We start from the raw sequence: 144,179 nt of genomic DNA, 5'->3' as shown, positions 1-144,179 counted from the left end.
ATGATGCTTTCAGAAGACCACATTGCAACCTTGGTGGCACAATATTGCTATTGGATTTGGGTTGTTGGTCTGGAAGGGTATGAGCGTCGCCCCTCTTCTAAACTCAATCAATGATTGCTTTCGTACATTTGTTGAAAAGCATTGTGGCATCGTGCACAGGGTGGTGCGCAAAGTCATGGCTTAGGCTAGGTCGTTGTGCATGAGGTGGTGCGTAGGGTCAAACATCCGTTGAGGCAATTGTGCATGAGGTGATGTACAATGCTAATCATTTGGTAGTCGCACATGGGGTAAGTGTGGGGCCTAGGACAATTAGGCTGGCTAGGTTGGGTTTGCCTGGTGTTGTATGAGCTTGCAAAAAATTAGCCAGTGACCGTCCTTATACTATTTTGCGGTGCGAGGAGAGGGCATTGGCGAGGTTGAGGGGGCATGATAGGAAACACTCCCCCTTGGGAGGAGTCTTTCCTATAAAAATATCACTACAAGAAATCTGTAGATTAGCCATGGATTAAATCCGCCGTAAATCCTTCTTATAAATAATAAAATCCAGCACATACATTTACCACGAACAAGAACTTTTCCGGGGATGAGCGGGCAATGAGCGCACCATATCACGTGCATCTTCAAAGTTTTTCATTGGTCCAAAAACGCCGAGAAGCAACAAGGGCCCGCAGCTGCCGGTTTTGCCCCCCCCCCCCAAAACCACGGGTTCCCTTGTCCAAAACGTCCACTTCTCCGACGCTGACGCTCTCTCCTCCCCATCCTTCACTTTGTCCACGCCGGTTGGTAATCATGGCTTTGTGTTATTATCATGTTGTAACCCAACAACTTTTACAAAATTCCAAACACCCTCCAATGACCCAGAGGGTATGTCACAAGGACACGATGAATTGGACAAGCATGGGAGACGTTTTTTGTGTGTAAATTTTCATTATATTTAGTATACAAGAAAGACACGACACGTGAGTGAACTAGAGTATCTCTGTGATAAAGCTGAGAGGTGCTTGTGGACCTGTCTCGGCGAGCTCCTCCTTTCGCTTAATGCATGTAAAATATTTATTGCAATATTTCCTTGCACAAAGAATCTCATTAGATTTGGGAATGTGACCATTACCATTTATCACATGTTAAATTGCTTAAACAAACTAAGGTTGTCAATCTTTCAGGTTTGCATTGGGTACGTGAACCCAAATTATCAGATATGGTCATTAAAGGAAAATGCTGACCCTAATATTATTTGAGTCACCCCAAACCTGGCCGGAGTAATATGCAGGTTGGGTTTAGGTTATGATTTTTGTCAGATATCCAACCCGGTTTTGCTTGACCCGAGTGTGTTTTATGTAGAGATGGCAGTGGATCAGGGACCCGATTTTGCTTCACCCAGCCCCCGTCTCAAAATTTTACCCTCCATCTCTGTCTCAAAATAGTTGTCTCTACTCCTATCCCCATCCCCGTCTCAAAATAACTTTATTTTTATTTTAAGAGGAATAAAAAAATAAAAAATAAAAAAAGGGTTTAGGGTTAAGAATATATATATATATATATATATATATAATATGAGTATAATAATAATTTCATTAATGAAAATCGAGAGTAAGTCCATCCCTACCTTCTTTCAGGTATGGGTTTTGATTTTTACCTTCATCACGGGTCCATTCTCAAATTTATGTCTTCCATACTTGATCTAAAAGGGGGCAAGTTCAAACGAATCCCCATTTTCCCTCGGTCAACTTCTCATCCATGGTTATATGTATTTTTGGTAAAAGTAAGCTCCTTAAAATTATATGTGATATGGCTACAAACAATAAGTACAATGCTAGGCAGGCATTTTGACAAAGTTTGTGTGGTATATTGGATTTCTAAAGGAGTCTGGGGGGTAACGTGATATTTTTTGACGACCAGACTGGAGCTTTCACACGAGATATTTTCGCTTACGTTTCAAAGGCGTCATCTACGCCGTCCGACAGCACATTTAACTAGAGGTGTTCGTTTCAAAACGGGTCGCCTAAACGGGCATAACCGACTCCAGCTTAAACGGATCTAGAGGTGTTCGTTTCAAACCAAAAATAGGGTCTGGGTCTCCTTACCAGATCTCATTACAGGTTCTAATTTTGTCTGTAGGATAGTTCAAAGGAACATATGGTTGGTCTTCGTCAAAATGTAGATCGATGTCCTTTCTATATTTATTCCTGCCACTTTTCGTGTTGATGTTCTTGGATCCGGGCCTAATCCCTACTTGTTTGAATTTGCATGTAAAATAAGTTCATTTCATGGTAAAAAAAAATATGGGGATGTTTTGGTGACATCGAAAGGAAAGATGATTTATCAAATCTGATTTTTTTTCAGAAGTACCAGGTTTGGATCCAGTTATTAGTGCCTCGTTACCCAGATCCATAGTTCATAGTTTGGGTTTAGAGATGGAACAGAAAATAGCCATAAAAATTTGTAGCATAATTAGCACCGTCGATGGGTCAGGTCTATACTGGGTACCCACCCGAACATGAATTATTGGGTATGGGCATAAAAATGTTTGCCCTAGCCCGACCTGAGCAATATGTGGACCAGGCTTGGCTTATGATTTTTGCTGGGTGGTCAACCTGACCTGATTTTTCTGCCAGGTACCTGACCCGACCCGACCTGAGTCTTTTATATGTATTTAAGTAAAAGCAAACTTTTAAAATTCTTGGATCCGGGTTTGATATTTCATTTTTGTGAGCTGACAAAACCCAAACCCGACAGTTTGTTATTTGGGCTTGTTCATGTACCCGACCAGTTGACTGCCATTCTGCTATGGGTGCAAAGGGGTTGGATTGGGGTCTCATCCTACCAAACCTGAATCGGAATAAAAAATGCAAATAGTAGATCTGAATCAAATCTTGAATATGAATCTTAAATACAAGTGATAATACTGGATCCAGAAAAATAGAAGAAAAACAAGCTATTTAGCTGCAAAAAATGCAATCTGATTGAATTTTGATCCAGAAACATATCCGAATGCATGTTCAGGTCTTACTTAGGGGATCCAAATCCTGATATAACATGTTAGACTCGCGTAGCGATTTGCGGATCAAATAACCGTTGGTAAATCTTGATACAAACATCGCATAACGATTTGCAGTTTTTTTTTTCACTACACTATTTTTGTAAATCGCTACTCGATTTAGCGATTTTCTATTTTTTTTTTCGCTATGCGATTTTCTTAAATCGCTACTCGATTTAACGATTTTTTTGCTACATGATTTTCGTAAATCGGTACTCGATTTAGCGATTTTTTATTTTTTTCACTACGTGATTTTCGTAAATCGCTACTTGATTTAGCGATTTGCCATTTTTTTTCCGCTACGCAATTTTTGTAAATCGCTACTCGATATAGCGATTTACGAAAATCGCGTAGCGATTTGCCATTTATTTTTTTTCGCTACGCGATTTTCATAAATCGCTACTCGATTTAGCGATTTGTAATTTTTTTTCGTTATGCGATTTTCGTAAATTGCTATTGTGTGTAAATCATAAATCGCAATGCCGAACTCCGCTCCCTTGAGCACGATCTTCGTCGTGATAAGGTTGTAGTCGCCAACCGTCCCGATGGCAGTCTTGAGGTCTATGACAGGGAATTCGAAGAGGAACGTGTCATTTCCGACGTTGGCGGGGAGGTGGGTCATGTCGAAGAGCACGACACCGGAGGTCGAGATGATGACCTCGCAGTGCCAGAACTCGAGGAATGCCCACCAGAACTTGATGGTGCGAATGCTTGTGTTGAGCAGCATCAGGGTAGCCTGAAAGGTATAACCCTGATGAGAAGTATTGTCGATGTAAAGGTAGACATATTGTACTTTGAAAGACTTCGTTGTAGGTGTATTAGAAGAAAATTCTATTGTAGGTATCCATCGAAGACGGTAGAGGGGCCGACGCAGTCAATTGCTCGCTGGATGAGGGCAGCATCCCGATCATTCCTAGTAGGAAGGCCTTAATTTTTTTTTTCTCTCTCTCAATGAAAAGTTTAAATGAAAAAGAAAATGAGCGCTTCAAACTCATTTCGCTGTTTGGACTTTTAAGAGTTAAGATCATTCTCGACTCTTTCTGGATGAAAGCCATTTTTTTTCTTTTCTCGTCGTTTGTTTTTTTTTAGTGAAAAACATTTTTATTATTTTCTCGAACCGTTTGTTTCGTGGCTAGAATAGCAAGAAAGAGTACTTGAGTATTTGCGATCGCACAGGACTCTATGCTAAGTGATGCGAATACACGGAAATACGAGCCCACGTGGCGCTCATTCGGACCCGAACACGAACTGTGCGTCTTTTGGGAAAAACACACACCGTGAGTTCCAACAGGGCGGCCTACAAACACCCGCTAATAAAGGACTCCCTCTCCTCTCCATCTCGGGGCAATCTCAACCAGGAGAGCCCCTCCCCTCTCTTCTCCTCTCCCTCCCCCTTTTTGGAATCCTAACTGTAATTCTGCCCTCCTCCCTCCGTTTATTTGCCCCCACCCCCCCTCTCCAACTTCGGCAGATCTATTAACTCCAGCCGCTTTCTCTCTTTCTCTATCTCTGTGGAAATGGAGGAAGAGGGGCGCCGACCGGAGGAGAAGGAGGAAGCGGCGAGGTTGCTCTCGGTCGAGCAGGTGTTCGAGAAGGAGACGGTGCCGCCGTGGCAGGAGCAGCTCACCCTCAGGGCGTTCGTGGTGAGCTTCGTGCTCGGCTTGATGTTCTGCGTGATCGTGATGAAGCTCAACCTCACCACGGGGATCATCCCGTCGCTGAATGTGGCGGCGGGGCTGCTTGGCTTCTTCTTCATCAAGACGTGGACCAAGCTCCTCCAGAAGACGGGCCTCCTGAGGCAGCCCTTCACCAGGCAAGAGAACACCGTCATCCAGACGTGCGTTGTCGCCTGCTCTGGCATCGCCTTCAGCGGTGAGCATCTCCCTCTCTCTCTCTCGGTGCTTCTTGCGCTATCCGCTAGCGGCGCGGGAAAGATTGCATTTTTCTTTACTGTTTGTCTTTCTCTCCATGTTCCCTGGTAGCCGCTAGTGGCAAGAGGAAGCCTTCGGAATTGACAGTAAAGATCGATTTTTCCTGGTTTTCTTTTTGCCTCTTTTGGTTTCAGGGAGAGGATTGATCTAAAGCCTGGTTCTTGAGAGAATGCAAGCGAATCTCTTGGATCGAGTTCAATCCACGGTAAAATTGGCCGCTAGCGGCTAGGAGCACCGGATTCCCAAAGCTTGCCTTAGTTTCTTTGAAGGTAGAAGTAGCGATCTAAGCTCCCGATTCCCGTACTGTGCAATCTCTTTCCATCTAACCGCTAGCGGGTAGTTCCAGTTCTACTGCGTTAGCTAGGTTTCAAATTTTCACCCTCCTTTTTCACGATAAAGATAATGAGACGACGCAGGTTACCGTTCGTCGTTTGTTTTAGGGCGGTGAGGCTTCGTTCCCTATAAGGCTCTAACCGTTAGCAGTGAGAGCCAAGATGGCGACCGTGGGTCCCTTTCTTTCTGTAGATCCACCTCCTTTGGGATTGTCTTTTTTCGGAAGCCCAGTATGTTGTCAGTATCGGCCCTTCGATTTTCAAAACGATTAAGAGAATCGGCCATGATCTGAACCGGTCACTTTGGGTTGACATGTGTCAGAAAATATTAAGGGTACGTTTGATTGTATTTGAATGTGATTTAAAATCTCATTTGCATGGGTAACCAAACATGGTGATTTGAAGTCTCTTGTGATTCCAAATCACATTTTGAATCGTATATGTGACATTTGATTTCATCTCACATGAGATGCAACCAAACATACCCTAAAAATATTTAAATTATTTTTAACAATATTTTAGCATTTTTTGAAAAAAATAAACTGAATCAGCCATGTTTCCTACCGATTCAGGCTGGTTCGCTACGATACTGAACATTTGTGAAAAGTTGTAATATTTTAAAATTTTCTTCTTAAGCGAGATGTAATGTTATATTAGAATTTTTTTCTGTCTTTTTAACAGTTATAATCAAAATCATATCCGCACATGCTTATAATCGGATATAGTTTTGCCTTTCCAAATCCTATTAAATTGGTCAGATTTGGTTAGATATTGAATAAAATAGGATCCATTGGCATCCTTAATTGTGGAGTGTATGGAAACTTGCCATGAACAAGGTTATTGTTATTGTTATTTATTTTCTTAACTATCAGTTCTATTGCTGAGTTAAACAAATAAGATTTTAATAATCCAGTAATTACACATAAGAGTTTTCAGAACACCTCATAGGGGCCTCAAAGGGATCTGGTATTGTGGGATGAGACCTAAGCTTCTAGGCAGGTGATCTAAGTTCAAATCCTATGGGCATCACCTCTTGCGCAAGCGGAAGCGTGATGACTTCCCATGGACAAGAAGGGGGGTAAGCCCACAAAGTTTTATGCTGTTAGGACAGTAAGTACAGCAGGCAAAGCCAATGCAGCTAGGCCACCTGATCCTAGGTGGTGTCTCCGTGTTGGTTTTTTTACTACAGTGCAGGTGTCCCTTGCTGCAAAGTTGAAGCTGAGTGAACTTCTCGGTGGGCAAGGGAGACCTCAAAGGGTTTTACCAACCTTTGACCTGTCAAACTAAAGGTATTTATTTATTTTTAAAAAGGTTTTCAGAATCGTAAAACCACTGTTTTGGAATTTGTAGATGGTTGTTTTGGCTTCGTATAGGTGGTTTGGGAGTTGGATTGTCAATTTTGTGACATGGTCTATTTTATTGCATCAGCTTGGCCATTACCAGGAATAGGAATGCAAATGGATCGGATCTAGGATAGAGGTTTTGCAAATTTTGGCTGGTGTGGATCCATGTTTAACTGTTTCGGATTCGAACCATTTGCATTCCTAGCCAGGAGAGTCAGTATTTGTGGAATACCACACTCTGGTCAACGATTTTTCTCTTATTGAAACCCACAACAAGTTTGAGGATAAAGGGTCAGTTCTGTGTCGGGAATCTGAGCCAACCCAAACAAAATTCAGAGTATGGGCATTTAAACGCTGACCAGTATGCTATTAGGCTCGACCCAAACCCAGTCCAAGAAGTATGTTTGTTGGGCTTGAGGGATGATTTTGTCAGGGATGGAACTCAGAGCCTGCCACAACTTAGGTATTTGTCAATGTCACAAATTTCTCGATAGACGAAAACCAAATTTTTTTTTTTCAAAAAAATCTTGAGAAAACACAACAACAACAACTATGCCTTCTTCCCAAAACAATTGGGATCGGTGATATGAACCAAAAAAGAAAATCATTCTGGGTCTTCCACATGAATCCTTCTCCTCCAATCATTTATATCCAATGTCATGTCCTCCGTGAGGTTCAAAGCATTCATATCCTTTCCTATCATCTCCATCCAAGTCTTCTTAGGCCTACCCCGACCTCTTTTAACTAATATATTTTCCCATTTCTCCATTCTTCTAACTAAAGCATCATTAGGCCTTTGCCGAATATTTCCAAACCACCGTAAACGATTCTCTCTCATCTTATTTTCAATGGATGCAACGCCTACTTTCTTACGTATCTTCTCGTTTCGAATCTTACCTTTTATTGTATTTTCACACATCCATCTAAGCATACACATCTCAGCTACACTCATTTTTTGAATATGATGTCTCTTGGCAACCCAACATTCCGTACCATATAGTAAAGTGGGCCTAATTGTCATCCTATAAAACTTTTCCTTCAACCTCAATGGCATTCTACAATCGCACAACACTTCAGTTGCACTTTTCCATTTCATCCACCCAACCTTTATTCTATGATTTACATCTTCATCAATTTCTCCATACTTTTGAATGATAGATCTCAAATATTTGAAACAGTCATCCACCGATATTTTTTGCTCATCAAGTTTCACTACACTCCCATCACTACTTCGTTGCTTACTAAACCGACATTCCATATATTTTGTCTTACTCTTACTCAACTTAAAACCTCTTGCTTCCAATGTTTGTCTCCATAATTCTAACTTAACATTAACCCCATCTCTATACTCATCAATTAAAACAATATCATCAGCAAACAACATACACCACAATACATTTTCTTGAATTGATCTCATGATCTCATCCATCACTATAGCAAATATAAAAGGGCTTAATGCAGATCCTTGATGTAACCCAACCGTTATAGGAAAATTGGTTGTCACCCCTCTACAAGTGCGAACATTGGTTACTACTCCTTCGTACATATATTTAATTATACTAATGTACTTAAGAGAAACATCTTTCTTCATCATTGTCCACTAGAGAACATCCCTAGGTACTCTATTGTTTGCCTTTTCCAAATCAATAAAAACCATATACAAATCTTCCTCTCTCTATATCTCTCAATAAGTTGTCTAAGAAGATGTATAGCTTCCATAGTTGATCTTTCAGGCATAAAACCAAATTGATTCTCCGATATCATGACAACCTTACTCAACCTATACTCAATCACCCACTCCCAAAGTTTCATAGTATGACTCATGAGTTTTATACCATGATAGTTTCTGCAATCTTGTATATCACCCTTATTCTTGGTATACAGGCACCAGAGTACTCCTCCTCCACTCATTAGACATCTTATTTTTCCGCCAAATCTTGTTAAAAAGATTTGTCAACCATTCTAAACCATTCTCACCCAAGCATTTTCAAGCCTTGATAGGTATACCATCTGGGCCAACTGCCCTTCTTAATTTCATTTTCTTCAAAGCCTCTGTAATTTCTTTCTTTTGAATCTTGCGCATGAAGTTACGATTTATCTCATGAAAAGAAATGAAGAAGTCTCCAAGATTCTGAGCATGACTTCCATTAAATAGCTTATCAAAATAATCTTTCTATCTCTCCTTAATCTCCTCATCTTTGACTAAGACCCTTTGCGTTTCATCTTTAATACATCTAACCATACCCAGATCCCTCGATTTTCTATCTCTCGTCTTTGCAAGCCTATAAATATTCTTCTCGCCCTATTTGGTGTTCAACTTATCATAAGCCTCCATATATACCTTATCTTTCACGTTTCAAACTACTTTTTAGCTTCCTTCTTTGTTATCATATACTTCTCCAAATTCTCATTATCACGACACTTACTTAGATTTCTATAACACTTTCTTTTAACCTTAATAGTTAATTTGACATCCTTGTTCCACCATGATGTATTCTTACCTAGCAGTGCACTGCCTTTAGACTCACTCAATACCTCCTTAACTACCTTTCTCATGCCACCCGCTATCTTATTCCACATTGATTCTGAATCCTCCTCGAGACACCAATCAACTTCCTTAACTACCTGCTCTACAAACATTCTTTGTTTAGCTCCTTTTAGTGCCCACCACTTAATTCTAGGATCTATCCTATGTCTATCCCTTTTGCGGCATTTTCTAATTCTAAGATCTAAAATTAAGACTCTATGTTGTGTAGCTACACTTTCTTCCAGTATAACCTTACAATCGATGCAACAACCCCTATTTCTCTTTTTAAGTAGGAAAAAATCTATCTGACTCGTATTAACCCCACTTTTAAATGTTACTAGGTGAGACTCTCTCTTCCTAAACCAAGTGTTTGTTAAGATCATATCATAGGACAAACCAAAATCTAAAATCCTTTCTCCACTTTCGTTTCTTTCTCCTATACCATAGCCTCCGTGGATACTCTCAAATTCATCCTTACTAATGCCTACATGTCCATTAAGGCCACCGCCGATGAAAAGCTTTTCTCCATAAGATATCCCTTGTACTACTCCATCTAAATCTTCTCAAAATTGATGCTTAATGGAATCATCTAAACCTACTTGAGGTGCATAAACACTAATAATATTAATAATATTCGTACCTAATACTAAGTTAATAAGTAAAATTCTATCACCCTTCCTACAAACCTCAACTACATTATCTATAAACTCACGACTAATAACAATTCCTACTCCATTCCCATTCTTATTTATTCCTGTATACCAAATCTTATATCCCCAAGGTTCTATCACTTTTGCTTTCTCACGAACCCATTTGGTCTCTTGTAGACATAAAATATTCATCTTTCTCCTATACATAACATCTACTAACTCTACCAACTTACCAGTTAAAGACCTTATATTACAAGTGACTAACCTAATTTTATGGTCTTGAACTATCTTCTTTACCCCCACCCGGCCAACAAAATGAGGAAACCCTTGCCTATTTGACACCATACCCAGACGCCGGTGTGACGCGTCGCTTCTAGGCGACGACCTAACAACCCTTGCCCATTTATCACTGCTTCCGTGCCTATAGAGTACAACGCGTCGCTCAGTAGGAAACACCTCAACTAAATTCTCATATTGATTCATATTCATAGGGTGTGACTAAGTTTTTATGCTGATTGTCATTGGCCTATTGCAACCCTCCTCCTTTATCCGGGCTTGGGACCGACAGTGTATAACCAAACAGTTATACACAGGCAGAGGAAAACATAAAAGTGCTGATGAAAACATAAAAATATTAAACTTTGAGCTAAGATCACCATATTTCTAAAATTATGATCATTTTCAGACTATCATTTTTTGTTGTTGCATAGTTATATGTATTCTTTAATGTGATTTGATTTTTTAAAAATATACAGCTCAAGTTTGGGTTTCTATCTACCAACTGGGCTCTGCTTGTCTGCTAGAAGCAGTTAGTGCACGTCATCTTGTGTTGGAACGTTTCAAGATCGAATCTCAATGGTATGGTTGTATAACTGGTAGGGTCTACCTAACCCCAGCTTTGTCTTTAGGGTTTCTATCTTCTTGCCTTGACGTAACCGGAATCCAACTAAATGCCATCTAGGCAGGCTTAGGCACGCACCTTCATGGTTTTATATATATATATATATATATATATATATATATATATATATATATATATATATATATATATATATATATATAGAGAGAGAGAGAGAGAGAGAGAGAGAGAGAGAGAGAGATGTCAACTGGCCAGATATCCGACCAATCAAGGCTTAAGCAAACCCACCCAATTAACTAGTCGCCACATTTGGATTTGGGTGTGAGTTCTGTTGTGTAAAAAAAATGAAATCTCAAACCCTGATCTGTATAATTTAACAAGTTTATATTTACTAAACATACCTATAAAACATTTGAGCCAAGCCAAGATGGGTTAGGTATCCAACAAAAATCATAACCCGAACCCAATCCACATAGTACTCCATACCCGAGAGTGTTAATCCAAATAATATTTTTTCTTTGACAGAATTAATCCAAATAATATTCGAGTTAGCATTTTTATGTCGTACCAAGAATTCGGCTTGGGGACTGCTCGGGTATTCTGTAAAGACCCGATCCATTGACAGCCCAGAGAGAGAGAGAGAGAGAGAGATTGAGAGAGAGAGAGAGAGCATTAGAAGTCTTTTCCCATTCCTCTAAGAAAACGAGGTCCTGGCTCCACTATCAATGGGTGGGACTACTTCCTACTTCCAATAAATTCTAAATGTGAATAAGCTTTGTGGACGTTGGGCAGGCGGGTTTGGAAGCTATTTGTTTGGGATGAGCAAAGTTATTGCCTCTCAATCAGCCGAAGGCAATGACGAGTTCAACATAAAGGAACCGAGCCTAGGATGGATGATTGGCTTCCTCTTCGTTGTCAGTTTTGTAGGCCTCTTCTCCGTGGTACCCCTTAGGAAGGTAACCACATTAATTCATGTTCACCAATTTTTTTTCTTTTTTCAAATACTCCGTTCCTGTGCATGCACTAATTTTATTTATTATTTTTGCAGATCATGATTATCGACTACAAACTGACATATCCGAGTGGCACTGCTACTGCTTTTCTCATTAACGGCTTCCACACTCCTCACGGAGCCAAACTTGCTAAGTATTTACCAAACTATTCTTTGTAGAAAAAAATTATATTGTTTTTGCATCTGTTTTTTATTACCCGAAGAAACTCCCTCGGGGGCAGGAAGACCTGGTCGCACTGGCTCAGCCTGCCATTCCTACGGTCGTTGTGCCGGCAGTGTAAAACTACGAGGCTAGAACCCACACCAACCCCCACCCCCGGGGCCTAGGCTGGGCGTCGGCTTGCGCAGAGGGGATAGGAATTGAACCTTCAAGGCTCCACCCCACTACGCCAAGCCCTCCTTGGTGCGTTTTTTGCATGTGTGATTGGACAATTGGAATGACTAAATGAGTGATGGAACAGTTGCTGATTCATACTGAGCTTTGCTTAGTCTGACCCGGCCACAAAAAGTGTGCATAGAAATAGCATTTTTTATTATCGTTCAGGAACTTGTCAATGATCTTAATCATATTAATGAGTGCATTATGAACAGCAAGGATTGGTACTATGGTCTGCGTGCCTTTAAGCTTGTGCTAAGTGATTCTTAGTATTCTTTTAGATTCGGTCACTAATAGTGTGTTTAGGTGCGGTTCTTTTTCATGTAATTTTATTTATTGTGTTTTGTACAGGAAGCAGGTGAGTGTGCTTGGAAGATTTTTCTCTTTTAGTTTTTTGTGGGGCTTCTTCCAATGGTTCTACACTGGTGGCGACAACTGTGGGTTTGCACGTTTCCCTACATTTGGTCTCAAAGCTTTTACGAACAGGTAACTTGACTTCTAAAATTGGTGACTGGGCATGCGCTTTTCAAATGTATAAATTGGTCATGAACAGTCTTAGCAGTTTGTATGAGCTTGGCCTTTTGACAATAATAATCCACCAAAATGTGTATTGAAGTGGTGTTAGTACACAAAATCTATGTAAATTAGATCCCATCAGAAACTGAAGCTGGACCGTGCTTGGAAACAGCAGGACTCGGATGGATGGGGGACAATTCGTCTTTGACACAGGGATACCTTGAAAACTAACTTGTGAAACTGATCGCCATTTGTTAATGTAGCTTCTGATTGTGGGCAATCATGTTTTCCTATTTTTCTCATCTCCTTAGCATGTCTATGAGTAGATGTCTGGTTATCTTCGGCAATGTAGGATGTACATGTCATATTTAGGACGGCACACCTTGTATCTTGTTAACTCATGCCATTTTTCTATGACCATTTTAGATGATTCAGGCTGACAGTTTGATTTAATGAAACCGCAGGTTTTACTTTGATTTCTCTTCAACTTATGTTGGTGCTGGGATGATATGCCCGTATATTGTGAACATCTCTCTGCTTTTAGGTGCAATTCTTTCATGGGGAGTCATGTGGCCTCTGATTGACAAGAAGGCAGGGCACTGGTATTCTGCAGAGTTGCCAAAAAGTTCCCTTCATAGCCTTAATGGATACAAGGTTTTCTTTCTTTCTTTCTTTTTTCTCTTATTTGTTTATGTAAATGATGTTCATCACTTTAGTGATGCATTTGCTATTTTTCTAGATCTTCATTTCCATTGCCTTGATACTTGGTGACGGTCTCTACAATTTTGTGAGTATCTTGCTTCGCACTGCAATCGCATTCTATAAGCAGATGAAGAGGAAGGATACTGCCATAATACCTGTGGCTGGTGTGGCCTCACCGCATGCCATCAGTTATGATGAGCAGCGTCGCAATGAGTTCTTCATGAAAGACAGCATTCCTTTTCACTACGCTATCGGTGGCTACGTTGCTATCATGGCGATTGCTACCCCTGTCCTCCCCAAAATCTTCCCTCAGTTGAAATGGTTAGTGATCTCTCTCTCTCTCTCTCTCTCTCTCTCTCTCTCTCTCTCTCTCTCTCTCTCTCTCTCCATGTGTGCATGCACAAACACACATCTAAGTATATGTCAACGAGTGATGAAACCGAGCCTCCGTACCCTCCATTAACAAATTCTGCATTAAATAATTGAAATATATTATTGTTTGAATGGACTATGAAGAAAATTCTGCATGCATTCTCTTGCATATCTGTAGCGATTTATGAGAGATCGCCATGTAGCAATTTATGAGATGACTCACACCACCATGTAGCAATATGTAGATAGGAAGCGATTTGCAGGTATCACTGTGTAACAATTTACACAGTGTACCAAATGGATCACGAACACGATTTGCCACAAGAAGAAATTAATGTGGTTCAGTCATATTAGACTTACATCCACGACAAACACTCTTGCTCTCTTTTTTTTTATATTTGAATCATCAGGGATACAATATTTATAATACACAACATATAACAAACTTAGAAAAAATCATAGCGGTATGATATATAGTTTCCATAACCAACTTGATACGCAGAGATATTTCTTGTAACCGTCGAGATCAGATCTCGTAAATCAAGGAGAGAGAGGTGAGAAGGGTTATCGTCAACACTCCCCCTCAAGTGGGGTGTAGATGTTTGCATAACCCCACTTGTCGAGAAGGTCACGATGATGATCTCGACTCAGTCCTTTGGTGAATCTGTCAGTAAGTTGTTCTGCACTTTTAGTATATGGAGTAGAGATCTCTCCTCTTTGAACCTTTTTACGAACATAATGACAATCAATTTCGATATGCTTAGTCCGTTCATAAAAAACTGAATTTGCTGCAATATGTATTGTTGCTTGATTGTCACATAACATGGGAATAGGTAGATCGACTGACATCTTCATTTCAGTTAGGAGAGTTTTGGCCCAGGTTATTTCACTGACAGTAGTTGCCATGGCCCTATACTCGGCTTCTGCACTAGATCTGGCAACCACCCCTTGCTTTTTGCTTTTCCAGGTAACCATATTGCCACCAACAAAAAACACAATATCCTGTGGTAGACCTTCTGTCTGAACTTTCTGCCCAGTCAGCATCTGTGAACCCTTGAATTTGATGACAATTGTTTCGCTTGTACCATAATCCTTGGCTCGACGTTCCTTTCAAATACTGCAATATTCGATTTACGATTTTCCAATGTAGTTCCTGAGGAGCATGCATACATTGGCTTGTGAGGTTGACAACATATGTAATGTCTGGTCGAGTAATAGTTAAATAGATTAGTTTTCCAACTAATCTTTGGTATCCTTCCTTATTAACGGTTACATCATCACGAGAGATAATAGATTTTTGTCCGCTTTCCACCAATGTTTCAACGGGCTTACACCCGATTTTACCTGCACTTTTAAGAAGATCTAACGTATATTTTCTTTGAGAAAAAAATAGACCCTTTCTTGAATGAGCTATTTTAATGCCTAAGAAGTAGCAAAGTTTGCCTAAATCTTTTATGTCAAAAGTTTTATATAGAAGTCTCTTTGTTTCTTGAATGCCTTCACCATCTGTACCTGTCACAATGATATCATCCACGTATATCAAGACAATAACCAAGTGATTACTTTCTCCTTTGACAAACATTGAATTGTCAGCATTGCTTCAGACAAATTTATGTTGTTCCAAGCAACTGCTCAATCGATGGTACCACGCTCTGGGAGATTGTTTCAGGACATAAATGGCTTTATGTAGTTTGCATACTCTATCAATATTTTCTTCTTCAGGATGTCCATGTGGAAGTTTCATATAAACTTCTTCTTTTAAGTCTCCCTGCAAGAAAGCATTTTTAACATCTAATTGATAGAGAGGTCAATTGTAATTACAAGCAACGAATAAGAGAATTTTGACGGTATTCATTTTGGCAACTGAAGCAAATGTTTCATCGTAATCAAAACCTTGAGTCTGAGTATACCCTTTAGCCACCAACCTGGCCTTTTATCTCTCTATAGTCCCATCATTGTTATGTTTTATCTTATATACTCAGCAACATCCAACTGCCTTTTTTCCAAGAGGTAAAGAAACAACTTCCCAGGTCTTATTTTTATAAAGATCTTGTAGCTCTTCATTCATAGCTCAAACCCATATTGGATCAATTCTAGCCTCCTCATATGTTGATGACTCCTTATTCTGAGAAATGCGACTAATGTAGGCTTTGTGAGTCCTGCTAATTTTGTGATACCCAATATAATTTTCAATAGGGTACATAACTGAGAATGTAACATAATCATTTAAATGAGAAGGAGCTCTGGATTGATGCTCTGACCTTCTTAGCAAAGGTTGATTTTCTGTTTCACAGTTTGCCTCTTGCGGAGTCCAAAGTTCTTCCTATGTTGGTTGCAATTTCTTCATATGAGCCGGTCGCAGACAAAACTACTTCTTCCTGAGAATAGTTTTTCTCAAATATGTCTCTAGATGTTGTTTCCCCCTGGCATTGACTTTGCTGAAAGTATGAAACATTTTCGTTGAATTCAACATCCCTGGTGATAAAAAGATGTTGCTCTTCTACATTATAACATTTATATCTCTTTTGAGACGCAAAATACTCCAAGAAGACACATTTGGAAGCATGACTGCGAAGTTTATCCGATCTTTGTTTGGCTATGAATACAACACATCCAAAGGTTCTCATGTGATTTAAACTGAGTTTTTGTCCTTTTAGAATCTCAAGAGGAGAGTGGTTTTCTAGAATCCGGCTAGGCAGATGATTTATAATATAGCAAGCAGTCAGAACAACATCACTCCAAAATATTTTTGGAACATTCATTTGGAATAACAGGGCTCTGGTAACTTCAAGCAAATGATGATTTTTTCTTTCGGCTACTCCATTTTGTTGAGGAGTACCTACGCAGGTAAATTGATGGTATACACCCTTTTGTTATTCAAATTCGTCAAACTGAGTATTCTTATACTCAGTGTCGTTGTCAGATCTTACTATCTTGATTTTTATATCATATTGGTTTTCTACCATAAAAAAAACTCTTTAAATTTATCAAGGACTTCATTTTTTGTCTTAAATAGATCCAGGTAGCCTTTAAAAAATCGTCAATGAATATTAGATAATATCTAAAATCAGAGTAAGACGTCATAGGAGAAGGTCCTCATACATCGGTATGAATTAGATCAAATGGGTTTTCAGCAATATTATCTGATCTAGGAAAGGGAAGTCTAGTCATTTCGGCATATCTACAAACATCACACGAATGACAATCAAATTGAAAATCAGGAAACAAAATGTTCAATGACTGACTTGATGGGTGTCCTAGGCGTTTATGACACAGACATCCTTCATATTTTCCAGCAAGCATGGCCTTTTTGTGTCTTTCAAGCACATAAAGACCGTCTAAAATTTTTTCTTCACCAATCACTTTCTTCGTCGTCCTGTCCTGAAATATCACATTATATGGTGAGAAAGTGATATTGCAATTAAGCTCATTTGTAATTTTTGACACAGATAATAAGTTGGCCGATAGACTTGGGACTACCATAACATCCAGTTCTTTTGCACGATCAAATGGCTGAAATCTATTAATACCTATTACCTCAACTTTTGTTCCATCCACAATGACAACATGCTTGCAACCACAAATTGGTTTTAGCCTGGATTTATCAGTTATGGTCGAACACATATGTTCACTTACTCCTGAATCAATGATCCAATTTTTATCATTGTGATGAGCAAAAATATTACCTGGATTTGAAGGAGAGGATGTGGAGGCCGTTATGTCTACTTGATTATTTTTCTGACAATCGATTTTAAGCAGCTCGACAATATTCTTCAATTGAGTAGACAAATCTTCTGAGCTAACTTTATCATTCGGGTTTGAAGTGGTAGCCACATGACTAGATGGTGCGGCTTTATGGGGACGTCGAGCTGGAGCAGTTCTTGGTTTACCGTGAAGGTTCCAACATCTATCCCGAGTATGTCCAGTTTTTTACAAAAGGTACAAGAAATCTTGTTTCTTGTTTTGTGGCCTGATGACTCATAGTTTTTTGTTGCACAAGCTACAACATCAGAAAAAAGAGCTCTATCGGATGCTTTAGGGAGAGACTTCTCTACATTCATTACTCGACGACGAGTTTCCTCTTTCATTATGATAGAGCATATATTGTTAACCGATGGTAATTTGGTTGATAACAAGATCTGGATTCGAACTTGATCAAATTCATTCCCAAGCCCAGCGACCAATTGGAATGCTTTTTCCTTTTCACAAAGTTTTTTGAAGAAAATCATATCCGTGCATGTGCATGTATGTGACTCATATTCATCCCATAGACGCTTCATTTTTCCAAAAAAGTTAGAGAAATCTTGAGTATCCTTCTTGAGGTTATGAATCTTGTAGGACAATTGATGCATACGAGTTATATTGTTTTGCTCGCTATACATTTATTTAACAGTGGTCCATATTTCTTGAGCGGTATTTAAAAATAAGAAACCCTCAGCAATTCGATTTTCCATCGAATTAATAAGCCAAGACATAACAAGGTCATTGACAGACCTCCAATCACGATATTTGGGGTCATTTATGCTTGGCCTGGTTATTTCTCCATTAATATATCCGAGTTTAGATCTACCCCTTAAGTATAGGGAAACCGATTTGGACCACGAAATATAATTTGTATCATTCAATAATATCTATGTGATTTTTGTATTAGGTACTTGATCCTGAACGAGGATTTGCTCTGTTGATGATGGAGATTGAGGTTGTTTTGATGAGCTGTTTGCCATGAAAAGGAATCACACACAGTTACCAGAAACACGTGACAAGAATGAGAGGAAGACGCAGCAGCCAGAGATCAACTGGGCTCTGATACCATGTAGTGATTTGCGAGATATCGCCATGTAGTGATTTATGAGAGATACCACCATAGCGATTTATGAGACATCGCCATGTAGCAATTTATGAGATGACTCACACCACCATGTAGCGATATGTAGATATGAAGCAATTTGCTGGTATCACTGTGTAATGATTTACACAGTGTACTAAATGGACCACGAACACGATTTTCCGCAAGAAAGAATTAACGTGGTTCGGTTATATTAGACCTACATCCACGGCAAACACTCTCGCTCTTTTTTTTTTTCTTATATTTGAATCATCAGAGATACAATATTTATAATACACAACATATAACAAACTTGGAAAAAATCATAGCGGTATGATATACAGTTTTCATAACCAACTTGATACACATAAATATTTCCTGTAACCGTCTAGATCAGATCCCGTAAATCAAGGAGAGAGAGGTGAGAAGGGTTATCGACTTATTGTCAACAATATCTGTGATTTAAACCTTTGGTTTACAACCCCATAGTATGCGTCGTATACCATGTTGGAATCATGAATCGTGTGAATTTGTTTCCAATCATAATTTGGGAGTCATAACCATGAAACTCAGAATAATTGTTTTGTGCAGTACTGAACCTGGTCATGATTCAGATGATGTGTGAAAATTCCCATAATATATGTACAAATCATCCTCTACATATCAAACCCACTCAGACCTAAATCATAGAAGGGCTTCATAGAACTGAGACTAACAGTTATATCTTAGCATGTTTCTAGGAGCCAAATGAGTGAGAAAAGATACACATTTACAGTGATTGCTTTATTGATACAAACAAAGCTTCAATTTTTTGACAGGTACTATGTCCTTGTGGCTTATATCATTGCACCGGCACTAGGCTTCTGTAATGCATATGGCTGTGGCCTCACTGACTGGAGCCTTGCCTCCACCTACGGGAAGCTGGCCATCTTCATTATTGGTTCCTGGGCCGGTTTGCATCATGGTGGCGTTCTTGCTGGCTTGGCTGCTTGTGGTGTGATGATGAGTATCGTCTCGACTGCATCTGACCTGATGCAGGACTTCAAGACTGGGTATCTGACGCTAGCCTCTCCAAGGTCCATGTTTATCAGCCAAGTTGTTGGAACTGCTATGGGCTGTGTGATTGCACCAAGCGTGTTCTGGCTCTTCTACAAGGCCTTCAAGGTCGGGTCCCCTCACAGCGAGTACCAAGCACCGTACGCGGCGCTCTATCGGAACATCGCCATACTTGGAGTTGAAGGTTTTTCTGCCTTGCCTCACCACTGCTTTCAGCTGTGCTGTATCTTCTTTGCAGCTGCCATTGTGATCAACCTGGTCAAGAACATGTTCCTGCCCAAGAAGTGGGCCCAATATGTGCCGATCCCAATGGCCATGGCGATCCCGTTCTTCATAGGGGGCTACTTCACGATTGACATGTGCGTAGGGAGCTTAATTCTGTACGCGTGGGAGCGGGTCGACAAGGCGAAGGCAATGGCATACGGGCCCGCTGTTGCATCAGGGTTGATATGTGGGGATGGGATATGGACATTGCCTGCATCTGTACTATCTTTGGCCAAGGTGAAACCACCAATCTGCATGAGGTTCTTTTCTAATGCACTTAATGCGCAGGTAGATAACTTCTTGTACGGTTAGGTAGTATATCCCAAATGGGGTGCTGGAACCGGAGTTTTTTTTTGTACAGGCACTCTTAAATCTGTAAGAGTGGGGCTTGAATGTAGGGAGTTGGATAATCAAGTAGGGTTGGGGTGTTGGCTATGGAATTGTGTTGTTCAAAAAGGGCCTTTTAAGCCTGATTTCAATTAGTAAATCTTCTTATTCTTTAACAATGAGCATGTTGATTTCACACCTCCAGCCATGAGAATGGTGATATGAGCACCAACGGGGGAGCTCTGGGGTGGTTGGTAGGAGCTGCCAGTGCACGTCTCCTTGTGGTGGGACGTTGCAGGTTCAAACCCCAGTGGTATGTTGAATAATAATTGGTGGGGGGTCTGCTAACAGCAGCTTGCCTTTCAAAAAAAAAAATGAATGGTGATATGAGTGCATGCCAAGATGTTAAAATTCAATATTTTGCTTAGCGATCATCTGTTAATCTTGGAAAAAAAACATGCTGCACGAAAAATAAATTTTTTAAATTCTAGATGGAGGGAATTACCGTTAACTGTTGAAACAAGACCAACTGAATGAATTTGAATATGAGGTGTTAAACATGTTTTTAAAGTGCCACCAAGGGCTCTGCTCATCTGGTAGGGGCGACTTGTTAATGTCACCAAGTTGACAAGACATCACAAGTTCAAAACTCAGGGGTCGAAGCTAGTGCACTCTCCCATGGTCAGGGGAGACCTCAAGGGTTTTACCAGCCAATGTGTGGTAGGTGATGGGGGAGTTTATCCCTCGATTATTCAGAAAAAAGTTCCACTAGCATGATCTTTAGGCAGTAATGAAGTTTAGCATGCCTGTTATCTACACTAAATCAGGTGCAATCACGTTGCACCCAAAAACAAAAGTGACACCCATCTCACTACATCACATGCTGCTGCACCCAAAAAAAAGTTTGTGGTTGGTGTTGGATTTGTTTGAGGATCCACTCTGGATCCACAGGTCCATCGACCCACATTGGGTGACGTGCACAATAAGGAAGGAATGACACACGTTGGAAGCATCTAGAGAAACCCACACGACTGGAGAGTCCTAAAGTAACTAGGAGGCACATACGGTTGAAGAGCAAAAATATCAAGGCATCCAAGAGTAAGAGAATCCAAGATTTTGAAGAGTCCCAGTGTGTCAAGAATCAAGACTCATCCTTGTAACATGTTTCCAAAAGCAACAACTAACAAGAGACCCATCAGTTGAATTGTTAAATGGGTCTCTACTTCCCTCATGTGCACTATAAATACACTTTAAGGGAAACTCCTACACAATTTTCTGAGTGTAGGTGAACTATCTGTGAATGTAGGTCCTTTGACCGAACCACGTTAAACCAAGTGTTTATCTTTTAGGGTTAGGTGATAGCTTGAAGTTTTAACAAGTTTTCTAGGGTTTTCTTCTCTTTTTTTTGCCATTTTATTTTGCTACTTGTATACATCATTTCTCAAGATCATTTAGTCGATTGCTTTGAATCGATTCAGTCTCATTGGTATTGATTTTACTGGTGAAATTATTAATGACAGTTTGCTACAATACTTGCGAGCCATGCAAAGGGAAAAACACTATAATATTAGCAGATTCTCTCTCTCTCTCAAAAAAGAAAGAAAGAAAAGAAGGTAGTGTACTGCTCTAGGGAATGCTCAGGAAAATCTTAAAATTGTTTGTCTACGTCTGTATGGGTTGCTGCCAATTAAGGGCAATGTCACTAGCACTCGAACCGGAATTCCAATTAACACCATGCCCTTATCAGATCTAAATTTTGAACGAGATGTCTCTGATCAGATTGTACTCATTTTACAAGACTCATGTCCATTTAGATAATCTATACTGTATTTTAAGGGTGCGGTTGATTGCGTGTCCCAAGTGTCATGCGGGATGCCACAGACGCATGTCATGCACCTGCTATCAAACAGTGGACGCAGTTTGTCCTGGACAGGACCACTGCCCTGTTCATCCTGGACAAGTTGTTCTGTCCCATCCTAGACAGGTTATTATCCTCAATTGAAATATGGTTTGGCTATCAGATCCATTTCGATCCTGTTACCAGGTCTAACTCATCATCTGATGGGATCTATGTTCCTGTTACCAGGTCCAACCCATAATCTGATCAGATCCATCCGGCCCAGAAAGCCAGATGCAGGTTGATCAGATGGCGAATCCAGCACAGATCATAAAAAATTCTTGGTTGAGACTGTAACTTGCCCTGTCTCAGTGCTTGTGACCACTGGGGTGACAGGATGACATCCAAACCAAGACCAAATCCTGGTTCCTTTGGCTACTAGACCTGGGAGGCAACGGACAACACCCTGACCAAGCAGGGCTATCAAAAGGATGGGCAGGGCTCGGTCCAGGTCCATCTTTGAAAAGGACTGTCTGACCTGCTGATGAGCCACAAACCGCTGAAAGCCCCGGAGAGCAGACGAGCTTAAGGCCGGTCTGGGTGTTGCCAAGGTTGAGTTCAGTCGAGCAATGCCAACAAGGGCCTAGCCATGGGCCCAATCCTTCACTCAAAGCCCATAGGGCAGGCAAGCAGATCAAACGTAGAACAATGAACCATCATCCACAAATTTCCAGTAAGAACAATCACCAACTCTGCATCAGGATCTAGCCAGAGACAAGGGGCGTAAACTAATGAGCCCCAAGCTAAAGTCAATTCAGAGTCAGGCCTACCAACGAACAGCAACCATTGCCACTGCAGGAGCGTTTAATTCGCTGGACAAACACTGCCTGGTGCGTTTGTCCACAATGCAAGAGTCTAACCTCTAGGGACCCAACTCCTGTGTCCTACATTGCATGGGGACAATATGGCAGTGTCAGCTGTCCGTGCAATGCATTGGGCCTGAGCGCCCACATAAATGCAGGACGCATTTTGTCCCACATGGGGTGCGAGTTTCAAATGTGAGACAATCCCATGAGGGGACACTGCTATCCCCACACAGGATTGTCCTGCGAATCAAACGTCCCTAGTAAGACCAATGCTGCGCCAATACAGTGCTTTGACCAGCAATTCCCAAAAAACCCAAAAGAAACAAAGCTTTGGAAATGCAGTGGGCTACCTCTTCTTTTTTCTTTTTTTTGTACTCAGAGAAACCGTCCAAGGATCAGAGAGACCTAATGGTGCTGGCTCTACCAGATGTAGTTACGGTGCCGAGGAGCAGGGGTTGACACTCATGAGATTTGAACCTAGACCACCAGCCTAATGACCTAGGCCCCCATCCCACTGTGCCAACCCCCTTGGGGCTGGGGCCACCTCCTCTTCAAAACCAACAAAACAGAAAGAGAAAAACATGACAGAGTTCATTGATTATTTCCCATGTTATTCAATTTCCCTTAAATGGACACAGAAAGTTCCGTCTAAACACCACTACTAAATGCAGCTTCCATCCCATAGAACAAGCACAAGACACCAAGTTACTAATCAAGTGATAAAAGCCAATGTGGCACAAAACAGACCATTTGTAGAAGGGCTAAATATAAGCAGTAGAGCAGAAACCAACAAGAATGATTCAAAAAATGTGTCATAATCCACCACCATCATTCTTCTTCATCTCCTCTTAGATTCAAGGCTTCCAGAGGATGGTTGTTTCAGCAATCATGGAGGTGACCACATAAGGGTCCATGTTCGAGGCGGGCCTCCTGTCCTCGAAATAGCCTGTCAAAGCACAAAAAGACAAATATGCTATCAGTATTCTGTATAAAAAAGAAGTTTTAAAAAGGCCATACGTGAAAAAAAACAACCTAAACTAACACGAGAAATTCCCCTTAAAGATAATGTTGTTAAAATGAAATGGCAGTGCACCTCACTGATCTGAGCCTGAAACGGCTATATTTTTTCTTTTTTAATATCTTCTAATTATTATGATATTTGTTTGCTATTGTGTTTTTTGAGTACTAAAAGTGTATTTTAGAATTTGATTGAACCTCCAAATCACCATTTTCTTCATTTCTGTATTTTCCCTTTTTAGGCAATTTTCTGAATTTTTTAATTGCAAGTTTTGGAATTTTTATGATTCTCTAATTTTTAAATCATTTTTTTAATAGACCCATTCAAAATCAGATTCAGGCTGATTTTCTGAATCTTTTTGAGAAATTATTCAGATCAGAAATCGATTTCAGCAACATTGCTTAAAGAAAGTTAATTTTTAATCAAAAACCACAATGGGATTCAAAAGGAAAAAGGCTTTTTTCTTTTAAAATAATCTCTCATTCCAATTACCAGACTCGAAGAGCCCGGTATCTTTTAAAATAGTCTCTCCCTCTCTCTCATGTGTGTGTGCGTGTGTGTGTGGCACACTAGTTAAGATCAATAGACCTATATAAATAATTAAATGAAGCACATCTTTGTAAGAAAAACTGTGTTATTATCTTAGGGATGTCATCCATTGGCAGTGTCTTTATTGGCCTGTAATGCATCAACAATTCCGAGCAGTAACAGTGGATGCACATGCTTGGTGAGATGGTGGGCCTGTGGGCCACAAGAGACTACCAAAAGCAGTGGTCATACCATAAACTGCACATGCACACGGTGACAGAATCTTCCCCTTAGGTTCACATGTTAACAATTAAAGTCTGACAATGACTTGGCATGGTAATACTTGTGCAAATATCTATTGGGCATTCCTAGGCCTTTGCAAGCATGCTAAACCAACTTTCTAAGATACCTAACACAAGGTGGTAGGAGTTGAAATCAGAGCAAACATAAGCCACGAAATAAAGGCACCTCTCTATCCAAAGCATATTTATTGACGCATTAACTAACACCACAAAGTCTGTCTGTGAGTTCTTCCTCACCTTTTCCTGCTTTTTCAGTGTCACGGCCAACACGGATGGAGGCACCACGATTTGCAACACCCTACAATTAAAGGAAAAAGAAACAAAAAAAGGGAGGAAGATGTTTAATTAGTGGATGAATCAGCAACCACAAAACAAAGATAAGAATGAAAGCTTCTAGTCGATAATGAATCAGCAACCAACTTTTTTTAATAGCACACAAACACACAAGCTCAATTGCTTACCCATGAGAAAGTGTTGATATCTGCTGTCTCATGGCGCCCTGTCAGTCGCCTTTCATTACCCTCACCATAGGCAGAAATATGTTCCTTGTGTCTCAAGCCTAGTTTCCTAATAGCCTCCTTGATGACATCTATTCCACCATCGCTTCTCATTGACTTTGTACTAAGGAAACAAATAATCATATCATTTTGAATGATATTGCGAAAAAAGAGATCAACTTATTTTCTTGTGAAAGCAAGTAAAAATATAGAGAAAGTGTTGTACAATATGGAGAAAATGCTTTCGGATGGATTTCCTGCTTAACAGAAAATTGTTAACAAAGGCTGACAAAGACAAGAATCGGATAGTTGACAATTATGAATATCGGACACCAAACATAGCATTGATAACAATGAATTCATGACTAGGCATAAAATGGAGTCAGCTTTTGTATGACGAGTGAGAAAAAGCTCACCTGTAGTTGGTATGAGCACCAGCACCGTTCCAGTCACCCTGTTTTTCATCAAAGAGAGAAGTTAACACACAACTACTGATGAATGGAAACTAAAATAGCAAATGTTTATGAAGAAATGCTCTCTCTTTAGCATCAACAAAAGGCCCAGAAATAAAAAAAACACAAACTTTACTTTTCAGCCAATGTAGAGAAAATACAAAAATGAAAGATCTAAAATCAGAAGTTGTGATTAATCGACAGAATCAGTAGAATGCTTAAAACAAACAAGTAATGCAAATATTTATGCACCAATATGAGACTTACAATTTCATTTTGTGATTACCCTATGTATGTTGGATAGCAAACCAAAAAGAAACAAAACAATCAATGCAAACAGTTGAGGGATATTTGAATTACCGGAATAGGTTTTGGGTCAAAAGAGAGAACAACTCCAGCAATTTCTGTGATCCTCTGTTTTATCAAAGAAAAAGAGCGTGCATAAGCACATTGCAGAAGAAAAGATGAACATCAGAAATTAAAAAAAAAAGTAAACCCCAAAACCTAATCACAAAAGCAATTCTGGATACCTCAAGAATGTAGCGAGCAACCCATAGCTCATCCCCAGCAGAAATACCAACAGCAGGACCAACTTGGAACTCCCACTGTTAATACAAAAACACAATTCTGAAAATGAAAAACAGGACTAGGCCAGCAGGAACAGAGTAAGCAACTATTTGAGATTTAAGAGTCTGGATGGAACAATCTTGAAAGAAAACTAGATAAATCATGTAGAGATAGAGATTGACCTGTCCAGGCATAACTTCACCATTGATGCCACTAATGTTGACTCCAGCATAAAGGCATGCTTTGTAATGTGAGTCGACAATGTCACGACCAAAAGCTTTGTCAGCTCCAGCGGCACAGTAATAGGGTCCCTTATCCACAGAGCACATTATATAAGTTAGATCTATATGTAATATAGTACAATTTGTTAGATTGATGTACTCCCTGATTTATTTTCTGTACAGAACAGAGCCTACTTCTGAATTGGTACAAAGACAAGATTTAGCACTCATGAAAGTAGAACTAAAGCTCAGGGTGTAAATCCCATAACTGGACTAAAAAATGGAACCACAAAGGTTCTTTTACTTGGATATGTTAACCAGTACTGAATTACATACAAGTCTACAACTGATGCTCATCACGATTAGCAGATCTGATGGGTTGTGATAACAATCACACCTAACCAAGCAAGATGAGGTAATGCTTTGGCATCTATCATTGATGGCGATGAAGATGCTTCTGTTGGTGATTATGATGATGGAGAAAGTAGTGGTGGTGGTTGCGGTGATGGAAGCAGTGAATTGATGAAGGTGGTGATCGAGATGGTGGTATAGCGGTGGCAATAAATGGTGATGGTCGTGATAAATGATGATGAAGATAAATGATGACAATGATAGTGATGACGATGGTGGTGGGGTGAAAGTGTAGATTGATGGTGGTGGTGGCGACATTGATGATGACGGTTGATGGTAGAGAAGGTGGACAATAGCAGCAATGGTGCTCTGAGATATGAATACCTGAGGGCCAGGGTAGCCACCAACAGGCCATCCGATGGGCCACTTAACATCCTTCTGAAGGAGAGTGTATTCCTGCTCAATACCATACCTGAAACCATAGACATGGGAATATAGTACCAAAACCCCAAAATGAAGAAAAAAACAAGAGCAGGAAAAAGAAAAGAAGATAAAAGCACATAAAAAATTTGCCAGCCAAATTAACCATCAATAAATCAAAAGATTCCCCTTCTTTTGTTAACAAAGTTACTGTAAAAAACGCAACCACTTTGCCGGATGGAAAGGGAACAAAGCAAACCTTATTCTCTTCCTCTTAAAGGAGAGAGAGAGAGAGAGAGAGAGAGAGAGAGAGAGAGAGAGAGAGAGAGAGAGAGAGAGAGAGAGAGAGAGAGAGAGAGATTTCCTTTGGGAAAGAAAATCATTACCATGGGACTTCAGCTAGAACATCTGGATGGTTGAAGATCTCGGCAGCTTTACACCTCTTGTTTGTGGGAATTGCCTCTCCTGCCGGTGTGTATGTATCACACATAACCTTCACAAAGAAAGAAAGAAAACCCATCATGGTAATGATCAGGACCATCGTCCACATCACCATACCACCATCATCATAATCATCACTAGAGAAAACAAACAAGAAGAAGAAGAGTACCAAAATGTTGTTTCCCCTCCTAAATGGATCCCTGAAGATGGCTTGAGGACTAAATAGCAAAATCACAAACAAAAAAGTTCCACATGAGAAAGGACTGAAAAAAAGAGAAAAACAGGGGATGTGAAAAACACACTTATGGGTGTGAATACTCACTAGAGGATGACCTCACTGTCCTCACCGGGAGCTTGATTCGTGCTTGAACCATCATAGTTCCAGTTTGGGAGCTTGTGTGGATCAGTCACTGGCCCAGGAAAAGTCTGTCGACACATCAAAGAGTGAGAAAAACGTTAACAAATACCAAGCAACCAAAAGCACGTAAACCCATCTGATAAAAAGAAGAGATCATGACTATAGAACACAAAAAAGTACACATATTCAGGATGAAAACCACTCACCCTGGCCTTGCTTCTCAAATCCATCCCAGATCCACCAATCCTGTTTCACAAAACCCACATGGCAAAAGATCAAAATGAAGAAGAAAAAGGTATGGAAAACATATACATCTGCTGTAATCACAGACCCAAGTTCAATAACCACAGGAAAAAAGAAAAACCAAAAAATCAAAAAGAAAAACTAAAAAAATACCATATGTATTCAGCTATGATCTTCTCTGTCGAGTCTGAGAGGTTGAGGTTTATGAGATCAGAAAGAAGAGACATCCTGAAGCCTCAGGAAACGACAGAAATGTGGAGGATGGTTCAGACTTCAGAGAAAAGAGGAGGATGGTGGGAGAGAGTAGATTTAGGAGAAGGAATCTCCTGTTCTTATAGGGCAAGTGGCAGAAGAGATTAGAGATGTAAAAGGAAAGTAATATTTGCACGTAATTTAAAAAACCGCCAATAGGAAGCTTTGATAGAAAATTTATGGATTTTATTTAATAGATTAATCTGCACAAACTTCCAAACTTGTCGTCTATTCGCAAAATCAGCTCAACGTTTAAATTATTACATCAAGCCTCGACTTTCTTTTTGAAATTTTCCAAAAAAAATAAAATTGTCAAAGCCAAAAAGTTTAGGCTTTAACTAGCGTTATCAAGGGAAAGGATTGGGTTGGATATCTGAACGAATTTAAAATCTAATTAGTAGGAATTGGTAAAGCAAGTACCATCCATTTAATAATCGAATTCTTGGTACGTAGCTTTTCTTCAATCCAAATCTGGATCCGAATTAAAAATAAATCTGGCAGATAATCCAACCCAATTGCATATAAAACTCATCAGTTAACTGGATCTGGATTCAAAATTTCCTTATCGTATCGAATTTTGATTAGAATCCAAATCTGATTATGTCAGTTTCAATAATGCAAGACCCAAACCAATGGACTTAGCAATTTGCCCGATCGCTTTCAATTTAGATTCAAATAAGAAATTGCATATCAAATTAGAATTTGATGATGCTTACTCTACAACAACTAAGCAAACGGATTTAGATTTGGTTTTATATAGGGTTTTATATAGTAGCAGAAAGTCGAGCACTTTTTTATAATATCTGATAAATTATGTGAATTTTTTAAAATTATCTATTGAGAGAGAGGTTCCCCATTATAGGGGCAGCCAATAGGTTTCCAGTACAGGAGGGAGCGTTTCAATAACTTTTGTTTTAAGTTATTAAATAAAATGCTTTTTATTTGTTGGGGTTCGAAAACCCTGGTTTAACCGTGGTTAAACTGCTTGTCAAATAAAACAAAACGTAGGTTAGGAGACGTCCGTCAACCGGTTCAGGCGGTAACCTGTCGGCCATCCTCTGAGAGGGTACGTCTTGGCCGCCGGTGGCTTACCGACACGTGGAGTCAGCGTCGTCACAAAGTCTTTCAGGTTGACGAAATCGCCCCGCACTTTTTTTATTCTGGTTCTCCAAATCGTCGGTGGGTTTGTGAGTAACGGCGGGTTGACGGAACGGTGACGGTGAGAGAGAACTCGGAGTAACGTTCCCACTGTATCGGTTCTTTTTTTTTGAACCGCAACGAGATCAGCTTTCTGATTGAACCGGGTCGTTCCCTCAGCCTGTGTCTCACCAGTAGGGGTGTCAATTGGTTGGGTTTGGTTTGGACCAGGTGGAATTAGACTTGGATTAGATTTTTGGGGTAAGGTATCGGATCCAAACCCATACTCGGACCCGACCAGAACTACATGAACCATACCCAGTGAAACTATATTTTTTATCATTTTTACATTGAAAATTTGCGGGTCTTAATTGGAACTCAGGTCGGGTGCGGGTCTGGAATAAAATTTCATAAATTATATCCGGATCCATGTATTAATTGGACCTTCAGATCTGAACCGAATCTTAATCGGGACTTCTTATTTATCACCATACCCCAACCCTATAGGGTTTGGTTCGAGTCGGGTCCGGGTAAACCAGGCCAGTTGACACCCCTACTCACCAGGGAACATTGCCCGCTGGCTGGAAACTCGTCACAGAGATACTTCAATTTACTTTCTTGTCGTGTCCACTTTGCCACTGCTGTATGGGTAATGACCCAAGAATGACGTGTCACGTGTCCTTGTGATAGGTTTGAAATTACATTACGCATAAGAGATATAACTGTTTAAGTGTTTGAAAATTTATAATTAAACCTACCCAAACATATTTTTAAAATTGCTATTTTGTCTCTAACATGGCAAAAAAACAAATTTGATATGGACATAGTGGTAACTTGTGAGGTGAGTGGAGTGTAAAGGTAGGAAAATAATTGTGCAATACAATTATTCTTTTAATGATATCACTTTGGTTACCAAATACCATTGATTGGGCAAGGCCTAGGAAGGAAGGTTTAAAAGTAGGGGTATCAACTGTACCGAACCCTATAAGGTCCGGTATGGTGATAAATAAGAAGACCCGACTAAGACCTGGGTTCAAACCAAAAGGTCGGATTAATACATAAATCCAGGTATAGTTTGTAAAATTTTCTAACAAACCTGAGCCAGACCCGAGTTATGATTAAGAGCCACAAATTTTCAATGTAAAAATGATAAAAGAATATTATTATGGCCGGGTTGTGGTTCATGTAGTTCTTATAGGATTCGGGTATGGTTTTTTTATGATGGATCGGATTAGACATAGGTTCAGACCCAATACCATACCAAAAAATTGGTGACAGGTCTGGTTCTACCTGGGTCCAAACCAAACCAAACCGGACTCGGTTGACACCCCCTACTGTACTTGGAAAGCCCATCCAAACCGGTCCCACTGCCCAACCACTTCTTCATAATTGTGTGTCTTTTTGTTAATTGTTCATACAAAAGGAATTGGTTGACCCCAAGTAAATGACGAGGGAATGCATTATGAAATGGTGTGATATCAGAATTTCTCGCAGTACTCTTTTACTTGACAAAGTGTGTGAAATCAGAATTTCAATACCTAATAAAGTTGGGTCATAGGGTAGGAGGTGTTCATTGGAGATGACTTTAAATAAGGGAAGAAAAGTCAAGAAATGGGGGACGTGAACCAACGTACTAGATCTTCTACACTGAGCCATCCCATCCAATTTGGATTGTTAATTCATAATTGTGATATTTCATTAATTATTACCGGGTTATTATAATATTGCACTTTTTTGGTAGTTTCCATTATATTAAACTCCCAAGAATTAGGCCCTCAGGGGGGCTTAGTTAGGGGTTACTTATAGATGTCACAAGTTGATGGGACGTCACAAGTTCAAAACCCACCGGTGGTTGTAGGTATCCTTTGCCGTGAGGTCGAAGCTAGGTGCACTCCTCAATAGGCAGGGGCAGGGGCAGGGGGGACCTCAAGGGTTTTTACCAACAGAAGGCTAGCGAATGTGGATTTTTTCCCTTACAAAAAAGCCTCAATAGAATTAGGCTTATGGAACAAAGATCAAGACCAACTTCATCAGTCCCATATCTAACTTTGATAAATGTTCATGTCTGTTGGTGATAATCTACCAGTCAGTCATTATGCTTAACAATTGTTCTTCTTCCTGCTTGTCTCACTAAAATCACTTAGAATTTAAATTAGCATCACGCAGGGCTTGCCTCCTTTCCTCTTACAACTCGTATCTGATGTCTGGTGCACCTGGTGCAAGGTCCGCTTTGGAGGAATAAGTGCCACTAAAAGGTGTCCCATCTATGGATGTAACTGGTTGTTGATTGTCAACAGGAGATCAACAGGGCGAATCCAAGTAGACAAGGTTGTTGAATGCAAAGTCAACAGTTCCCACCATACCAAAATTTCATAAATAAAAGAAAATAATAGTTTTAATTACTTTAAAAAATTATGGTCTAAACTGTGATCCCTAGCAAACAAACTTTGCTTAAAACACTCATGGCATCACCCCCAAAAGGGTTTGGCATAGTGAGATGAGGCATAGGCGGCTAGACGAGCGGTCTAGATTCAAATCCTGCAGGCTTCAACCCCTTGCATCATAATTGAAGCAAGGCAACTCCTTGGGGGACAAGGGATGCAATACAATTTTATGCCATTAGAGAAGCGACCGTAGGTTTGGCAGACATAGTCCAGAGCACTCAAGTCTCACTTGCTTTGAACGTAGTTTTTTTCGTTCCTCCTAAAAAAAATGAAAACATCCATGGCATCATATTGAATGAGAGAGAGAAAGAGGTTGTTGCATGTAATGTACAATTATACAAAATGTCATGACTTTTTTTGCAAGATTTAAAAAAAACTGATATAATCCATGATATTTTCACTTGTTTTGAAAATATCATGTTTTTATTGTGATATTATTGTAGTATTACAAGATACTTATGATTTGAATATTTTGAATCTTATTATATTTTGTATATTGTCTTTTATATTTGTAACATTTGAATATCACCAATATCTTTAAGCGATTTTTCTAAGAAAAACATTATTGTTTGCTAGATTTTCCTTTGCTAAGAAAATCCTGATATTTTATTTTTAATATATTTTGAATTGTTTCCTTTTATTGTATATATTTTCTTGTATATTTATAGTTGTGCAGCAAGCTAGCTTGACACACACCTGCCATGATTCTTGGCACCCAGCATGGGCATAACCTCAAAGATTCCTTGCAACTTCCTCGGTTACATAATAGAATCTATCTTTGGATAGCTCGCACCAATCATTTTAAGACATAGTGTGAGGGCGTGCTTGTTCATTTTTGTTGAATAATATTGGGATTCTATTCGTTTAGCATTAATGATTGCAAAACTCATTTATAAGATGATCAAATTTTGTGATCAGGAAGACCCTATAATTGATGAAGTGTAATCAAAGACAATCTAAAAGGACAATCATATTTGTATGAAAAGATTTATAAGATTGTCTCAAATAGAATGAATGTGCCCCCCATAGTCTAGCCCACATACTTACTCCCAAATATTACGAGTGAGACTATCTCAAGATTCCAACACCAGGAGTGGTCAAACGAGTTTCTCTTGGTAAAAATTTTATTCTATCTATTTAATAAAGTTTAATGATTTAATTATTTTATTATTTTATTTGCATTTTCTTGTTATGGTTAAACATTTTTTTTTCAGAAAAAGACAATGATATCTTAGATGGTGCAATGCTCGCGCTTGAAGTCATATATGCTGGAAATAAAGAACTCTCTACACATTATAGATCACAACTTGTAGTTTTTCTATCAAGAAGTGAAAGATTTAGTTAGAATACAACAAGAATAGATGCATTGAATCTTACAATGACAGTTCTTAATTAGTGGCATTTTATAGTGGTGATACATTCGAGTTGAGATTATTAGCCATTAAGGTTTTATCTTAATCTATTAACACATCTTCTGCAAAAAGAGTGTAGAGCACCTATAGCTATATCCATAATGTTAAAAGAAATAAGCTCAATGAAATTCGTGTTGATACCTTGGTGTATATTCATTTGAATCTTTGATTGATTGACATGTATAATTAAAGTGTTGTACTTTTATTTTGATATATTACAAAATATTTATCTATCATTGATTATTTGTTAGCATTCATATTTTATATTCATGTTATAAAAATGTGCAACAATCGCTATAAAGATGGACGTAGTCGAAAATAGGATATCAATCCAAAACTTCCTATTGTAGAAGAAAATATATTGAGATTAGATGACATGCATTGGAGATATTTGGATGATAGTGTGCAACAATCAAGCAATATTTACAAATCCAAAACCAAAGATGTACAACCAAGAATTCCATTGCCTCTGATAATCATACGTACAAAAGCGGTTAAAGAGGATACAAATCAATCTAACAGAACTAGTAGAACTAGTGCAGATATACAACAGCGACCATCAGTTCCCCCAGTCCGGATTGATCATTTATTTAACAGGAGACCTAGGCAAGGTATGCATTATGCATATTATATTTTTTATTTTTACTTTAGTATTTTTTATATTTTAGATTAAGGTTTTTAGATATTTTAATTTTTTAACATATTCATTATAGGAAATGAAGGAAGGATTTGAAAACATGGTCATGGAGGGCAAGGAGGACGCGATGATGCAAGAAGTTCTTCTCAATCTATTGCTGACCTGAAGAGGAAGATGAAGATGACATATTATTGATTATTGACAATGAAATGAACTCTTGAATTTTTAATTATCCTTTTGATAATATAGTTGGAGTAGTCCAACTTAAAATTTTTTATGTTACTTTTTTTTGTCATGGTCTTGTAATATTTTGTTGGTTTGATTTCGGTGACATGTACTATTGTTTGAAGGTTGCATGATGAAGTGAAGTAGTAGATTATATTAATTTTAAGTTTAAAGTTTAGAAATTTATAGCTTATAGTTTATACTTTAATTCAACTTTGAAATACATGAAATTAAATTATGTTTTTACTTTTTTAGTACTTAAATATATAATTTATTTTGTGTACTTAAAAATTTAACCATATCTCTATGTAATATTTGAGTTTATTAATTTCTTATTTTCTATGTTGCAGAGATCACAAGATTCACAATATCAAATAACAAGTTATTTGATTCTTTCATTAGAAAAAGCATGCTTCTTAATCAAATTGATTAGTTTTCTTAATCTATTATTTATTAAATGCTTGCATGCATTTGTTAAATGATTGCAACAGAAATGTGAATTGTGATTTTTTTATGTATTATTTATTAAAAGCTTGAAAGTTACAATATGATGCATTTGTTAAATAGTTGCAACCAGAATATAAAATTATAAATTATGAATCTTTTTGATGTATTATTTATTAAATGCTTACAACGTGATGCATTTTTTAAATGGTTGCAACATGAGTATGAATTATGAATTATGAATTTTACTTTATTTATTATTTATTAAATGATTGCAACAAATGTATTTGTTAAATGGTTGCACTTTGCATATATGATTTAGTTTTTAGATACTCATGTTTTATTTTGTCAATGATAACATAAATCTTATTTTTTGATAAATAAAAAATATATAATTACATTTTTGTTTTCCTTTCGATTCTTATTCGCTTCTCACTCGAATCTTAGGTCACTTCCTTCTTTACTTTTGATTCACTTTCGGTTTGTTTCCTAGGTTGCTTTTGAGACTATTCCTAGTTCGCTTCTAATTCGTTCAACGTTTTTCGCTTCTTAAAATTTTAAAAGTGTCTCGCTTCTCACTTCTGCTTTCTCGACTGGCTACTTTGGTTTGTACATCATTAGCAATCCATTACTATATATATATATATATATATATATATATATATATATATATATATATATATATATATATATATATATATATATATATATATGAGTGAGGGGTAGGTGCTTAATGAAATATGAATATGCTTAATGATACATACTTAATAGTTTGTTTAAGTTTTTTTATTTTATTTTTAAATTCTGTCTCCACTGATGTGATATATGTACTTGATTTTATTGGGATCAACTCTTGAAGTGTTCAATTCCGACACATGGGTGGGTTTTTATAAGGTTCACAAAATCAACGGTACAAAATCTTTGTAAATTTTTGAGGCTCTAAATATCATTTTTTCCCTCTAAAACACATGATTCAGGTGTGGATTATTCATAAATCGACCATGCCCAACACATTTATGGGGTCGAAACTGCGAAAAAACACTGAAAGAGGAGAAAACCCCATTAAGCATGCATCATTAAGCAAATTTCATTAAGCACCTACCCATTCTCTCTCTCTCTCTCTCTCTCTCTCTCTCTCTATATATATATATATATATATATATATATATATATATATATATATCAGGTGTGTACTGATTAGACCTGATACAGCTGAATCGGGCTTGAATTGGCGGATTCAGTGGAGGGCTTGAACCAGCCATAGAATTGAATCGAAAATGGGGCAATTTGATTAGAATCGGACAATTCATGGGAAAGCTTTATAATCTTAAAGATGTAACAAGTCCAATTTCCATGTTTTTCGACAGTATCAAATGCCATGATATATCTCCCTCATATAATGAGGGAAGGGGGAAAAGAAATCTAGCTTTGGAGTAACAGAGGGGGACTCCATTGACTAGTGGAAATTGTGAGAATGGTAGTTGAAACTTGTTATTTTTTGTCGGTTTACCTTTCTGTTTACTCCTCTTGTAGCTGCTCAAGTGTGTGCCACCAACCTTCTTCTTCTTCTTCTTCTTCAAGGTAATGGTAGTTGAGTGGAACAACTTTAAGCCCCACGTTGTTCACCTGTCCTCTTCCTATATATATTTTTTTCGTTGTGGTGGCTCCGTTGGAAATTGCGTTTGATGGTAAGACCGTAGGTGCAAGCTTTTTAAGAGAAACTTTTTCTCTTTTTTAGGTGGGCCCCACTCATGCCATCAAACACATGTTTTTTCCTTCTACATAGAAATTTATCTTCTAAAAAATTAAGAAAATATCGCCGCTTACTTCTGAGACTTTTTCTCCCTGATGATAAATTTACCATGTATGCAAACACACTCTAAGGGCATGTTCCGCATCCCATTTTCGGAAAGGATTCCCTGTGATCTCAAATCACACATGGGTGTCCTGTGATTTGAATTCTCATGCTTTTTAGAAAGTCATTCTAGATTTGAGATTTCATGTTGGGTTGCTCGAAACTAGAATCACTCTCTCATGCTAAAAAGTGATTCTAAAGGATGCAACCAAACGTGCCCTAAGGGTGGGTGGGTTTGACTAACAGCCATTTATCTCTGCATCCATTTATTCGTGATAAATAGTCCGACCTGTTATTTTTTTTTAAAGGCAAGCTGGGGTTAGGCAGACCCTCACCAGTTACACAACATACCATTAGGTTTTGAACTTGTAACGTCCCAACACATGGTGACGTACACTAACAGCTCCTACCAAACAAGCAGTCCCCCACCCCACCCTTGGTGCTGGGGTTCAATTAGTTATCTTCAATTTTAGGGCAGGTTCGGTTGCATCTTTTAGGGTCACTCTCTAAGGGTCCTGAAAGAGTGATTCTAAAAGAACCCTGAAATCTCATGTTTCAACAGAACATGAGATTCCAGGCAGCCCCCATGTTTTTTGAATCATTCTAATTCAAAATTTACGTGAGATTTTAAATCTCACGATTGCCCTGGGGTTTTAAATCAAAAGATTTGAAATCACACTTATTCCAAGTTAGAGTGCGAAAACAAAATCAGGCCACCCTTACGGGAACTCTTTCTGCTGAAAATGGAGGGTTCTCATAGATTTTGGGCCTCCTTTTCTGTGAGGAAAAGGAATGCCCAGTTTGTTTAGTCAGGGTGGAGCCAACAAAAATGTACGTTCGATCGATGAGTTTCTGCGAAAAAGCCTCAGTTTCTGTGACACACAAACGCCTCCTTAGGCTTCGTAGCTGGGATGGGAGTTCATGCATTTGAGACGGGAAGTAAGGATATTCTTCTTTTGCATTTGTACTAATGAACATATGCACAAACGCGGGCAGGGACTATCATAAAAAAACATAATTTGTTTTTGTGTTTGATTGTGATGCAGGAAAGCCGATCACCTGTCAAACGTACCGTAATATACAATTTTTTTAGAAAATAAGAATGATGTAACTATATATCATTGTGGATCCAATGTAATGATATTTTTTAAAAATCTAATCACTCTTCTGCCATGGCAAGTTTAATAGGTTCAGACCCATTAGGGCTCCTGGGTCAGGGTCCAAACACCTACCAGTTTGGTTCAAGGTCCATCCTACAATGCCAAAGTGCTTTGATAAAGTGATTTTGAATCTCCCACGAGAATCCGAGTCACTTTATCAACCCATGGTTCTCTTTCCCTCTGAGTTGAAGGATCACTTTCCTTTTTGGATGCAGTATCTCATATAAAGGAACTATTTTTTCATGTTTGCAATGGCATAATAAAATGCCTCACCTAGGAATCACTTTCCAATCAAATAATAATAATAATAACATAATGCCAAGGCCCAAAAAGTGCGGGTTGTGATGCCTATTTTTTATTTTTACTTGGAAAAACTGCCCTGGTGCGCAGAGACCTAGCAGTGCTGGCTCAGCCTGCCATACTTGCGGTCGCTGCCCTGTCAGGGTAAAGCTCTGAGGGCTTACCCCAGGGAGTCGCCAAGCTTTGTCTTACTCAGGAGGAGAAGCCCATGGGATTTGAACCTAAGTACTGCCCTTCAAACGGTCTAGGCCTCGTCCCACTAAGCCAAAACCCTTGGGTATGTGTGATGCCTTTTTTATATATATATATATTTTTGAGTTTACAAGCTGACAAAGGCAGCTGTACATTTCTTGGAAGATTTTAAGGTCGATTTTAAGAGCTGTACATGTTTTCAGCACCCAGCATGTGTAAGTAATGCATTATCATCGATGGCGAAGCCCGTGACTGATGTCATGATTACAATGTTGATCTTGAAAAGTGTACAGGTTAATTAGTGAGATTTCATAGGAACATTTCATATTGAAAATAGATATTTAATTTTGACCAATCTAACAATGTGAGGTTTGAGTATATAGTTGTCATTACGTTATCATTATTAGTAGAACTTGTCTTGTGAGCATAGGGACACCTTTTTCTTGTTTGATTAGAGCCAGCCAGCCAGCAAATGCTATATCCAATCTTACCATACATATCTGACTTACTTCTTTTACTGTGGTACTAGGTTTTGAGTTTAAACATAGACAGTATGTATAAAAAAAAACTTAATTATGAAAAAAAAAGAGAGATGAACAATAAGAGAATCTGGATATGTTTTTTTTTCCAATAATTAAATGAAAAAAAAAACAATCACCGACCACACATTAGCTACCCTTCTATTGGTAAAACCCTTGAGGTCCCTCCTACCCACCCACTAGGGAGTACACCCAGCTTAGACCATGTGGCAGGGGTTGCCACCCATGAGTTGACGACGACATTCACAGGTCCAGATGAGGGGAGCCTTTGTGGGATGGATAGGCTAAATTGTACCATATTATTGACATGCCCAGTTAGAAGAGCCATGAATCTTCTTTAACTTGGTTGATTTTTCTTGTTACTTTCAGTCAAGTTGGAAGCATCATTCTGGTCGTGATCCCTTCATTAATGATTAGAAGCCACTATACACACTTGCACCTCATTATGTTATGCAGGGAATCCAAATTACGTAAGCAAAAATTTTAAAAATAAAATAAGAGGAGCAAATTGAAGCCATTGCTAACTTGTTTTTGTAGACCTCCACAAGTAATCCCTGGCCAACAATTTGATGTATAGTAGTCCCTGGCCAACAATTTGATGTATTTTACATCATTCAATGCCTTCTCAGTCCCAGTTGGTTGTGGTAAGCTGGGTCATGTGAAAGTTGAAGGCCTAGGATCGAATCCCTATGCCACATGGGGGCAGCTGTTGTTCTGATATAGGGGTCCGCCTAACTCGAGCTTGCCTTTAAAAAAAAAAGTATAAGATGAATGCTCATTAGGATTCCATCCCAGTGGGTTATTCATCAACAACCAAAAAAAAGGATTATTTTACAAAAAGCGTACCCAGTTTTTTTTAGCATAATTCAGATAAGTAAAAAGAATTGATATTCTTAATACATACTTCATTTTATCTTCTTTTATTCAAATTAATGCATACCTCACTATCCTTTAGTAATATTTTTTTTGTTTACTTATTTTACCCTTATTAATTTATTCCTCTCACTTGCCTTTCAAAAAAATAAATGTATTCCTCTCTCTTTATTTACCGTGCCCACCTACTTTTTTTCTCTCTCTCTCTCTCTCAAAATAAAACCTATATCAATGCATTAGAATTGGGTCAGGCAGGCTTAAGAGTGGATCCATTTAGAGACCAAACTGTGTGAGAGAGAGAATACCATCTATTCCAGTAAAAGCAGCATGTTCTTATAATGAGAAGGAAAAAGATGGGTTGTACACTCTAAACTTTCCATGATTTCTTGACCTGTCATGGAGGTTCATGCAGGTCAATGAATTCTACGTGAGATTAGAAGTTGGAAATAAAAAATTAAAAAGGACAAAATAGATGAGAAAAATAGGAAAACAATTTTGAAGGGTAAAAATGGGAATGGGTGGCATGGGGGGCACATGGTAATCATGGAGGCGACATTAAGGGCACATTTGAAAGAAAGAAAGATGTAGGAAAATGATGAAAATGGAAAATCTGTATGAATTTTTCATCCTTCCAAAGTAGGGAGACTTTTTATCTGAAAGAGTTTTTCTTAAAAATACAGTTTTTGATAGGAAACATTCCTCTATGGAGGTGGTCGGAGAATGTTTTCTACCAAGAGAAAATTTATTTTTACGCTCCCCACCACCCATCTCACCACCACCATCCTCCTCCTCTCTCATTTTTTTTTTATATTTTTCCACTCTATTATCTCATGTTAAACAAACAAGTAAAAAACCTTCTTTTGGACAACTTATCGTATCAAAAACTTTCATAGGCAAAACCTTTTTTTCCTACGAGAGTTTCTCTCTCTTCCAAACGTGTCCCAAGGTTTACAATGAGAAAGTTTGAGAGACAGATAATAGGGACATGGACGAAAATCATGAAAGAAACTAATGTAACAGTAAAGATAATAATAGAAACAGGTCCGGGTGATCTGACTGTTGTTTTAGGCCGATTTTTGGAAGGTAGGGGCCCAACTCGGCCAAATACTCTTATAGATGTCCTCTACAGTTTTGATAGGCTCAAAAGTTTTATTTAATTACTGTAAAACTGATTTTTTTTTGGAGAAAGCTAACTAAATTAGCTAGAGGTGAGATCAACAGAATATGGAAGGATAGGCCCCCATGTTTGATTGGGTGATTTGTACAAAATTACTTAATGAACTGGTAGGGGTCCGCCTAACCCCAGATTGACAGAAGCAGGTTATATGTTCCCCCCCCCCCCCCCCCCCGAACAGGGCAGTTAGCTACATCTCATGATCGGGGGTCCCAAAGAGCACCACGTATGTAAGCATGTGCGTCTCGTATCCCCATGTTTGTCAGCATTAATTAGCGTTGGAGTTTGATGCGATTGTAAAGACTTAAGTACCCTCTCCTCCATTGGTGCAAAAAAAAATGACGGTTCTTGAAAAGGAGTGGTTGTAAAGACTTAAGTGCCCCGAAGATGATTATTTAAGACCCAGTCTCTGCACTGGAGGATTATCCGAAAAAGAAATCTCCCCTGGAGGAGGCCATGAACATCAACCCTCTTACTCTCTCTCTCTCCCTTCTATTTCTGCTTCTGTGCACATCCATTAGAAGATCATACATTGCTCCATCAAGCACCGACTGACCTGCACATTGACTGTTGTGGAGCCTGATTCAAAGTTTTTACCCTTACAGGAGGAGGGTTTGGGGGCTCATCCCAACGTGGGTAGCATCATTCAACTCTCACTCTCTCTCTCTCTCTCTCTCTCCCTTGTATTTCTGCTTTTGTGCACATCCATTAGAAGATCATACATTGCTCCATCAAGCACCGACTGACCTGCACATTTACTGTTGTGGAGCCTGATTCAGAGTTTTTACCCTTACAGGAGGAGGGTCTGGGGGCTCCTCTCAGCGTGGGTAGCATCATTCAACTTGAAGAGTTGTGGAGTCTGATTTAGAGTTTTTACCCTTACAGAAAGGGGGGTCTGAGAGCTCCTCCCAGTGTGGGTAGCATCATTCAACTTGAAGAGTTATGGAGTCTGATTCAGAGCTTTTACCCTTACAGAAGGGGGGTCTGAGGGCTCCTTCCAGCGTGTTCATGGCCTTTTGCCCTTACAGGAGGGGGGTCCGGGGGCTCATCAACCCTCTCTCGCTCTCTCTCCCTTCTATTTCTGCTTCTGTGCACATCCATCAGAAGATCCTACATTGCTCCATCAAACACCGACTGACCTGCACATTGACTGTTGTGGGTCCTTACTGATGAGCTGCCTCTAAATTTATTCGACTCTGGGTCCTTACTGCACTTGAAGTTGAGTCGTTGTATTTTTTGTTATTCGGTGGGTGGTGAGGCCCTCCTCTACTCTCTCAAGACTCTTAGCTTGGGCAATCTTTCTTTTGATGATTGTGGTTGTAATGTATCGTTGAAGTTAAAATGGGGAATGAAATGACAATAGAAATCGCTGAAAATTTACAAAAATAAACTAGACTCAATAACGAAGACACCACCTTTTACGGATTTGGAATATGACCTCCGGTTAGGTACATCAATTTGCTTACTGAATAACACTACAAATCGCTATAGCGTTGGAGTTTGATGCGATTGCAAAGACTTAAGTACCCTCTCCTCCATTGGTGCAAAAAAAAAATGACGGTTCTTGAAAAGGAGTGGTTGTAAAGACTTAAGTGCCCCGAAGATGATTATTTAAGACCCAGTCTCTGCACTACAGGATTATCCGAGAAAGATATCTCCCCTGGACATCAACCCTTTCACACACTCTCTCCCTTCTATTTCTGCTTCTATGCACATCCAACAGAAGATCTTACATTGCTCCATCAAGCACCGACTGACCTGCACATTTACTGTTGTGGAGCCTGATTCAGAGTTTTTACCCTTACAGGAGGAGGGTCTGGGGGCTTCTCTCAGTGTGGGTAGCATCATTCAACTTGAAGAGTTATGGAGTCTGATTCAGAGCTTTTACCCTTACAGAAGGGGGGTCTGAGGGCTCCTCCCAGCGTATTCATGGCCCTTTGCCCTCACAGGATGCTACCCGTTCGGGCTCATCAACCATCTCTCGCTCTCTCTCCCTTCTATTTCTGCTTCTGTGCACATCCATCACAAGATCCTATATTGCTCCATCAAGCACCGACTGACCTGCACATTGGCTGTTGTGGGTCCTTACTGATGAGCTGCCTCTAAATTTATTGCAAGTCACAGCTATGCTCAGAGCAACATGTCAATGTCCCACTGATAGGCAAAACAACATTTCAAAGGTTATTTATCATAATGCCAGCTTTAGTTGAATCTGTTTTGATTGCAATGTTTGAAGCATCTCTTTCTTGCTTTGAGTGGTTGTGTTTGTTGCTTGCTGCTTAAGTGCTTCTCAGTAAGCAGAATCTGTCCCTCATGCTCATCTCGATTGGATTACTGAGATTCCACCAGTAAGATCCGTAGTCCTTGCTGCTAACTCTTTACATTTGCAGGTTGTTTCTTTAAATGATTATAATAATGACAAATATGCGAAGGAGTTCAGTATCAGTGTTTCTAATGCGCTTGCTACTTGTCCTTCTCGGGTTTTGCCAACTCCTCGTGTGAGTTGATCAGAATAATGAACAAAACAATAAATTACATATGATCAACTCACACGAGGAGTTGGCAAAACCCGAGCAGGACAAGTAGCAAGCGCATTAGAAACACTGATACTGAACTCCTTCGCATATTTGTCATTATTATAATCATTTGAAGAAACAACCTGCAAATGTAAAGAGTTAGCAGCAAGAAGGACTACGGATCTTACTGGTGGAATCTCAGTAATCCAATCGAGATGAGCATGAGGGCCAGATTCTGCTTACTGAGAAGCACTTAAGCAGCAAGCAACAAACACAAACAATCAAAGCAAGAAAGAGATGCTTCAAACATTGCAATCAAAATAGATTCAACTAAAGCTGGCATTATGATAAATAACCTTTGAAATGTTGTTTTGCCTATCAGTGGGACGTTGACATGTTGCTCTGAGCATAGCTGTTTGGAAGGGTGAAGCCCAACTGTTGCAGCCAACCGTTGGAGAGGTGGAAGAAGAAGAGGAGGTTGCGGCGTTTGAGACATCGATGGAAATGCCACCCCTCGAAGCCGAAATCAAGTCCGGCAGGGCAGATTGGTCCGGAAATTGCAGGTTAGAAGGTGCAATGAGGCCGCTGCCCGGGCTGTTCGACTGGTTCTGGCGACTGGAACCCAAGTTCGGTGGAGGTTGGAACAAGGTTGGGATCTACGGGGCTTTGAAGGCATCCTTAGGGAACATAAAGTGTCAGGCCAACGTGATAAGGGCTCTGTTTGAAGCATGGTGCTGGGAGACCAACACCTTTGTGTTTCCGTGGGGAGAGATGACGATCACCTTGGAAGATTTGGCGATGATGGGACTCACATTGCTTGGAGAGCTCGCTCGAGAGGACCCCAACAATTTCAAAAGCAACAGTGCAGAATCCGGCAAAGAACTGAAGGAACGATTCAAGAAGCTTCTTAGGCTTGGGCAATCTTTCTTTTGATGATTGTGGTTGTAATGTATCGTTGAAGTTAAAATGGAGAATTAAATGACAATAGAAATCGCTGAAAATTTACAGAAATAAACTAGACTCAATAACGAAGACACCACTTTTTACGGATTTGGAATATGACCTCTGGTTAGGGAGATATGGCCCTGACAAGTTGGTCCTAATTCGGGTAGCGATTTACAGCGATTTGCTTACTGAATAACACTACAAATCGCTATAGCGATTTGCGGAAGACACTACAAATCGCTATAGCGATTTGCGGAAGAATTTACAGAGCCGGTACTGAGATCTCATGTTCGGGGGTTCCAAACCGCGCCACGTATAAGATGCAGACCGGCATGTATCCCCATGTGGGTCGCCATCATATTGCATCGTAATTTGGTGCCGCAGCAAAGACTTAAGTAACCTTTACCGCCATTCGCTTCCTCTTCCTCGAACGGACATAAATGCCCTCCTTCTAGAAAACTGAATCGTCGGTTCGTGAAAATGACAAAACTGCCGTCCATCGATATCGCGGGAAAACGTTCCGCAGGTGGTTGTAATGTATCGTTGAAGTTAAAATGGGGAATGAAATGACAATAGATATCGCTGAAAATTTACAGAAATAAATGCCCTCCTTCTAGAAAACTGAATCGTCGGTTCCTCTTCCTCGGACGGACATAAATGCCCTCATTCTAGAAAACTGAATCGTCGGTTCGTGAAAATGACAAAACTGCCCTCCATCGATATCGCAGGAAAACGTTCCGCAGGTGGTTGTAATGTATCGTTGAAGTTAAAATGGGGAATGAAATGACAATAGATATCGCTGAAAATTTACAGAAATAAATGCCCTCCTTCTAGAAAACTGAATCGTCGGTTCCTCTTCCTCGGACGGACATAAATGCCCTCCTTCTAGAAAACTGAATCGTCGGTTCGTGAAAATGACAAAACTGCCCTCCATCGATATCGCGGGAAAACGTTCCGCAGAGTTTGCGTATGTAGCAAGCGTTATGTTGTATGATACAAATAGTTCAAAAAAATCCTTTCTCGCTCTAAGCACTCTACCGGAGATTCTTTGCTTTCATCTCGAGTTGCCGGAGCATCCTTTCCTTTTTACCAGAGCATCTGTTTCCATCTTACGCGCAGTCGCAGCATCGTTGCCACCTTCTGTTGCGTATTAGTTGTTACTGTTGCTTACTCTACAGTTGGAATATCCAAATTCCCATCGTTTCGGTGAGTTTCGTGTAAGTTTTCTTTCTTCAATCTGAAGATTGGTTCTTATACAAGGATTTGTATTATGAACCTAAATATTCCGACGATTTCTAATGATGATGATCATGTATTGTGTTGTGCAGGTTAGCAATGTCTGCGCCTCATCATATTAGAGATACCCCGTCGTTCTATGGGTTGTCTATTAGAGAAGTGATCAGCCAGTCCCATCTATCTAATGTTTTTGAAAGATACCAAAATATACTTAAGATTGAGAACGATGAAGACAGGGAAAAAGCCTTGGAATCGTATTTTGCGGAGGATTATCCATCAGATATCGAGGCTGCGGACCAAAGGAAGAACTCTGAAGAACGAAAGATGCAGAACAAGGATGACGAAGAGAAGGCAAAGGCCAGAAATATTGATGAGAATATAAATAGAAGGCGGAGGATTAACGCACAGCAGATGGAAAAGAGGAAGAAGAAGGCCGAGGTGTGGGAAAGGGATGTTAGCAATATGATGGCGGAGGCTCATAGGATAAACTTGGAGAGTAGAGCAATGCGACACAAGGCAAGGCTACTGAAGGAGGCGGAGGATAGGCGAAGGCAAATGAATAAGGAGGAGGAAGAGAAGGAACAGAATATTCCTCAGTTTGAGGAAGAAAAGGAAAGGCGAAGGAGGGAGTTAGAGTTCGAGGAAGCTAAGGAAATGCAAAGGCAGCAGAAGGAGAATGAGGAAAAGAAGGAAAGACAACGGAAGGAGAAGGAGGAGGTAGAGAAGGAAAGAGAAAGGAAGAAGCAGGAGGAAGAATTGCAGGAAAGAAGGAAACAACAACTGCAAGAGAAAGAAAGGCGACGGAAGGAAAAGGAGGAAGAAAATGAAAGGGAAAGGAAGAAGCAGGTGGAAGAACTGCGGCAAAGAAACAAGAAATCGAGGAGAAAGAAAGGCGGCTGGAGGAGAAGGAGGAGGAAGAAAAGGAAAGGGAAAGGAAGAAGCAGGAGGAAGAGGCGAAAAGGGAGAGACAAAGGAAGCAGAAGGAGGAGGAGATAAAGGAGAGAGAAAGGAAGGAGAAGGAGGAGGATGCGAAAAAGGAGAGAGAAAGGATGCAGGAGGAGAAAAGGGAAAGAGAAAGGAAGGAGAAGGAGAAGGAGGAGGAGGAGGAGAAAAGGCAGAGAGAAAGGAAGCAGAAGGAGGAGGAAGAGAAAAGGGAGAGAGAAATGAAGGAGAAGGAGGAGGAGAAAAGGGAGAGAGAAAGAAAGGAGGAGGAGGAGAAAAGGCAGAGAGAAAGGAAGCAGAAGGAGGAGGAGGAGAAAAGAGAGAGAGAAATGAAGGAAAAGGAGGAGGAGAAAAGGCAGAGAGAAAGGAAGCAGAAGGAGGAGGAGGAGAAAAGGGAGAGAGAAAGGAAGGAGAAGGAGAAGGAGGAGAAAAGGGAGAGAGAAAGGAAGGAGGAGGAGAAGAAACGCGAGAGAGAAAGGAATCAGAAGGAGCAGGCGGAAAAGGACAGAGAAAGGAAGCAGAAGGAGGAGGAGGAGAATAGGGACAGAGAAAGGAAGCAGAAGGAGGATGAGAAAAGGAATGCGAGAGAAAGGAAGGCGACGGTGGAGCCGGTAGAGATGGAGATTGAAAGACAGTTCGAGGCAGTGGACCCACCAGAAAGTCCCAGGTTGGAGCGAGAACAGCAGAAAATAGCGACCAAGGTAAATATATTTGTCCTGTCTGCGAAGATTTAATAATATGTTTAGCGATTACTGTGTTAGGTATTGATATTTATAGCGATTACTGCGATAGTATGTCTGCAACCGATATTATTTATAGCGGTTAGTAGAATAGTATTTATAAGTACAAATGGAAGTAATTTATAATTTGTAGGAATAATATGTTATTTTGTGTTACAGGGAGGTCACAGGAGAAGTAGAGCACCAGGTGAAAAGCTCGGAGGTCGCTGTCAATGGCCTGTAGTTCTGTCTTGGTATGGTCAACTGAGTGCATATCAGAAGGACCCACTACGAAATATGCACTTCGGTGGCCTTTTGGACCAGCAATATTTTGAAACTTGCTGGAATACCATGACTCACCTGGTAAATAAGTGGAATGATAAGACTAACACATTCCAGTTTGATTCTTTTGAGATCACCATGACTCTAGAAGATGTGGCGATGATCACTGGCCTTAAGTGCGATGGCAGTGCTGTCCTATTACGGCATTCAAACTATAATGCAAGGGAAAACTGCACTGCCCTTCTAGGAATGTCGATGGACGAATGGAGTCAATGTATTTCTGGTGGAAGCAATTCCACATCAATGAAGGTCTCAGTTTTTCGTAATAAATGGGAAGGCCACTTCGCTACTTGTGCATCTGAAACAGCTGACCAAGAGTTGCGCGGCTTCCTTCTATATTTTTTTGCTCTTACATTATTTTCCGATTGTTCTGGTTCGAGAATAAGTTCCATGTGGCTGCAGTACCTGACAGACTTAGACGAAGTCGACAACTATGCCTGGGGTGCCGTTATGCTCGCACACCTGTACAGTCAACTCCACCGTGCGAGTAATGGTACGAAAACAGTTGGCGGATTTTGGCCATTTGTTCAGGTATTTGTTGATTACATACTTAGTATTTGTAGACAAATCTCATTGCAGTCTGTGGCGTTGCTAATAATAATTTTTTTGTTAGGCCTGGGCGTTGGAACATATTATCTCATTGCGTCCACGGTGTGGCCCTCCGATTTGTGGTTTTCCAAAGATCGGTCGCTGGGCCAGAATAAACGTCGCAGTTTATAATGCTAAGTCCATTTTAGATGGGCTGCAATTAAACGAGGTGAACGTTCTAAAATTGTTTACAATCGCGTCAGCATTTACCATTGAGTATTATAAGTCATTGTAATGTTCAACATTCTTAAGTATACATCGCTGCATGATTGTCTTCCGTAGTGCATATCGTTGTTGCCATATCATGCGTAAATAAATTTTAATATATTTGTCATTCGTTATTAAAAAGAATTACCAATGTACAGGTTTTGTGGAGACCTTATGGAGATGGGGGCGATGATGAAGACGTTGTTGCGGAGGCTGCCAGATTGTCTGACCGCGATTTGTGGCTATTCTGCAATTTTGAAGCCGAGATGCAGTAAGGTAGTCGAGTTCTCCTACAATCTGGCTTGGGGCAGTCTATCCCAAATAAGCCTTTGGAGGTGAGAAGGAAGATGAATAATGGTGGGGGCAGGCACGTGAATTGGAGCGATCGCTACAGGGACGAATTATTAAATTGGAACTCAGGTGGTTTCTCTGCCGTACCGTATGATCATGAAGGACGACAATTTGATCCCTTCTATTTCGAAAGCTATTGGGAACCAATGCGGCGAAATCGGAAGATTGAGAAAATTGTCAACCCATGCCTCCCAACTGTCCCTTCTCATGTTGTAGCCGAGTCTCTACAACCAAAACGTCGTCTCGATCTGGTTAATACGACTAGTCCATCAGTAACAAATCACGAGGAAGACCGAACTCTTGCTCCAAAAGAGAAGACTGTCTCTGCCGCAAGGTTCGAACTTATTGAGAGGGAGAATAAGAAATTAAGGACAGAAGTAAGCACTATGGGGACCCAATTGAATGCAGTGGTGGACATGATGACCAGTCTTCTTAGGCAAGGTTTCGCAACGAGGAGGCCACCCAGGATAGACAGTCCACCAATAAAAAGTGAGAGACAAGTCTATGAAATTTTATCAGATTCGTCCAGTGACTCGGAATAAATCCTAGATTTTCATTTTTATCACGCTATACATTTGTTGTAATTGTATAATGAGTTGTGGTAACGTGAAATTCTTTTACTGTTTAATTCTTTATTATTATATCTTTCCGACTTTGGGTCTCGGTAATAAATAAACTTTCCTCTATGGGAGGATTAGTAGGTTGATAAGAAGGATGGTTGTCTTCATCTATATTTTCTTTTTTACTAAACTAATTGAGTTCATCATCACTAAAAATATCATCATTTCTAGATAATCCATATTCTCTTTATGGGATTCATCCTTCTCCAAACCACTAACGTTTCCTAAGAAAGTCACATTCCTAGAAAAATATAGTTTGTCGTTCTTAACATCATAGCATCTAAATCTTTTTTGAGTTTCAGAATATTCAAGAAATGCATAAGGAATGACTTTTGGTGAGAGTTTGTCATTTTTGTCGGTAAGGACAAAACATTTACATCCAAAGATTCTTAACCTATTTTAGTTGGGTTCCTTTTGGTATAAAATTTTAAAAGCTGAAGTTTTGTTTAGATTTTTTGAAGAAAAGTGATTTATAAGATAAACGGATGTAAGAGCCGCCTCGGCCCAAAAACTTTGTGGAATGTTTTGAGAAATGAGTAAAGTTCTAGTTGTTTCAATAATATACCTATGTTTTTTTTCAGCTAGACTGTTTTGTTGTGGTGTTTTTGGACAAGATCTATGATGAACTATTCTATGGTTTTTAATATAGTTTTTAAAATCATTTGAAAGATACTCTCCTCCGGAATCAACTGTAAAGATTTTTAAATTATCATTAAATTGATTTTTAATCATCATATGATATGTCTTAAACGATGCAAAGACTTCATGCTTATGTTTAAGGAAGTATATCCAACAAAATCTTGAATGATCATAAAAAAAATAACATAGTAAGCAAATCCTCCCTTAGATACTACGGGTGTTGGTCCCCATAAATCCGAGTGCACAAGTTCAAAAGATTTGTTTGTAAACGTAGATCTTTGTTCAAAAGTCAAGCTTCTCATTTTTCCAAAAATGCAATGATTACAATTGAAATTACTTTTACAAAGATCTTTGTCTTTGCAATCGCTGTATTTGTCTTCGCCTCGAAAGAATAGCGCACAAAGTATTGGCGATCTAAGCCATGAACAATAATTTAACGAGTTCTGACGGCACAAAGGTTTGTATCCATATACGATAATCGTGAAAAGGTATTTGTGTTAAATAATCAATAGATAAGGAAAGGATTTGTTGCCATCGCTGGATACTTCGTGCTTTGAGTCGGAGAGCGATCTGTGGCATCGCAGCATAGTGATTTGTGGGTATTGTTCGAATGTCAAATCACACGTGGAAAACGTATTTTTGAATATTTAAAACTTAATGAGCGGCATGGAAAGACGTATTTTTGAATACTTCGAACGCAAGCATTTAATTTGGCGGCGGTTATCAAAAAAAGGCGGCATGCGAAAAGCCGTATTTATATTTTTTTTAAACGCAATCAATTAATTAGCTTCGTGCTTTGAGTCGAAGAGCGATCTGTGGCATCGCAGCATAGTGATTTATGGGTATTGTTCGAATGTCTAATCACACATGGAAAACATATTTTTGAATATTTAAAACTTACGATAATCGTGAAAAGGTATTTGTGTTAAATAATCAATAGATAAGGAAAGGATTTGTTGTCATCGCTGGATACTTCGTGCTTTGAGTCAGAGAGCGATCTGTGGCATCGCAGCATAGTGATTTGTGGGTATTGTTCTAATGTCAAATCACACGTGGAAAACGTATTTTTGAATATTTAAAACTTAATGAGCGGCATGGAAAGACGTATTTTTGAATACTTCGAACGCAAGCATTTAATTTGGCGGCGGTTATCAAAAAAAGGCGGCATGCGAAAAGCCGTATTTATATTTTTTTTAAACGCAATCAATTAATTAGCGGGCTGTTTTCAAAAAATGGCTGCACGTTAAAAGACTTTACCTTTGTAGGTGAGGACAGCGTTTCAGTATCTCCGTTGCAAAGGTGCCATCGATATCTCCGTCCAGGCATGACGCCGAAGAAGGGGACAATCGGAGCAGTACGACCAGCCATGGCGGACAAGAAGAGGACTAGTGGAGCAATACGACCCGGCACGACGCCAAAGACGATGGGAGCACTACGACCGGGCACGGCGGCAACGGAGAGGACGATGGTAGCAAAACGACTAGGCACGGCGCCAGAGGAGTGGATGAGGGGAGAAAAATGACCAGGCACGGAGCAAACGGATAGGAGGATGGGAGCTAAACGACAAGGCACGTTGCCAATGGAGTGGACGATGGCAGCAAAACGGCCATGCACGGCTCTGAACAAGAATACAACCACATCCACAGTACCAGGACTAGCGCTTAAGAGGTATATTCTTTGAAACGCCTGAGCGGTTTAGTGAACATTTGGCTTTTCATGTCGTATTTGGACTAGTGTTGTTTACTGTAGACAGTAATTTCAATGTCCAATCCTGAATACCACGCTCATGGTGCACTCAGTGCAACATCCACAGTCTCGGGTGGGCGGCAACGCCCTGACGAGTTCGTAGATGACATCGAGCAGATGCAAGATGAATTTGCAGATGGGAACACTATCAGTAATTTTGTAAGTATTTGTCCACTATCAATTTCTAGGTCATCGGTTTGCATGTTCTGAAGTTCGTAACTTTGTGCAACCAGACAATGTATGATTTTGTCAATTACATTCAGAGCAACCCAACGAGCAATACAGTACGCATCATCAGCCCGTATTTCATGGTATGTCTGTGCCGCTGTTGTTCTGTTTGCTTTCATGATGTACTCACGTTTCTTGGTGGTTAAACCTTGCTATTTCGTGCAACAGATGTACGTCCGACGAAAGCCATACGGCATAGGATTCGAATATGCACTACCTTGTTGGAACAGCGATGATGAGTGCATAGACATTTCGAAATTTGGAAAGGTAAGTAAACAAACCTCTTATCCAAGGTTTATTCGTAACATCCCCATCACGATAAGTCTCTGGAATGAAAAATGATTTTATCGATTCGCAGATTTTACTTCCTACACTCTAGCAACATCCAAACCATTGGGTCCTATACGAGATGAATTTTCAGCTAAAACAACTATGGTGCTACAACTCATTGGACTGCCACAGTGGCGTAGAACGCGATGCTATGCATTTGGTAAGCTTGTACCCAAAGGTGAAGTAGTTATTCGAGGTGGACCGGACTGTAATATATTATCCCTTTTTCACAGGCGGGATTCCTTAACGGGCAATCGGTGTCGACATTGGTGAGTGGATGTTGCTCTGTGTTGACGATGCTCCGTTACAAAGTAATGGGGTCGATTGTGGCATATTCATAATGAAGCATATTGAAGCAATATACAATGGAGAACAACCTTGTTTCCATGCTGTATGAGCTTCGTATCCGATGTTATTGGGTATTCCTGTTATATATTGGTTTCACATTACCTGTTTTGTTGCAGGAACATATGCCGATAATACGCGACGAAATATGCGGAAAATTGATTGAGTTTAAAACAAACGGCAGACCGAATAGTATAAAGTGAAACCTATCGATTGCTCTGTCTGTACAACCTAACGAGACCCTCCATCACCGTTCTCGCTGTCCTCCTCGACAGTAACCCAGTAGGTGCAGTCGCGCTGAGGGTGGCCAGCAGGAGCTCCGCCAAGTCATCTTCCTCTCCCTAGCGAGGTCTAAGCGGATTTGTCATTCCAGTGACGGGTGTTCATCTCGTTCCGTTGACGGGTGTTCTATGAAAAGTAAATTGTATTCAGAAATAGTTTTGTGTTGTATACGCATAACCAATGCTGGTAAAGTTGTTCTTAAGCAATGAAGATATTTCTACTAGTAAGGGGTAGTAATGTTTCAAGGTGTTAGTGGGTATCTAAATTTTTGTCATGTAGCGTAAAAGAGGGTTGACCCCTATATGTTGTAACCTTTTCAGGGTTTTTTGCTAATGAAGCTTAAGTTGTCTTCCCTCTCTATTCTCCTCTCTTCTCCTTTTGTTCTTGCTGGTTTCCCGATTTCAATATGGTATCAGAGATCTATTGAAAATGAAAGGGTACTTTGTTGAAGATCGGTGAGAGGAAGAAGCTTCATCTGCATCGGTCGTGCTGGGACCCACCTCAGTTTGTGTTCTCCACAGCTGACGTCCGTACCAACCTTGAAGTCTTGAACTTTTGGTCGATTGATGTTGGATTCCATTAGCTCTTGATTTTTGTGATTGAATGAATCAAGAATTTTAATGGTCGGATGAAATCTCAATTTTTAGTGGATTTTCTTGTATTTTCTGAAAAAACTGATGAACAGTACACTGAATGCAAAAAGTTTGTGATTGTGATGCTATCGGTGGGTTTTGTTTGCCCAAATCAATTGTAATCTGGTCATTTTTTGGTGTGTGATAGATTGGGACTGATTTGAAGGTCTATTTGGGTGTTTGGGTGCAATTTTGATGATAGATTTGGGTTCCTAGTTCAGGCGGTAACCCATTTTCTTTAGTTTTTCTCTGTTTCGACCAGCATATTGTGTTGGGTTGCTGATGTTTTCGACCAGCACAAGTATGACCAACATATTTTTCTCTGGCGAAAGATATTTCTAAATATCGCATTACGTGAACTTATCAATAAGAAAGGTTTGTTCTTAGAAATCGTTGTATTGATGAACCGACGGTAATGTACACCTAAGGCGATTTCTTTAGACATACTTGTGGATTTATTTGAGACCCAAAGATTCGGTCCAATCGCATTGACTACCATTCAGAATAGCCCTCTGGCATGACATTGTTTTCATTAATGCGGAGTGCTTTTTTATTTAAGATTTGCTTTTGGTTTAATGAAACTGACGTATATACTCGAAAACTGACGGAGGGTGATAGGACGTTTCATTAATATTTGAATGACACAACACACAGTTCCACTTTGCTTCGCGAATAAGGAACCAACATAATCGACAATTCCTGCATACACGACTTATTCTTGAATCGAGTGCATAGGCGGCTTCGACGCAGTTGTCGTATCCGTCTATACCTTTTTCATAGGTCTGTAAGATCACAATTGAAGAAATCGTCGTTTAAAATTCAAGCAATTTTCAAATGCTGGCACAGGTTTTCATGGTCGTAGCAGTGTAGTTTGACGTTAGACCACCAAGCCTATCACTTTGTACTATTCGTAAAATACGAACGCGACATTAAAGTGATGTTTAAGCATACAACATTTCATAGCGATGTTGAATATTATCATTTCGAACATTAGAAGTCTTTGTTCATTGCACACATCGCAGTCTCACCCTGCGACTGTCAATCACGCGGGTTGAGCGCACATCTTTTATCAATTACAAGCCTTTTAGACCTCGCCTCCGTCGGTTTCTCCTTCGAAATTAGAAAGGACGTCAACTTTTTGCAGAGTTCTTCGCGGAATTCGGGTATATCAACCTGCAAAAACAGATTGTAAACTAGAAGCAATAGACATGCCCTTAATTGCCAATAACAGAGGCCAAGGAATGACATACAGCGTCGAAACAGGGTTCTGCACCATTATATATCGCTTCAATGTACTTCATTACAAATACGCCGCAATCAACGCCATTATCTTGTAAAGGAGCATGGTATGCCGTGCGATAGATCCACTCGCTGACATCGACTCCCAAAATGGCTATGAGGAAACCGATCTGAGAATAATGCGACCGAAAGTAAATTCATGACCCCAGTACACTACACGATACTCATATAGATGGAATCTTACGAGATGGGAAATGTCTAGCCGTAAACCACTGTCAACTTCCAACGAATTGTAACACCATAGTTGTTTTTTGCGTAAATCCATCACGTATAAGACCCAATGCTTTTCAGACTGCCAGAGTGTAGGAATCAGTATCTGCAAATAGATCGAAAAAATGTTGTTATCACTGTCACGCTGTAATATTGCACTGTAGGTTTGTTTGCTTACCTTTTCACTTGTCATAAGGTCTCTCTAGTGATTACCGTTAACCCAATAAGGTTTGCCGTCTTGAAATCCACTAGAGTATGGCAAACGGCGTAATATAGTCTGCAAACTGAAAGAAATATTGCTAACACCAACGTTAACATACAAATCAATTGGACTAAATCAATAATGAAAAGCAACATAAAATACAACTGATATACCATGAAATATGGGCTGACGATGCTCACAGTTTGGCTTGGTGCGTTGCTTTTAATATAATTTACGAAATCGGATATAGTCTGTTTGCAGCAAATATTGTGTTGTATTGATCATATGTACACATGGATTACGTTTATAGACAACTACTACTAGTTTCATATTAACAAAATTACTGATCATGTTGCATTATGCGAATTCACTGCGCATTCGGTTGATGTCCTCCAGGAGTGATTGACTAAGTTTTCGCCCAACTTCGTCGGTGGATGTTCGACTGAAATGAATGCGGACATTGCAACGACCGATATTTAAATTACATTATATAGTACACAAAAACAAATAAAAAAAAATGCATGAAAGAGACGGATTTTGCTGAACATGTAGACTATGTGTAGACAATATACCCATGATTCGCCATTGTTGGTCGTGTAGCTGTCTTCGTCTGCCTCACCGACTATAATTTTCTATGTTCGAGGGCGGATCTCCAGGTTTATGAAGGAACCATCGGTTTGGTTGTTGCTGGTTCACGAAGTAGAAGACAAACACACCTTCCAGTGCTTGTGCGACTATTTATAACCTAAAAGATGTACTGCTCAACCAACATGATCAATGAATACTGTACGACAACTCAAACATTTATGGGTATCCGTTGGAAAATACACATTGAGTAGCCTTTTATTTATAATATATGGATACAACTTTTTACAAGATAACAATAATGATTTCAAAAGGCAAGTGGAGGTGTCGGGAACGCGAAAGATTTGCTGGAGAAGAAGTTGACTGGAGGTGTATGGCGATTTGTGGTTATCGTTGAATAGCGATCTGTGGCATCGCAGCACAGTGATTGACAGTCCTACGTTGCGATGTCACACATCGCAGCACACTTGAACAATCCTTCGCATCACGCTAAGATTGACAGTCCAACAATAATCAACAACGTTCTATGCTGCGATGCCACATATCGCTATTCAACGATAACCACAAATCGCCATACAGTGATGTCATCATTTGCCTTCCTGCAGAAGCAATAACCCGCTATCTATCGATTTGAACAAATTCAACCACGAACCGCAAGTCGTCAATGACAAACGACTATAAACTCTCAAAAAATCTGGCATTGTGGAGATCGGGTCATGCAAAGAGGCATGACAACTAAGTTAATAGCCCACACGAGATTCCTGTGTCCCAAACCTATCTGTCGACTGCATCATAGCTTGTCATGAAAGAGAAAATATTAGACACTGAATTATGTTTCACAAGAAATGCGTACCTCCTCGCAACATCGATTACATACCAAAAGCCTTGTAAAACTGTAGCGATCGTTGCCGGAAATCTGGTCTGGAGGAATATAGGTTTGAACGTTTGCCGGTACTTCTGCAGGGTATTGCTGCATGATGGACATTACACGAGTTAGCTATTTGACAAGCTTCACGCAATGGGAAGCAATATAATGTTTTACATACCTATTCATTCGAAGGGCTTTGTTGTTTTTTATTACAGGTTGGTTGTTTCTTAGTCCTTTTCTTGCCAACCAATTCTAGTGCACCCTTTGCCCTCCGACGACTGCGATCAGAGGCATGTTTTCTTTTGATACCCTGCGCTTCATGAATATGTTCATCATAATCAACAACGTTCACTACTGACTTGTTGAAGATAATGTTTACACTTCGGCGCAACTTCTCGGGAGTGTCAAGCGAGACATGATTTTGACCTACGTTGTTCGATCCCATTATCTTCGGCTGGTATTCATTCGCTGCAACAGACTTAATGTGAATTAACTCCACGTTTTCAAGTAACTCCGTTGCAGCTTTTCTCACACATGCATAGCCTTCTTTGCTTCTCGATGCCAAATCAGCAACATGCATGAATGACCTACACAGTTGTTGGTAACGGGAGGCTATGTGGCACTTCTCGTTAACACCAGATTTACTCGCATTGTCCATAACGAGCTTTTCAATCTTCGCGCGTCTCGTCCATCTTCGCATTACGTAAGACTCAGGTATTTCTTGTATCTTCTCTTGATTGAGTGCCTTTAATGCATGACAGCATAGGATACCTTTGAATTCATACATTTTGCACGAACATTCTACCCTTCCGTTGTCGACATTGTACGTGACATGCGCTTCTTGCCTTTCCTGATGCTTTTCGCCCTGACAAAAAATATGGTATTTGTGCATATTCTCGGTTTGCACCACTTCTTCTATTCTGCAATTCATGACATGCAACACCTCTTTCTTGATCCATTCAAATACAGTTAGTGTATACAGAGCTGCAGGTCGCATCAATATTTTCATGCCAAAAGTTAGAGGTCGTGTATTGAAGCATTTCACGTCTTGTTCAAGCTCATTCTGTCTTAGACCGTCTACAAATAATTCATATTGTTCCATGAAACGAAACATTGTTAAACATGAATACAGGGTTTTCTTCAGCGTGGCATGCATAGATTCGGCTCTTTGTGTGCTTATCATACCTGCACAAAAGTATTGTCTTCCATATGTCAATGCCCACTTCTCTTTTTCTGCATATAAATTTTGTAACCACAAACAGTCAGCAAGGTCGTATGTCTTAATCATTTTGTCCCAATCTGACTTAAAGGTGACCTCGTCTACGCTATGAAGTATACACCTTGTAAAATGTTTGTCAAACCCTGTATTCTGATTAAATATGTGTCCTATGTTCTTTGCTGCATTTTGAAAGATATGTCACAAACACAGGCGATGATGTGCATCTGGCCACACATGAAGCACTGCAGCCGCAATTGCGTGATCACCATCTGTAAGTACAGTTTCAGGATGCTTCCCGTTCATTGCCTGTGTAAATACTCTGAACAACCACTCAAAGGTTTCCTTGGTCTGGTCATACACAAAAGCACCGCCTAATATACAACTCTGTGCCTGATGGTTCACTCCCACAAACTGCGCAAATGGCCACTGTTCAGTGTTAATCTTTACTGTAGTATCAAACACAAGCACATCATTGAAGCATTCATAATCTAATCTAGACCTTGAATCTAACCAAAACATATTCACGGCATATCCATCTGCGTCCACTTGCATTGCACTAAAGAAACCATGTTCATTACTTGATTTATTCTGTAAGTAACGAACCAAACAACATATTTCTCCGTTTTTCATGTTATCTGTCCTCTTCCTGCTCAAGTGGTTTCTAAGATCCAAAGGTGTGAATGGCACATTTTCGCGACCACCATCAATGCGGGTAAACAAATTGTATGTCTTCCTTGGTGCAATGCCGGCGCTATCGGCTATTTCAGCCATTGCAGCATGAGCTACAGTTACTTTACGATGTGACCTTAGCATAGGAGTCATAAATGATGCAGATAAATCATGATTATGATCACTGATTAAAGTACGCACGACAAATTTCCCATTCGGATGTCTTCTCAAAACCAATCTCGTCTGACATCCACATCTTGATTCTGGCGTGCTCCTAGTTGGATTTCCCATTGATTTCTTTCAACCTTGCTTGGAACAGACATATGTCTTTCTAACCAAGACACCCTGTGCATTTTTTGACCAAGAAAACCTTCTCACACTGAAGCCAACTTTTAAGGCATAATCATTGTAAAATTTATATGCATCTTCTTCGTTATTAAAATGCATTCCTTCTACAGGAACATAGTCAAGTGCAATTCCATGTATATTCCCAGTTCCTACGGTTTTATTAAATGTACTGACATCAAAATCAGGATCATTATTGAATTGCATTTCTTCTCCTGGAACATTGAAGTCAGGTGTACTTCCGTGTACATTCTCGTTGCATACACTTTTATTATGTGCGCTGTCATGGTAGTCTACCTCATCATTGAATTGCATTTCCTCCACTGGAACATTCAAGTCAATAGTGGGTCTAATGCCTGCACCCTTCTTTTCATGTGCATCGTCAGTGCAGATGTTCAATTCTTCAGTTGGGTCATAAGTATAGATATTCAATTCTCCAGATCTTTCTATTGATTGAGCTACATCGTCTTTATTACAACCTGATGATAAGCTCAATAATGTTTTAAGCAATATATCAATTTGTGTTTGCAGTAACATGGCAAACAAGTCGATATTATCTCACAAAAATGAGAGTCTGTTACTAATACAGCGGTTTGAGATACAATGCATATGATGAGTGACTGTAGGATACCTGATGGGGTAGAGGCCCTTCCTAGCATCTGCAAACAAGCATTCCTGTCAACAGGTCCCAGCGTCTTACAAATATCGATAAGTTTCCAACCTTCGTAAGAACAAGATCTACCTGCAATAACCAAACAAAGCCTTAATGACACACAAGACGACATGCCTTCTTCATCGATAGCATGATGCTGGGAAGCTACTCACGCCGCCTTGATGGAACTGGTTGGAATGTTTGTGCATCATTGCTTTCTTCCTTAATGCCTAACAACAACGACAAATAAAAGAAGACAGTGGAATGTTTTGTAAGCAATATATCAATTTCCGTTAGCAAGCGGCATAGGTTTACTACGATTTAATCAGGATACATATAAGAACGGATACCACTAGGGTTACGCAAGTCAAAGCAACGATTTAATGAATGAAAGTATCAAAGCAAGTGCGGTTTGATGTTTGCTTATGCTGAGCATCAACGTGTCGCTTACCATGCCAATAAAATAAACATGTCGTACATGTGTGTTGACGATAACGCTCTCATAATATCCACGAGGCTCTAAAGCGAGTTCAATAGAAGTCGCTGAGAGAGCAACGATATGCATGCGAAAATCGCCCCGCCATGCGTGTCAAGATGTGTTTCTGCACCCAAACGTTTTCAAAGTCTGTGTACAAATATCTTACAAATACATATTACAAAACATATAATATCTTACAAAACGATATGTATAGCGATTTGTCAGATATTGAAAATCGATACGGCAGTTCAGTATTTATAACTTATAACTCGACGATACAAAAACATACTATCTAAAAGGTCGATAAATATATCGCACAATAAATTATAAATCGATAAGGAAGAACTTGAACATAATAGCAAACAAATCGATATTAACTAACAAAAATGTATCTCACAAAAACGAGAGTCTGTTACTAATACAGCGGTTTGAGATACAATGCATATGATGAGTGACTGTAGGATACCTGATGGGGTAGAGGCCCTTCCTAGCATCTGCAAACAAGCGTTCTTGTCAACAGGTCCCAGCGTCTTACAAATATCGATAAGTTTCCAACCTTCGTAATAACAAGATGTACCTGCAATAACCAAACAATGTCTTAATGGCACACAAGACGACATGCCTTCTTCATCGATAGCATGATGAGATGAAAAGCTACTCACGGTGGCTTAATGGCACTGGTTGGAATGTTTGTGAATCATTGCTTTCTTCCATGATGCCCAACGACAGCAGAAATGAAGAGAAGACAATGGAATGTTTTGTAACACAAGGCAGGCACGAGAAGGCGACAGTGTGTTGTACAACAGGATAAAAAACAAGGCGGAAAGCTCGACTGGAGACGAAGGCAAAGTTTGCGTTGATAATGGGAGCACTGTTACAGCAGATGGCGCAGGCGAACGTCTCCACTTTAAATGGTTAACATCAAACTTTCTGGAAGGAGGACTTTTTTGTCCTTTTCCCCACCCGTCGTTTCACAACTTTTGAATGGAGGATATTTTTGTCATTTCCTCGAACCGTCATTTCAGGGCAAGAAAAGCAAGTAAGGGTGATTAAGTCTTTGCAACAGCACCAGAGTCTGATGCAAAGTTATGTCAACATACACGGGAATACGAGCCCCATGTGCATGAATACGTGGCGCTCATTCGATCCCCCGAACACGGACGTGGGATTCAGTGAATCATCGGGGGCGAACATACACAACCCTCCCCAGATTGACTAACAAAAAATTTTTGTGGAAGTGTAAAAATGTCTAAAAAATATGAGGATAAAATGAAGATTTGTGAAGGAAGGTATGTACCATCACTTTGGGAAATGATTTTGATTAACCATAGAATACATGATGTAATTGAAATATCGATCCTTTTGGGTATGAATTTGAATTTAAAAAATTGGATATGTTTTTGTAAATAACCCAAAAAAATCTATATCTTCCGACTACCTCTTCATCATTTTCACTTGTTCTTGTTTTTCTTCAATTAAAATGTATGCATGCGAAGTGTGACATTCCACCTTTTTATGACTAAGAGCCTGGCCTGAGGGATGCAGTGGTGCAACAATATGTCACTATTTTATTTCAATATTTCAAAATCAGACAAAGTACAATAAAGAATCGTGATATTTTCCGAATATCACAATATTAACAGTTTTTAATTGCTTACTTATATAAAAATAGATAAAAATAAGAATATCAATACCATGTTAGTAAGAAAATAACATCAAGATAAAAACATGATATTTTCAAAACATCACATTTTTTTCATGATTATATTGATTTTTGAAAATCTCAAAATTTTAACGTGAGATTTTAAAAAATGGGCCGATATTTGTAACTATGATATGGACTATATAAGTTAGGCTTGAGAATGGAAATATCAATAATCAGGTGTATTTTTTAAATTTCTCTACAAGGAAGGATTATTAAGAAATCTACTGGACCTAGCTACTGTGGGTCCATTTAGTCAATGGCCCAGTTTACATTGGAACTTCACACCATGATGCAGTATTGAAGCACAGATCAGCATCCATCATGCTTTCCCTGGGCTTTGGAATGCACTGTACAGCTTGGCGAAAAGGCCCACTAGGGGTGCACCGTTGTAGGTGGTGGGCTCGGTCTGGTCATACTTCCATCTCTGGTCAAGGTAGTTATCGTACTTGTCTGGCCCTCCAACCAGAGCACCGGTTAACATGTTCGGATCGCTGTCGATGCGTTTGAACCACATCTCGAACCCTTCGGCGCAACCGACTAGAGTCGCCATTTCAGTTATCGACATAATTGAAGCTCCTCGGTGATGAACATGAGTAGGGAAGTTGTTGCCGAACCCAACCAAGTAGCTGATGCCCTTCGGGTTCTTTCCCAGGATGTAATCAGCCTGAAAGATCCAGATTTTGACCCATAATAAGAGTCTTAAAATTATCATGTACGCCCATTCTTTGAAGAGTAATTTCACATTAACCAACTAATTAATAATTATATTGATTAACACTTAAAAGGAATTGGATGGATGGGTGCACAATATTTTCTAGAAAATGCTCACTTTTTTTTTTGGTAGTTGAGAAGCTGAAATGCCGATTTTATGTTTCTAGTAATTTGTAGAAGAATCTGAGAATTAAGAGATTTCAGAAAACTGGCTTATCGAGATATTGAAATTTCCAAAATTGGGTTTGGTGAATCATACTTTTCCCTTATTGTCTAGTACCAACCTAGTTTTATTGGTGGATCCTCCGTGTCTGGCATGGAACCAGACCAGAGCTAGCCGGATCTTATTAGATCCAGACCTGGTTCCTAGTAATATATTCAAATTAAGACTCGAATCTGACCTCGCTTCGAGCATTGTGCAGTAAAATTTCCAAACAATTTTTCTTTTGAGAGAAAAAATTTCCAAACAATTGGATCTACGTACCAAAGTTTTGTATAAGAACTGCAAGTAGTGCTGCAAGCGGATTTGAACCAAACCAAATCATGACCAATCCAAATTTGAATCTGAAGTAATCTGGTGAAGTAGATCTGACTCTGGGCCTGAATTTTACATGGTACGGTTGGATCCATTAAGAATAGGTTGAAAACATGTATATTTTATACGTAAAAAGTACAAATGGGTTGAATTTGATTTTCATCAGAACAGGGATCCTACAGAAAATGCCGACCAGAATCAGAGAAAAGTTTGTCCATATAACTCCAAATAGCACCCGGAACACATTGAGTTCCCATTTTATGATCTATATCCAAAATTTATTGTATGGGTTTCAGATCCAAAGTCTGATTGTTGATCCATTTGCACCCCTAGGAAACTACCTATATGCTCAATCCAGGTCTCACCGTAGAGGGTCTGACTGAAATAGGATTTGAACTAGGTATAACAGTTGGTAAGGATCATGTCTAGACTCACAAGTACTGGACCTTAATCTGACCCATAATCCATTTTAGGCCTTCTGAGAATACAGAACAAGCAGGTTGGCATTAATTTCAATATGATTAGCTGTAATAGGCTGCCAAGAAAATTAGGGCTTTGAGATAGAGTTTGGTTGGTGTACCTGGGACAGTGCAAACTTCAATAGATCCAAAGAAGGCAATTGGGCTTCAGGGCAACTGAGTTCAGCATTTGCAGACTTGAGGTAGTCAGAATAAACTGCTATGAGGAATGCAGAGAGAGCCACATATTGCATGTTGTTCCATTCCCTCACATACAACAACCCTCCTGCAAATCATAAAAAGCCATGTTCCTATATTCAAAAACATGATTAATCTCAACATGTTGGCTGGTAATGTTAGGTTAATTAGGTTCAGATCAATGTCACAAATCTCATAATTGGGATTTTCTTGGGAGAAAAAAATTCATGATAAATAAACAAAAAACATTTTCCTTGGGAAAATATCTTCCATATATATAATTTCAAAGGCATAAGCAAAAGCACAAATTTTTTTATTTTTAACAAATTGAAATAAGCTTTAATTCCTTATTAATATCAAAACAAGAACACTGTTTTTGTAATGTAGGGTGTCTTTTGAGGATAGCAATGTTTTTTTTTGTACATTTCAAATTTTGCAGATAACACGATGAAATCACACTATTTTCAAAATTTTGCTGATAATTGAGACTATGATCAGATCTAAGAAATAGGCGTTAGATGTAAACCTGGAGTCATTACAACGTTATAGCCACTGTTCTTCTGTAAGCATGCACAAAGGAAGTATTCAGCTTTGGCTTGATACTGCTGCAATGTTGAGTTGTATGCACCACCATTTCCATCCATCAATACCTGCATGCATTTTTTTTAACCCCCTCATTTCCCTTATGACATAGGCTCCCACACGTGTGTGTGTCAACGTGCGCTCATTAGTGCTTGCGCACAATTCTTCTTTCCCCATGTTTTTTTCGAAAGGCGAGCTGGGGTTAGGCAGACCCCTACCAGTTATATAAGGATACCATTGAGATTTGAACTTGCAACGTCCCAACACAAGGTGACATGCACTAGCTGCTCCTACCAGGCAAAGCGGAGCTCCTGTTGGAAAAGTAATGCAAAATGAAAAAATCCCTACAGATTTTTTTTACCCTTCCAAACAAAAGTGACTTTTTCGTTGAAAGCTTTTTTCTAAAAATACGCTTTTTGACAGGAAACATTCCTCCACCACCACCCATCTATCCTCCGGCAAAAATTTTCATATTTTTCCACTTTGTTTTTCTCATGCTACACAAAAAGCAAAACAAATTCTTTTGTAAAACTTTTCATAGACAAAACTTTCTTTTCCTATAAGTTTTTCTCGCTTCCAAAAGGAACGTGCGCTATTCTGTAAATGTGGCAGCACGGCCATTCAGGCTTGATGTTTTAGTGTTTTTATTGCGTGTCACCTTGTTAATTATGAAAAAAGAGTACCTTTGATAGGAGGACTTGCAGGCCAGCGTATTTGTTGTCCCAAGAGAACTCCGTGACTGCCCATCCGGTCCCACCCATCTGAACGGCATTGTCTACCACATAGTTCAAATAGTAAGCATTTCCGCTTGCCCTGTAGAGCCAAGCCGCAGCCCACAGTAGCTCATCCTGCAACATCAGCAATAAAACATAAGATCATCAAAGCTGAATCATGTAGTCACCAGATAACTACTGCAGCAACTAGGCTTGCTGATCTTGGTCTGTTCGATCTCGATTTGGTAAGTCTGCACCGAGTGTTCAAGAAGCTCAGCTTACCGAATAGCCGGAAGTGGAAGGGTAGAATTCCTTGGCAACGGCGACACTGTCGTCGTAACGGCCTCGAAACCTGTCTGCAAATTCAAAGAGCTGTATGACACAAAGTTGAAAACCAGGCGTCAGTATATAAAGTCATAAACATATCTGTCAAGTGAATGCATAGATGCACTTGCAGGTATACATATATGTTTCCTAATCATTAATGGATATGCCAGTGCACTTGCAGGTATACATATATGTTTCCTAATCATTAATGGATATGCCAGTACCATTAGTATCATACTGTCTAGTGAACCAAGGCTTACAAATATGATTAACATTGTTTAATAAGAAGAAAAAATTGTGTTTTATATCGTGCTATTCCGATATATATGTAAACAGGATTTTCAAGAGCTTCAATGTCAGAAAAAAATGAATGTTTTAAGCCAAACCGGCACAATGCAAAGGGTGCTGCTGTTTCCTAATTAGCAAACCATGTGTGACACAGATTAAGGCAGGGTGGTCGTGAGGCCTCATCCGGGGTTTTCCTCGCTTCGGCTAGGGTTCTCATCATAAAAAGAAAAAAGACACATCTATGGGATCAATTGACTGGATAAAGCATGCCCCAATAATTTCCTACTAAATATATACTACAGTAATAATGATAGTGTATTTGTTTGTGTGCATGTGAGTATGTGTGCATGTGTGTGTGTGGGCGTGCACGCATGCATACCTAAATGTACCTGCTTAGCATGTAGCAGAAGAAGACTAGAGTATTGAGAGTCATAAGGCCTGAAAGCTAGGGATGCAGCAGCCAAGGCCGCCGCCGTCTCTCCTGCAAGGTCCGACCCAGGGTTGTTCAAGTCGATCTTGTAGGCAGTCCTTGGCGTAGTCATGTCCTCCGGCCGTTGCCAACAGTAATGGTCACTACTTCCATCACCAACCTAGGCAATTACCAGAATAAGCAATTTTTGATTACCTTCATAATCTCCCAAGCACTCATTATGATGACTGTAAGATGTCATCTTGAACTTTCAACGACGGTACTCATGATGGCAATGGCTGATATATTTTTGCTCAATTAAAAACTTTTTATTGAGATTTCATTTTTTCGTGAATTTATCTATATAAAGTTATACCTATAAATCTTTGAAACCCACGGGTGGCTTCCCTTGCCGTAAGGTCAAAGCTGGGTGTACTCCTTGGTAGGCAGGGAGGACTTCAAGGGTTTTACCAACTGAAGGCCAGCCAACGGTTGGTAATGTTGGGTTTGCCCAAAACTCATTCAGGATATTGTTGGGTTTGCCCAAAACTCATTCAGATTTGTAAAGCAAGCTCAGCGAGCCAAGCCATGGGCAACTCATAAAAGCATATACAAGCTGAGCTTGAATGACAGGCTGAGCCAGCGTAACCAGGTCTTTGTGCCAGGTGCGGTTTCCTCGGGTTATAAATGAAAATAAAAAGCAGAGCATGAACAAGGGGTGTTCAGATCAGCTCGGCTCACCATGTGTAGGGTCGTTAATATATACATATATGATCAAATCTTAGAAAACACTTTGAAAATAAACTTTTTTTAGAAAACAAGCCAACCGGGCCTGAACGGCCCGAGCTCAGCTCATTCGTCTCGTCTACGTACCAGCCTTAGTGGGAAAAAAAAAACTAAATAACCTGAGCCCATAAGGTGAACGGTTGGTTATGGGCTTTGATAAAATAGTCTGTGCCCCATCTGATTGAGTCGAGAGCATGATCTAATTGGTTGGTTGCACCCAGTTCCTTGGCGTATTCAACAACTCCCCACGCTAAGATGGTAATTGTGAAAGCCATAGGAAAGCCATACTTGACATGATCACCAGCATCATAGTAGCCGCCCACCAAGTCAACCTGATTAAAAGAAATGATTCATTAGTAACTAATATGCTATTCTTTTAATTAAATTAATCTGCTAGTTGGTTTGCAGCGTATGCATTGAAAACCATGGTGACAAATATCAGCATTTGAAAAATATCATGATTTTACTGCGGTATATTCAGACAATGCATGATAAAAATCCTCAAAGGTTACTCATTTTCAAAATCATACAATTTATCATGATATCAATGCATTTTTGTTTTATAGTTTTCCTTTTTTAAAATTTTTATATGCCAATATTTTCTGTAATTTCTTAGAAAAAGATATGGTACATGGTGACACAGTGCTCGTGTAATTTTCTATTAAGAATGGTACACAGTGGATCGAACATGACACGAGGGTAAGTTGGAGTGTCCCTGTGATATAGGTTTAAAAAAGAAGTTCTCACGTGAATTTTCTATGAACAAGTTCATGAACTGTGCAGGTTTTTAACCATATAACCACAAGCATTGGGGTCTAAGGAGATAGCTGGTTGGGCCGCACTGTCATAACAGAGGGACCCAGGTTCGAATCCCCCAACGGTTACCACCCATTTTGCAAAAAAAAAAACCACGTGAATTATGAAAAACTCAAATTTCTTTCTACTGTTAGAAACATTAGAGTTCATGAACTTGGTCATGTTTTCCATCATCAAATATCATGATAAGCAGCTTTTCAAAAAAAAATATCGTGATAAGCACCTTTTCAAACTAGGGTCTCATTCAATACTAAATCCTCTCTCAGACAAATGAGAAAAGCAAAGAGACAATTTGCAAAGTGAACTCACCCCTTGTTCGAACCCATCCCTCAAACCGGAGTCGCCGCGCCACCTGACTCGCTGGTTGGGTGGGAGCTTGCCAGATCGCTGCGCCTCAAGGAACAGCAAAGTCTTGTCGAGGGCATCAGTATAGTCCAAGCCAGCCATGACTCGGCTCGAGCGCATCGAGCCGGCGAACAAGAAGAGGAAGAGGCATGTTGAGAATGTGAGCCTGTGGCTCATCATATGGGCTTGGTTCAGCACTCCAAAAACAGTTTGGTACCTTTCTGTTAAGAAGTAGAGGGTTCCTACATTGTGGGTTTTCTTATAGAGGAGGCTTGCAAACAAGGCACGGTTATAGGGGGGTGGTGTGGTGCACGTTCATGGGTTCATGCAAGCCACAAAGCTGGCCGGTTGTTGACATTCTGCTTCTCTAGGTCAACATATTGTGCAATGCACGAAAAACCCTCTAGAAAAACTTTCGGACAACATTAGGCTTTGACTTTTAAAATGACAAAGACACCCTTTAGTTTTGGATCTCCTGGTTAGGAGTGTTAACTATTTGAGTCCGATCTGTTTCAGTCCCAGGCACAACAAAGTGCATACACACATCAGATCCAACGGGACGGGACTGATTGCATACTAACCTGGACTAGGGTACAAACTGATCACATATGGGCTGTATCATGGTTGAACCAAATCCAAATGCAAATTTTAAGCAATGACTCTAAAATGCAGACCCGAAACTGACCAATGAAGCATTCAAATCTGGATCCTATTTTATATGGTGCTACTGTATCCTGTAAAAATAGGTTGATCGCATGCTTTTGTTTACATATAAAAAAACTCAAACGAAATGGATTGATCGAGAAAGTAATATCGTTTAAATAAAATGGCATTCAAAACTGAATTAGAATCGAAAAGTGTCTGACCACATAACTCTGGAAACGCATTTGGATTCAATTTCAAGACCCACACCCAAAAATAATGCATTGGATCTAAGACAGAGATCCAACAAAATCAGATCTGTTTGCACCCGTAACCTGGACTTTGTGTTTGAGAGTTGATATCTTTCGGATCCAGGTTAGACTATTCTCACCCAATCCAAGTCTGTCCAAGGTCAACAAGAATTGATGGGAAAACTCAGAGATATTGCACATGTTCAAGTTGGGCTTTGGAAGAGGTCTGACAGAATTTATATGTAAATTCAAAGTTCTTCTCTTTTTTTGAAAGGCAAGCTGGGGTTAGGCAGACCCCACTAGTTATTATTCAACGTACCACTGAGTTTGAACCTGCAACGTCCCACCACAAGGAGACGTGCACTGACAGCTCCTACCAACCACGGGGAGCCTTTTTGCCCATGCCCAAATTGGACCTGGGCACTATATGGTCTCAACCAACCTGGATCTGACTGAGAACCGCATAAGATCCAAAACCACAAAGAAACTTCATGTTTCAATTTCTCAATTGCCTAGTAGAAACTATAGTTTTCATAATTCTTGAGTTCTTTTTTGGATCAAACCCTGAAGATATGATTTACACGCATTTCTTAATATATGATTTTGGCATACAAGGTACTAAAATTTCATAATTTGAAAAGTTTTATTTTTATGTCCGAAAAACATTATCCAAGCCATATTTCTTGGATTTGGCCTTTTTAAACGTTAAAGCTTACTATGCATGTCAACATTTTTCTTTGGTGATATTTAATATTTCATTAGCCCCGCTATACATTTGTATATATAAAGTATAAACAATTTGTGTGATTGTTTTATAACAGTAATCACTGTATTTACATAATTTATAAAGCATTCATTTATTAGTTCTTACTAATTATTATAATGTTGTTGCCTACAAGGGCTCCACTCATCTGGTAGGGACGACTTGTGAATGTCACCAAGTTAATGGAATGTCACAAGTTCGAAACCCATGGCTGGCATCCCTTGCCGCAAGGTCAAAGCTGAGTGTACTCCCTAGTGGGCAGAGGGAAACTCAAGGGTTTCACCAACCGGAGGCCAGCCAATGTACGGTCCTGGATTATCCAAAAAAATTTATTATAATACTGTTAAACAAGTATTCTTCATACACATTATTCCAATACACAAATACACATACACAGTTTACGTTATATGCAGCATCACAGCATGGTGAGCATGCAGCAACCTGCCTGACAGTAGGCCTAGTAAACAAACCGAGCAGCTCTTGACTCAGCTCAGTTCTGCTGATCACGAACTTGTTTGTGTTCAGTTCGTATAGTTAGCAAGCCATGGGCAGCTCGTTTAACTTAAAAGAGTCGAGTGTTCAGCTCAGCTCGGCCCGAGAGAGAGCTAGTATAGATAAAATGTGCATACATTTTATATTTTATGTATACTATATATTTTTAGTGTAATATATAAAAGAAATAATGCATAAAATATATAAATAAAGAGAAGTATGTATAGAAAATAGGGAAAGCATTTGCTACCCTTGTGGGTAAAGAACCCCTTAGAACTAGGGGTGGCAAACGTGTCGGGTTTGCGGGTCGGGTTGGCGGGTTGGCAGACGGGTTGGCGGGTTGACCCACCCACCTAACCCGTTTATTAAACGGGTCAGCCGGGTTGGCGGGTTGGCATACCCCCAACCCGAACCCGACCTGTTTAATAAACGGGTTACGCGGGTCGACCCATTTATTAAACGGGTTGGCTTAAGCCCAACCCGAACCCGCCTAAGAGGCCGGTTGGCAGGTCATGTCAGGTTTTGCCACCCCTACTTAGAACTCATAGGGGGAGGTTATTTTGACAATATCTGAACCACATGGATGAGTTCATCAAAATAGTAGGAATCAACTTTTGGATCATTGTTTTTGGACATAAAAACATGTTTGCTGAGGTTTGAAAATTTAGTACATTGTAAGTTGTTGATTTTTTGACCCTTGTAAAATCTGACATACACATCAGATAACATGATCCAAAGGTCAGTTTCTACTCGATATGTCAATCACATCTGGAAGGTCAGATGCACAAAAAAACAGATATTACATTTTTTCACTAGAGGGTCCCTTCTGCATGAGGGTAGCAAACATTAACCCTAGAAAATATATACATATATATATATATATATATATATATATATATATATATATATATATATATATATATATATATATATTAATTATAATATGTATATATTCTATGTATAAATAACATGGAATGTTTTTATACAAGCCATGTATAAATAACATGGCTTGTGTTCAGCTGGCCTCATTCAATGACCTGCAGGCTCAGCTAAATACAAATACAAGCCGAGTCACGAACTCAATCCACTGGTAAGTGAGCCGATCCCAAACATGTCCTGCTCAGTTCACTGGGCTCGTTCAGCTGCCCTATCTGACAGCTATCCATATTTGACATTTCTAGAGAGGTGTGGTGTTCAACCCAAAGAAAAGTTGAGATGGATGGTTAAGAGAAGTGAAACTACATGTTCAGTATGCAGTGTAATGAAATGGTGGTCTTCCAGAAATGCACTTGAATCCATCAAAAGAATATCTATAAAGACACTTCAAACAAACCCATAAAAGGGTATAAAAGGAATAACACTAATAAATAAATAAATCTTTATTGATAATAAAAATGCTTAAGAAGAATTCTAGTTAAAATACATTGAAGGGTTCACCCCTATTTATACAAAGAAGAGGGAGAGAGGAGAGCTCATTTAGAGCTCTCTCAAGAAGAGCCGTTCCAACAGCTCTTGTTATAGCCGTTGAGTCAGTCCAACGGCTACAAGCCAATCAAGTTCTGAAACTTGCATGAAAAACAATCTAGTTCCTGTTGAACTAGATACTAAAAAAAACAAAAAAATATTAAAGAAATATATATATATATATATAATATATTATTATATATATTATAATTTATATAAATTTTACATTTTAACATGCTTCTTCAAACTTACAGTACAATGAGAAAAAGTTTGTCTAAGAGGAAGTGAAATATGAGAATAGCGAGAGGCTTGGTGAAAAAGTCTGATAATTGGTACTCTGATGTAAAATATGGCAGATTAATTGTTTCATGTAAGTATTCCTCTATGACATAGTGACAGTCCATCTCGATGTGTTTGGTGGACTCGTGGAATGTCCGGTTGCTTGCAATATAGATCACACTTTTGTTGTCAAAGTACATTTTTTAAGCTTGTGTCGCTTCAGCTTCCATATCTGCTAGCAGACGTTTGAGCCAAACAACTTTCATAGTGGTGGTTGTCATGACTCTGTATTCGGTTTCGATGAAAGAAAGAGAGACTTTCTGTTGCTTCTTGTACCTCCACGAAATTAACGATTCACTTAAAAATATAAAAAAACCAGTGGTTGAGTGTCTATTATTGAGATCACCTCCCCAATCAGCATTAGTATATGCAAGTAAATTTAAAGACGATGAAGAAGACAAGAAAAATCCTCGTAAAAGAGTGGACTTTAAATATATAATAATACGCAAAACTACTCCTTTATGCACAGACGTGGAGGCATGCTGAAACTGACTGACTGTATGAACAACATGTGTTATATCTGACCTAATAATGGAAAGATAAAAAAAAAACTCCAATAAATTGTTTGTAAGGAGTAGGATCATCAAGAAGTTCTCTATCATCAAATCTCATTTTAACAACAACTTCAGAAGTGTTCACTTTCTTATCTGTTATTCCAGATCTAGAAACAATATCAAAAGCAAATTTAGATTGAGACATTAAATACCCATGAGAGGAATAAACAACTTCAATTCCTAAAAAATATCATAATAAACCTAAATCAGTCATTTCAAAATGAGTTTTAAGAAGATTTTTAATGTTTTCAACTCTCTGTTTATCACCTCCAGTGATGATCATATCATCTACATAGAGAAGAAGCACTATAATCTCTACATCAAAAATCTTAATAAACAAAGCAGTGTCAGTAAAAAAAGATTGAAAACCAATATAAAGCGTAACCTGACTAAACCTTTCACACCAAACTTTTGATACTTGTGTAAGACCATAAAGAATTTTTTCTAAACGAAGAATTTTACCCTGAAAAATACTAATACTAGGTAGGGCTTCCATGTACACTTCTTCTACTAGGTTTCTATTTAGAAAAATATTTTTGACATCCATTTAAAATATGATCCATTTTCTAATGGAAACCAAAGCAATTAAGGTTCTGACAGTAGTCATATGAGCAATTGAGGCAAAGGTTTCTTCATAATCAATGTCATATTCTCAGGCATAGCCTTTGACCACTAGTCGGGCTTTATATCTTTCATGAGTCTTAATTTTAACTTTGTTAACTCATCGACAGCCTATAGGTTTCTTACCTAGAGAAATATCTTGAATAATCAAAGTAGAAGCCTTTTTAAGTGCATCCAACTCAGTTTTTATAGCTTCTACTTATTCTACATGATTTTTGGCTTGAGAGTACGATAATGGCTCCTCATATGAGTGTATTAATGCAATAACTGCCCTATATGAGGGTAAAAATGATTCGTATGGCACATTTTTCAGGCCTCGAAACTCGGGATGACCTTGTGGATACTTTGAAATATTTTTCTAGTGCACATAAAAGATTTGACTCTCTTCGACTAAAATATTGTAAACCAACATCCCTATGGATTTGTTCATCATTGTCATCATTGTGATCGGGATCAATCAAAATTTGATCATTGTCAAAGTCACATTCAAGATCATGTTCAATAGGTTTTGAGGTCAAATCTATTAGGAAAGAATATTCAGCGACTTCCTTAGGTTTTTCAAAATCAAAGAAGCTTTCTTTCTCAAGAAAAGATACATTTCTTGATACATATAGTTGGTCATTTTGAAGGTCAAAACACCTATAGCCTTTTTTATTATTGGCATATCCCAAAAAGGCGCAGGAAATCGTACGAGGAGAGAGTTTGTTATTTTTGTTAGCAAAAAAAAAAACTTGCATCCAAATACTCTCAATCTAGAGTAATCCGGAGAAAGATTCACAAGTTTTTCAATTGAAGTTATATTTTTCAAAAAAGAAGATGGCATTCGATTAATAAGATAAGTAGCAGTTGGGACAACTTTTGCCCAAAATTCATTTGGAATATGATTTGCTATTAATAAAGTCTTAATTGTTTCCATAATGTGTTGATGTTTATGTTCAACTAGTCCATTTTATTGCGGTGTGTATGAACATGATCTTTGATGCTTAATGCCATGTAAATTAAGATAATTTTTGAATTTTTTGTACATAAAATTTCCCCCTAAATCTGTGCGAAAAATTGATATATCATTTTGAAATTTGTTTTTAACCATGTTATATGTTATGAAATGTTTAAAAGTATGAAGACTTTTGACTTATGTTTAAGGAAGTAAATCCAAGTATGCCTAGAAAAATTATCAATAAAAATAACATAATATGCAAATACACCTTTCGAAACAATTGGTGCAGGACCTCAAACATCCGAATGTACTAATTCAAGTGGTTTGAAAGAAACAAAGGTCCTATCATGAAATGGTAATCTTTTCATTTTGCCAAGAATACAGTCTTTACAAATAAAAAATTTCAAGACTAGGAAAATGTTGGTTTTTGGCTATACAAGGATGACAAAGTCTTTTATACCACAAATCCAACTTTATTTTCTGAATATTATACCAGAATGCATTTTTAGACAATTCAAAAAAATTAATGTAATACAGTCCTCCTTTTCTATGGCCTTCCCCAATCAACTTTCATGACAAGCGATAATGTACCCAACAACCATGAGAAAAAAAGAAGACATTACATCCATAATCAGTTATTTGAGAAATAGATAAAAGATTTAAATTCAGTTTATGAATATATCTAACTTTTGAAATAAAAAAAAAATTGTTTTATGAACCTTTTCAAAATTTCCTATTCCTTATATTTTAAGAGATGTTCTATCAGCTATAAAAACTTTTGACACACTTGATTTATTTTTGAAACATTCAGATAAGCTATTGTCATTTGGGGTCATATGAAAAGAAGCACCAGAGCCAAGAAAAGTTACCTAGATCGGAGAAGCATGAAACAACTGCTCCAGAGAAGGAGGAAGCTCCTTTGATAAGGGGTAGAATCTCCATCAATTGAGCCATAAAAACTAGTGCATCTTGATCTTTGGGTTTCAATCCAACAGTCATGGCGCTTTTTTCTCTTAACTCTTTAAGTTTAGGACACTGAGGCCTATAGTGCCCTGGTTCATGACAATGGTGACAAATGACTTTTCTCTTGTCAAAGTCATTATTTTGTTTGTTGAAATGAGGTGGCCTATAAGAGCGTACATGATTACCCGGTCTAGACACAACTAGAACGGAATCATCTTCTAGTTTTGAAGTATTCTTTTTAATTCTATTGTCCTCCAATAATTAGTTCCTCTATAGTATCAACGATAGAGGAAACTTTTTCTCGATGAAGAAGAGCCGATTTAGTCGACTCAAATTTTGGTTTTAAACCATTTATAAATTGATAAAAATGCTCCATATCAAGTTGTTTTTTATAGAGCTCAATGTTTTCGGGACAATGTTATTTTTGCTTTAAAAGAATCAATTCTTCCCAAAGTTCAGACAACTCATTGTAATATTCCCGAACGGTTTTATCCTTTTGAGTCATTGCCTGAACTTTGTCTTGTAAATTTCACATGTGCAATATCTTTGAGAAAATACATATTTTTAAGATATTTTTAAGATATTTTTAAGCCTTGTCGACATGTTCGAACATAGCAAGACTAGAACATTTTTTAATGCCTACGCTATTAATTAGTCATGACATAATTTTTGCATGCTCTATCCTCCATTCTTTTCATAAGTGGCTAACGTTTTACTCTTCTCCTCTTTCGTTAGAGGAACTTCTTTATCACCCTCTAGTTTTGAAGTATTCTTTTTAATTCTATTGTCCTCCAATAATTAGTTCCTCTATAGTATCAACGATAGAGGAAACTTTTTCTCGATGAAGAAGTGCCGATTTAGTCGACTCAAATTTTGGTTTTAAACCATTTATAAATTGATAAAAATGCTCCATATCAAGTTGTTTTTTATAGAGCTCAATGTTTTCGGGACAATGTTATTTTTGCTTTAAAAGAATCAATTCTTCCCAAAGTTCAGACAACTCATTGTAATATTCCCGAACGGTTTTATCCTTTTGAGTCATTGCCTGAACTTTGTCTTATAAATTTCACATGTGCAATATCTTTGAGAAAATACATATTTTTAAGATATTTTTAAGATATTTTTAAGCCTTGTCGACATGTTCGAACTTAGCAAGACTAGAACATTTTTTAATGCCTACGCTATTAATTAGTCATGACATAATTTTTGCATGCTCTATCCTCCATTCTTTTCATAAGTGGCTAACGTTTTACTCTTCTCCTCTTTCGTTAGAGGAACTTCTTTATCACCCTCTATTTTAGTGAAAAATAATTTAGGTTCTGAATCAGAACCATCCACTGTACCCCATAACCCTTTTACTCAAATGTGGTGCATCATAATCGAAGCCCACATTACATAATTAGTATCATTTAGCTTCATGGGTATGATGGTGATCTTATCATTGTCATCCATCCTTTACAAGGGTGAAAAAGAATTAGATGAGAGAAGAAAAAGAAAAAAGAGAGGATGAAATACAAATTTTTGTAGGAAAAGAGGCTCTTAAATAGCCTCCTTTCTTCAGTGAATCTTCTTAAGCCAAGAATAAGGTGATGAAACACCTTTTGCAAGTGAGGCATGAAAAATGAAGTGAAAGCTCTTCAAGATCTACGATCTCCACGGCTTTGATACCATGTAATGAAATGGTGGTATTCCACAAATGCACTTGAATCCGCCTAAAGAATGTCTATAAAGACACTTTAAGCAAACTTATAAAAGAGTATAAAAGGAAGAATACAATAATAAATAAATAAATCTTTATTGATAATAAAAATGCTTAAGAAACATTCTAGTTAAAATACATTGAGGGGTTCACCCCTATTTATACAAAGAAGAGGGAGAGAGGAGAGCTCATTTGGAGCTCTCCCAAGAAGAGTCGTTAGACTCTAGTCCAACGGCTCTTATCATAGAACAGCTCTTATCATAGCACAAGTCAAGTTCCTAGTTGAAACTTGACTGAAAAACAACTTAGTTCCTATTGAACTAGATACTAAAAAGAAACAGAAAAATATATATAATAATAATATATATTACAGTTTACATTTTAGCATGCAGCACCACTTGTAATATATATATATATATATATATATATATATATATATATATATATATATATATATATATATATATATATATATATAAGAAAAGTGGTAGGTGCTTAAACATTAGGTACTTGACATGTACTTGAACATGCTCTCCGTCCATCGCGCACTTGACGACGCCAGTGTAAAAAAAATTTAACATAAAAAATGAGTTTTTCCACCCAAACAAGCAATAGCAGCAATAAACATCACCGCTATTGATCTTTAGCGGCGATTTTTGTCACTGGTATTGACCGTTAGCAGTGACTTGTCTCCGCTATTGCTCGCTTGATAGAAAAACTCGTTTTTGACACTGTCCGTCCATCAAGTGCACAATGAACGGCCAGCATGTTCAAGTACTTGTCAAGTACCTAATGTTCAAGCACCTAAGCACTACACTCTCTCTCTCTCTCTCTCTCTCTCTCTCTCTATCTATCTATCTATATATATATATATATATATATATATATATATATATATATATATAACCTATTTCGGTAATGATGTACAAATATAGAGTTAAGTCTTTACACAATCAAAGAAAAAGAATTTAAAGGCATTATATGATTTTTAAGATTTAAAATTTACAATAAAAAATATTTATGCTTCCCACACGTTTTCCAAATGTTAGATTTATTACCTACAGCCAAAAAAACCTCATTTCCTACTTCCGTTTCTCAGGGCGATTTGTGCTTCTGTTTCCTTCCCGGCAACCGTAGATTGAACATCTCCGGCCAAAGCACTTTCAGTGTTGGCAGCAATAGTGCCAAATTGCAATAAACTCTTAATATTACAATATATAAGGAACTCAACATGAGACAATTACCACTCAAAATTTTAAGTTGCAAAATTTTAGCAGAACCGCTTAAATTGATTCTGTATAAAAAGCCGAGGTCAATTACAGTTAACAGCTCCAGGAGGGTTGCGGCTAATTACATTAACCCTGTCAACTACAGTTAAAACATTTGCCGGAAAATAATCCATCTACAGATAATATACAGGAGATGCAACAACATAAGTTATGGTCTATTTGTTAACTTCCATCAGATCTTATCTATGAGGGAAGATGTTTATTGCAAAAAGATGATGGTTCAAACCTGAAGAAGGTATACTACCACCTACGCGAGAGAAAAAACTCATAATCCGAGTGCCTATTCATGGTTACATGTTCGCCTTTTTTAACAGCTGCTCTTGACATCATGGAAGCCGTCTTCTCTAGAGTCTTCAACCTCTTCTCCAGAATTATAGCTGGGTCAGGAGGCTGGTTATGTCCCACAGGGATCCCCACTGAATTCTTTAATGAAAACCAGCATTCTCCCTAGATAAGCAGCATTAGGAAAAGAAAATTATTAAACACGAACTGCTACATTTAACAAATTCAAAGAAAATCCTTTCCAAAGGGCTAGTATAAGGTATCAAAGCTATTAAAGTGTTACAGAAAAGAGGAGGATATTGAGCTAATGTCCTACATCGACAGCCCATTAGTTGTTAAATTGTATTGTATCATTTATATATATATTTATATATAGAGAGAGAGATACATATACATATATAGCTTGTACATACATGTATACATATCTATCTAAGTAATATATATATATATATATATATATATATATATATATTATACCCAATAAGGGTAAATTGGTCTTTCCACTTCATGTTACGCATATTCTTATTTAAAGAATATATATGTAATTTTCTTTTTTATTATTTTTTATTTCCTTTTCTTTTCTTTTCTTTTCTTTTTCTTTTAGCACATGGAGGGGCCCACACAATATGATCGTTGGGCCCTCCAATGGTCCTAATTATGACAGTTAGAGGGGCTCCAACGATCATATTGGGAGCCCCTCCATAGTCTCCCTTTCTTATATATAGGTGTTTTCCCCTCCTATATTATTTAAGATTTCTGTAAAGCTCTCTTTGGTGATTCAATAAAGAAATATACTTTTTATGCCTTTATGCACGTGTATCCACGCCCTTGTGCACTTGTGAGTGTTTTCTTTGTGCCTTTGTGCACACTTCTCGTATCAAGAATAGTGTACTTTTGTGCACATATTTTCTCTATAGACATATTTACATGGTACCAGTGCTCGGTCATCAAAAGAATGGATCGTGTGCTATCTCACTCCGGTGTGTGCCTCGAAAAACGTGTTCCTACCTCATCCTTGGTGTTTGGCGGGGAAAAATCTTGCAATACAACTCTTGAGAAGCATATCACTTCAAGTAAGCCTTGAAGACTTATTGTGGTAAGTGCCTCTACTCTTTAAACATCTTTCTTCTCAAATGGCGGAAAAAGACTCATTTTTCTTAGTTTCAAACTCAATGGATCAAATTACTGATGCAGCCGCGTGGAGGAGGAGTAAAGACAATGGCCACCGTGAATCGGTGGCTGAACTCTTTATTAAACTCAACAAATGTTTCAATGAACAATGAGGAAAAGCAATAAGCAATAAAGAATGTAAAGGAAAACAGTAGGCAGAAAGTAAACAGGAATAAACTGAAAGAAGGTAAAGACCGCTGGAGTTTCAATCTTCTCTGCCTTCACGCAACCCTAGACAGGGCCTTTTAAAGGCTGTTTACTGGACCGGGTCGTGGGTCCTGATTTGGATCCGACCCACGATCCGGGTCAGCCTCTCTTTGCAGTTGGTTCTGGGGCGTGCGAGCTCCACCACGCCTGACGTAGGTGCGCAGGGGTACCTCCCTGCGTCGTGGCTCCGTCCCTGCAAGTGAGTCATATGCGCGGGGTCCTTCATCTGGCCTTTGTGGCGGATCGGGTGGCACGATGGACCCACTCGGGTCCTGCCCTGCATCATTCTCCCCTGGTTGGGAAGAAGTCGGCTCTGTCGACTTGTTGTTGCCACAGTAAGCATATAGATCAGCCACGTTGAAAATAGGGGAAATATGCCAATCATCGGGTAGCTCAAGGAGGTAAGCATTCGACCCCAATCGCTGAAGGATCCTAAAAGAGTCATACTTCTTAGGACTTAATTTGCTATAGGTGCCTACAGGAAAACGCTCTGGACGCAGATGCACCCAGACAAGTTGACCGACCTCGAAATGGACATCACGACGACCCTGATCTACGAAAGCTTTGTAGGTCTCATAGCTTTCAACAAGTTTGGCCCGGACTTGTCTGTGAACGTCACGCATATATTCAACGGCATCAAAGGCATCCGGAGCTGGAGCTGAGAGATCTGACACAGGGGCTAGGTCAACGACATGGGTGGGAGACCGACCATACACTATTTGGAACGGAGATTTACCAGTAGAACGGTTAATGGAGTTGTTATAGGCGAACTCGGCTTGAGGCAATACGAGATCCCAAGTTTTGACATTTTCGCCCACGAGGCTCCGTAACAAATTTCCTAAGGTGCGGTTCACAACTTCGGTTTGGCCATCAGGGGGTGATAGGCACTACTGAACTGAAGCTTAGTTTTCAACAGGGCCCATAACGATTTCCAAAAGTGGCTCATAAAACGCGTGTCGCGATCGGAAGTGATTGTGTGAGGTAGACCGTGGAAACGGGCAACATCCTTGAAATAATATGAGGCGACTAGAGAGGCATCGGTGGTGCGCTTGCACGGAACAAAGATAGCCATTTTGGAGAACCGATCAACAACTACTAAAATTGAATAAAAACGACATGGTGTGCGGGGAAGGCCCACGATAAAATCCATGGATACATGCTCCCACGGCCGTTCAGGAATGGGTAACGGGGTGTACAGACCACTATTCTGACGATGACCCTTGGACACTTGACACACATGACAGCCTTGGATAAACTTGACAACATCTTTGCGCATTTTGGGCCAAAAGTATCGTTCATCTAAGAGAGCGAACGTCTTATCATGCCCAAAATGCCCTGCTAACCCTCCTTCATGTAATTCAGAAATCAACTGAAGTCTAAGGGAGAAATTGGGCACACATAATTGGTTACCACGGAAGAGGTAACCATTATGAATACAAAAACGGGGGTCGAGGTTGCGATCTGAAGAGGTGCAGCTTTCCCAGACTTTGTGAAAATCAGGGTCCGTAGGGTATAACTCTTTGCATTGCTCAAAACCAATGACCTGCACTGACATAGTCATGAGAAGGTTGTTCTTCCTACTAAGAGCGTCAGCCACCTTGTTCAGGGTACCCGATTGATGCCGAAGCGAAAAGGTGTACTCTTGCAAGAAGCTGACCCACTTGGCATGACGAGCACTCAACTTCTTTTGACTGTTCAGATACTTCAATGTCTCATGGTCCGTGTACAAGACAAATTCCTTATAAATGAGATAATGTCTCCAATAACGAAGGGCTTGTACAACGGCATAGAACTCAACATCGTAAGTGGAGTATTGGCACCTGGCCTGAGTCAGCTTCTCGCTAAAGAAGGCAACGGGCCTACGATTCTGACTCAAGACGGCGCCAATCCCCACTTTAGAGGCATCACATTCAACCTCAAAGACTGCACTAAAATCTGGGAGGGCTAAGACAGGAGCACTGGTCATTTTGTCCTTGATGATCGTAAAGGCTGCTGGCGTCTAATGAAAACTAGTACCTTTTAGGCACTCCGTGATGGGGGCCATAAGGGTACTAAAATTTCTCACGAAACGTCGGTAAAAAGTGGCTAACCCGTGGAAACTACGGATCTCTCCTATAGTCTTTGGGGTAGGCCAATCGACAATCGCGCGGACTTTTGCAGGGTCGGCCTTGACGCCATTAGATGACACAATAAACCCTAAGAACACGACACTGGATGTCATAAACTCACACTTCTTGGCATTGGCATACAATTTTTCCTTTCTCAAAATATCTAAGACTTGACGCAGGTGACTCAAATGCTCGGACAATGAGGAACTATAGATCAAAATGTCGTCAAAGTAGACAACAACAAACTTCCCAATACACGGACGCAAGACATGGGTCATCATGTTCATAAAGGTACTTGGGGCATTAGATAACCCAAACGGCATGACTAACCATTCGTACAATCCATCACGCGTCTTGAATGTTGTTTTTCACTCGTCCCCTTCGCGTATACGAATCTGGTGATACCCGCTTTTTAGATCTATTTTAGAGAAAATGGAGGCACCAGATAACATATCAAACATATCGTCCAAACGAGGAATGGGAAAACGGTATTTGACTGTGATGCGATTGATCGCACGACTATCGACACACATGCGCATGGACCCATCTTTCTTAGGAGTAAGGCGGGAACGGCACAAGGACTAACACTCTCGCGGATGAAACCCTTTTGCAGCAATTGCTGAACCTGTCTTAATAACTCAGTATGCTCAGTGGGGTTCATGCGATATGCGGGCAGGTTGGGTAGACTCGACCCTGGCACAAAGTCAATGGCATGTTGAACTACCCTTGCCGAAGGTAATCCATCAGGTAGTTCATCCGGCATAATGTCGCGGAACTCCTCTAGAAGAGGGGCAACGTCCGCGGGAATGGACACGGACGAACTCATCAGTGGCTTTGCCACTAGGGCATAACAACAGCCATCTTCCTGACAGTGGTCCAGGAAGAGCCGGTACGAGAGGCCTGCGATTCGGGGAACTCGCTCAGGTTTGTCTACAGTGGGGAAACCAGTCTCCTTGATAGGTAGGACTATTCTATGGCCATTAAAGACAAAGGAGTATGTGTTCTTGCGGCCATCGTGAGTTGTCTGGCGATCGAACTGCCAGGGACGTCCCAAGAGAATGTGACACGCGTGCATAGGGGCTACATCACACCACACCTCATCGTGGTAGTGTTCCCCCATGAAAAACCGGACTAGGCATCGCTGAGTGATGGGAACCTCATTTCCTTTCTTGAACCAGGCCATCTTATAGGGTTGGGACAACTTTTCGGTGTTAAGTTTCAAGGTAGACACCACACTCTCAGACACCATGTTCTCACAAGCTCCGGTGTCAATGATGACATCACAAGCGTGCCCCTCACAGTTGCACCGGGTCCTAAAAATGTTATTCCTTAGCCATTTCGATGGGGCCGATTCTCGGGGTGTGGTCAACACATGACGGATGGACAACAAACTTTTGACATTGCCATCGAACTCTATAACTCCCCTCTCATCCTCAACCTCAACTAATGAATTGTCATCACTATCACTCTCACTTGCGGACTCGACAATTCCTTCAACAAGATGGGTGTTCCTGCTCACGGTCGGACACTTGGATGTGACATGTCCTAACTCTTGACACCTAAAACAACGAAGGGTCGACTCACTAGGTTTGGCTTTGGACCGGGTGTGGAAAGATGGGCCTGACTGGTCAGGTTTGCTAAGGTCTGTTCTAGGTTTTGAATCACTAGGGGAGCTTGCTCCCTTGGTTGGGAAACTCGGCTTGGGTCGGCTGGTGGGCTCACTACGGGTCGTCCGATATTCCTGCCTCCGTTTCAGCTTGTCCTCGATGTTCATGGCATAATTGCTGGCTTGATCTAATGTCTCCACTGTGACACAACTAAAATCATCAGAGATAGCAGGGCGGAGACCCGAAATGTACCTCGTGACCTGCTGACGAGTTGTTTCCTCGATCTGCACACGCAGGGAAAGACGATGGAACTCCGCGGTGTACTCTGCTACAGTTCGAGAACCTTGGCGCAGGGTCAGGTATTCCTTGTAGGCTTGCTCGGCGTGATCCGAAGGCACGAACTTTGCCTGCATCAGGCTTTGCATTTCCTCCCACGACTGTATGCGCTCTAATCCCTGCCGCTCCCTTGATCGTTGTAGCTCCACCCACCATGTCTGTGCTAGGCCTCTCAATCGCGTAGAAGCTAGCGAGACACGACGATGTTCAGCAATTGTGTGATAATCGAAGAAGAACTGCACTGCATAAGACCAGTCAAAAAACTGCTCCGCGTCGAATCGTCCCGCAAACTCCGGAAGGTCCAGTTTCACGCCATAAGTGGAGGAGTGGTCTGGTACTCTCTGTTGTCGCGGCTCCACCATTCCGGTAGGATGCTCGTTCCAGAAAAGGTCGTCGTCCCATGCTGCCTCATTGTCCGTAGGACGGTATTGCTCGCCGGGATGTTGGTGATGTCGAATTCTCCCTATGGGGGGTCGGCGGTCAGGGCGCGCCGGTTCCTGCTGACATTTCCTCGGTCTGGTTTTCCCGGGGGCGGGCACCATCTGCGGCCGGTATTATGGTACTGGAATGACGGGAAGGCCAATGTAAGGGGGAGGGTTCGGGTGAGTTTCTGGTTCCTGGCGGGTAGAATTGGTATAATATGGTTGTGGGTTAGGAGTATGGTGTTGGGCTGGAGGTTGAGTTGGGTTTTGGGTCAGGGTTGGGTAAACAGGTGGGTTTGGGTTTGGGTTTGGGTTTGGGTATGGGTTTGGGTATGGGTATGGGTGTGTATATGGATGGGTTGACTCGCCCGATGGGATGTGGATCGGGCCCATTCCTACACTACTCGTCAAACCCAGATTGGGATGGGTTGGATCGGGGTTCGCGTTGTGGGGATAATAAGCTTGGTTTGAACTCGATCCCCGATCCATAAGATGATGAGTCTGGTTTTGACCCGGCTCAAATCCAAACTGGAGCTCCGTCCGGGTCCGATATGGGTTATGGTCGGCCTGGGGTATATTTTGAGGGTCAGAATTAATGGGTTGGTTCTGGTTCGGGGCTGCCCGCGAACCGGAACCAACTAGGTAGGCTGGGTAGAGGGTGTCTAGACCCAAACCTGCTCTCTGGGACCCAAGGGTTGGTCCCAACGAAACGGGCCTGTGCCCTGCTGGAACAAAAACCGAGTTGGACCCTCTGATGTCAGGTCCCCCCAAATGGGTCTGGCCCGCTCCCGCTCGTAGAGGTACCATTTCGGAGCCTCCCCGCGCGGGATCGGGAGGGAGAGATGGCTCTCCCCTGATTCGGACAGACGAACCTGGGTCTACAACTGGGCCCAGCGTGACGCTGGGGCCCTGCCGACCCAGGTCCAGTTGTTGCGCCTCGCGCGTGGTGCCCTGCCACGAGGTCGGACCTGCAGGTGGGCCCAGCGCAAGGTTGGGACCCTGCATGTTTGGGTCGACCTGCAGCGTAGTCCCAGGTACGCGCGACCATTCGCCGGGACTGGCAGGTGTCCCCTGCACACTGCTGGGTCCCTGCAGGTTCGGCCCTACCTGCGATCCCAACGCAGGGAGGCACGGTTTAGATGGTGGGGCTGTTACCAAAGGGTTGCGGCTCATCGGGGCTCCCTGGTGTTGCTGTGCGTTATTCAGATCAGGGGCGAGGGCTGTCGCCGGCAAGAACGCGGTGCTTCGACCCTGCTGGAGTTGCGCCGGCTGCAGGGATGCGGTAAAGCTGGGAAGTGGATCTGCTGCTGCGCCCTCGACGAGGCCTGCGCACACTGTTGCACACGGCTCTTGGAGTTTCTCGAGTGTTGACACGCGATCTTCGAACCCGTCCATCCTCTTTGACAGGCCGGCAATATCCTTACTCATTCGCATCATGTTTTCTTGGATTTTCGTCAGTACATCCATGACACGCAATAATGGGTCCTCGCTGTCGGCCTCTTCACGTTCCTCGCCTCGCACCGGATCGCTCCCTGCTTCAAGAGCCATCTCGCTGATGAAGATGGGTGCAGCTCTGATACCACTTTGGTGCAGCTGCGTGGAGGAGTAAAGACAATGGCCACCGTGAATCGGTGGCTGAACTCTTTATTAAACTCAACAAATGTTTCAATGAACAATGAGGAAAAGCAATAAGCAATAAAGAATGTAAAGGAAAACAGTAGGCAGAAAGTAAACAGGAATAAACTGAAAGAAGGTAAAGACGGTTGGAGTTTCAATCTTCTCTGCCTTCACGCAACCCTAGATAGGGCCTTTTAAAGGCTGTTTACTGGACCGGGTCGTGGGTCCAGATTTGGATCCGACCCACGATCCGGGTCAGCCTCTCTTTGCAGCTGGTTCTGGGGCATGCGAGCTCCACCACACCCGTAGGTGCGCAGGGGTACCTCCCTGCGTCGTGGCTCCATCCCTGCAAGTGAGTCATATGCGCGGGGTCCTTCATCTGGCCTTTGTGGCGGATCGGGTGGCACGATAGACCCACTCGGGTCCTGCCCTGCATCAATTACCATGTTTGGGTCGAGAACATGGAAGCTCATATCAAAGGTAAGGGGCTTTGAGGGTACATCCAAGGCTCAATACCGGAACCAGAGCCAAAAACCACATTGATAGAAAAAGGAAAGATAAAAATTCTTGAGGGAGAAGAAAGAACCAAAGATCTTGAAGAATACAGCAAGAAGCATGAAGAATGGGAGATGAGAAATTTCAAAATCCTATCATGGATTTTTTCGTCCGTTGAATGTAGAATCAATGCCAACATTACAAAGTTCAAAAAAGCATCTCAAGCATGGAAATACCTTGAAAAAATGTACACCTCAAAGAATTTGTCTCACAAATATTACCTTCAAAAAAGGGCCTTAACCCTCCAACAAGGCGAAATGACTATTAAAGAGTATTTCGCCGAGCTATCTTCTAATTTGGAAGAACTTGCCATGCTTGAACCCAAATAGAGTGAAGGAGCCATTGAACTTCGACAAACAATTAGAGGAAGATCGTTTTTTCAACTTCTTAAATGGACTTGAACCCGAATTTGAACAAATTAAATCTTCTCTCCTATCTTCTTTTATTTCTCCTTCTCTTGAAGATGTCATTACCAAATTAAGTGGGGGAAGAAACTCGTATGAGCATAAGCAAGAATAATCCAAGTGTTCTTGCAACACCTTTCAATCAAGAAGAAAATGACGGAGTTAATGTCATTTCTAGACCGGAAAATAATTTGAGAACATACAAACCTCCTCATTTTAAAAATCAAAACCAAGGAGGAAGAGAAAATGATAGTAAGGCGGAAGAAGAGATTATAGCAAAATTGTTTGTTATTTTTGTAAAGAACTGGGGCACATCAAACCGATATGCCCAAAATGGAAGAAGTTGTTGGCTATGTCCACCACATTTCAACCACAAAAAGAAGAAAGTTCATCTACTTCCACCGATGGAGCTCTCTCTTTAAATCAAATCGTAGAAGCACTTCAACTGCTTCTCAAAGGAGCTATTTTCGGAGTCGTCATGTCAGCATTTTCTCTTTTCGGTAAGACTTCGTGGATTTTAGATTCGGGTGCCTCCTTTCATATGACTCCAAATATTTTTTCTCTTTTCGAATACTCAAAAAATGCATCACCATTTTTTTGTCTCAACAGCGGATGACACTTATCTTGAAATTAAAGGCATTGAAAACTTTGAAAGACAAAATTTCTTTATCCCCAAAATTAGATTTATACCAAAATTGAATTTAAATTTATTTTTCGTCTCTCAACTCTCGGACCATGGATATGATGTAAAATTCTCATCTGATAAATGCGTGATGAAGGATCGCCGGTTCGGAAAGTTGATTGGAGAAGGCTCTAGAAAGAGAGATTTATACTATATGGACTCTTTTCAAATACCAAAAAACCATTTTTGTAATGTTGCCCAACATAAAGATATAAATGTTTGGCACAAAAGACTTGAACATCCAAGCATCACCAAGTTATCCTATCTACATTTTGTCAAAAATCTTTGTAAAAGCATTTTCTCTTGTAATAATTGTATTCTTAAAAAAAATGAAAAGTGTGCCTTTTGAACAAAGATCCATGTTTGGGGTCTGGCACCCGTTATATCAAAAGGAGGTTTTGCATATTATGTAATCTTTGGGAATGACTACTCTAGATATTGTTGGATATATTTTCTTAAACACAAATATGAAGTATTTTCGTGTTTTAAATCATATCATATGATGATTAAGAATCAATTTAATGGCAACATAAAAATATTTAGGACTGACTCCATGTGTGAGTATCAATTGAATAAATTTAAGAGTTATCTTGAAGACTACGATATTGTTCACCAAAAATCGTGTCCTAAAACCCCTCAACAAAATGGTTTGGCCGAAAGAAAGCATAGGCATATCATTGAAACCACTAGAACCTTACTCATATCTCAAAATATTCCAAAAAGATTTTGGACCGAAGCGGCTCTTACATCTGTTTATCTTATTAATCGTCTTCCATCCAAAAATCTAAACAAAATTTCTCCTTTTGAAATATTATAACTATAATAGGTTAAGAATCTTTAGATGCAAATGTTTTACACTTACGGACAAAAATGATAAACTCTTCCCAAAAGTCATTTCTTGCGCTTTTCTTGGATATTTTGAAACACAAAAAGGGTTTTGATGTTATGATATTAAAAATGACAAACTATATGTCTCAAGGAATGTGACCTTTTTGAAAAATGACTGGTTTTGAAAAAAATGAACCTCGTGAAGAAAATATTGATTATTCCTTTCTATTTGACTTATTATCTAGAAATGATGATAGTGATGATGAATTAACATATAATGATATTAGTGATAATAAACTAGACGAAAACAACAATTATTCCAATCCATCTTCCAACCATCAGCAAGAAGGACATCTAGTGATCCTATCACTTATACACATAGAGATAGAAGCAATTTTAGAAGTGCAATTGAACAATATAATGAACCTGGTGAATCTACATCCGCATATGATATAAATCCTACGAGAACTGAAAAAACTAGAAAAATTCCCTCTAGATTTGTATCCTTTGATTCATTCTCACCAAAATATAAAGCTTGCCTTAGTACCATTTACTCATATTTCGAACCTAAAAACTTTGAGGAAGCCAAAAAATATGTCGAATGAAAATAAGCTACGAAGAATGAACTTAGAGCTCTTAGGAAAGCTAACACATGAGAATTCTAAAACCTCCCTAATGAAAATAAAACTATAGAATGTAGATAGGTATTTAAAGTCAAAACCAAGAGTGATGGATCTCTTGAGAGATATAAAGCTCGCTTATTAACAAAAGGTTATAATCAAGAATATGAAATTGACTATGATGAGACATTTGCCCCAGTAGCACGTATGGTCACCGGTAGATGTGTTATCACCATCGCCTCAATTGAAAAATAAAATATTTTTCAAATGGACGTCAAAAATGTCTTTTTAGATGGGAATCTTAATGAAGAAGTCTATATGGATGCTCCATCAGGTATGAAAATTTCTCAAGGTAAAATTCTTCGTTTACGAAAAGCTCTTTATGGTTTAAAGCAAACTACCAAGGCTTGGTACAATAGATTTAACAATGTTATGTTAGAAAATAGTTTTTTCTCATGTTATACTGACACTACGTTGTTTGTCAAGAAATCTGATGCGGAAATTATGATATTATTATTATATGTTGATGGCATGTTAATAACAGGTGATGATACCAAACGAATCAAGAGCATTAAATCCACATTAACAACAAAATTTGAAATGTCAGACTTAGGATTTCTGACATATTTTTTGGGAATTGAGATTGTCTATTCTCACAGAAGCTATTTTTTGTCTCAAACTAAACTTGCTTGTAAGGTTATTGACAGATCAAGAATTACAGATGACAAGGCCTGTGAATGAAGATTGATGATGGGATTCCTCTAAAAGATCTCACCCTTTACAGGCAACTGGTTGGATCATTAACATATCTTAGCATTACCAGACCTGGTATCTCTCATGTAGTACATGTTGCCAGTCAGTTTCAATATACCCTTACTATAGTACATATGAGTGTCATTCTCCGAATTATCAGATACATAAAGAGAACCATAAACAAGGGGGTATTTGTATCTTCCTCCTCTGAATTAAACTTAATTGCTCATACTGACTCTAATTGGGGAGGTGACCCAAATAATTGTTACTCCACCATTGGTTTTTGTATCTTTTTAGGAGAATATTTGATTTCTTGGAGATGCAAGAAACAACGGAAAGTGTCTCTTTCATCTACCGAAGCTGAGTATCGAGCCATGGCAACCACTACCATGAAAATTGTCTGAAATTGGATATTGCTAGAAAACATGAGTATACACATTCAAGGGCCCACAAAACTGTGTTGTGATAATAAAAGTGCAATCTACATAGACAAAAATCATACATTTCATGAGCGCACGAAGCATATTGAGATGAACTGCCACTATGTTCGTGAAAATTACTTAAGAAAAATTATAGATCTCCCTTATGTAACATCAGAATATCAAGTGACAGACTTCTTCACCAAGGCGTTGTATTCTCCAAGATTTAACTTTCTCCTTGGCAAATTTTCAGTTATGTCACCCTAAGTTTGAGGGGTATATATATATATACCTGATAAGGGTAAATTAGTCTTTTCATTTCATTTTTTTTTTAATTTTTCTTTTAGCACATGGAGGGGCCCACACGATATGATCGTTGGGCCCTCCAATGGTCCTAATTATGACCGTTGGAGGGGCTCCAACAATCATATTGGGAGCCCCTCCATGGTCTCCCTTTGTTATATATAGGGGTTTCCCCCTCTTGTATCATTTAAGCTTTTTATAAAGCTCTCTTTGGTGATTCAATAAAGAAATATATTTTTTATGCCTTTGTGCATGTGTATCTGTGCACTTGTGAGTGTTTTCTTTGTGCCTTTGTGCACACTTCTCATATCAAGAATAGTGTACTTTTGTGCACATATTTTCTCTATAGACATTTTTACATTAGTATGTGACATTAATGCTTTCTAGCAAGGCTAACTACCAAACAAGAAATAGCCAATGATCTGGTCATGATTCAGATTGATTAACAGATGCCATAAAAAAAGTAAATAAATGGAGAAAATACCAATTCTCGATCATTGGCCATGAAACAAATTGAACAATTTCCCCTGATCCAGTTAAGACGGTCCATCAAAGTATTTAGCATTCCCACAAGAAACCCCCTTTGAACAAATCAAAATCCAAAAGCATACCCTTAGAGCATATAACATGAAGCATGTAGATATTGCAAACAAATACAGGGGACTGTTATGAACCTTAAGGGAAGGTTTGCATGTCACAGAAATTCAGGGTTTCCGTGGAAACGCATGGTGCCCCATGCATTTCTGTGGGCCCCACAAACTCCCATTGAAAAACAGGAGTTCCACCCCCCCCCCTTTCAGCAGAAAACAGATAAATTAAAATTTTGTTTAAGGGAAAATCAAAGTACGCAGATAAATCAAGCAACTGATCAAACAGCTCTAACTTTGTATCAATGACCATAAATGGTTCCTTCAAACTTTAGAGAAACATGGCAGTGACGGTATTCTCCTATTGCTATAAAAATCGTATTATAAAAAGATCTCCAAATAGTTACCAAGAATTTACACAAGTATAAAAATTCCATTTGGAAAAGTAAATATACAAAAATACCTGGTCATTGTAATGCTGTAATCCAGCAACAGGAGCAACAAGAGATTTCTGTTCACTTGGAGAATCCAATGAAGTGCTTCTAGTGATAAAATGGCCAAGTGAATGATAAGTCAAAAATGCTGTTCGGAAACTATCCTCTGGTATTCTGTAAATTGGATACCATGCCACAGAATACCTGAAAAATCCAGTACATAACAAATTTGTGAGACCAGGAATCAGACAATAGACATGAGTGGACATTCAAAGACTTTTTTAGATTTGAGAGATGTGATGAATGAATTGGAGGAATTATGGCATCTTATCCAAGTGAGAGAGAGAGAGAGAGGAAATGTGACATAAGGTAGAGCAAACACCTGATACACAGCACAGTCCATGCTCAGAGATGAAACCGCTCAAATGCAGTTTGTATTACACACAATTTCCCAAGAGAGCAATTTTTATATTTGAAGCATGTCACATCAATATGTTATGTCCTTTACAATTTCCTTTCTTTTTTGTTTCTCTTTAATTGGGAGAAGGGGTCCAGATAGTAGCATAGCTCAATCATTTGGAAATGATGCACCTAGTCACCCAAAGAAAATCTAGAAATGAAGTTTCAGGAAAATATCTGCCACTGACCAGGATGCAGGATGGAGATCACACAGAGACAAGTTCTCCAGAAGTGATGGGTCTCCATACATTTGAGAACCTGAAGATGCACCTGCCCTTACTAGCTCCTTTACCCTGAATTGTATCAATTAAAAATCACGTATAGTAAGAAAAACAAGAATCTACAACATTTGCAAATAACAAACCAAATTCAAATGTCTTCACACATCATACTAGCATAGCATACCCAATGCTTTAAGTTTTATAAAAGTCAGATAGTGATAAAAAAATCATTCCTAATTAGAATGAACTTTTTTCAAATTATGGTGCTTGTAACCTGTTAACAACCCCTCAAGCAACCATTAACATCCTGAAAACATATCCAAAGAACATGCCCTCAATGAATTAAAACTCCATTCAGAAAAAAGGAAAACACAGGAGAGGCTGTGGATTCTTGTCTTTTAAATCATCCACCATGTTGCTAGTGGATAAGAAAATGATGTTTTTCATTTTCAAATTTCCAAGCCATTGATGCACACTAGAAATTTTGACTGCTATGATCAAATGTGATATCTAACCTACAGACAAACTAATATTTCACATGGTAAGAGTGTATTTTGTCTTATAAACAAAAGAAATAACAACAGAATATATTAAATGCCATGACGTCATAAACACTGAATAATCTAATGACCTTTACCAAATCTGTTAAAATATATGTAATGCATATATATATATATATATATATATATATATATATATATATATATATATATATTAACAGTCACTACCCGATAAGGGGTAGTTTTGTAATCTCGCCCAATAGGGGCATTTTAGACTTTTTCCTTTTCTTCATTTTCCCTTTTTCCTTTTTCTATTTTTTCCTTATTTCTTTTTTTCTTTTTTGTTTCTTTTTGTGCATTTAATGCACAGCCATTGGGGGGCCCAACAAAGAGTCGTTGGGCCCCCAACGGTCACAATTGTGATCGTTGGGAGCCCAACGACTCCTTGTTGGGACTCCCAATGGTCCCTCTCTCTTGCTTTTCTCTAACTCTCCCTCACTCCTCTCTTGCCTATAAATATGTGGGGTCTCCCCCTTTGTAATGTGTGGCTTCTTCAAGCCCTTTAGTGCATTTATAAGATTTTATGCTTTCTAGCCATTATTGGCTTTTGTGTATGTCCTCTTTTGGACTTGTTCTTTGATTTCTATGTGTGAATGTCCATTGTAGGACATACATTTCTTTTCCGCATATTTCATTACATGGTATCAGAGCCTTGGTTGTGCTCTTGATTCATATAGTTAGTTGTCTTGTTTTCTCTCTCTCTTTGTTTGTCCTCCATTCTTGATTATATAATGGAAGGAGAACAAAAGATTGATCTCTCCTTCAAGCTTAATGGTACTAACTACATGATGTGGGCCGCCGCCATGGAGAACAACCTCAAAGGTAAAAAGCTTTGGGGATATGTTATGGGCACCATTAGGGAACCTCAACTTCAACTTACAAAAATTGATGGTGATCAAGAAAAAGCTCTAGAAGGAAATGCTCGCATGAAGGCTATTGAAGATCACCAATCCAAGGTAGAAGATTGGGAAAGTAAGCATGCAAAAATTCTTGCATGGTTCATGAACAACGTGGAGCTAAAGATTTGCGCCAACATTGCTAAATTTCGCCTAGCAAATGAAGCATGGTTCTTTATGAAAAGTATGTATACCCAAAAAGACCTTGCTCGTCAATTTTTTATTCAAGAAAAAATCCGTACCATTAAGCAAGGTGAAATGAGTGTAAGAGATTACTATAGCACTCTTGGACCTTTATGGGATGAGCTATCCCTTCTTGAACCCAAATGAGTATCAAGTGAAGATGTGGAAATGAGAAGAGAACAAATGGAGAAAGAACACTTTTTCCAATTTTTACATGGGCTTAGGCCGGAATATGAACAAGTTAGGTCCTCCCTTCTTCATAGATCAAAACCGCTTCCATTGGAAGATGCCATAGCCGAAATATGCCAAGAATAAACGCGTCTTGGCATGATTAAAGGAGGAGATGAAGTTTTTGCCGTGTTTAAACCCAGCAATCATATGAAAGCTTATAAGCCTCCACACTTTGGGAGGCAAAATAACTATAATGGCAATTATAGGAAAGCCATTTGCCATCATTGTCAAGAACCGGGTCATATAAGACCTAATTGTCCAAAGATAAATGAACCTCCAAAAGGTAAAGTTGCTATTATTGAAGAAATCCCACAAAAGAAGGAGGAGCCAATGAAAGGGAAAGAGTCCTTTTCCCTTGCTCAACTATCCGAAGCACTTCAAATTCTACTCAAATCACCGTCAACTTCGAGAGCCGCCATTGCCTCTTCTTCTCCTCCAGGTACGCCTTCTTGGATTCTTGATTCTGGAGCATCTTTTCATATGACCCCTATTGAAAATGGACTATCCAATGTATGTAGCAACTCCAAAAATTCTTTTGTTTCCACCGCCGATGGTACCTCTTTACAAGTTAAAAGTTTTGGAACCTTAGACTTTTCAAAAGATTTTTTTGTACCAAATGTAAGAGTAGTACATCAACTTAATTTAAATCTTTTATCTGTTTCTCAAATATGTGATCATGGATGTGAAATCTCCTTCTCAACCAAGGATTGCTCTATACAGGATCTCCAATCCGGGAAGCGGATTGGGCAAGGCCATAGGAGGAGAGATCTCTACTACATGAACAATTTGAAACTTCCCACTAAATCATTTTGTAATCATGTCCAAGATAAAAATATAGAAACTTGGCATCAAAGACTTGGACATTCCAGCTTCTCAAAAATGTACTCCTTTCCTTTTGGAAAGAAATTTTGTAATGAGAAACATTTTGTTTGCAAGAGTTGTATTTTTGGAAAAATGAAATTCACCCCCTTTCCAAAGAGAACATTTGTGTCCAAAAGACCCTTTGAATTAGTTCATTCGGATGTTTGGGGTCCTTCTCTGGTCATATCAAAAGGAGGATACTCATATTATGTTACTTTCATTGATGATTTCACTCGATATGTGTGGATCTATTTTCTCAATCTAAAATCCGAAGTTTTTAATTTCTTTAAAAAAATTCATATGATTGTCAAGAATCAATTTTCAACTAATATCTCTATTCTTCGATCCGATTCCGGTGGAGAATATATGTCAAATGAATTTCAAGAATATTTGGAAACCAATGGAATTTGTCATCAAAGGTCATGTCCTAAGACTCCCCAACAAAACGGTCTAGCCGAGAGAAAGCATAGACACATCTTGAAAACCACTAGGACTCTTCTCATCTCCAAAGAAATTCCAAAATGTTATTGGGCCGAAGACGCCTTAACCTCCACTTATTTGATAAATAGAATGATATTCTCATCCCTACAAAGTATATCTCCATATGAAAAACTTTTTGAAAGAACACCCGACTTTAATAGATTAAGAATTTTTGGGTGTAAGTGTTTTGTCCTTACACATAAAAGAGATAAGTTATCTCGCAAAGCTATCGAATGTGTGTTCTTAGGATACGGAGAAAATAAAAAAGGCTTTAGGTGCTTCGATCCCAAAAGTAACAAACTATATGTATCCAAAGATGTTACCTTTTTAGAAAATGAGAACGGCTTTGAGAAAAATAAAGATATTGATGAAAGCGAATATGCTTTCTTATTTGATCTTCTTTCTCAAGAAGATGTGACTCCTCACGTAGAGGATGTTCCTAATGATTTAGAGGATACTCCTCTTAGTAATGTTGAAAATGGAATTAATGATTTTGAAAATAGGTCAATTCAAACCTATACAAGGCATGGTCAAGAAACTCCCATAAGCGCTTTAGAAAAATATTCTCAAAGTTCCAACATAGAAGAAACCTCTTTAAGGAGATCTAGCCGAATCTCCAATCCTCCTAATAGGTTTGTTTCCTATGAGTCCCTAACACCTAAATATAGGGCATGCCTAATTGCATTACACTCTTATCATGAACCATCACACTATAATAAAGCCAAAAACATTCCTCAAAGGGTTGAAGTCATGAAACTAGAACTTAGTGCCCTTGAAAAGGCTAAAACTTGGGAAATAACTTCATTACCCACGGGAAAAAAGTCTATTGGATGTAGATGGGTCTTCAAAATTAAAACTAAAAGTGATGGGTCATTAGAACGTTATAAAGCTAGGTTGGTAGCCAAAGGATATGCTCAAGAGTACGAAATAGACTATGAAGAAACCTTCGCTCCCGTAGCTAGAATGACTAGTGTTAGGACTCTTATTGCGGTTGCATCCGTTAAAACATGGCCTATCTATCAATTGGATGTTAAGAACGCATTTCTTAATGGTGAACTAAGTGAAGAGGTCTACATGGATCCTCCACCAGGAGTATCTATTGGTGAAAACAAAATTCTTAAACTAAAAAAGGCACTTTATGGGTTAAAACAAGCTCCAACGGCTTGGCATGATAGATTTAGCGATGTAATGACTACCCTAAATTTTCGTTCATGTTATACCGACACTGCGTTATTTGTGAAAAGTGCAGGATCCTTTGTAGTTATTCTACTACTGACACCAGGAGTATCTACTGGAAGTGATGAGCAAGGAAAACATGATATTAAGAAAATTTTAAAAGAACATTTTGACATGTCTGACCTTGGTTTCTTAAGATATTTTTTAGGTATTGAAGTTGCATATTCACCCCGAGGGTATATTCTATCACAAATGAAACTTGTTGCTGACATTTGTTCCAAGTCTGGAATTTCGGATGATAAGAAGACAGAAACCCCTGAGGTTATCAATGCAAAGCTAAGGCTGGAAGATGGGACACTTCTTGAGAATCCTACTCCCTACCGTCAACTCATTGGGTCTTTGACATACTTATCCATCACTCGGCCAGACATAGCTCATGCAGTTCACTCCGTCAGTCAGTTTCAACATACACCTACAACTGTGCACATGAGTGCAGTCTTAAGGATTGTCAGATACATTAAAAACGCCATAACTAAGGGAGTTTTTCTTTCCTCCTCATCATCCCTTGATTTAATTGCTTATACAGATGCTGATTGGGGAGGAAATCCCAATGATAGAGTCTCAACCACTGGTTTTTGTGTTTTCTTAGGTGACTCTATGATTTCTTGGAGATGCAAGAAGCAGCATAAAGTATCATTGTCCTCAACTGAAGCGGAATATCGAGCAATGATCACTACAACCATGGAGCTTGTGTGACTTAGAAGTCTCCTCTGTGATATGGGCATCGTCATCTCAATTCCTTCGAAGATGTGTTGTGATAACAAGAGTTCTATCTATATTGCAAGCAACCACACCTTCCATGAGCGTACTAAACACATTGAGATGGATTGCCACTATGTTCGAGATGAATACCTAAAATGAACCATAGCACTTCCCTACGTCACATCCGAGTACCAGTTGGCGGACTTCTTCTCCAAAGCTCTTGCTGCTCCTCGTTTCATGTTTCTTCTCAACAAGCTTTCCGTTAGTAAAAGCTTGAGGGAGGGTGTTAAAATATATGTAATACATATATTTATATATATATATATAACAGTCACTACCCGATAAGGGGTAGTTTTGTAATCTCGCCCAATAGGGGGCATTTTAGACTTTTTCCTTTTCTTCATTTTCCCTTTTTCCTTTTTCTATTTTTTCCTTTTTTTTTTCTTTTTTGTTTCTTTTTGTGCATTTAATGCACAGCCATTGGGGGCCCCAACAAAGAGTCGTTGGGCCCCCAACGGTCACAATTGTGACCGTTGGGAGCCCAACGACTCCTTGTTGGGACTCCCAGTGGTCCCACTCTCTTGCTTTTCTCTAACTCTCCCTCACTCCTCTCTTGCCTATAAATAAGTGTTAAAACATATATAATAATATGTAATAATACATCTATATATATATATATATAAACTATGTCACATGGGTGCGGGCGCGGGCGCGGGCGCGGGCGCGGCTGCGGGTGCGGGGATTCGGCACTTCCGAAAAACCCGGGTGCGGGGGTGCGGCAGGGGCAAAAATATAATATATATATATATATATGCGACGCGGGTTTTTTCAAATTTCATTTTATATACAGCTGCAGTGCTGCACGCACCCATTTCGTCAGGAGAACAGTGGAAATCCTTTACTAAAAAACCATCATTATCATTTATTATGGAGAGAGAAAATCCTTTACGAAAAAGGATTGAAAAGGCAGCTGCTGTCAGCTGTCATTTATTGTGGAGAGAGAAAATCCTTTACGAAATTGAAAAGGCAGGAGCAGCTGCTGTCATTTATTGTGGAGAGAGAAAATCCTTTACGAAACTGAAAAGGCAGGAGCAGCAGCTGCTGTCATTTATTGTGGAGAGAGAAAATCTTTTACGAAATTGAAAAGGCAGCAGCTGTCAGCAGAAAAAAAAAAAATTTAAAAATTTCGCAGCCCATTTCGTAGGGCAAATTTTTTTAAAAAAAATCCAAACAAAAATGGACCGAAATGATCCTAGGTGCAGTCAACGCACCCAGGATTGGGTTGACCGCACCCGGTGCCGCACCCGCATCCGCGTCGAGACGCGTCGACGCGGGTGCGGCACCCTGCTAGCCGAATCCCTGTGACATAGTATATAAATATAGATGTATATTCACCATAATACCCGATAGGGGTATTATGGTCTTTTCACAAGTACCCAATAGGGGTACTTCTTTTATTTCTTTTATTTCATTGTTTTTTATTTTTTGTTTTTTATTTTTTAAATGTCTTTTTGGATACCGAAAAGGGGCCCCACAATGGAGTCGTTGGGTGCTCCCAACGACTCTATTGGGAGCCCCTTTGGTCTCCTTTTCTTATAAATAGGGGGAACCCCCCTTGTATGTTGTATTGCTCTTGAGAGCTCCTCTTCAATAATAGTGATATTATTTTTCATGTGTGTAGCCTTTTTATAAGGCCCTTCGTATATCCCTTAGTGGATTTCCTCTCTTGTGCTTGTTGCACTTGTCCGTGTGGGACATAGTGAATGCTTTAGCATTCTTGGATTCTTCCGCATATTTCATTACATGATATCAGAGCCATACGATCTTCTAAGGTAAAATCATCTCTCTACTTTTTTTTCTCTCTCACCTCCATTTTGTAGCAATGGAAGTCAAGATCGATCTATCATTCAAACTCAATGGGAAAAATTACATGATGTGGGCATCCGCAATGGAGAATAATCTCAAAGGCAAGAAGCTTTGGGGTTATGTAATGGGAACCGTTCCGGAACCCCAACTTAAGCTCACAAAGATGGAAGAAGATCAAGAGAAAGCACTTGAAGGCGATGCTCGTCTCAAGGCTATTGAAGATTATCATCACCAAATGGAAGATTGGGAGAGCAACCATGCAAAAATCCTAGCATGGTTTATGAATAATGTTGAACTTAAGGTATGTGAAAATATTGCAAAATTTCGTCAGGCAAATGAAGCTTGGTTTTTTATGAAGGGTATGTTTACCCAAAACAATCTTGCAAGAGCTTATTTTTTGCAAGAAAAAGTGAGAATCACAAAACAAGGTGACATGAGCATACAAGACTATTATAGTGCTCTAAATCCTTTGTAGGATGAATTGGCTCTATTAGAGCCTAAATGGGTGTCTATGGAGGATGTGGTACTAAGACAAAAACAAATGGAACAAGATAGATTGTTTCAATTTTTATTTGGGCTTCGTCCCGAATTTGAACAAGTTAGATCCTCACTTCTCCATAGATCTATGTTTCCTCCCTTAGAAGAGGCCATTGCCGAGATTACTCAAGAAGAGACTAGGCATAATATGGGTAAAAGCATTGATGAAGTTCTTGCCGTATCTAAACCCGACAATCATGTCAAAACATACAAACCACCTCATTTTGGTAAGCAAGGGAGTGGTGGAAGAAAAATTATTATATGTCATCAGTGTTATGAGCCGGGGCATATTAAACCCGTTTGCCCAAAGCTAAATGGAGCATTCAAGCCAAAGGTGGCTTCCGTTGAAGAATCATCCACCAAAGAAGATGAAGGCAAAAACGGGGATCTCAAAGATACTCTTGGGCAAATTTCCTTGGCTCTCCAACAAATTCTAAAGGCTACTTCTTCCACCTCCAGTGCCGCCATTGCCTCATCATCACCTCCCGGTACGTACTCTTGGATTTTAGATTCCGGAGCCTCTTTTCACATGACTCCTCATAAAAATGCATTAACCAATGTGCACACCAATTCAAAAATATCTTGTGTCTCTACGGCCGATAGAACTTTTCTCAAAATAAATGGTGTTGGAACTCTTGATTCTAAAAATGTTCAAAATTTCCTTGTTCCAAAAGTTAGAATAGAATAGTTCCAAAATTAAATCTTAACCTCTTTTCCGTTTCTCAAATAGCCGACCATGGATGTGAAATATCTTTCTCATCCCAAGGGTGCTTTCTGCAGGATCTCCGGTCCGGGAAGCGGATTGGGCAATGCCATAGGAAGGGAGACCTTTATTTTATGGATAACTTAATACTTCCAAATACCTCATTTTGTACTTATGTCCAAGACAAAAATATTGAAACTTGGCATAAAAGGCTTGGACATCCAAGTTACTCTAAAATGTATCTTTTTCCTTTTGGACACAAGTTTTGTAAAGAAAAAGATATTAATTGCAAAGATTGCATTTTTGGAAAAATGAAGTTTACTCATTTTCCTATTAGAACCTTTGTGACCAACAAGACCTTTTGAATTGGTGCATTTCGATGTTTGGGGACCATCTCCGGTTCTATCCAAAGGTGGTTATTCGTATTATGTTACTTTTATTGATGATTATACTAGATATGTATGGATTTATTTTCTTAACTTTAAATCGGAAGTTTTTAACTTCTTTAAAGAATTTCATGCAAAAGTTCAAAATCAATTTCAAAGTCAAATATCCATTCTTAGATCCGATTCGGGTGGAGAGTACTTATCAAATGATTTTCAATCATATCTAAAACAACATGGCATTTGTCATCAAAAATCTTGTCCAAGAACTCCTCAACAAAACGGTCTAGCGGAAAAAAAACATAGACATATTTTGGAAACCACTAGATCCTTACTTATTTCTAAAAATATTCCTAAAAGTTTTTGGGCCGAAGTCGTGTTAACCTCCACCTATTTAATCAATAGGATGCCATCTTCAAAATTAAACAATATCTCTCCTTATGAAAAACTTTTCAATATGACACCCGACTACAATCGTCTTCGTATTTTTGGGTGTAAATGCTTTGTTCCTTTACATAAAAGAGATAAATTGTCACCTAAAGCAATAGAATGTGTATTTTTAGGATATGGTGAAAATCAAAAGGGCTATAGATGCTTTGACCATAAAAACAATAAATTATTTGTCTCCAAAGATGTGACCTTTTTAGAAGATGAAAATGGATTTGAAATATTGGAAAAACCAAATGAAATTGATTATATGTTTATCAATGATCTTTTAGAAGATTCAAATGATGACTCCTTGAGTCATCCGGAAGTTTTAGAAAATACTCATGATTCTCATGATTGTGATGTATCACCAACTAATGGTGACAATCTCCAAGTATACACTCGGCGTGAGGAAGCCCAACCTATTAGTGCTTTAGAAAAAATCTTGCAGCTTAATGAACCCCTAGAAGAAACCTCTCTTAGGCGTTCTTCTAGAGAATCTATTCCACCTAATAGGTTTGTCTCATATGAAACTCTCTCACCTAACTATAGAGCTGAAATATAGCCTTGCATTCTTACTATGAACCTTCCCATTATAATCAAGCAAAAAATATACCTCATTGGGTTGAAGCAATGAAAGTTGAACTAGATGCTTTAAATAAGGCTAAAACTTGGGAAATAGTTCACCTTCCTCCAAATAAGAAACCTATAGGGTGTCGATGGGTCTACAAAGTCAAAACAAAAAGCGATGGTTCCCTAGAACGTTATAAAGCTAGATTAGTTGCTAAGGGATACTCACAAGAGTATGACATCGATTATGAGGAGACTTTTGCTCCCGTGGCTCGCATGACAAACGTTAGAACTTTAATAGCGATAGCATCATCTAAGAAATGACCTATATTCCAATTAGATGTTAAATGTCTTTCTTAATGGTCAGTTGAATGAATAAGTATATATGGACCCTCCGCCGGGAATTAGCGTTAACCAAGGTCAAACTCTTCGGTTATTAAAAGCTTTATATGGTCTTAAAAAGCCCCTAAGGCTTGGTATGATAGATTTAGTGCTATCATGTTACAATTGGGATTTCGCTCATGTTATACTGACACTGCTCTTTTTGTTAAACGTGCAGGTAATAGTATCATCATCCTTCTGCTTTATGTTGATGATATGATCATCACTGGCAATGATGAAAGTGGTATTCTTAATGTTAAAAATATGTTAAAACATAATTTTGATATGTCTGATCTGGGTTTTCTCAGGTACTTTCTTGGTATAGAAGTAGCATACTCTCCTCGAGGGTATATATTGTCACAGATGAAGCTTGCTGCAGACATATGTTTCAAATCTGAGATTTCAGATGACAAAAAGGTGGAGACTCCCGAGGTTATCAATGTTAAACTACGACTGGAGGATGGAGTTCTGCTGGATGATCCTACGCCCTACAGGCAACTCATAAGCTCCCTCACCTATCTGACTATCACCAGGCCGGATATTGCTCATGTTGTGCACTCTGCAAGCCAATTTCAGCATGCTCCTACATCTGTGCATATGAGTGTTGTGCTTCGGATCATTCGATACATCAAAAATACTTTGACTAAAGGGCTATTCCTATCCTCACTCTCTTCCTTAGACTTACTGGCTTATACTGATGCTGACTGGGTAGAAAACCCAAATGATCGAATCTCAACTACTGGTTTTTGTGTTTTCCTAGGAGATTCGCTAATTGCTTGGAGGTGCAAGAAACAGCAGAAAGTCTCATTGTCTTCTACTGAAGCAGAATACAAGGCTATGGCAACTACTACAATGGAGCTTGTATGGCTTCGAAGTCTTCTTCAAGATATGGGAGTCGAAATTACAGGTGCTTCGAAGCTTTGTTGCGACAACAAAAGTGTCATCTACATTGCCAGCAACCACACCTTTCATGAGAGGACTAAACATATTGAAATGGACTGTCATTATGTACGTGATGAATATCTTCGTGGGACAGTTACACTGCCATATGTCACTTCAGAATATCAACTTGCAGATTTCTTTACCAAAGCCCTGCCTACTCCTCGCTTCTTCTTGACAAACTTTCGGTCATTCCCCCGTAAAGTTTGAGGGGGGTGTTAAAACATATGTAATAATATGTAATAATACATCTCTATATATATATATAAATATAGATGTATATTCACCATAATACCCGATAGGGGTATTATGGTCTTTTCACAAGTACCCAATAGGGGTACTTGTTTTATTTCTTTTATTTTATTGTTTTTTATTTTTTGTTTTTTATTTTTTAAATGTCTTTTTGGATACCGAAAAGGGGCCCCACAATGGAGTCGTTGGGGGCTCCCAACGACTCTATTGGGAGCCCCTTTGGTCTCCTTTTCTTATAAATAGGGGGAACCCCCCTTGTATGTTGTATTGCTCTTGAGAGCTCCTCTTCAATAATAGTGATATTATTTTTCATGTGTGTAGCCTTTTTATAAGGCCCTTCGTATATCCCTTAGTGGATTTCCTCTCTTGTGCTTGTTGCACTTGTCCGTGTGGGACATAGTGAATGCTTTAACATTCTTGGATTCTTCCGCATATTTCATTACAATAAGTGGGGTCTCCCCCTTTGTAATGTGTGGCTTCTTCAAGCCCTTTAGTGCATTTATAAGATTTTATGCTTTCTAGCCATTATTGGCTTTTGTGTATGTCCTCTTTTGGACTTGTTCTTTGATTTCTATGTGTGAATGTCCATTGTAGGACATACATTTCTTTTCTGCATATTTCATTACAAAATCATCTGCAATATCTATCATGGTCGAAAAGACCCCCTTCCTTTCACATTGTGAAAAGAAATATGCAATTGCAGAGAAAACTTTCTAATTGCAAAGAATACAACACAGGGAACACTCACTTTTCAAACAATGGCTTCCGTTGCTGAGGTCTTTCAGATTCAAAATACTCAAACAGCAGCTTTGAACCATCAGAACAAGTTGCATAGGACATGTTTCCAGATGAAACATTGTGTCCTTCACAACTGCTAGATGTGGATGAGTTAGACATACATGGCAATCTTGTATGCACCAGTGCATCACCATCATCAGCGTTGACCGGCTTTGGTAGAAGCATGGACAGAATAGGCAAGCGAAAAAATTTACTTGAACTATCTGATGTCTCAGCCTTGTGAAATTCCATTACTTCAATGTCTGAGATGCTGCTGCTGCTAGGTGACAAGGAGCTCTTAGAATGTCTGAATAATTGAACCGCCGAAAGAAGAGGAAGAAAATATGCACATGACTCATGTTGATAAGCTGCCAATCTCCTGGAATTTTGGCAATCTTCTATCTTCACTTTCAACCCGTAGCACCCAGGTTCCTCGTACCACTGCCAAACTGTTCTCAAGGAATGATCAGGAATCTGGTGTTTACAAAGGATGTCCTGAGACAGATCACAGTCGGAGCAACCCTCACAATAGCAGGCACTAGAAGTTGAAAAAAGCATGGGAGAGGCAGCATGCAAAACTCTTTCAAATTCAGCAAGGTGACTGCCTGTTGCCAATTGAATGTCTTCAGACTCAACTTGGATTCTATAAGCATCATGTACAGCTTCTACTATTTTGTCGAGAGCATCTTCTGATAAAGATGTCTCCTGATCATTTGGACGATTTTCTATGCACTTATTAGTGGTATCCACTGTGTTTGAATCTACTCTGTACATGCTTGGCACGTAGTTACTTGACTTTTCAGGCTGTTCCAAACCATTGTCAGGTGGAAGGCTTGACTTCCTAGTGATCATGCCTTCCAATCCCTCATCAGTTGAAGAAAGAGGATCAAATACATGGGATAAACCTTCCTGTTCTTTATAAATGTTTGCATCTTCCAATTCAAGGTTTGATTCACCATCACAATGAATCTGAAAACAGTTGCTTCCAGACAATGCAGCATCAATAGGAGACAGATGAATAGATCCTGTAAGATCATTTGGACGATTTTCTATGCACGTATTAGTGGTAGCCACTGTGCTTGAATCTACTCTGTACATGCTTGGGACATAGTTACTTGAATTTTCAGGCTGTTCCAAACCATTGTCAGGTGGAAGGCTTGACTTCCTAGTGATCATGCCTTCCAATCCCACATCAGTTGAAGAAAGAGGATCAAATACACAGGATAAACCTTCCTGTTCTTTATAAATGTTTGCATCTTCCAATTCAAGGTTTGATTCACCATCACAATGAATCTGCAAACAGTTGCTTCCAGACAATGCTTGCCTGTGATCAGCATCAATAGGAGACAGATGAATAGATCCTGTAAGATCAGTTGGACGATTTTCTATGCACGTATCAGTGGTAGCCACTGTGCTTAAATCTACTCTGTACATGCTTGGCACATAGTTACTTGACTTTTCAGGCTGTTCCAAACCATTGTCAGGTGGAAGGCTTGACTTCCTAGTTATCATGACTTCAAATCCCACATCAGTTGAAGAAAGAGGATCAAATACATGGGATAAACCTTCCTGTTCTTTATAAATGTTTGCATCTTCCAATTCACGGTTTGATTCACCATCACAATGAATCTGCAAACAATTGCTTCCAGACAATTCTTGCCTGTGATCAGCTTCAATAGGAGACAAATGAATAGATTCTGTAAGTTCCTTACAGAATATTGCCCCACTGTCTGATTTTACTTCATGCTCAAATGCTTCTTCCATTGAATAGGAAGGTTCCACTAGAGGACATGCAACAGTCGAGTTAGTCTGTGTGTCTTGTACATCGCATAAATTATGGGAATCAACTATCTCACCATTGGCAGAATCTACTTTTGAAGTAGGAACATATTCAGAATATCCAGAAGCAGAATTCAAGTTCTTATGATGAATTGCTTTCCCTGAAACCTCCGTTGCTCCATTATGAAAATCATTGATCTTATTCTTAGAAGACCTAATTAAGCTATTTCTGCCAGGAAGACTCCTCTTGGGATGGCAATCATGCTCTAGGTTTGATTCTAAATTTGCTTTTGCGTTCAGCCTTTCAGAATTTTTATTCATTGATACCACATCTTCCCTCAAAAGCAATGCACCTGAATCAACAGCATCAGAAACAGTCTTCTGAGAATCTGCTCGGACAGATGTTTCAAACAGAGTTGTGAATCTACCAGATCTTTCCTGTTTGCTTTTCCTCTGGCCCCTATCATGTCTAATGTATGAATATGAACTTTTGCAAACAGCATCTTGTGGAAGCCGACCATGATTCAGATTGTTTGGGTCACTAACACATTCATCACCAGCACCTTTTAAGACCTTTTGCCAGGCGGAGTGATTGTTCTCCTTCCCAGTTTGAACATGCATATTTGCATAACCGCTAAATCTCTGAGCTAATCCATTTGAACTCTCAGTTGATTTATTAGTTCGTCTAGACTTCCTGCTTGGAATAAATTCATGTTCGTTGGTGCTGCTACAGCTACCACTGCTGCACCTGATTCTGCCTGCATCGTCCATGGAATTCCTTGAGCAGTCTCCAGGGGCGATATTCAAGTTGTCAGGCATATCTTGACTCAGTTCACATGATTTTTCATGAGATAAGTATTCTGTATCAAAAGGTCCAATATGAGAAGTGGTGTTACAGTTACTACTACTTGAGGCTGTCCCGCTGCCTGAGGGAATTATCTCATTTTCCTCCTTGCTTGCTAGTCTTGTGTTGCTATCAACACTGGCATTAAGACAGCCTTCACTGTTCCATCCATCCAAAAATGGGTCAGTAATACAAGTGACATGCCCACCAGTGAAATCTCCAATAGATATGTCACCACAATTACTTCTATTAGCATATTTTAAACTGAAAGCAGCTGCAGTTTCATGAGTGGATTGAAGTGATCTTGAAGTACTTGTAGCATGATCATGAGAATTTTCCTTCAACCCTCTTATGTTGCTATCTATAGCTTCAGCACCACAATCTTGAGACACAGATATTGTACAAGGTTCTTCAGCTACAGTTGGTTCATCTAGATAACATAGTTTTGGTGTTGCAGAAGAAACTTCAGAACTCAGACATTCAATGTTCCCCGCATCATCTTTATCCAACACAATATCCTCTAGGGCACATTCTTTCATGCTTGGTGACTTGACTGCCAAACCATCTACATTAGCACAATCTAGATTAACCCCAGGACCAGCATCATACAGGGAAGTTTCCTGAATACTTTCCTCTTCTACGGATATAGATGAAATATTCTCTGTAGTTCTTTTGTTATGTTTTCGCTTTTTCTTTGGCTTCTTTCTAGAACTCCTTCCATGTTTATCTACCTTAGTAATATCCTTAACCTTTTTGGTCGAATCAGATGTACCAGAACTGTATGGATCAGAGGAGCCAGAAGAAACATTCAACAAATCAGATACTTTCTGCCAAGAATCAGCAGAACGCTTGGCAGCTCTGCTCTGAACTTTTGCTGCAACACGGCTCCGAACTTGTCCCATATCATTGAGCCGAGAGAAATGATTAATAAATGGCTTTGAAGAAAATGCATGATCAAGAAGATGACTTCTGTGGACCCTTTGTGGCTCAACCTGGAATAAGATAGCTGATGGCACTGGTTCCAAACCATCCATTTCCCCATGAGCTTTAGAAGCCAAATGGTTGACTGGACCAGATCCTTGCAGCGGCAGAAGAAAAGGTGCCAGGATATTCCAATGTTCATCAAACTCAAGGGTAAAAAAAACAATGTACCTGAAAACCAAAACGTGGCAAAGGACTTCCAGAGTTACATTTACTATGTTGTCAAAGAACTTCAAAAGTTTTTAAATCTTAACTAATAAATTAAAAACATCAAAGGACAGAACCATACACGAATTAGGAAACCTGTTTACTCCTAACAAATCAAGAGACATAAACTCCAACAACATCCAAAGACAAATGGGTGAGATCAGCAAAACCATTTCTCCTCAATTTAAATTCACAGGTGACAAGTCAAAATGGCCAAACTCAACATATTTTACTGGGGTAATAAGCATGGGACTATGAATCACAAAACTGCAAAAAAAATAATAAAAAAAGTGACATTTTATGAACTCTCTGTATAATTTTGAAGATCAAGACAAGTGAGGGCACTTATTCACAGAGAACTGAAAAAGACACGAGCAAAGAATACAGTTAAAAGAATTTTTAGCATCACCCAAAACTCAAAAAGCAGGCCACAAACTACATCAGCTTAGCTCCACCCAACCAATTAACATGAAATGGAAGTGCAAGGCCATACCCGTAAGATGGAAAAGCAGACTATACCTACAAGAAATGATTTGAGTCATCTCACCTTTGTTCAGAATCGTTTAAGGTGATGGGTGCCACCTTGTGATCCTGCAAAAAATTACAAACCCATGATTAAGCTACATCACAAGGACCATGGATCTTAAATACTATTTCCATTCAGAAGAAAAAAATAGAAGAAAGTAGAAAACGTACGACATTTGCACTGATATTGCAACCACTCTGTGCTAAAGATTTGTTTGATGCCGTATAAACTCCCCCATCCGCAACTTTTGTACTATTTCTGTTTGTCCTTGCAAGGGCCCACTGCATCATTTGGTGTGCCTGTCCAAACCAGCAATGCAGGTCAACCGTCAAAGTTTACAAGGTGAAACTGCATACGAAAAGAATGAGAAGGAAAAATGACAATTTTTATGGGAATTAATGGAACTTAAAAATATAAAACAAGAACAAGATTGGAAGGGTACACTGATGTTCAGGCATCCATGTAAAAACACCAAACAGGAAAACAAGTGCTTCCCTGTCCATGGCCATAAGATATTGCAAATTATCTCGAAGCTCACTCGGAACACAATCAAACTCACAATTTTATCAAAAAAGATAAATAAAATGAAAAAGAATAATGCAGCATCCACAAATAAATTATTGTAACAAAGAACATGTAAATAGATGAGCTCCAAATTTATGATAGTGCTGTAAGCAAACAATAACAAGATGGAATATCTTTAGATAAGTCCTAAAAAACTCCCAACACAGTGTTGTCCCAAGATGGGCAACCACAGGGTTGGTTAATCAACTGCAACCCAATAAGCTTCCCTTAATAAACATATGAAGCAATTAGGTTGTGCTGTCAATCTCTTCCGGAAAAAAAAAAGGGTATCTCTGTACCAAATGACACTTCTGAACACAGTACCTCACTATCATCTCCAGCATGAACTAAGTTACAATCGAAATTTCATACTTAAGAATTTGAATTGGATGAAGGAATGGGCTTTCAGTACAAAGCCAATACTGATTCAGTTTAACTATCAGAAGCAAAAGTTGGATTACAATTGGATTTTCTCAGTTCTTGAGAAGATCAAGACTTTATAAGCATAGCCATGTCAGGAACTGACTGCATATTACACGCTGTACTTGACAAAACAAAAAAGACAACACTGCATAATTACAAGCGAAAATTTCCAAAATATCACTTGAATAATAGAACTGAATGTTTCCTGGTCGAATAAGTGGCAAAGACAACTGCATGCGAATGGGAGTGGAGATTCATCATCCACACAGCTGGGCTCTCCCCTCAACCATGCTGGATACTCTACTATCCTATGTTATTCCCAAAAGCATGCCGATCCCTATGTTGCGTGAAGCCGAGCGTCGTATATTCGCTGAGATCAAGCTTTTCCTCTGCAGGGGATTTGTGCAATAAACCCCCTATTGGCCGTCATCTGTCGTCCTAACGCAGTCCCATTGAAGTTCTCGGGAAAACCGGTGCTCTTGTGTGTAAGCACAGCAATTCTGATGAAAACCGCCCAACCCAACTAAGAAGAACTGAACCTGACAGACACCTCTTCGGGGTGGGAGAGTACTTCCAGTAGTGGGTACCACGTAGGGACATCGACCCACCTCCTCGGGTCTTGTATGGATACTCAGAAAGGGGTGCTCTGTGCTTGTTCGCAATAATGGATTCCTCGTCAAGTCTGTTTGTGGGGTGCAGACACTCATGAACTCGAGTGGTGGCTACAAGGGAGAAAGAGAAAGAAACTGTACCCAACTAGGAATGGACGTAAGCTCCCGATTGGGTCCGGCAGGGAATCGAAGAGTTCTTAATGTGAAACGTAAGAGCTATCACGCCGACAATCTCGTCAAAATATTTGCAAAATTCTAAGATTGATCTTCAGCATGTACACCAAAAACCTCCGATCACCAAATTTGCAACATCTATGCAATTAAATCAAATGAACAAACAGACATATTACTCTTGAGAATATACGACATTCATTTTCTCCAGATATGGGTTCTAACCATAAGCAAGCACCCCCACAAGAAACCCAAAACCTGATTATCATGTTTGAAGATCAGTTCTCCATCAAGAAAACCTTCAAAATCAAGAACTCAAATTCAAGATTCGCACGCAACGACAGACTGAAACTAACTGATGAACACACACGACCACTTATTTGCAAGAAAACACCAAACGCACAACAATTAAAAGGAAAAAGAACGCCGAGAAAGGCATCATCCACATATTATTCACACACACGAAATTAGATTTCAAGAGTTCTCACACTCATGCTTGTTTGTTCAGAAAATATATACATACATATAGAAGAAAATAGCCAAAAGAAACTTAATTTCAATCCGAACAACGCCAAAACCGTGATAGAAAAGCGATAACCCCACCCTGTCGACCCCTACATACAGAAAGCCAAGAAACTTTCAATCGAAAAACCCCTCAATATATCAAAAGCCACCATATGCAACCCCGATCATTGTAAAAAAACGCCAACTCCCAAAAGAAACCCCTACGATTTCCCACAAGCACAGAAAACCAAAGCCAGTGAAGCAAAATCCTACCGACAGAAAGATTCGGATGTGACCCAGACGTTCTCCAAGGCGACGAAGACGACGATTCGAAACAGATAGAGAGGAAGAAGTTGATGATGATAACGATATAAAGACTCAGACGATCAATACGTCTACGAAGGCGACCATCCAGAAGCGAGAGCGAGAGAGAGAGGAAGAAGAAGAGAAAGAAAGAAAAAAACTGTGTGAGAGAGAGGAATGAGAGGATCAAGGGGGGGGAGGAGGATGGCCTTCTGCTAAATTTGGCGGAGTTTGGGATCTAAAGATGGGGGAGCGAGGAGATAGGCAACGACAGCTGAGCGAGAAATGTGTGAGGATGGAACAAAGAGAGAGAGAGAGAGAGACTCCTCTGCTAAATCTTCTTCCAAAATGCGCTATTTCATCCTCGCTCAACAAACCTCTTCGCCCTCGGTCGATTTTGGTAAAGGCAGAAATGACGGCTCGCTTGTGTGTGTGTGTGTGTGTGTGCGTGTGAGAGAGAGAGAGTCCCGGAAAGTGGGCTGCAACGACGCTGCGTATTTATAGCGACCTCCTCTAAAAACGGAAGTTGCGCAGAAGTTTAGAGAGAGAGAATCACCCCCCCCACCCCTTTAGAAAATTTTTAGCAATGATGAGCTGACGTAGAAGCATACGTCAGGGTCAAGAAAATCTACTAAAAATTGGCCACGTGGTTTTTGGAAGGGCAACCAGTGCGGTCAGATAGGTTGAGCCGTTGATGTCCTCTGAACCTAGTAGTGGATTTCTACACGTTAAAAATAGAAAAAAAAAAACAAAACCAAAGATCCAGAGGGCGTTTGTTTAGATTAGACAACATTATGGAATGGTCTTTCCCATGAAAGGGACACTTTGGATGGAAGGTGAGACTTCATTTTGTCTAGAAAATGATATCTACCATTTAATAGGTGAGCAGTGAGCCCTCATCACCTAATTTTTACTGGGTGTTCGTTTCACCCCCTGGTGGGAAAGCGACGTACCAAGTGAGGTGAAACAAACAGCCTCCTGGAGAAAATTATGGGCACATATTACAAAAAAAAAAAAAAAAAAACTATATTAAAGAAAAACACCCAAAGGGTGCAGGGTCCTTGGCCTCTTAACTTTTATACAGACGATACGACAGCGTTAGGTATGGCAGGCTGAGCGCCCAAGTCTTTGTGTCAGATGTGGTTTCTCGTGTTATGATTCGAAAAAAAAAACGTATTAAAATTAAATATACAAATATAAAGTTAATATACATAATATAAAATTAAAAAAAAAAAAAACATATCGCCATAAGAATGGAAATTTTTCAAAATAAAAGTATCTGCTCCCACAAATATCATGATAAAATTGTGGTAATATATGAAGTATGTTGACGTTTTCAAAATACTGTTGCTTTATTGCAATATTTTCAAAAATACCACAGAAACATGACGTTTTTTAAAAATAAATATTGCCACATTTTCGTATCATTTATTTAAAAGAATCGCAGGAAAAAACATTTTTCGTATCATTTTCTCAAGAAAAAACAACTTTTTTTTATGCATCATGAGTTTTTTTCTCCCATTGAGAAAATCCTAATAATGATAATTTTGACCATTGGGTCACATGGGGACACGACACTACGACAACTTTTCCAAACTTGCCTTTCACAGAGGCAAATCATTTTCTTAGGCAGAGTTCCCTTGTCGGTACGTCAGAATTCACCAAAATTTAGCTAGCAGTGAGTCAGGCTGGTTGATTCTTAGGCAGGTCGAGCCTAGTAGGTGCAGCCTAGGCTAGATGGGTCTACTAAGTGGGTCAGCTCTTACTCGAGCCCTGCAAGGTGGGTTTGACCTGCCAGGTAGGGATGCAAACAGTTCAGGATTCGGAACAGTTAAATACATGAGGATTCGGATCGGAATTTAATTTCATAAATTCCCAACAGTCAAAAATTGCAAAACCTCCATCCTGCCCCTGGGTCCACCAGGGATGGCCCATCTAACAAATGAAGATGACCTTTGTCCCTGAGAGGGTCTAAGGGCCAGTTGACTTGGTGGTTGGTGGAGACAAGTAGATCATGGGTTGGGTAGATGGACAGAACAAAGGCCTTGGGGTCAGTGAATCGGGTCAACCCGTAGATATGGAAGTCCTAAATGAATCATAGTGGGATAAGTGGGTCCAGTGGGGTTGTTGGGTGGGGTCTGTCATGTACGGATGCAAATGGGTCAGATCAAGGATGAAGATTTTGCTACGGATGGTTGTTCCGGATCTGACTTCCTCATGTATTTAGTTGTTTCAGATCTGACTTCCTCATATATTTAGTGTTGGGAAACAAGGTGCCCCTTCGTAAGTGCCTCTTTCCATACATCATACCTTTTGGTATGATGCATGGTGACCCTTCGGAAGTGCCTCTTCTCATACATCATACATTTTGGTATGATGCATGATGACTCTTCAGAAGTATCCTTTTGATACCTACATATACACCACATGATGGGCAGTGACTGTGTGTGAAATTGAAGGCTTACAGAGATCGGTCACTGCTCACCCACTGCTTTAAGGCCTGTACTTATCGACAGGAGCAATTCGGCTGAGGAGATCGCCCGTCTCTCGCATAAACGCCATGGCATGGACAGGTATGCGACAATATCTCTTCACCAACATGTTGTACACAATGTGTTTCTCATATGATGCTCCACATTGTGGTATCAGAGCCACGATTATAAGTCTGGTTCGTCCCCCTACGATCCATGTTTTTTCTTCTCTCTGTATTTCTGTTAAAACAGAAAAGAAGGAAAACAGGAACCGGCATTTTTCCTTAGGGTTGGGTCCATTTTTGGAACCGGTTCTGACTCGGATCCTTTTGGATCTGAGTCAGATCCAGTTGGACCTGACCCGTAGAGAGACCCGATTTTATTAAACCAGGTTGAATCGTTCGTCTCGAGAATCGAACTGTTTCAGTTCGAGACCCGTCTCGGTGACTCAGCGACTCGGCTATGCCATTTTTCTCTTCTCTCTTGTCTCGGTCTACGGCATATGTAGCTGGGATACTGCTAAAAAAAACTAGAGAAGGGAAGGGCCTTACCGCCGGGACAGCCAGATATGGGGTCGCCGCGGGCTGAAGCGCCAGAGGAGAGAGGGTTTATCACCGGGGAAAGGGTCGCTTTCGCCGTCCAACGACATGCGACATCCGAGGGATGTCTGCCGGCATAAGGTGGCTGAGTGATGCCGGGAAAACCTTTTTCCAACATTGTTCTACTCCTTGCCACCGGAGACGTCGGTCGCCGGAGGACCGACGTTCGCTCGTCGTTGCCTCGTCTTTACCCTTTTTTGCTTTTGGGTCGAGCCTCAACCCCGGGAAACGACAATGCTTTGTGCTCCTCCAGAGGCGTCGGTTGCCGGTGGTCCGCCCGCCGGTCACCGGTGGTTAGCCCACCGATCACTGGTGGTCGGCCCACCGCCAGTCGTTTCCCCCCTTTATTTTACTTTTTGGATCGGGTCTGGTGTTTGCAGACCCGATCCGGGGGGTCATGACCTGGGTCGTGTCGGGGTTCGGGCCTCCTTCAGATTCGAAGACCCAGACCCGTAACCCGGATCCAATAAAGCTTTTTGGATCCGGGTCTGACACTGTATCCGACCCGGACTAATGACCCGGTACCCGAATCCATTTGGATTTTGGATCCCGGATATTGTTCCTCATTGAACCCGACCCGATCCAGTTCCCGTACCGAATAACAGGGAACAAATCGGTTCCAGAACCGATCTGTTCGGAACTGGAAAAGCCCGTTCCAGAACAAATCTGTCCGAAACTGAACAAATCGGTTCTAGAACTGGTTCATTCGGTTCTAGGACCGGTTCTATCAGTTTTAGACCGGTTTCTTGTTTTCTGGGACCGGTTCTAGGCATAACCAAACCAGTTCTAGGCATTTGAGGGTCGGTTCAATGTTTTATAGAATCGGTTTTGACTGTTCTAGTCCGTTTCAATACTTTTTTGATTTGTTCAAAGCTTTTTCAAACCGATTTGGGGGTTTTCTGGACCGTTTCACTGCTTTATGACCGGTTCAAAAGCCATTTTCACCGTTTTTTCATTCTTTTTGAATATTTTATGTATAAAATGATCGGTTTGAATGATTATGGTGTCGGTTCAATGTTTTTGGGGCTCTCTTGGACCATTTTGGAGTATGGTTGTGTTTGATTCATTCAGTTTAGAATCAATTAAGAAGTTTTAAGCACTTTACATGTATAACACTTAGTTTATTTCTCACATTATGTTATGATGCATGATGTTTTCATTAATGTCTTAGAAATATGTATTTTTGTGCATCATATGGACAATATTGACATAAAGAATGATATTTGATTTGTGATTAAAATGCATTTGTAATCACCAAAGTGATCAAATGTATGCTTAATTAAGTTATTTTGTACCAATAATGGGATGAGTCAATATTAGAATTGTATTAGACTTGATGAAATGAAGGACTGCCCAAAGGCAATGATGTCATGTTCAAAGTCTAGCAGGATAAAATGAAAGGAATGTATCCCAGTACATGAAACATATAGCACCCAAAGGTGCCATGTCGACTTGTCTCTAGCTACATGTCTTTTCAGTTTTATCAAATAGTGGGAGGCGAATTGCATTTGCGTGTTATGGGTACTCACCAAAGTGGGACCATAATGACCCCTAGCACTTGCCTAGAAAAGTGTAAATGATAAAGAGGTCTTATTATTGCATTTACCTTTTCAAATCTTGAATGTGCTTGAATATTTATGTTCCTTTTGTCATTATAGTGTCCAATTCTGTGGTTTCTAATGGTCCAAGTCATATTCCTTTTCTAAACGGCTCGAATTTTAATGATTGGAAGGAAACTGTACAATTCACATTAGGTTATATGGATCTAGATTTAGCCATGCGCAAGCCTGAGCCTGCACCTTTAACTGACAATAGTACAGCTGAACAGAAAATTGATTTTGATAAGTGGGAGCGCTCAAATAGACTTAGTCTACTGCTTTTGCAGTCTCGTGTGGCTAAGAATATCAGGAGTGCCATACCCACATGCAGAATAATAAAAGAATTTCTGGAAGCTATAGATGCGCAGTTTGTCAGTTCACATAAAGCAAGGGCTAGCGCCTTGATGACAAGGTTAATATCTATGAAATATACCGGTGGGGGGAACATCCGACAACACATTCTAGAAATGAGAAATATGGCAACTCAATTGAATGACATGAAAGTCAGCATATCTGATTCCTTCCTGGTCCACTTAATAATGACTTCTCTGCCTAGTGAATATGGACCTTTCAAGATCTCCTACAACACTCATAATGATGAATGGACATTCAATGACTTGATGTCCAAGTGTGTTGAGAAAGAAGAGAGACTGAAAGGAGAGAAGATACATAGTACTCACGTATCTTCTCATAAAGGTCACAAAAGGCATGGACCAAAGAAGAATGCCTTTAAGAAAAAGGCAAAGAGGAACTCAGATGCGTCTGTGTCCAATGGGTCAGTCCTTAAGTCACATGAATAATCTTCTATCAAGTGCTTCTTTTGCAAGAAGAAGGGACATTTAAAGGCAGACTGCATAAGACATAAGAAATGACTGGCAAAGAAAGGTAATTTGTCATTTGTCTCTCATGAATGTAATTTAATCAACATTCCAACTAATAGCTGGTGGATTGATTCGGGTGCCACTGTACATATTGTCAATACCTTGTAGGTCTTCCTGAATAGAAGGAATCTAACGGATCATGAAAGGAGCATCTTCTCAGGAAATAAGATGCGCTCACATGTTACGGCCGTTGGAACTTACAGAGTAACTTTGGGAAATGGTTTTATTTTGGACTTATTTGATACATTTTATGTACCTACATACAGCAGAAACCCCATTTCTGTGTCAAAACTGGATTCCATTGGATATTGTTTTAAATTTAAAAATTCAAAAATGACTATCTATAAGAATTCAGTTCTTATTGGTTCTGCGAATGTATGTGATGGATTGTATCGTCTGGAAACTAATGTCCAATTTTATGAAACCCTTTCCTCAGAAAATGTGTTGATTGGCAATAAACGTGGCTTATTAGATGAGCAATCCTATATGCTTTGGCATCATCCTCTCGGTCATATCTCTAAAGATAGGATCCAACGACTTGTGAAAGAAGAGATTCTTAAATCCATTGATTTCACAGTTAAGGAACCGTGTTTGGATTGCATAAAGGCCAAGCAAACCAACACATACAAGAAAGGTTCCAAAAGGAGCAACCACAAGTTGGAAATTGTTCATACAGATGTATGTGGACCCTTCTCGCCTTATTATACAGGAGAAAGGTACTTTGTCACCTTCATTGAGGATTACTCCTGATACATGTATCTCTACTTATTATTTGAAAAGTCTGAAGTCTATAATGTTTTCAAAGACTTCAAGAAAGAAGTAGAGAAACAAACAGGGGACGTAATAAAAATAGTTAGATCAGATCGAGGTGGCAAGTACTATGGGCGTTTCACTGAGATGGGTCAACGGGAAGGACCATTAGCACGATTTCTTAAGAAAGAAGGAATAGTCCCTCAGTACACCATGTCGGGAAGTGCATACTAGAATGGTGTAGCTGAAAGAAGAAATCGTACACTTAAAGAAATGATACATGCAATGCTGAATTATTCAACCCTTTCCATCACCCTGTGGGGTGAAGCTCTGCGAACAACTGTACATGTCTTAAACAAGGTCCTTACTAAGGTTGTCTCAACAACACCTTATGAGTTGTGGACAGGTAGGAAACCATGTCTAAGTTACATGCACATATGGGGTTGTCCTGCAGAAGCAAAATTATATAATCCCCACATTAAAACTTTTGACCCCAGGACAATCAGTGGTTTCTTCATTGGTTATCCAGAAAGGTCAAAAGGTTTCAGGTTTTATTGTCCCTCTCATACACCACAAATAGTAGAAACGGATAAAGCTAGATTTTTAGAAGATGGTTTTGTTGGTATAAATGCATTGCAAAACCTCTCTTTTGAGAAAATTTAGGATAAAGTTACTCCACCTAAAAATTTAAAACTTCCTTTCATTATTCATTCGAATGATGAAACAGAAGTTGATTCTGTTAATAATACACCAACTCAAGAAGAACCATTTGTGGATCATGTTGAAGAGCATCCACAGGTTGATTAAGTTAGTTCACCTGTCAGGAGATCCACAAGAATTAAAAGATCTACTATCATCCAGATTATGTGGTGTATCTACAGGAGCCCAATGATTTCATAAATATTGAAGGTCCATCTTCTTTTAAGGAAGCTGTTGAGTGTGAGCAATCTTCATCTTGGATAGAGGCCATGAAAGAAGAGCTAGAATCTATGGCCAAAAACCAAGTATGGGACCTTGTCGAATTGCCTAGAGGAGTCAAGCTAGTAGGGTGCAAGTGGGTCTTTAAGGCCAAAAGAGACTCTAAAGGCAATATCGAAAGTATAAGGCAAGGTTGGTTGCTAAAGGTTTCACTCAAATGGAGGGCATTGACTACAATGAGACATTTTCTCCTGTCTCGACTAAAGAGTCAATGAAGATTCTTTTTGCCCTAGTAGCTCTTTTTGATCTAGAGTTACACCAAATGGATGTAAAAACAACTTTTCTAAATGGTGAATTAAGTGAAGAGGTATACATGGAACAACCTCTAGGTTTCTATAAAGATAAGTTAGACCGTTTGGTTTGCAAGTTAAAAAAGTCAATATATGGACTTAAACAGGCCTCCCCCGTCAATGGTATATGAAGTTCACCAAAGTCATCTTGACCTTTGGATTCACAAAAAACATCATTGATCGATGCGTATACCTCAAGACAAGTGGGAGTAAGTTCATAATTCTGGTACTTTATGTGGATGATATCTTACTTGCAACCAACAATAAGGATATGCTAACAGAAACCAAGCAATTTCTATCCTTCCATTTTGAAATGAAAGATCTGGGAGAGGCTGCCTATGTTCTCGGCATTGAGATCCATCGAGATAGGTCTAAAGGTGTACTAGGCATCTCTCAGAAAGCTTATATTGATAAAATTCTCAAAAGATATGGGATGAAGCATTGTGCTCCTACTACGACACCCATATTAAAAGGAGATAAATTGAGCCTTAAAGACTGCCCACAGACTCAAGAAGAAAAAGGACAGATGACCATGATACCATATGCATCAGTGGTCGGCAGCTTGCAGTACGCTCAGACATTCACTCGCCCTGACATATCATTTGCAGTCGGGGTCCTTGGCAGATTTCAGTCGAATCCTGGTCTTGCTCACTGGAAGGCTGCTAAGAAAGTCATGTGCTATCTGCAAGGGACAAAGAGTTATATGTTAACCTACAGAAAGGCGGACCACCTTGAGGTTATTGGCTATTCAGATGCAGATCTGGGAGGTTGTCCTGACAGTAGAAAGTCTACCACATGATACGTTTTTCTGCTAGCCGGTGGTGAGATTTCTTGGAGGAGTGGGAAGCAGTCCATTACTGCTGCCCACACCATGGAGGCTGAGTTCATAACTCTATTTGAGACAACTTCACAGGCCATTTGGTTGCAAAACTTCATCTCTGGACTTCAGGTGGTTGAATCCATTGAGAGACCACTGAAAGCATTCTGTGATAATGAAGCCGTTGTATCCTTCTCCAATAACAACAAAAGTACTACATCTTGTAAGCATATGGAGTTGAAGTATTTTGTTGTAAAGGAGAGGACAAAAAATCTTTTGGTGTATATTGATAACATTGGGACTAAGGAAATGATAGTTGATCCTCTTACTAAGGGTTTGGCCCCGGGATTATATGCCGAACATGTTAAGATGATGGGCTTGTTTGAAATCCTGCAATCATGTGCACTGACTTTTATGTGATCACATTTTTGGTAATAAAGATATGATTCTCTCTTTCTTTCTTTTGTTGGTTATGCATAAAGTTTGCTCATAAAATTTAAGAGTTTAGCATAACAAAAAAATTTGGACTAATAAAGTAGACTTAAGACCTATCCACATGAACTTTCACATACTCGGGTCAAGTGGGAGAATGTTGGGAAACAAGGTGCCCCTTCGTAAGTGCCTCTTCCCATACGTCATACCTTTTGGTATGATGCATGGTGACCCTTCGAAAGTGTATCTTCTCATACATCATACCTTTTGGTATGATGCATGGTGACCCTTCAGAAGTATCCTTTGGATACCTACATATACACCATATGATGGGCAGTGGTTGTGTGTGAAATTGAAGGCTTACAAAGATCGGTCCCTGCTCACCCACTGCTTGAAGGCATGTACTCATCGACAGGAGCAGTTCGACTGAGGAGATCGCCTGTCTCACGCATAAATGCCATGGCAGGGAGAGGTATGCGACGATATCTCTTCACCAACGTGTTATACATAATGTGTTTCTCCTATGATTCTCCACATTTAGCTGTTTCGGATCTGACCTTTTTGCATCGCTACCGACACAGAGCATACACTGTCTCTGTGTGGAGACCATGAAGTTAGGACTGCATAGAGTGTTGGATATAGAATTCAGATTTGGATCCAGTTTCACTTCATTGGATATAATTCAGACTGGGACCTATTGTTTTAAATTCATGTTTGGATTTTGATCAACCATGAAGTTGCCCACATTCGATTAGCTTTCCCCCTAGGCTGAGCCTGGGTTTGGGAGTTGCTACTCTAGATCTGGTTTTAGTGGAAAGTTGTCTAACCTGATGGGTTCCTGGTCCGGGCTGTTGGGTATCTGATCCATAAAGATGCATGCACCCAAACCCACGCAAACAACAAGAACTCAGGGTTGGGTTCTGGTTCGAGTTATGCCAGGTTAAGAAAATGGAATCCTAAACCAACCCACGTAAATTAGAGGGTATTTTAAAAATATAAGAAAGCACTCTGATAGGCCAGATGGGGTCAGATATGTAGCAAAAACCATAACCCAAAAATAAAAAAATATTTGGATTGGGCATCTTTCAGGCCTAGGGATGGCAGTGGATCGGGGAAAACAGGGTCGCACCCTACCTCGCCCCATTTGGACAGGGGATGAAGGTAGAGATGGGAGGTTAAAATCAAAACCCGTGCGGGGATGAATTTACACTTTTCTTCGCCCCGTCCTCGATCCTTCTTTAGGGATGGCAGTGGACAGAGGGAAAATGGGGTCCTGCCCCACCTCGCCCTATTTGGACCGGGGATGGAGGGGGGTGAAGGTTAAAATCAAAACCCTTACAGTTATGGAGGGGGGTGGAGGGCAAGATTTTGAGACAGGGTGGGGGTGGAGACCTTATCCACCGCCCCTGCGCCAGTCCACTGCCATCCATATTCAAGCCTATATACTCGGATATCTGGGTTTGAATTGGGTTGGATAACAAGACAAACGACCTATGAGCCATGGCAGCCCTAATTTGAAAGTTTCAACGAAGAACTGCTGAATGCTATAACTAGTTTTTTTGTGACGGAGAAAGCTGCGATTAGTTCAAACTTGCAACTTCCCAACACAAACCAACTGGGGCTCTGCTTGTGTGGCAGGAGCAGTTAGTGCATGTTACTTTGTGTTGGGACGTTGCAAGTTCGAATCCCTATGGTATAGTTGTATAACCGGTAAGGGTCGGACTAACCTCAGCTTTCTCTGTCAAAAAAAAAAAGAAACAACTCAAGGTTATTGTCAAGCGGAGCACCCCGTTGGTTGAATGCTATAACTAGTTAAACCTCGACCAAACAGGATCTGGCTCTAACAACCCATCTAGAATGTAAGTGTAACAACCAAACAGGACCAAGATCTTGCATATGGCAGCCTGGATATGAACTCTGACTGTCCCCAGAGGCAATTATAGCATTCTATTAAAAAGTAAGGGAGGGTCTGAATGACATAAGCGATGACTTCAGGTGGTGATAACTGTTTAACAATATTGGAGTTCGAACACTTGCCCATTTAGTTCATTAAAAAAAATGAACATTTTAGGGCATCTTTGAATGGACCCACTTACTCAAATGCTACGATATGTTTGGGACTTTTTGGTAGTTAAGAATTTGAACCAATAGCAGATCAGGTCATGTTTGGGGCTAGGGGTAACCAAACCCTATAGAGTCTGAGTATGGTGATAAATAAGAAGACTCGATTATGACCCGGGTTTGGACCCGAAGGTCCGATTAATACATGGACTAAGGTATAGTTTATGAAATTTTATACCAGACCCGGACCCAACCCAAGTTTCGATTAAGACCCATAATTTTTCAATGTAAAAATTATAAAAAAAATATGACTTTATTGGGTATGGTATGGGTTTGATTCATGTAGTTCTTATCGGGTCCATGTATGTTTTTTTTTTTTTTATAGTAGACCTGATTAGACTCGGGTCCAGACCTGATACCATACCCAAAAATCTGGTTCAAGTCTGGTTTCACTTGGGTCTGAACCAATATCGACCGGTTGACACTCCTATTTGGGATATAACAAATCAACCGTTACATTCAATCTTCATCCACATCTTGAGAATCGTGAGAGTGGTGACACACGCGTGCATCTAGGTTAATCTATACCAACGGGGGCTCAACTTGTCTGGCAGGAGTAGCTAGTGCATGTCACCTTGTGTTGGGAAGTTGCAGGTTCAAAACCCAATGGTAAAGTTATATAACTGGTAGGGGTCGGACCAACCCCATCTTGCCTTTAAATTTTTTTTTTAATGTTAATCTGTATATGAGTTGATAGGCTTCAGTTTCAACCTCTTGATATGATAGTGCAACTTAATCATCCTGAACAGATAAATTTGGGATATTGCAATGTAAAAGTTAACACAATTTATCTTAGACCTCGATTGTCTCATGCAACTTACATGGTAAAGTACTGAGCATTGTCATGCAATCCATTTTCCGCCATAAATGAAACATTATCGTGGTAGTAAAGTGTCACTTAGTACAAGTGGGCCTTGATTTTTCTTACCATATGTGTAAATTATTTAATATCTTCTTCTTATCAAAGCTTTCACATGAGAAGACTGAGTTAGTCTTGACATTTCAAGAATTCTAATATCACAAACAAAGATTCATCAAGTAAAAGAAAGACTAACTTTTTGGAAACCAACGGTGAAAAACTCTTTAACTTTTATTTTGTTTGCACATCCAACCTCTATATGCAAGGTTTTCTATACCATCTGCATGTTTGTCTTAGTTCGAACCAACCTTGGATAAAGCTTTTTCAACATATGTGTTGGATTTTAGGGAAGACAAATCAACAATGTACAATATATCGAATGTTCAACCTTCAAAATCATATTTTTATGCCAAAAAGTTTACACCCTACAACCAGAAAAAGGATAAGAGATCTAGTTCATCCATGGTTGGGTCACCAGTTGTGTCGTCGCTGATCACCAGCTGGCTCACCAACATTTGGTATGGTAGTGTCTTACGCAGAGAGAGAGAGAGAGAGCCGAACTAAGGATATCAACATTACAACAGGCGTTGAAACCGGCAAACAAAACACACAGGACCCAGACCGACAAAAAACACATAAGTCAAAAAAAGAGCACAAAATACAAATCAGAAATAGAGGCGATCAGTCCGGATCCAGGGGAGCCCTTAGCGGCAAGTGGCGCTGAAAATCAGGAAGACAGATTCATAACGAGGCATATACATCTGCCAGAATATAATTTACTAACTTGTTGAAATTAACCGAGATCTGCATGAAAATAGTATTGTTGTGCGACATCCAAACAGCCCACCAGAAAGAAAGCAACTAAGTTCTCGAAATGATTCGCCAACTTTTACATCTACGAACTGGCTGGGGCCCCCACAAAAGGTCTATAGCGAAAGACTCCTGATGCACACACACGACCGACTTATTCCAAGTAACCTTAAAGATATTCTGAAAGACATGACATTCCCAAAATAGGTGCAACGCAGATTCTTCGGCCCCCTCGCAGAGAGCACATTTACTCACAATACAGAAACCTATAGACTTGAGAAAGTTATCCATCTACACTCGATCTTACAGAATAAGCCACGCAAGGAAGCGCATTGTCGGAGGAGAACCTTTGCCCCAGATAATACTCGTAGGGAATCAATTCACACCTGCCAGAAGGAGAGAAAGGTAGGTGTCTCTGGTGCGGAAGGAGTCGTTCGGGGTGATCGCTCTACAAAGGAATTGGCTTTGAGCGACGTCGTCGCCCTCACCACCCCACACAACAGACCAAGCTTGAATCCACGATCTACGCAGATGCGAAAGGGGTGACCTAATCGCACGTTGACCCCCAAACAAAGACTTCATCGATCTGTATTTAGTTAGAAGGAAGTTTGCACAAGGGGACCCCGGTTGGTGCGCAAGCCAGCTTTACTTAACAACCAGAACAATACTTCTTAACCTGGAGTCTGAAATCCCCAACCCCCCTCTATTCTGCGACAGCCTTATATTGTCCCAACCCACAATGTGATGCTTTTTATTGTTACCTTGCCCAGACCACAGAAACCTGGTCAATAACCTAGAGAGCTTCTTATTGATCCCCATAGGCATAAGAAACATAGACAAAAAATTCTGGCATCGCATTTAAAACATGCTTGATGAGGGTAAGCCTGCCGGCAATCGAAAGGTAGGAGGCTTGCCAGGTCAAAATCTTAGTCTGAACCTTTTGGAGAGCGGTGTTCCAAGCAACTGATGGAATACGTGAGAGCTGAAGCGATAGACCAAGGTAGGAGAAAAACTTATCTGAAGTGGCGCACTGAAAGATCTTCTAACTGATGGCCTGTATATGTGGAGGAACATTGATCATGGAAATGCAACACTTATCATTGTTCAGTGAGAGGCCCGACAACGATAGGAAAAAGAGGATGATGAGCTTGACTTTTAACATTTGTTGGATGAAACCAACGCTAAAAACAATCATGTCATCGCCGTAAGTAAGAATATTGCTCTGAAACTCCTGAACTCTGAGTGACTTAATAAAACCACACCCCACGACCCTCTTGAACAAGACTACAATGCCTTCAAAAACGATGTTAAAAAGCAGAGGGGACAAGGTGAAAGTGTTGTAGGATCGAGGCAACGAGAATTAAAGGGGGGGTGAATAGTGTTTTTAAATAACGTCTTTAGAATTTTGAAAGATTTTGAAATTCGCAAAGCAATCACACAAAGAACACAAGAATTTATCCTGGTTCGGTCTTCCAGACCTACATCCAGTCTCCAAGCAAAACCTGCTTGAGATTTCCACTATCAACCGTGTGTAAACACAAGATCATACAAACCAAATTCGCTCTCACTTTCAGTAACAATCCTACTGAAAGCAAACAACTCCTTTAAACCAAGGAGTCATTTCCTTTTATAGAAAAAATGAAATAATCGACTTACAATCAACCTACGAGCCCTTCTTATGAATGCAATTGACTTTTGAGGTTGTTGAAATACTCAACTCACGAATTCACTGTCTCTCAAAAGAATTTGAGTGAAAAACTGGAGTGAAAATATCAAGTGAGTGAGAAAACAAATACTTGAATGAGTAGGAGTGAAAAGCAAAGAATAATTCAATTGGACTTGATGTTTTTGAGTGTGTAATGCACTCATATTTATAGTTGAAAGATTTCATACGTTGAGGGTATGAAAGGGTGTCAAAACAGTCACTTTTGAACGGTCAAACATTTGAAAAATGAAAAGACACGCCCTTTTAAAAGTTTTCAGAAAACGGCAAAATTAGTCGACTGAAACAGTAGTTGGTCGACTGAAATCAAATATTAGTAGACTGACAGTTATCATCGGTCGACTAATGTGTTTAACAGAGTCGTTTGAAAATCTAAAGTTTGAAACTTAGTCGACTAAAGAAAAAGTTAGTCAACTGATAATATCATCAGTAGACTGTAAAATCTTTCAATCGACTGCTGCTAAATTTTTCTGAAAACAAACATTTTGTCCAGTCGACTGATAAAACCTTCAGTCGACTGCTGCTAAATTTTCTGAAAACAAACATTCTGTCTGGTCGATTGATTAAAGCTTCAATCGACTAATTCAAAAAATTGACGTTTTTGCTTTAAAAAATTGGCGCAAAAAAGTTGGTCGACTGGTGAGCCTATTGGTCGACTAATAAATATGAAAAATTATGTAAAGAATTTTCTAAAATGATTTTCATAAAGGGTTCTTTTAGAAAAGTTTTTCTAAAGACTTTTTAGGTGAAATGCTATTGAAATATGCACTCTAAGTAAGACTCTTACAAGAATCTAAGACATTTAATGAATTTTACATTTGCACACTAGTCTTCAAAGATTCTTCATCGAATTCTTCAATTCTTGTCATCTTTCTTCATTGTCTTAGCTGAAATACAGTTGATTCACTTGTTTATCATCAAAACCTTGTACTTGAAGTATCGTGTACGACTTCATAGTCATAACAATCTCCCTCTTTTTTATGATGACAAACTAGTCAAAGATGGAGCATTTAGATGCATAGATGGAGATTTTACTCCCCCTATCAATATGCTGCAAAACATAAGAAGTTAGCACAATCAAATCATATATATCACATATTGATTGGCTTGCATTTCCATCATTACTTCATGCATTTCTATTTCTTTTTTCATAAAATTGGTATCAAGTTCTTATGCAAGTTTCAATGCTTTCTCATGTAATTTCCATTGCAATTTCAATGTTTGTCTTTAATTTTCAATGCTTTTTCATGCAATTTCTTTGTCTTTTTCTTCCCCTTTATCATAATCAAAAGGAGTAAGTGCAGTCATAGTATAAGCAAAATGCAAATTCAAGTTCAAAATATTACTACGCAGAAATTATCAAAGTTCATGAAAAGTAATGTTGTTTTATCAAAGCAATAACAATAAACAAAGTTCAAGAAAAATGTTAGTCTTAAAATTTTTCAAGTAATTTTTTTTAAAAAAAAAATATAAGTCTAATAATGAGCAAATGCCTAGTTCTTCAGACATGGCCAAAAACCGAAATTCATCATCACAAGCCTCATTGATATTCTTTGGTTCTATTTTAGATATGAAAGCAATATTTGCAATATATATTTTTTAATTGCCTTCTAGTTTGGACATCACTCTTTATTTCTCCAATAATCTGCTCATGTAGATGATTGAGAACTTTTTTCCAAACCGGTGGAAGAGGAATATTTTGTTGAGAAGTGCTCTCTATCAAAGGTTCTCCTTGAAGTATGACTTCTTCTCCTTCGCTTAGAGGTATAACCTGCTCACAATTTTCATCAAATGCAACATGTAAAGATTCTTCAATGCAAGATGTTCTTTTAATAAAAACACGATAAGCTTTGCTTCTAGAAGAATATCCAAGAAATATTGCTTCATCTGATTTTGAATCAAACTTATGAAGATTATCTTTGGTATTTTACAAGAAGCATTTACTACCAAAAATTTTAAAATATGAGATCTTTGGTATACGATCGTAATACAATTCAAAACATATTTTATGTAAGATTGGTTGAATAAGAACACGATTTAAAACATAACATGTTGTATTTATTGCTTCAGCCCAAAAGTATTTTGGTAAATTTTTATCTTGAAGCATGGTTCTAGCACATTCTTGCAAAGTTCTATTCTTTCTTTCAACAACTCCATTTTGTGGAGCTGCTCTAGGAAAAGCAAAGTTGTAAGATATACCATGTAAATCACAAAACTTTAGAAAAAATTCATTTTCAAATTCACCACCATGATCACTATGAATTATAATAATAGATGTATATTTTTCATTTGTAATTCTTCTACAAAGTTTAGAAAATTCAGAAAAAGCATCATTTTTGCTTTTTAGAAAAATCACCCAAGTAAATCGAGAATAATCATCTACTATAACAAAAGCATACTTGCTACCATTCAAACTTTGAATTCTAGATGGTCCAAAAGATCTAAATGTAAAAGTTTAAGATGACGCTTTGTTGAAACTATATTTTTGCTTTGAAAGAATTCTTGATTTGTTTACCCATTTGGCAAGCATCACATAAGTGATCCTTCTTATATGGTATTCTAGGTAGGCCTCTAACAAGATCATTCTTGGATAACTTAGAAATTAATTTAAAGTTAACATGTCCAAGTCCCTTATGTCATAACCATTGAATTTCATTTGAAGCGATAAAACATTTTCATTAAAAGTGGGTAACTCATCTAGATAAAGTTCATATACATTATTCTTTCTTTTACCTTTAAAAATGATCTTTTTGGATTGAAAATAAAAAATTAAACATAAATCATGTTCAAAAGAAATGAGAAAACCTTTATCACATAATTGACTAATGGATAATAAATTATGCATTAAACCATCTATTAAAAGAACATTTTCTATCAAGAAAAATTTTGGATTACCAATGTTACCAATACCAATTACTTTTTCCTTATTATTGTCACCAAAGGTGACATTTCCTCCATCCTTACTTTAGAGGGTGGAAAATAACTCCGGCCTTCCAGTCATATGTTTGAAACAACCGCTGTCCAAGATCCATTTGCTCCTTATTTTGTATACCTACAACAAAATTGGAAGACAAAGCATTTGACCCCTTTTTATTTTCGGGTCCATGAGAATTAGTCTTAGAAACTCATATCCATTTGGATTTTGGTTTCTTTTGAGAATAAATATTCTTTCTATAAAAAGATTTAGCATTTCTAAAATACTCATGTGTAGGCTTATAAGCTTTATAAGTACCATGATTAGATGCATTTCTATTATAACTAGAAAATTGAGTTCTTTGAACCAATGATTGAGAATTTTGTCTTTGATTCTTCACCACATAGTTTGGTCTATTTTGCGTATCAAAGAAGCTATATCCCAATTCGGTTTTGTTAACCAAGTATCTTTGAGAACCAAGAAGTCTTTCTAGATTTTCTTGTCCATTAGTGAACTTGGTCACTATAGAAAAAAGATCATTTGATTTTTTTTTTTAGACTTGTTATTTCTTCTTATAAGATATTGGTTCTAATTTCAATTTCTTTTATCTCATATGCTTGACAAGAGTTTTCCTTCTTAGGATCTTCTATCTCTTGAAGTAACACTTTGTTTTGAGAGTCAAGAGTTGAATTTTCAATTTTTAACTCTTTGTTTTTAGAACTTAGACTCTTAAATTTAGCATATAAAACATTAAATGCTTCTAATAAATCATCATACTCAAATTGACTTACCGAGTCTTCTTGTACTACAAAGCACATATTGGCGACTTCTTCATTAGATTCTTCGTCGGACGAGGAATCACTATCATCCCAACTTGCTTGAAATGCCTTTTTCTTCTTGAATTGGTTCTTGGGCTTGATTTTGAGAAGAGGACAATCTTTCTTGATGTGTCATGTCTTTTTATAATTAAAGCACTTGACTTCATTAGGATTGGAACAATCGGTTTTCTTTACCTTCTTTGAAATCTTTTCTTTTTTATGACTCTTTTGAATTGCCTTGTGATGAGGGCAATATCTTTATCTTCTTCTGAATCTTCAGAGTTAAAAATGGCCTTGAAAGCAAGAGATTTCTTCTTGGTTTTTTTTCTTGTCTATCATGAAGTTGGACTTCATATGCCATTAAGTTGCCAACCAAATCTTTAAGAGAAAGTGTGTTTAAATCATTTGCTTTCTCTATTGCAGTAGTTTTTCTTTCTCATTCAGGAGTTAAACATCTTAGAATTTTTTTAACTAAATTCACTTGCGAATATTCTTTTCCAAGGGATTTTAGAGTGTTAGTAATATCGATCATTCTTGTTACCATGTCCGATATAGACTCATTTTGCTTTATTTTAAACAATTCAAATTTATGAACTAAAGAAGCAATTTTAGATTCCTTTACCTTTGATGTACCTTCATGAGTAACGAGAAAAGTATGCCAAATTTCATTTGCTGTAGAACATTGAGAGATGTGATTGAACTTTACCTTGTCAACAACACAATATAGCTCATTCATAGCTTTGGCGTTGAGTGAAATAATCTTCTTTGTTTCATCGGTCCATTGGCTGAAATTAATTGATGGTGCTTGGTACTTTTCTAAAATAACTCTCCAAATTTCGAGATCCATAGATTATAAGAATATTGTCATTCTTACTTTCCAATAGCCATAATTTATTCTGTCAAAGAGAGGAGGACGAACTGAGGATCATCCTTCTTTGTGCTGTGAAGATGATGTTGTTGTCATGCTAGAGATGGTAAAATCACGAAATCGCAAACCTTGCTCTGATACCAAATAAAAGTGTTATAGGATCGAGACAACAAGCACTAGAGGGAGGTGAATAGTACTTTTAAATAACGTCTTTAGAATTTTGAAGGATTTTAAAATTCGCAAAGCAATCACACAAAGAATACAAGAATTTATCTTGGTTCGGTCTTTCAAACCTACATCCAGTCCCCAAGCAAAACCCACTTGAGATTTCCAATATCAACCTTGTGTAAACACAAGAGCATACATACCAAATCTGATCTCACTTTCAGTAACAATCATATTGAAAGCAAACAACCCCTTTAAACCAAGGAGTCCTTTCCTTTTACAGAAAAAATGAAATAATCAACTTACAATCAACCTACGAGCCCTTCTTATGAATGAAAATGGAATGCAATTGGATTTTGAGGTTGTTGAAATATCAACTCATGAATTCATAGTTTCTCAAAAGAATTTGAGTGAAAAACTGGAGTAAAAATATCAAGTGAGTGAAAAAATGAATACTTGAATGAGTGTGAGTGAAAAGCAAAAAATAATTCAATGTAATTTGATTGGATTTTATGTTTTTGAGTGTGGAATGCACTCATATTTATAGTTGAAAGATTTCATATGTTGAGGGTATGAAAGGGTGTCAAAACAATTACTTTTGAACGATCAAATCATTTGAAAAATGAAAAGACACGCCCTTTTAAAAGTTTCCAGAAAACGCAAAATTAGTCGACTGGAACAATAGTTAGTCGACTAAAATCAAATATTAGTAGACTGATAGTTATTGTCGGTCGACTAATGTGTTTAACAGAGTCATTTGAAAATCTGAAGTTTGAAACTTAGTCGACTAAAGAAAAAGTTAGTCGACTGAAAATATCATCAGTAGACTGAAAAATCTTTCAGTCGACTGTTGCTAATTTTTTTTGAAAATAAATATTTTGTCTGGTCGACTGATAAAACCTTCAGTCGACTGTTGCTAAATTTTCTGAAAACAAACATTCTGTCTGGTCGATTGATAAAACCTTCAGTCGACTAATTCAGAGAATTAACGTTTTTGCTTTAAAAAATTGGCGTGAAAAAGTTGGTCGACTGGTGACTCTATTGGTCGACTAATAAACATGAAAAATTAAGTAAAGAGTTTTCTAAAATGATTTTTATGAAGGGTTCTTTTAGAAAAGTTTTTCTAAAGATTTTTTAGATGAAATGCAATCGAAATATGCACTCTAAGTAAGGCTCTTACAAGAATCTAAGACATTTAATGAATTTTACATTTGCACACTAGTCTTCAAAGATTCTTCATCGAATTCTTCAATTCTTGTCATTTTTCTTTATTGTCTTAGCTGAAATACAGTTGATTCACTTCTTCATCATTAAAACCTTGTACTTGAAGTATCTTGTATGCCTTCATAGTCATAACACAAGGGGCATCCTTATTGAATACCACGCCCAAGCTTGAACTGCTTACCACGGACCCCGTTAATCTGAATTTGGGATTATGCATTAGTGACCAACTCACGCACCCAACTAGAGAAGCGTCGACCAAATCCAAAGTTCTCCAACATGTGAAAGAGGAAAGGTCAGTGCACCAAGTCATAATCTTTGTGGAAGTCAAGCTTAAGAGTAAAGAACGGCCTCCCGCTTGACTTGAGAGAGTGAACCACCTGTGTGGCCAGAATAAACAAATGTTGTAGCCGTCTATGGGGAATGAAGGCAAATTGAGCATCTGAAAAAATCCGATTAGTGACAAAGCGCATCCTGGTAGCCAATACCTTGGCAATGATCCGGTAGATTCCTCCTAAGACAGAGATGGGACGGCACCGCGTTATGTCCACCGACGTAGCATCTTTCGGAATAAGAGATACAATGGCCAGGTGACAGATAAACGGTAACCGACTGTTGCAGTTAAACTCAACGAACATACTCAGAATATCACCCTTAACGCACGTCCGAAAGGTGCGATAGAAGTCTATAGGATAACCATCAAAACCAGAGGCTTTCCAACCCGACAAAGTTGTTACTGTCGCAAAGATTTTCTTTTTAGAAAAGGACACCTGCAAAGACTTGGATAACGTGTGGTCGATGCAACGAACGAAGTTTGTACCCATCGATCGAGGGATTTTCGGCATAAAGCTTGATCAAGAAATCGGTCACCGCTGGGAGAACCTGATTTGCTGAGAGAGAGAGAGAGAGAGAGAGAGAGAGAGAGAGAGAGAGAGAGAGAGAGAGAGAGAGAGAGAGGTGCACTTTAACAATCTGATTAGGGATGGTGGAGGATAAGGTCTCCACCCTCATACTGTTTCAAAATTGTGTCCTCCATCCCGACCTTCATTCCTACATGGGTTTTGATTTTAACCTTCATCTCCAATTCATTTTTAGTTTCATGTCCTCCATCCCTAATCCAAACTGGGTGAGACAGGGCAGGACCTGATTTCTGCGGTCCTTCAGCTCCTGCTATCTTCCATCATTGTCATCTTCTGTCGTTAAAGAAAGGAGAATATAGAAATGAGGACTTGCATGGCTTGTTAGAAGAAAAAGAGAGGATAGATTCGAGAAAGAGTTTTGTGTTAGGGTTATATATATATATATACATATATATATATATAGAGAGAGAGAAGTTGCAGCCTCATGTTGGTAATGGCATAATATGATTACGTGCAATTGTCACTTGAAGTATGAGAATCTAGAGTCATTTTTTTGGAAAATAGAATAGACGACTTAATTAGCTAAGTCCAAACTCTTGGTAAATCCATCAGAAAAGTTATACTCGATTACCAAGAATGACCAAGACAAACGCAATTTCACAAGCTACCATATAGTCGTTCCCTGTATTACCAAGACAGGAGATAAAGCAAACTAAGCTCCTTGCATTGGAATGCAAGTATGATAATGACTTGGACTCATGGAGCACATGTTATGTTAGGAGGTTATAAAGTTTTTTCTATTAGGTAGGATGTGATCTTATAACTTTTGTTAGCCATAGCAAATTTACCAAAGAAAAGAGTTAACACAGCGAACAGAAAATTTCAGGCGCAAGTCCACAAATTGTTGCAAAGTGGTAAACTCGGGATCATATTTACGAGGGATTCTACCAAACCACTTCTACCACTGCGATCAATCTGAAAACATGTATATATTTATCTATGAAAACAAGGAAATAATAGAAAATAACAAAAATTTCAAATAAATTAAAATTCATCTCACTTCAAACTCTCAATTCACAACTAGATCTCTCATCTTTTTAAATAAGAAGATTTCTCTGTTATAATCAAAACAAACGATCCCTTGGAAGGCAACCTTCCCAAAAAGATAAAATCTATTCTAAAAGTATGGATCCAATAAAATGATCTGATCTAATGAATCCTGAGTCACCCCGCTCTGCTTCTGCATCAACCACCACAAGAAAACACATCATTGCCGATGATATTTATCGTCGGTTATATATGATTTATGATGGACAATAATATAAACGGCGGTAAATATTTCCGCCCAATGCGTCGGTGTTTATATTATTATTTTTAATAATAATTATATATCACCATTTTTTATATAAAATAAATTCGATGATGGATATAGTCAGTATAAAAGGGTCAACTCTAAAATGTCATCGATAATAGTAATTAAATTTGATAATAAATATTGTTGGTTATAGTATTTAAATTTGACGTTAAATATGATCGATTCTATTTAACATCAACGACAAAAAATACCATCTGTTATGTTAATTTAAATCCATGATAAATATTGTTGGCTATATTATTTTAGGTCAATGATAAAATATGATCATATTGCATATATATCCTACTCATCCACATTTTGATTCCCCACCACACCTACGTTGGCCCCACCCTCATAGTTCCAAGTGAGATGTGTGATGGGAAATGAATATAACGGGGTTATATGCAATATAACCTGATGTGCCCTCAAACTGCATTTTCCATGTTTTCATGTCAAGATGCAACTTGGAAGAGGATTTATCATTTTAGCAGCGGCTTTTGTGTGTGCGCGTGCGCGGATGCACGTGTGTATGTTTGCACATATTCCTAACAAATTTAAGCCCTAAAAAAAAGCGCCACAAAGATACAAATGTACTTAAATCCATCCAAAGAATAAATAAATATAACGTCCAGAGAGAGACAAGTCTTGAGCCAAAATAGGACCACAGAATACAACAAAATTACATAAATTTTATTCAATAAAGAATACATAAAATATTGCTATGCTCTTTCTCAAACACATATTTTCGCAATGCGTGCATGTCTCGGACCTACACCTACATATTAAACACGATTGCCCACCACATAATAAAACAAAATACTTAAATTAGTTTATTCAACAAAGGGTGCATAAAAGATCACCCAACACTTTTAGTGCAATATTTATAATTTTTCCCACTCTCGACTCTAAATATTTTTCTTTCCCGGTGACTATCTCTATCCTTTTACTGAAAATTGGCTTTAACAGAGAATATGGCTCTTTCTACGTCAATTTGAACACATAAAAATGTGTTCCTTTTTTGTATTTAGTGAAGTACCGTGTTTGGATGATGTGTTATCAGCTTCAGTTGTGATTCTTGTGAATTGCATTTTTTGCATCACGGTTTATCACTTTTCAAGGCGAAAAAGATAAGGTTTTTTTTAGGCAAGTTGGGTTAGCACCATGTGGTTTTGGACGAAGCAGGTTATATGCCCCCCCCCCCCCCCCCGAACAGGGCAGTTAGCTACATCTCATGTTCGGGGGTCCCAAAGAACACCATGTATGTAAGCATGTGCGTCTCGTATCCCCATATTTGTCAGCATTCATTAGCATTGGAGTTTGATGCGATTGCAAAGACTTAAGTACCCTCTCCTCCATTGGTGCCAAAAAAAATGACGATTCTTGAAAAAGAGTGGTTGTAAAGACTTAAGTGCCCCGAAAATGATTATTTAAGACTCAGTCTCTGCACTGCAGGATTATCTGAGAAAGAAATCTCCCCTGGAGGAGGCCATGAACATCAACCCTCTCATTCTCTCTCTCCCTTCTATTTATGCTTCTATGCACATCCAACAGAAGATCTTGCATTGCTCCATCAAGCACCGGCTGACCTGCACATTGACTATTGTGGAGCCGGATTCAGAGTTTTTACCCTTACAGGATGAGGGTTTGGGGGCTCATCCCAGCGTGGGTAGCATCATTCAACTAAATGAGTTGTAGATCCTGATTCAGAGTTTTTACCCTTACAGGAGTGGGGTCTGGGGGCTCCTCCCAACGTGGGTAGCATCATTCAACTTGAAGAGTTGTGGAGTCTGATTCAAAGTTTTTACCCTTACAGAAAAGAGGGGTCTGAGGGCTCCTCCCAGCGTGGGTAGCATCATTTAACTTGAAGAGTTGTGGAGTCTGATTCAAAGTTTTTACCCTTACAAAAGGGGGGTCTAAGGGTTCCTCCCAGCGTGGGTAGCATCATTCAACTTGATGAGTTGTGGAGTTTGATTCAGAGTTTTTACCCTTATAGGAGGAGGGTTTGGGGGCTCCTCCCAACGTGGATAGCATCGTTCAACTTGATTCGTTGTGGAGCCTGATTCAGAGTTTTTGCCCTTACAGGAGAAGGGTTTGGGGGCTCCTCCCAACGTGGGTAGCATCGTTCAACTTGATTCGTTGTGGAGCTTGATTTAGAGTTTTTGCCCTTACAGGAGGGGGGGTCCGGGGGCTCTCCCCCGGCATGGGTCCTAGGTGTCGTGATCAAAAAATGCACAAGGTATCGTGGTGAGAAAGACATATGTTTGTTCCAAGCAAGGTTGGAAGAAATCAATGGAAAATCCAACAGGGAGCATGCCAAAATCAAGATGTGAATGTCAAGCGAGAATGGTGTTGTGCAACTCAAATAACACAAAATAATAAGGGTCTGGTTTTTAGTTAAAATGGAGAATGAAATGACAATAGAAATTGCTTAAAATTTACAGGAATAAACTAGACTCAATAACAAAGACACCATTTTTTATGGATTTGGAATATGACCCCAGGTTAAGGAGATATGGCCCTGACAAGTTGGTCGTAATTCGGGTAGCGATTTACAACGTTTTGCTTACTGAATAACACTATAAATCGCTATAGCGATTTGCGGAAGACACTACAAATCGCTATAGTGAGATTTAAAAACACTATAAATCGCTATAACGATTTGCGAAAGACACTACAAATCGCTATAGTGAGATTCAAAAACACTATAAATCGCTATAGCGATTTGCGGAAGACACTACAAATCGCTATAGTGAGATTCAAAAACACTATAAATCGCTATAGCGATTTACGGAAGACACTACAAATCGCTATAGTGAGATTCAAAAATACTATAAATCGCTATAGCGATTTGCAGAAGACACTACAAATCACTGTTGAAAAGCCGGATAACACTATAAATCGTTGTGGGGCTCGTTGAAGACCCGAAAATACTACAAATCGCTGTAGGAAAGCCCGATAACATTACAAATCGTTGTGGGGCTCGTTGGAGACCCGAAAATACTATAAATCGCTGTAGGAAAGCCCAATAACATTACAAATCGTTGTGGGGCTCGTTGGAGACCCGAAAATACTACAAATCGCTGTAGGAAAGCCAAATAACACTAAAAATCGCTGTTGGAAGGCCCCAAAAAAAATTGGTCCGGAGGGCGCTGCCCCCCGAGCCCCGCCAGGGGCGGCCCCCCCTGGACCTTCTGGAGGGATCCGCGCCGGGGGGGAGCCCCCGGACCCTCCTCCTGTAAGTGCCAAAACTCTAAATCAAGCTCCACAACAAATCAAGTTGAACGATGCTACCCACGCTGGGAGGAGCCCCCAAACCCTTCTCCTGTAAGAGAAAAAACTCTGAATCAGACTCCACAACTCTTCAAGTTGAACGATGCTACAATCAATGTGCAGGTTAGTCGGTGTTTGATGGAGCAATGTAGGATCGTCTGTTGGATGTGCACAGAAGTAGAGAGAGAGGGTTGATGTTCATGGCCTTCTCCAGGGAGAACTCTTTGCCTCCCTTGATTTCTTCTCTAGAGAGAGAGATAGGGTTTTACAGTGTTTTACGGAGAAAGAAGAAGACTTTGAAGAGTCAACATCATCCTCAACTTTCTGGATGGAGGACATGTTTGTCCTTTTTTTGAACGGAGAAAGAAGAAGAAGACTTTGAAGAGTCAACATCATCCTCGACTTTCTGGATGGAGGACATGTTTGTCCTTTTTTTGAACTGTTTGTTTTTTCTTTTTTGAATGAAGAGCATTTTTGTCATTTTCTCAAACCATCACTTTATGAGAAGAATAGCAAGAAAGGGTACTTAAGTCTTTGCAACAACACCAGAGTCCGATGCAAAGTTATGTCAACATACACGGGAATACGAGCCCCATGTGCTTGTATACGTGGTGCTCATTCAAAGCCCCGAACACAGACGTGGGATTCAGTGAATCATCCGGGGGGAACATACACCACCCTCTCGGTTTTGGAGACAGACTACTTGGATATTAAGAGCCTTTTTCATAGGAAAGGACATGAAACAAACGCCCCTTAAAATCCTACTGTACTCTCATATGTTGTCGAATAGAGACATCAAGGGTAGGTGGAATGATTCTAAGAATATTATCCCAGCACATGCGCGATGGTGACTTTCATAAAACCAGTGGTGATGATTTTTTTTTCCTTTTTATATTCCCCACCTAACCATTTTTTTCTATTTATTATTAGTTTTCCAAACTAAAATTTTCCTGGTTAACTATTTTGTGTGTTTGGATAAGTGCTGATTGGAGAAATCCAAAGGATAAATTAGAAAGATCAGTGGGCCTCTAGAGATTTAAGGATTGCCTTTGTCTCCTATATAGGTAGTGATGGGTATTCTCAGCAAAAAAAAAAAAGAAGTTTTTGCTTGTTCATGTTTTCGGAAAGGGTAGAGAACTTGGTTTTATGATATTAAATTTCTCGTTAACAAAAATCTTCACTTAGAGGTATGATTGTGCGGCACACAACAGTCCTCAATGACTGCTGTGTCCCCAAAAGCATGGCCCTCATAGTGGCCACCAAACACAGGACATCTTTATCCAGCCAAACTTGGGTGTAGGGGTGGGCATCGGGCCAGCTCGGCCTGGCTCAGGCCCATTTAGAGCTTAGTCCATCGGGTTTTAAGTGCAGCCCCGGCTCGTACATGGCCCAGCCCATTTAATAATGGGTTGAGTTTTAGACCAGTTCTTAACGGGCTCAAGTTTGAAGCACAGCCCATTTGCCCAATGGGTCAATGTTCATAGGGCCGGTTCAGCTCGACCCAAACTCATTTGTAGGTTACTGTCAAATGAAGCTCATAAATTATTTCTTATAATATCAAAATCAATGAATTAAATGAACAATTAATTTACCCAACTAATTATCTTTTTATTTTTTATAAAAACAATGCAACTAATTAGTTAAATAATAATAGTTAACTTCTCATGTATCCAACTAATTATCTATCTGATTTTCATAAAAATAATGCAACTAATTAGACAAATAGTAATAGTTAGCAAGTTACTACACAATAATTAGTTAGCTCAGGCCCATCAGGTGATCAGCCCGATAGCCTGTGGTCTGACCCGGGCCTGACCATGTATATAACAGGTCAGTTTTGGCCTAGTAGGTAATGGGTTAGAGCTTCAAACTTGACCCAAACCTGGCCCATGGTGGGCCGGTTCGGTTTGGCCCACCCAGCACATTACCCACCTCTACTCGGGTGCAAGCGGACTTGCATCTCATTTTGGTGGGACAAAAGTATCCGACCCTAGGTGTCCGACAATTTGTTCAAGACACACTCATCATAAAGCCCGTATGGTATCCAATTGCAACCTTGATAGCATTTACGGTATTGCTTTATTTATTCTATGGTAAACAAACAACAGTGTGCACCTTATTGTGCAATCATATACAGCAAGTATTTGGATACACCCGTTTATCCGGATAAATGAGATACGAGTGGATCTTCTGTTATAGAGCATAGTGCAATTTCTCAGTTTATCCTGTTTATTGAAAAAGAATATACATAATCTTTGTTTTAACACTTTCAAGTACCTAAAACACAGACTTATGGGCTCTACTTAATAAGTAAACACCTTGGTATCATGCATCTATGTAGTTTAAAAGCATTAATGAAATGATAAACATATAGGTCATCGTCACACCGCATAAATTTATCATATGGGTTTATTTGTGTTAGCAATCATTTGTGAATTCTGACAATATCCAAAGTCAGACCTTGTAACCTTTCATGAAATCTTGTTACTATTCATCTGGTTGGAGTCTTGCAGATAAGGGTGGGCATCGGGTTCGGCCTGGCCCAAGTCCATTTAGAGCTTGGCCCTTCGGGTTTTAAGTGTGGCTCGGACTAGAAATGACCCTGCCCATTTATTAATGGGCCGGGTTTTGACACGGCTCTTAATGGGTTCGGGTTTGAAGAACAGCCCATGACCTTTTCAGCAGGTCGGTCCAGTTCAACCCAAATCCATTTATAACAGGGAAAGAGTGATTCAAGAAAGAGAAAGGTAAAAAGTACCATTCAAGAGTGAGCCCTACCAGATGAACGGAGCTCTGGTGGATAGAAAGAGAAAGGTAAAAAGTCTCATTTTCTATAATTAACTGATAAGGGTTAAGAGTTAACTACAGTTAGTTGGACAGGGACAAACAGAAGCAGCAATCATATCAGTTTGTTGAAATGTTACTAGGGATGTCAACAGGTGGGATGTAACTAGGGTTGTCAACGGGTCTGGTTTATCCAGACCCAACCCAGACTAGGGTCTGGGTATGGTGACAAATACGAAGGCCCGATTAAGACCCAGGTCCAGACCAGAAGGTCCGATTAATACATGGACCCGGGCATAGTTTGTGAAATTTTATACCAGACCGGACCCGACCCAAGTTTTGATTAAGACCCACAAATTTTTAATGTAAAAATGATAATTTTTTTTATTATTATTTTACCGGGTCTGGACCATGTAGTTCTTATCGGATCCGGGTATGGCTTCTCTTATAGTAGACCCGATTAGACCTGGGTCTGGACCACCAAGGCAATAACTTTTTGTGGTTGAGATACATTGAAACGAACAATGTATTGCCTCCCAAAGTTCTCTTAGTAGAAACTTCTGATGGAATATGCAACAATAGCTTGTGCCACAAAGTGGCCAAGCAACTTGATCCTTTTTCATATACTCAGGAATTCTTGGTAGAAGCATGGCTTGATGCTCTTTCTTTGGCTTCTCCCACGAACTCAGATGGCATAGGGAACGAACCATCAAGGTGCCTTGTCAAGTTGTGATTGCTAATAATGGTGGACGATGCCGATACAGAAGCCATAAAGAATTAAGAAAGGAATCAAAGAATACTAGACCAAGAAAGAAAAACAATGAATTCAAAAAAATAAAGGAACCAAGGAATTTTAACCTCAACGGCAACAATTATTTTGGTGTGGCATCCTATTGATGATGTCAGCACTCTTTTTTTGGTGGGTTCAGATTATGAAAAGGAAAAAACGAGAGGAATAAAACAAAGGTGAGGAAAACAAGGATAATGATTTTTTTCTTAATGAGACCAAATTTTTTTTTTCTTTTTTTTAGAGCTGATTCAGATTAATTCTTTAACTTTTGTTTACTTCCCTTTTTTTGAATAAGAGATCTCATTATTTGATAAACAAGATAGGAAAGACAAAAGAGGACGATCTGATTCAGAATTGATTTCAAAGAAAAGATCATATCTGATTAATTTGGGATAGAAGATAGGAGTAGAGAAAATATTAGAGACAAGAATAAGAAATAAAATGAACTTTGCCAAAGAAGAAAGGAGAATATAAGCAGTGACAAAGAGATAGGGGACTTACTTCGAGGCCCACTCTGATACCATGTAAATTTTTGAGAGTCATGTGTTAATATATATATATACCTATTAGGTGTATTTTAGTCTTTTTATATAGTTTTTTTTCTAAAAACAACTATTTTAATTAGGTTGGATTCTTTTTTGTATTTTGTATTTTTTATTTCTTTTTTTCATTTCCTTTTTCAATAGCATTGGGGCTCCCAACGACTCTATGTGGGAGCCCCCAATGGCCTCTCACTCACCCTCTTTTGTGAATAAATATAGCGGACTTCTTTCCTTGTATTCTCATGTATTCCAAAGTTTTCTTTAATAAAGATTTCATTTATTTACTTGTGTAGTCTTTTAAGGCTTTTGTATTGCCTCATTGTGGACTTGTTACTTATATTTCTCTTATGTCATCGTGTTTGTCTATTATTGAACTTTGTGAATGCCTTTGCATTTTTTGGTTATATTTTTGCGTACTTCGTTACATCATGCACTCGGAGTTGTTATAGAGAAGAAGAAAGGTAACTGAAAGTGATGTCTCATTCTCTCTTCTAGGGTTGTCATATATATATATATATATATATATATATATATATATATATATATATATATATATATATATATATATATATATATATATATATATATATCAGCAATGACATAAATTCCCTTGTTTACAATACACATGATTCATGAATCCCAATATACTTGAATGACCAAAATGCCTTCAATATGTTGCATAACAAACACACAATACATAAGTACAGCCTGAGATTGCAGATAGATATGAGACTATGGTTTGGACTTCATGTGCGGTCCACTGCATAAACCTCATGTGTGAGAACATTGGAAACATGGCTGAGATTAACAAAAAAAATTGCTTAAACCTACCAAGAAATTATGAAGTTTATATATAATCATGCATGAGTCTTGGGTCTTGGGTCTTGACTCTTGACTCTTGAGTTTGATGAGAAAGTATACAATGGGCTGAATTGATTTGTAGTGCACTAGATTTATTACAAACTTTTTGACAGTGCAAAGTCTAGTGAAAAATAAAACTAGATTGACACAACATTTTCATCAAATGAATGGGTTGCATATCTACATGCACAAAAAAAATCCAAAAGAAACTGTAGATATTGTGTTCAAGATAATTTTTCGGGAAGCATGTGTGAAAATGTTGAACTTTACTATACCCTTGGTTAGGGCACTCATGATGGTAGATAGTGAGATAGATCGGTCATGGTTTATCTCTACAAGGCCATGTACAAAGCAAAAGAGGTCATTAGATATAATTTAAAAAGAAAAAGAAAAAAGTTAGGCATGCATATATGGCACATGATAGATGACATGTAGGTTGGACATCTTCAACGAGAGGTGGTTTGGGCAGCTTCGCCCTCCTCTTCATGCTGCAGCCTATTATTTGAATCCTGCTTTGAGATATGCTTCTAAGTTCGAACTTGATAGAGAGGTCAACAAGGGGGCTATTGGATTGCATTGGAGGTTGGTCCCTAATTGTGACATGCAGGATTCCATTCATAGAAAGATGAAGGACATGATAATGCTCTCTATGATATGGGAAGACAAAGAGCAATAAAAAACCACAATGTGTCAAGATAATTAAAATTCTTTTGTGTATTTTAATTTAATTTATTTCTTTGTTTATAATGTTATGTTGTTTTTCATCTACTGCATAATGGTTACTATTGTTTTTATAATATCCCCATTTAGATTTGTGATGGAGTAGGTTTGGGAGCAACGCTCCCAACTTGAAGACTTTTTCAGTCTGTATTCTGAACCATACGTGCAACGCAAGTGGATGCAAACACAATTAGTGTCTTTAAACGTAGCATATACGGCTCAATAACCTCATGTTCATTTGGTATAACTTGAGAGAGAGAGAGAGAGAGAGAGAGGAATTATAAAATTTATTTGGCATTTTTATACATATATTTATGTTTTGAAGATCAGGATACTGCAAAAGACTAATTATTAATATCATATTTTTGCAAGCAAATGTAAAACTTATCAGCACAAAAGCACAAGGAGCAATTTGATGTGCTAGATGAATGGATTCAAGAAGATCCTAAATTATGTTGCATATGCTATGGTTATTATATATATGCTTATGTAACTTATGTTGTTTTGCGAGTCTTATGAGTTGTGACTGATTAGATTGTTTTCTTTGCTTGATACTCATAACATTAGATTATTTGCTAATTTTCCATGTCATTAATTGCTTATTATCTTGGTTATTATAGTGTTCAATGTTTTATGTGGTTGATTTGTGATATTTTGAGTCGGTTTTGTAGTTACTAGCATTGTTTCTTACATTCTTTTTTTCCTTGGAATTTTTTTAAGAAAAACATTATGATTTTTACGATACGTTGATTTTGGAACCAGCTTTCAATGCTAGTTCTCTTGCCAAACTAATTCTGGCTTGCAGAAAAGTCCAATTCTCTGATGTGATCTTGGTTTTCTATATTGGCATAAATCTATCAACATAGGAATAAATGTTCTAAACTTGAAACGTTCTCATCAAGATTTAGTTATTCAAACTGTATGAGTTCTTGATTCCTAATTCTATCTCAGTTTTTGGTATTGTTTTAGGACTGGCTTTGTTCTTACTGAAATAACGTGTCAAGTCGCCAAACTTTAGCATTGATGGATGTTATTTGTGTAGATATAACTGAGTTAAAAAAGGTGGCATTTCTCCCTGTAGCAAATGGTACACATCTGGTTACGGCAAAGTGTCTGTTTGTGCACCTATCAATTAATCTCTCACCACTTGCATTTGAGCTCCCCACCCTATGTCTGCCATTTGTAAAGATCCTGAATGTTCTTGGGCTACAAGAACTGATTTCTGTAACGTGCAAAAGGTCTTTTGGTGCACATACAGAAATCTTGTGGATACCATAGCCTCAATCCAAATGAATTGGGTGCTGTTATAGAGATTTTGCACTTCATTTGTGGTGAAGCAGTTCAGGTCATTTAAGAGGAAACTGGTGATGAATTAGATGAAGCTATCATCCCAGATGATGGACGGAGGCTCGTTCTGGCAAGATCTTGTGTTTATATTGATCCTTATGGATCAAGATTTATCAGTAGCATTGATACTTCAAGACTAAGATTTGTTCATCCAGCAATTCCTGAAAAGATATGTGCGTGTTTGGGTGTCAAGAAGCTCTCAGACATCGTTATTGAGGTACCCAAATAATTTTTTGAAACTCACATTTAGCTGTGTTCTTAGATGTACTTGATCTACTAAAGTCTGATCACAAGATATCCTTGAAACTTTATCAAATATAGTGCATTGTGGTATCTTAAAAATTGTTGACACCTTTCACTATACCGTGTGATACTATGTCGAAAAATTCTCAATTCATATGACAACCTATTTCTTTCTTTACTTTTCCCTTGAACTTTTGTGCTGACTTCGTTAATTCTACCAAAAGCTT

The 144,179-nt window shown here is 39.1% G+C and overlaps 4 protein-coding genes across 8 annotated transcripts; 1 reads left to right on the top strand and 3 right to left on the bottom strand.

The window, feature by feature from the left end:
* Positions 1 to 4,492: 4,492 nt before the first annotated feature.
* LOC149832468 (putative metal-nicotianamine transporter YSL12) lies at positions 4,493 to 20,308 on the top strand. The gene is made up of 7 exons (XM_090014512.1): positions 4,493 to 4,909; positions 11,472 to 11,635; positions 11,728 to 11,825; positions 12,419 to 12,553; positions 13,048 to 13,237; positions 13,323 to 13,606; positions 19,301 to 20,308. The coding sequence occupies exons 1-7, from the start codon at positions 4,555 to 4,557 to the stop codon at positions 20,112 to 20,114; spliced, it is 2,040 nt and encodes a 679-aa protein (XP_089870638.1). The 5' UTR covers positions 4,493 to 4,554; the 3' UTR covers positions 20,115 to 20,308.
* Positions 20,309 to 23,422: 3,114 nt separating this feature from the next.
* LOC149832467 (glutamine synthetase cytosolic isozyme 1-like) lies at positions 23,423 to 28,636 on the bottom strand. The gene is made up of 13 exons (XM_090014511.1): positions 28,384 to 28,636; positions 28,194 to 28,233; positions 27,952 to 28,055; positions 27,799 to 27,847; positions 27,575 to 27,681; positions 27,153 to 27,240; positions 26,379 to 26,507; positions 26,160 to 26,234; positions 25,990 to 26,043; positions 25,594 to 25,631; positions 25,142 to 25,301; positions 24,918 to 24,978; positions 23,423 to 23,778 (listed from the first exon to the last, which is right to left on the bottom strand). Exons 1-13 carry the CDS (start codon positions 28,455 to 28,457, stop codon positions 23,687 to 23,689), a joined length of 1,071 nt encoding a protein of 356 aa, XP_089870637.1. The 5' UTR covers positions 28,458 to 28,636; the 3' UTR covers positions 23,423 to 23,686.
* Positions 28,637 to 61,733: 33,097 nt separating this feature from the next.
* On the bottom strand, positions 61,734 to 68,044 carry LOC149832466 (endoglucanase 5-like). Its single transcript, XM_090013252.1, has 8 exons — positions 67,907 to 68,044; positions 66,901 to 67,113; positions 65,976 to 66,176; positions 65,254 to 65,343; positions 64,942 to 65,106; positions 64,203 to 64,326; positions 63,601 to 63,764; positions 61,734 to 62,438 (listed from the first exon to the last, which is right to left on the bottom strand). Exons 1-8 carry the CDS (start codon positions 68,042 to 68,044, stop codon positions 62,094 to 62,096), a joined length of 1,440 nt encoding a protein of 479 aa, XP_089869378.1. The 3' UTR covers positions 61,734 to 62,093.
* Positions 68,045 to 69,158: 1,114 nt separating this feature from the next.
* Positions 69,159 to 111,387, bottom strand: LOC149832465 (uncharacterized). 5 transcript variants are annotated; one of them, XM_090014507.1, is made up of 7 exons: positions 110,837 to 111,387; positions 108,461 to 108,589; positions 108,312 to 108,355; positions 103,925 to 107,728; positions 91,938 to 92,042; positions 91,320 to 91,494; positions 69,159 to 69,399 (listed from the first exon to the last, which is right to left on the bottom strand). In XM_090014507.1, the coding sequence occupies exons 2-7, from the start codon at positions 108,578 to 108,580 to the stop codon at positions 69,367 to 69,369; spliced, it is 4,281 nt and encodes a 1,426-aa protein (XP_089870633.1). In that variant the 5' UTR covers positions 108,581 to 108,589; positions 110,837 to 111,387; the 3' UTR covers positions 69,159 to 69,366. The 5 variants fall into 5 exon arrangements, 4 of the variants coding, with proteins under 4 accessions (XP_089870633.1, XP_089870631.1, XP_089870629.1 ...); XM_090014505.1 differs by lacking the exon at positions 69,159 to 69,399 and adding an exon at positions 77,921 to 78,403 and having other exon boundaries at positions 108,461 to 108,638; positions 110,837 to 111,384; XM_090014503.1 differs by lacking the exon at positions 69,159 to 69,399 and adding an exon at positions 77,921 to 78,403 and having other exon boundaries at positions 110,837 to 111,384.
* Positions 111,388 to 144,179: the final 32,792 nt, after the last annotated feature.

The sequence above is a fragment of the Nuphar pumila genome, chromosome 7, assembly GCF_984573655.1.
Source record: "Nuphar pumila chromosome 7, dmNupPumi1.hap1.1, whole genome shotgun sequence".
NCBI lineage: Eukaryota > Viridiplantae > Streptophyta > Magnoliopsida > Nymphaeales > Nymphaeaceae > Nuphar > Nuphar pumila.
Note: the sequence above shows the minus strand (reverse complement) of the source record. Positions and strands in the feature narration are given on the sequence as shown.

Excerpts from the sequence above, each read along its gene's own strand:
- LOC149832465 (XM_090014505.1), bottom strand. The coding sequence starts at position 108,580 with ATGATGCAGTGGGCCCTTGCAAGGACAAACAGAAATAGTACAAAAGTT. Across the intron at positions 107,729-108,311 it reads TTAAACGATTCTGAACAAAG|GTACATTGTTTTTTTTACCC; the intron begins GTGAGATGACTC and ends TTTGGTTTTCAG. Across the intron at positions 78,404-91,319 it reads TACAGCATTACAATGACCAG|GGAGAATGCTGGTTTTCATT; the intron begins GTATTTTTGTAT and ends CTGCTTATCTAG.
- LOC149832468 (XM_090014512.1), top strand. The coding sequence starts at position 4,555 with ATGGAGGAAGAGGGGCGCCGACCGGAGGAGAAGGAGGAAGCGGCGAGG. Across the intron at positions 4,910-11,471 it reads CTCTGGCATCGCCTTCAGCG|GCGGGTTTGGAAGCTATTTG; the intron begins GTGAGCATCTCC and ends GACGTTGGGCAG. Across the intron at positions 13,238-13,322 it reads ATAGCCTTAATGGATACAAG|ATCTTCATTTCCATTGCCTT; the intron begins GTTTTCTTTCTT and ends CTATTTTTCTAG.
- LOC149832466 (XM_090013252.1), bottom strand. The coding sequence starts at position 68,044 with ATGGCTGGCTTGGACTATACTGATGCCCTCGACAAGACTTTGCTGTTC. Across the intron at positions 65,344-65,975 it reads TTCTGCTACATGCTAAGCAG|CTCTTTGAATTTGCAGACAG; the intron begins GTACATTTAGGT and ends TGTGTCATACAG. Across the intron at positions 63,765-64,202 it reads TAACGTTGTAATGACTCCAG|GAGGGTTGTTGTATGTGAGG; the intron begins GTTTACATCTAA and ends TATGATTTGCAG.
- LOC149832467 (XM_090014511.1), bottom strand. The coding sequence starts at position 28,457 with ATGTCTCTTCTTTCTGATCTCATAAACCTCAACCTCTCAGACTCGACA. Across the intron at positions 27,848-27,951 it reads GACAGTGAGGTCATCCTCTA|TCCTCAAGCCATCTTCAGGG; the intron begins GTGAGTATTCAC and ends TTTGCTATTTAG. Across the intron at positions 25,632-25,989 it reads TTGACCCAAAACCTATTCCG|GGTGACTGGAACGGTGCTGG; the intron begins GTAATTCAAATA and ends GATGAAAAACAG.